Here is a 144,179-nt window from a genome sequence, read left to right as displayed (position 1 = left end):
AACTTTAAGCGGGAAGATTAATCTTTAAACTTATTGGTGGTTGAAATCAAACCTTAAGTATCAGTTTTGAAGGTTACATCCTCATCATCGTTTATCATCTTTATTTTTGTTCATTGCTTGGCCTTTTTCTTGTCATTACAAACCTTTTATTGACTGATTTTACATTTGGCAATCCTTCTGGTAGGTCTTGTGCCGAAAATGATTCTTGTGCAAATTATAATATTGATAATATTAATGTGCAAATTATTTATCTTTATGTCTGCTGGATTATTAATATAAAAAGGATCTCACAGGGTACATGTGCTTTTGCTCAAAAAAGTGTTTACATTTGTATTGTATGTTGTATGTGCCTTAGAGCATCCACATCCATACCACTCTTATGGGTGGTATAAATGGACCCCACTCAATACATTATATTACTTCACAAATCCCAATTATTTAAACGGGTTCCACTTGTGTAACATTGGGCATTTATGTTATATAACATTGCCCAATCAGGGTGTGCCATGTGGCACACCTTTTTTTTTAAAAAAAAAATCAATTAAAGCTGATGGAAGAAAACAGCACGTGATAGAGGGAAAAAAACTCAAGCTCCACACCCTTTTCTTCTTCTTCCTCCCCTTCATCTTCAAAACAAAACTCACCCACCACCATCATCAAATTTTCCTCCACCGCCGGTCACCGCCGCCTCCGCCGCCGTCGACCTGCCACACCGTTTTCTTCTACCTTCCTTCCTCTTCAAAATAAAACCCACCCGCCGTCGATTTTTCACCAATTGTCGATAACTTCAAATTTGTTCTGAAATTTTAGAATTATTTGATTTTTACTCATGGCTATTGTTTTTGTGTGGCCATCTGCTTGCGTTTTGAATTCAATGTTTATAGTGTTATTTTGTTCTGGTTTGTTATTGGGTGATTTGGAATTGGATTTAATGGAGATATATGTGAGAATTCAATTTGGCTGAAGATGTACCGCTGCACATAAATTTGACATAAAAGCATAATCTCAAAGGCAGATTTGAAGTTGATAGAAGCATAGTTGTAGTTCTATTGGAAAATATGTTCTTTTGATATAAGTTTGTAACTCTTTCTAAAACATAATTGAGATTCTTGGTTTCATTACTATTACTCTTGTCCATTTAATAGAACCATTATCAAAATACAAAATGAAAGCAGAAACATAGTACTGTAATTGCAGAAAGGGGTGGAGGAAAAGTTGATGATATGGTGGTGGGTGGGTTTTGTTTTGAAGAGGAAGGGAGGAAGAAGAAGAAAAGGATGTGGAGCTTGAGTTTTTTTTTCCCTCCATCACGTGTTGTTTTCTTCCATCAGCTTTAATTGATTTTTTTTTTTTAAAAAGGTGTGCCACGTGGCACACCCTGATTGGGCAATGTTATATAACATAAAATGCCCAATGTTACACAAGTGGAACCCCACGAAACCCCACTATATACACCACAATTATATTTTACATTAATATATAGCATCCTTTTAATATCATAAATAATTTTATATTAGTTTATAACTTCAGCAAAACTCAAAGGCACCGTAGCATTACAGAGCAACGATTGCAACAATATACCACTGCCTAAAAGTTAAATATCCTTGCCACTCTGACATAGTGTCTTTGGGAAAAGTGAAGACACACCAATAGTCAACCGATATTGGTGCTCTTATGGGTATGGATAGCATTGATGTCAGGGGTTGCAGACTACTCTCGATCAAGTATGATATCATATTAGCTTCCTGTCTCTTTCTCATGAGCTTCAATTTTTTTAACCTAATTTGAATGCGAAAGAAATCAATTGGTGTTGCAGAGCGTCTTAGCTAGACTCAATGTCTAGTTGCATAAACGTCGATGTTGCAATGCGGACCAACTAATTTGGATGATCGATTTTGTCTATTAATGGAAGGCTAAATTGAAGTCAGAGCAAAATTGTGTATAGATCGACTTAACTCATGTACGTGCCTTATGGTTTTTTAGACAAAACCAAATATATATTATTAGGGAAAATTATATTAACCTCCCTTAAGTTTTGATTAAATGTCACAAACCTGCTTTATATAAAAATGAATCATAAAAAAATGTCACAAACCTTCCCTCTAGTTTTTAAATGATTGTTGACCTCCTTTAAATTTTCATTAATTGTCACACACCTCCCTTAACCTCTAACACCGTTAATGACTCCTTAAACGGTAGAAATAACTTGCTTACATCCCCAAAAAGTTAGAGATATTCTTGCATGAACTCTCACCCAACACATTATTCATACACCCAACCAATAAATACATAACACATGTTATTAACTGTTGTTTTCGGATTTCCAAACTGTTGTATTTGGATTTCCAAATTCTATTATCTACCGAAGTTGTTACTAGGTTGAGTCACGACCAGGTCGCTCTCTTTAAGACGTTTCGTGGCACTGCCCAAAATTGTGCAAAGCAGACTATCAACCACGCCGCCTCCAGGATAAAACAAGCTCAGCTACAACTGCGGTTAACTACTGCACTGTAGAAAATCGTTCGAGATTTACACCCTCAAATATGGTGCTAAGAACACTCTTAATATTGAAACCACTTTAATATGGTATTGTTACCACTCTGTTATGGTGCTGAGACCACTCAAATATGGTGTTACCACCATTCAAACTTTAATTTCTCCAAAACATCAATATGGCACTACGACCACTCAAATATGGTGATACCACCATTTCTCCTCAAATAGAAAAATATTGAAATAATTTTTGTAATCATTGATGACACTAGGTCATATAGCACTTTTGCTTTGATTTTTATGTATTTTAAGTCAAGTTCAGGTGATTTGCATGGGTTATGAGCTACAAAGAAATGAAAAAATTCAAGTGCTCAAGTTCACAATCCATCGTACTACGATCTGCAGCATCGTACTACGATTTGAGGCGTTTTGGAAAGCTGTGGCTACTGGAAATATCGTAGTACGATCTGCCAGCATCGTACTACGATGTAAGAGGAGCGTTGATTGCTGATATGGATTAATGAAGCATCGTACTACGATATTCCAGCATCGTAGTACGATTTGGGCGTGACCTAACTTCTTCTATAAAAGCCAAAACGTTTTCTGGAGCAAGGGTTCGGAATTTTTATGGAGAAAGATTGATTTGGAGTCTGAGGCATTGAGCCAACGGTGGGAGACCATCAAAACTCATAGTCAGTCATCAATTGAATGTAATGAATTTTTATTTATCATTAGTTATTTATGCTTTAGCCATGAGTAGCTAGATCTATTGTGATTAGGTCAAGAGATGATTCTGTACTAGCTTATGTGATGTAACCTGAAACTCTTATGCTATTGAATTTCAATCTAGTTTATTCATCATCATTTATTCTTAATGCTTTTATGATCCTGACCAGATATAATTGATCTTCGAGATTATATGACTACTGACACTAGAGTGTATCTCAGAAATAGTTATCCTGTTCTTTCTAACGGACAATCTAGGGATAGAGCGTTGTTAGATAGTGACAATTGAATTAACGCACTAATTAGCCTTTGATGATTATAGGTTCACCTAAGGAATTAGGGAATTATAATTAGATGAGAGGACTTAGGATCAAGGGATTGAACTAAGTTAAATTGTTAATTCGTCGTTGACTTTGAGACATTCATAGGCTTAAGAATCAGGTTACTGAATGGGTGATGTATAGATGAATCGATTGACCTAGTCATCTCTTTAAAACATTCCAAAAACCAAATTTATTTTTCAGTTATCTATTTATTATTACAAACAAATCCAATTTGCCTACGTCAACCCCCTGATTTAATTAAATCTTAACACTAATGTTTTTGTTAAGGAGAGATCAAAACAGTCCCTGAGGAAACGAATTATTTTATTACTTCGATATTAATTAGTACACTTGCTAATTTTCTATCAATCATTCTTAATTTCGACGGGACATTGTTATTCCAAATAGAGACTATGATCTTAAAAGTACTCTTTATTCCGAAGGGACATATATTATCGAAGGGACTATGTTTTTAAGACCATTCTTAATTCTGAAGGGACATTACACCGAAAAGGGACTATGGTCTTAAGAACACTTTTAATTCTGAAGGCACGGAAAAAGGAGATGAAGAGAAGAAAAACTCGTCAACACAAGTCAAGAAAGGGAGAAGAGAGAAAGAGTTCCCGACAACTCAATGAAACTCTTTGGTGTGATTTTTGAACTGAGTGGAGTCCTCTATTTATATAGAGATTCTGTAACTGTTTTAGCAAAAATTGTGACAGCAATTACTCTAATGGATAAGATGAAAATGGAGTTTATCCATTAATCAGTTTAACAACACTTGTGGATAGGATCAAAAGAAACAAATCCACAAAAGTGGAGAAAACAAACTATTGGATTTGAATGAAGGAAATATAAGAAATTCAATTAAATTCTTATTCTTATCACAACCACCATAAGCTAAATTTATGGGAAGTGATATTCTCGAATAAAAATAATAATTAGTATTATTTTTATCATTATCAAGTATTTAAAATTAAATACTGCAGTTTAAACACTACTAATGTGTGAGTTCTATTTTATGGTGGGACCCCCACAGTCTATTTTTTCAATTCACACAACATTAGATCAAAGTATAGTTACTTGGTGTTTAATCTTCCGATTTATTTTCTAACATTACACTAATGTTCCAACATTAACTTTAAAAAAAGTGTGATTTTAATTAAGGAAATAGAAACATAAATGGTGGTGGGTGGTTCTTGTCGGTTAAAGAAAATGGAAAAAGGAGAGAGAAATATTAAAAACAATGAGAAAAAATTCTGATATTAATTCTTTTTATTATTTTAATGAGGTGTTTGATTTTAATTGATTGAGTGTAAGAATGATGTGTTGGGTAAGAGCTCACATCAGAATTTCTTAAAAAGTTATTCACAAGGCTGCTCTCATTCTTTATGGTTTTCATACTGAAGCATGCATATTTGTGTCATTTGAGATCTATTGTATTGAATAGAGAAACATGCTGATAGAAGAAACACCAGAAATTGTGACATTTGTTTTTTTGGAAAATGAGGAATTGTGACCCTTGTTAATATAGAGATAATTAATATAGAGATGAGTGTAATTGTCACTTGCTCAAGCAGTTTGTTCAATATAATTGTCACTTTTTATTTACATATGTAAGCAGTGGTTAATGGAATTTTTCAGATCCTTTAATAACTAAGGATTTATCAGGGTCCAAGTGCACCCTTAAAGAGAAAGGATCCCAAACACAACAAATGCATGAACTCTTAATCAGCACCAATGGATGAGCTCCGATGAACAAATGGAGGCACAAAACACATATATCCATATATGGAACAAGGAAGACGATGGAAAAGAAGATGAATGATAATGTTAGCAAGAAATCTTCAAGAAAGTGTAAAAAGCCTATTTGGGCCAAAGACTATGTTATGAATGGATAAGTTGGACCGGTTTCTCCTTAGGCCCTTTTGGCTAGTCTTTTAATTTTCTAATTTTCCTAAAGTGGCCCAGGGCCCAGCTTGTATTAGGTCTAGCTTGACCTAGCTATTTAAGCACTGTTCCTCCTTCTGGAGATGATATGAATGAAGTAAATTTTTATTATTTGTTTTCCTTTTGTTTTGTGTTCTTAGTTTTCTTGCTCAGCTCAATTTGGTTACTATCTTGAACAAGGATCCATCATTTGGTGCTTTCATTGCCCATCTCCATGCCTCCCAAACCTGCCAACCCTTCCTCCTCTCGAGATCACGATGAAGCCATCCTAGCTACACAACAGCGGCTGGAAGAATCCATCCACTCCACCAACCTTCGCTTAACCGAACAACTTGGTATCATCCATACCAAAATGGATAACCAACAACAACTCATGGATTCTCGAGACCAGAACCTCCAACGTCAGATGACGGCTCAACATGACTCTCTCACAGCCCTCCTCCAGACAGCACTACAAGCTCGACCCTCCCCTGCCGTCAGTGCCAACGTCACCGAAGGTATCACCGTCTCTCCCTCTATTCCTCCTGGTTTTGAAACCATCATCCCTACACAACCACACAACACCTCACAACCCATTCCCTTGTCCGTACCTCAAACACAACCCATTCCCTTGTCCGTACCACAAACCCTAATTCTCCCTACTACCCCAACCACACCCATTTTTACTACACCCCTACCACACACCGGCACAGTACACACACCTTTACCCATATACCCTTACCTCACATCTTTTACTCAGCCCGTTATACACCCTTCTGGATATCCTCCACCACCTCTTTTCACTTCTAGTAGCACTACAACAAACCAACAACCTTTTGTCTACCCTACAAATACACCCCAACATCCTCTCTACCCAAACTCATTCAATCAACTCTACTCCCCATATACCAGTGTTTACCCTCCCCAACCACAACCTCCATTTCGTTCTCCCAAAGTCGAAATGAACAGCTTTGACGGAACAGACCCCCTTGAATGGGTATTTCAGGCGGACCAATTCTTTGCCTTCTATAACATTCCCAACGAAGCTAAACTGCCTATGGTCTCCTTTTATATGAAGGGAGAAGCCCTTAGTTGGTACAAATGGATGTACCAAAATCATCAATTATCAGATTGGGAGTCTTTTACTCGGGCTATGGAACTGCGTTTTGGGCATTCAACATATGAGAATCACCATGCCCAACTGTTCAAATTGAAGCAAAATGGTTCAGTAGCTGATTACCAAAGCAGCTTTAAGAAATTGGGTAACAGAGTCCTCGGCCTTTCCCAAGAAGCCCTCCTCAACTGTTTTATCTCCGGTTTGATACCAGAAATTCGTCACGAACTAGCAATACTACGGCCTTTTTCTCTTTCCCAAGCTATTGGTTTGGCTAAGCTTGTTGAAGCCAAAATCAAAGACTCAAAACTCAAATTCTCTCGACCCTTCACACCCTCCTCCACAACTACTACAAACACCTCTACAGCACCACAAAGAAACCACCTTCCATCAAACACCACCACCAAACCTACAACCTTCACCAACTCACCTAACCCAAACCCCACAAAAATACCCATTCGACGTCTCTCACCAACACAAATGCAAGAGCGCCGCGCCCAAGGGCTTTGCTATAATTGTGACGAAAAATATGTTGCGGGCCATCGTTGTGCAACCGGCCGCTATCTCTTACTCATTTTAGACCCAGATGAGACAATTGATGAAGAGAATATCCAACCAGAACTGAGCTCTCATTCCCTGAAACTGACAGCACTTATTTCCACCTTTCCCCACAGGCATTCAAAGGCCAACCTTCACCCAAAACCTTGAAATTCATAGGCCTGCTACATGAACTTGCTGTCACGGTACTAATAGACACTGGTAGTACCCATAACATACTTCAGCCCCGCATTTCCTCACACCTACACCTACCTAACACACATATCCCCAATTTCTCCGTAATGGTGGGAAATGGCAATCGCATTAACTGTGCCGGGTTTTGCCCATAAATTCCCATTAACCTACAAAGCCACATCTTCACAATTCCATTCTATCTATTCCCAATTGAGGGCGCTGACGTCGTCCTAGGTATGGCGTGGCTTCGAACCTTAGGTCTAATCAACGCTGATTTCTCAGTTCCATCCATCTCCTTTAAACACAATGACAACACAGTCACTCTTTGTGGTGAAACAATACCGACCACACCATCAACTTTCCACCAGATCAGACACTTACTACACACAGATTCAGTGGCATCTATGCATTTGTTAGCCGTGTCCCCAATTCCCAACACTAAACCCCAACCTACCTACACATATGCTGACCCAAAACCTTCCCCACTTAACTCCTTGCACAAAGACGTTCAAAATCTCTTGCAATCCTTCCCCACAATTTTCCAACCCCCTCATGGCTTACCTACACCTCGCCCTCATGACCACAAAATCCCTCTTATCCCTAACACTTCCCCAATTAACGTTAAGCCTTATCGTTACCCTCACTCCTAAAAAGAAGCCATGACTTCTATTATACATGATATGCTCAAAGAAGGTACTATTGTCCCAAGCAACAACCCTTACTCTTCACCCGTACTACTTGTCCGAAAAAAAAATGGTAGTTGGCGTTTTTGCGTTGATTATCGAGCTCTTAACGCGATTACCATTCGTGATCGTTTTCCAATACCTACCATTGACGAACTTCTTGATGAACTAGGTGGCGCATCAGTTTTTACCAAGATAGATCTACGTTCCGGATATCACCAAATTCGGGTTGTGCCGGAAGACACACACAAAACAGCTTTTCGTACTTTTGATGGTCACTATGAATTTTTGGTTATGCCTTTTGGCTTAACTAATGCTCCCTCTACATTTCAGTTCGCTATGAATGATCTTTTTCGACCTTTTCTTAGACGGTTTGTTTTAGTATTTTTCGATGACATACTCATTTACAGCCGTTCTATGACTGACCATTTGATTCATTTACGTTTGGTATTAGATTTACTTGCTACGCATAAATTTTTTGCCAAACTCTCAAAGTGTGTTTTTGCAGTTTCAAAGGTTGATTATTTAGGTCATGTGATTTCCGCACAAGGTGTCTCTCCGGACCCGGAGAAAATTCAGGCCATCCTTGATTGGCCAACGCCACGATCTCTCACGGCACTCAGAGGTTTCTTAGGCCTCACAGGTTTTTATAGACGCTTTGTGCGTCATTATGCCACCATCGCCGCTCCTCTCACCGACTTGCTCAAATTTACAAAATTTTCATGGAACATACAAGCAGAAAAGGCATTTACAGAATTAAAGCATCTAATGACTACTACTCCTGTACTGCAGCTTCCTGATTTTTCCAAGCCATTATGTCTGGAGACCGATGCATCTGCCATTGATGTTGGCGCGGTTCTGTCACAGGCAGGGCATCCCCTTGCCTTTTTCAGCTGGAAAATGTGTATCAAGCTTCAAAATTCTTCTGTGTATACTCGTGAGCTCTTCGCCATCACTAAAGCAATAAAGAAGTGGCGTCAATACTTAATAGGAAGACATTTTCAAGTGTTCACGGATCAAAAAAGTCTCAAAGAGCTCATGGTGCAAACTGTCCAGACACCTGAACAACAAAAGTGGGCCGCAAAGTTGCAAGGCTACAACTTTGAAATATTATACAAACCTGGAAAGAGCAATCTAGTTGCTGATGCACTAAGCCGAAAATATGAAGAGAAAGCCTCAGCCGGTTTACTGTTGTCTCTGTCTTCTGCAGTCCCAACTATTTTGTCCCAGCTCAGAACATATTTTGCAACAGAGCCAGCCGGACAGAAGTTAGTCTCCCAGCTTCTTAATGATACCAGCACACAGCACTTGTACACTTTCAGAGATGGATTGTTATTTTACAAAGGGCACATTTACCTGCCTGATATTCCTGACTTACGGCACAGCATCCTCAAAGAATTCCATTATACCCCCTTAGCTGGTCATTCAGGCCTGAAACCAACTCTCTCCAGATTAACAGCTTCATTTCTTTGGCCAGGTGCTTATACTGAAACTCAACAATGCATCCGCTCTTGCAAAACATGTCAACAGAACAAATACTTACCTACAAAAAAACAAGGCCTGTTACAACCATTACCAATTCCTGAAAAAGTTTGGGATGAAATCACCATGGATTTCATAACTCACTTACCGGTTTCCTTCGGCCACTCCGTTGTTTGGGTCATTTGTGACCGTCTAACCAAGTATGTCCACTTCCTTGCTCTTCCATCCACATTTGCGGCCAAAGACATTGCTAATCGTTTCTCCACCGAAATCTATCGTCTGCATGGGTTCCCAAAATCCATTGTCTCAGATAGAGATCATGTGTTCCTGAGTCAGTTTTGGAAGGAATTATTCAGACTTCAAGGCACTTCTCTACAATACAGTACAACATACCATCCACAGACGGACGGACAAACAGAGGTAGTAAACCGCAGTTTAGAGACTTACCTTCGTTGTTTTGCAGGAGACCACCCCAAACAATGGTTCAAATTCCTCCACTTAGCGGAATTCTGGTATAATTCCTCATTTCACTCAGCAATCAAAATGTCCCCCTTTGAGGCATTGTATGGTCGGACTCCTCCCACTATCATTGATTATGTTACGGCCACATCCACCATTCCCAACCTGGACAGTACCCTGCATCAGAGACAGCAAATGTTATCAACTCTAAAGGAAAACCTCAAACGCACAAGACAACTCATAGAGAACCAAGCAAACAAGCAACGCAGATTCTGTGTTTTCCAACCTGGTGATCTGGTACTGCTAAAACTCCAGCCTTACAGACAACACACAGTGCAATGCCGTACTTCACCCAAGCTTTCGCCACGTTTCTTTGGTCTGTTCATTGTGCTCCGCCGCGTCGGACAGCTTGCCTACGAGCTGGATCTCCCTCCATCTTCAAAAATTCATCCGGTAATACATGTTTCACAGCTCAGAGCATATCATGGCCCAGAGTCGGTTCAAGATTTCCCTCCTATTACACCTGAGCTACATGGTACTTTAAGAGAAGAAGAAATCAACAGGCTGCACACTGGATCTCAACGCAGCTTGGAGGAGGAAGTGGAAGAAGAACTGGACAAAACCACTCCCACAAGTCTCTCTCCAACTAAGGCAAAACCAGGTTCTCTAGATTCTCCCTTGAATACTACATCAGAGACTTTACTCTCTCCATCTGAATTTGCTCTTCCCAAGACTCCACCCTTTCCCACTACTACACCATTGAATGACTTTCCCAAACCCCATACCATTTCTCAGCCCTTGGATTCTCTGACTCGTTCCCTTTCCCACTCTCATGTGGCCCCCACTCCCATTCAAGACACACTACCCCAAACTTCTCTTTCCCACAAACACCTCAACCGCCCGATTTACTTACCACCTCAACCCAACAATCTCAGCCATTGGATTCCCTTCCTTTTCTACCACACCCACCAACAGATAACAACCTTGAGGACAAGGTTGTGAGTGACCCGGGAAGTAATGTTAGCAAGAAATCTTCAAGAAAGTGTCAAAAGCCTATTTGGGCCAAAGACTATGTTATGAATGGATAAGTTGGACCGGTTTCTCCTTAGGCCCTTTTGGCTAGTCTTTTAATTTTCTAATTTTCCTAAAGTGGCCCAGGGCCCAGCTTGTATTAGGTCTAGCTTGACCTAGCTATTTAAGCATTGTTCCTCCTTCTGGAGATGATATGAATGAAGTAAATTTTTATTATTTGTTTTCCTTTTGTTTTGTGTTCTTAGTTTTCTTGCTCAGCTCAATTTGGTTACTATCTTGAACAAGGATCCATCAGATAAGTTCAATTTCCTTTCATTGGCGACGGTTTTGACAGTGTTAACATGAAGGGAGGTGAGTTAATTTTGGAAACTAGAGGATGTTTAGGTATAACTCAGGGGAGATGAATGTAATTTATCCATATTATTATGTTTTTAGGGAAACAAACTATATATTAACAAAACTATTAAATATACAAGGTTTGTCCAAAATAAATGGCACATTACACAAGAAATATATAATTTTTTAATAAGAAAGAATTATATCTTGTGTATTATGGTAAAATAATTATATCGTGGAAACATTTCAATATTTACAAAGCATCAGAATTCATTTATGAAAAAACATTGTCCTTAACTTTAAAGGCTTGGTCTAATGGTAAAAAGACAGATATTAAATTCAAGAGGTTCTAGATTTCAGCTACGATCATGTTTACAGAGGGAGATAAATATAAATATTTTTGTAAGTGGTCTTTGAGTCTCAAGATCTTCTCGACTTTAGGCTAGGACATCATCCTCTCATCTTAAATTTTGATTAGGAAAAAAAGGTGACAACTAGGGTACTCATGGAAGAATGATGGATAATTTACCTCAACCAATGAACATTCACCTTTTTAGATGGTATTCATGAACTATCTTAACCTCACCAATAAATTGCTCATTTTCATTGTTTGGTGGGTAAATTACCCGTCATTCTTCAAAGGTAATCTAGAAAAAACCGGAAAAAAAAAACATCATCCTCTGAGATCTCCATTAGGGATTATCGTTAGATATGTGATATTCAAAATGTTAATTAATAGATTGGTTGTTGAATGAAAATTAAATAACATATTTATCGCAAAAGGTAATAACAAGTTCTTTAGTTTAGAAGCTGGTTACAAGTAAAAACATGATATAGACCCATATATATGTTGAAAAGTGAACAAAATCATGTTTGAGGACTGCAAACTCATATGTTTGATGGAGTCCAATGTGTGACCAAGCATGTAAAGAATGGACAACACTTGAGTGTCAATGTCATGCAAACATCTTTCTCCATTTTGAAAGTAAGATATTAATATTATCTCGTCCAATATGCATTCGTCTCGAATAATTTTAAAATATAAGTAAGGGGAAATAAGATTGAGAAAATAAGGAGGTACTTGAGAGACATAATAATTAAAAGAGATGAGAGAAATAAAATATTACTTCCTTAAAAAAAAATTAAAGAAATAAAATATTACTTAGGAATATAAAAAATTGTTGAAGATGATCCAATCCTATCGCTGGTGTGTCAAAATAGATAGAGAAAGAGGATTTGGTGGGAGGCAGTTTCAAGTTTGAGGTGGACCTAGTTCATGGACAAATTTTGGTAATCTACATTTAGCTACTGTTTTTTTTTTTTTTAATGAAATGTAATCTACAAACATTACCTTGTGTGAATATGAATTATCGAAGCATAAATATCTTGCAAACTACGTGACATTACAAACAAAAAACTCTGACATTTATGAAAATGATATAAATAACCTTTTTCTAGAGACATCATGGTTTGACAAAGTTGAGTTTTTCTTTTTTTGTGGTAATAATAATACTTAGAAGTTGGTTTGAACCGGTGTCATCGTAATGATATAACAGCACACATGCAAAGAAAATGATGAAGAAACAAGACCCACCTAACTACCAAACAAACACCACCACCGCACCTCACCATATCTACATACAAATAATTTAATAGATTAATAAATATGGGAAAAACATAAATTAAACCTAAGATAATAGGATCAATATAGTGGATGCATGACGAATTCAAAGTTCTTTGTGATGATTTCTTATCTTCAAAATCGTTGAGTAGAAAGAAAAAAAAACTTCAAAATTGTCAAATGCAGAATAGTACTCATTACTTCGAATTTCAACCTGTCAAATATCAAGTGATGCATGATACCCTTCCTTTTTCTTCTTTCGGTAATAGACCTTTGGTCCAAGTTTTCTTTTATTTGGACTTTAATTTGTTCTGGCTTTGACAACCTTGCGTAAAAAATAGACTTCGATCCAAGTTTTTTCCCCTTAAAGGGATCCAAGTTTTCTTTTATTTGAGGGGAAAAATATACATGTTATCGATGTATTTATTTATTTATTCCCTCAAAAAAAAAATCAATGTATTTATTTATTTAATTAATTTAATTAGATAAATATTAATTTAGTCTATGTATAACTAGTTAATTGTCTTAGAACTTTGGTTAGATTTAGCACAACTTTTACAAATATAATATTATACTACTCTATATACTTATTTTAAATTATATTATATCTATTCTACGTGGTACTTAGGCTTTTTCTAATAAATTAAATATGCTTACCTTGAAACTATAATACTCTAATATGTTAATATATTAAAAAAAATGTTAACAAGTGTTCTTATAACATTGTTTAAACAACTCAAAGAAATAACTTTTACACAGAAAGTGATTTGATTGTTATTTTGAAACTAAATTGACTTGTATTTTTTTTTGAACTAGCTAAATTGACTTGTATTAAGACAAATTTTTTATTGTGTATCCCTTAAACAATTTCTTTAAAACACTTGTTAAGTACAAACTTCAAAATTGGCTTTCTATAGGCAAAATGAAGCGTTATTAATCATACAAGCTTCCTAAAAAAAAAAAAAATTCATATAAGCTTTACATTTTTAATGCTATCTAGCTACTCCAAACTAGGGGTGTTCGCGGTGCGGTTTGGTTCGATTTTGAGCAAAAAAGTCATCCAAACCGCGAGATAAAAAAGCATGCGGTTTGGTTCGGTTCGGTTGATTTTTAAAAAGTCATCCAAACCAAACCAAACCAAATCAATGCGGTTTGGATTGGTTCGGTTTGTGCGGTTTATCGCGAGATAAAAAAAATATTACATTAACTCTAATATTGCCAACTTGTTACAAAATAAACATAGGACATTTTATTTTGATGTTTATATGATAAAATATTAGGTAAAACTTATATCAAAATAGGTAAAATTAAGAATAAACATAAGCATGAAACAAATTATTGGAAAGTAAAGAAAACAAATTCATCACTGGAAATGAATTGAAAGAGATGGAAAGGAATTATAATCGAACCTGATGGTGCAACGATGGAAAAATCGAATCAAAAGAGATTATTCTTGAGCTATGTAATTGGGCAAGTAAATATTTAAGTAATATTCATTATTCTTGCGGTTTGGTTTGGTTTGGTTCGGTTGCTGAGATGCAAACCGCAAACCGAACCGAACCGTGCGGTTCAGTGCAAAAGTCATCCGAATTCATCCGAACCAAGTGCGGTTTTTTGCGGTTTCGGTTTGGATTGGTTTGGTTTGCGGTTTTTCTATTGGATTGGTTCGGTTTTGAACACCCCTACTCCAAACCTGTATTCATCACCTATTTAATTTTTGATTGTTTCTTTTCTCATCCTATCAGTTTCTCACGTACCCTTTGCAGTTCAGATTTTAGAATCTAGACTAACCTGTATTCATCACCTATTTAATTTTTGATTGTTTCTTTTCTCATCCTATCAGTTTCTCACGTACCCTTTGCAGTTCAGATTTTAGAATCTAGACTGCATAAAAATCCTATAAAATATCTAAAAACACGTTGAAATATTTTGGATTTTTAAATCCAAATAGATCGTGCGAGAAAACCATAAAATAGGAAAAATAATGGCCTTGATTTTTTTTCTTCTACTAAACCCATTTACCTTATTGATCCTTGTTTACCCCTCTTCATTTTAGCACCTGCCACATCACATATTTTCTTCATACTCTAGCTTTATCATCACATCCCCTCTCGGTCTAAATATAAATGCGACAGCTCCACATGGTCTCAACAACCAACTAAGTCACATCCAACATCGTTAGCCAAAAAACACTAAGTCACGTACGTCAAGAAATTCCTAAAAGAGATTGCTTTATATTGCTGCTTCATTCTCATATTATATGTGTCTTATTTAAAACATATACACTGAAGAATATTATTATTTCCTCTAAAAATAAATTTATGATTTATATCGATTTTTAATAAAAATTTTATTATATATATATAATGCTTAGGGGTGCAAGTGGTTCGGGTAAAACCGAAAACCTAAACCGAACGAAACTGAAAAATAATTGGACCTTATTTGGTTCGGATCAAAACCGAACCAACCTAAATTGATCTAGTTTGGTTTGGTTCTTGATTTTTAATTGAGATCTAATGAACTGATGAATCAAAACGATGCTAACCCCACTTCTCATTTTAGTAATATTATCCCTTCTCATACACACTTATGATTAAAATCAAAATTAAAGTCCAACATAAAATACTCCTTAATTCTTTCACTTTCTCTCATCATCATCTCATCTCATCACTCACGGTCTATTTCGTTTATACTGAAAAAGAACATTAGACACCAGTCACACCTAACTTATCTCCACATTGTCGGTGAGATTGTCCATCTCTTGTTAGTTTTTTCATGTTAGTTATACAAAGTAGTGTGAAAAACAGAGAACATGGAAAACAAAGTTCTATGAAATATTTGAGTGTGATGTACGCATGAAATACAAATATGTGAAAATATAGATTTTTTTAAGCTGTGTATTCAAACAAACCGATCAACTGAACCGATCTAAATCGAACCAAATCGAATCGATGAAGATTTCATTGGTTCGAACATTTTTTAACTAAAAACCGATCCAAAGCGAGTCGTTACACCCCTAATAATGCTAGTTATCACGAGATATTGTATCACAAATATGTCGCTAGCGTATTTGGAACAGTGAAAATAATTATTTCATTCAAACAAAAGGGGGGCATAGGTGATTTTTATAATAGCTGCTTATCTAGTTCGTGAAATATTGGCTATGGTTTTTTCGCTATACATTATACACACATATTATGGGGGATTAAATTTTAACAAAGTAATGTTATACTGTTTAATATCGTTTTAATTTATTCATATTTTTAAATTTGATCTTTAGATCGTAAGTTTTTGTCATATAGATAATCTATCTAAAATTTTATACAAATCAAAAACTATTTGATATGTTATTGAGACCACCAAAATTAAAAGTTTATCCCTACCAGATTATTTTGTTTGGTTGATTAAATATTGGAAGACATGACTCTTTGTGGCGGCTTGATGTGGAGATTATTGGAAAAGTAGATGAATTTGAGCTTCATTAGTTCTCACATGCCATTCCAAAGGGTATCGAGCAACAGTTGTAGTCTTTCTTTTTTGAAAGACCCCAATTGAAACTTAGATTCCTAAATCATTATTTGGTCTCTAGTGAAAAAAAAATGGGAGTAGAGCTTAAATTGTTACAAGTTTCGAGAAGCCTCAAAGGTGAATATTTTCGGTTGAAAGTTGTTTCAATGAAGGCTACCAACTCGGGTGGAATTATGGCAAACAGGTAGTAAGTAAGAAACATTTTATCAACAATGTTGTGTGATGTGGAAACTCAGGGAAATACTTGTGTGACATTAATGTCACGGTGATATTAAATCTGGGCCACACATTGGGTGACATTAGATGTGTTGTGTGGCCCAGATGCAATGACAATGGCAATGTGTGGTTCAGATTTAATGTCACCGTGACATTAATGTCACCAAAGTGCCACCCGGAAACTCACAACCACTTGTTTGTTCTTTACATGTCCAATGTTGGCACTCTATTTTCAAGTTGTTGGAATGGCATCCAAATGAGGTGGATTATTTTTGGCATTCAACGTATCGGTGAAAGGAAAAAGGCAAAAAATAAACAAAAATTTGCATCATTTAATTTAGTTGGCAACATATTTTTTATGAGAAGGTGGCGAATTTGACAGAGGTGATAGATAATGTTAAAAGGATGTTTTGATCTTAGTTTATTTGTAGGAATGGTAGTTGGAGAAATTTGTTTTTTTTAATGGATTTTAAGTACCTTTTCTACTCACATTAACTTATTTTGCTTATAAAAAAATTAATAGGAAAATTAAACTTTCAAATACAATTCCTCAAAAAAAAAAAAAAACTACAATCGTTTATTCTTTGAAACTGTATTATTATATAGGCTTAATGATGTCTTTAGTCCTTGCAAATAGGCGCCATTTAAAAATTGGTCCCTGTAATCGCTAATCCTGGCATTTTACCCCTGCAATTGTTAATCATTTAAAATTTGGTCCTTTGACCAACTTAATCAATGCCACATCACCAGATTAGCAAAAATGGCATGGGAATTGACGAAATTACCCCTGACTTATTTTTTTTCCTTAAAAAAAAAATTCAGTTTTTTCCCGAATTTTTTTTACGATTTTTTCCCGAAAATTTTTCAGTTTTAATTTTAACAGTTTTTTTCCGAAATTTTTTTTGACTTTTAATTATTTTTTCAGATTTTTTTAATTTAAAAAAGAATTTTCAAAATTTTGAAAAAAATTTTTTTGAAGAAAAAAAAATTAGACCAGGGGTATTTTGGTCAATTCCCATGCCATTTTTGCTAATCTGGTGACGTGGCAGTGATTAAGTTGGTCAAAGGACCAAATTTTAAATGATTAACAATTGCAGGGGTAAAATGCCAGGATTAGCGATTACAGGGACCAATTTTTAAACGCCGCCTATTTGCAGGGGTGAAACACACCATTAAGCCTATTATATACAACTTGTCTCAAAGTTTAGGAGATCAATCTATGTTTGAATAATCTTGTTTTGTGTACTTTTTATGTTTGGCGAATTGAATTAAAACAATATCTTACTATAAAATTGGTATGCCACCAACTATAATAGAGTAACTTTGACAAAACCCTTGTTTTGTGTACTTTTTATGTTTGGCGAATTGAATTAAAACAATATCTTACTATAAAATTGTAAAATACTAATCTTCTGAACAAAAAAAATATTAAAAAGATTTGTTTAACATTTATAATTTTCATGAAATTGAATTGTACTTTAACTTTTTCAAATAATATTAAGATATTGGATAAGCAGGTTTCTTTAAAGGTCAATTTATTTGTTTGGCGCTTATTTCGCAATCAACTGTCGACAAAAGACAATCTTGTGCGTCCTGGGAGTTCTTCGGTGGGTGACAATGTTTATGTGACCGGCTGACCATCTTTTTTTTATGTTGTAACTTCTTTAAAAGATTGTGGTATCTTATTCAGATTTGATTATGTTTTTCATCGGTTGATACTGCTGTCATAAAGGATCATTACGTGCAGTTTGGTCAGATAGCAGGTTTCCCTCGTTCATCACACTCTTTCTTGAAGTTAATATGGTTTCCGCGTTTGGACAATTTAGAAGGAAAGAAATAATATGATCTTCAACAACAAAGAAATGGATCTACATCAGATGCTCGACAAAGTGAAGCTGAAATCTTTCTTGTGGTCAAAGGCAAATATGCCTTCTATTGCTTTTGTCTTTCATGATTGGTGGCGTAACCCTTTAGCTTGTATGAGTATCACTTTGTAATTTTTTCGGTTAGTTGGTATGTCGTGTTGATTTTTTATCTTGGAACTTTTGTATTAACTATTTGTGTCCTACTTTAGCACTCCTTATACAAGGTAGGTCACTTGTGGCTTTTAATGTAGTATATCTCATTTTTGCTTGTTAAAAAAAATTGGATAACTTATCAAAAAATATTTATAGCTAGAAACATAAATATATGAAATGATATATATATATATATATAATCCCCCATTATATTGCTTTGAAGGCTGTACTATATTAGAGTATAAGAAAAGTCACATCCTTTTATTTTTTTGAGGCAAAAAGTCACATTCTTTTATGTTATAAATAGTTAGCCTTAGCTTGACACATGATATCCATATTGAGCATAAATTAAACTATAGGCTACAAGAAAGAAAAACAATAATGGGAAAAAGTAAGGTTCTAGTTGTGGGGGGTACTGGGTATATTGGTAGAAGAATAGTGAAGGCAAGTTTAGAACAAGGTCATGAAACCTATGTACTTCAACGTCCAGATATAGGGCTTGAAACTGAGAAGGTGCAAATGCTTCTTTCATTCAAGAAACTAGGTGCTCATCTTGTGGAAGGTTCTTTTTCTAATCATCAAAGTTTGGTAGATGCTGTGAAACTAGTTGATGTTGTTATTTGCACCATGTCTGGAGTTCATTTTCGATCTCACAACTTGATGTTGCAACTCAAACTTGTTGAGGCCATCAAGGATGCAGGGAACGTCAAGGTATATATGTATATCATTTTTCTTAGACAAATATCGGTAATTAGTTGTTATGTTAATGTTTTTCATTTGAGTTTGAATTCGAGTCCTTTAGTTCCTAAAACTTTTTCAAACCTTTAGTTTAAAAGTACTGATAAATATTACGATAGAATTTTCACAAGAAGAGCAAGAAGATATACATGTCTTTCTATACATATTATTATATGGTTCAGTCTTTTTTGTGTCTTTCATGCGTTGATGTTTTGAAATATTAATCATTACTCTTAGTGTAAACCAATTGAGATCTTCAACCTATCTTAATTATATATACATATTATAATCAAAATATATAAAAATATAATTTACCAAATAGTGTTGAATATGTTGAAGTACTAATTTTTAAATTTCTTCATCAAAAGTTAAAAATATTTACTTTATTTTGTGAAGTAATTAGTTGTTTGTTTAGAAAGAGTTAAATTCATCTATTTAATTTGAGCCACACAACAAATTACCATTAGCTGTCCCTTGATGAAATGATTGAATCAACCTAGTACCTAGCTAGCTCAAGCCGCAAGTTCAAGTATTGTATTGAATGGGAACTTTACTTGAAAGATCAATGTTACACACAACAATAGCAATATGTATGTATAAAATTTTAGCAACTAGACCAAAAAAAAAAAAAATTAGCAAATAATTGATCAAGGTAAAGAACATGTGTGGGTGTTTATTGGGCCATTCTAATAAATACCTCTAAAAAAATGGTATAAAAATTGATCCTTAATATTTTTAGTAAAATAATGAATTTTACAATTTATAAAAAAAAAAAAAAAAGGTGTAATATTTTATTAAAATTTCTAGAAATGGTAAGGGTTCAAAGGTGGACCCTTTTTTTTTGAGGTATTTTAGATCCACCAACCTTTGACCACATATGAAATTATAGATTTTGTATTACTTTTCTTTTCTCGTACTAAGAATTGATTTATTTTTCTTTGTCTGTAAAAAAAACTTATTTCTCTCATGGGTTCATCATTGTTAATTTTATCGAAAGCTATAGTGGTATATGTTTTATATTTACTATAGTGGTATATGTTGTCTCACATAGTTATGTATTTTTTTTCCTTTCCACTAGCGTTTCCTACCTTCAGAATTTGGAATGGACCCAGCTCTCATGGGACATGCACTTGAACCAGGAAGAGTCACATTTGATGAGAAAATGACTATAAGGAAAACAATTGAGGATGCCAACATTCCTTTCACTTACATCTCCGCCAACTGTTTTGCGGCCTACTTTGCCGGTAACCTCTCTCAAATGGGAACACTCTTTCCTCCACGAGACAAGGTTGTTCTCTATGGCGACGGCAATGTCAAAGGTACGTAAAACCTTAGAAAAGATAGTTAACATTTGTTTTTTTGCCAATCATGTGAGCTAGGGCACAAATATTAATCTTAGAATTTACACAATAAGATATATGATATGAGGTGCGCATGTTTGTGGCAGTTGTTTTTATGGATGAAGATGATGTTGCAACATACACAATTAAGACAATTGATGACCCTCGAACATTGAACAAGACAATATATCTAAGGCCACCAGAAAACATCCTCACTCAAAGAGAGCTAGTTGAGAAATGGGAGAAACTTATTGGAAAGCAACTAGAGAAGTCTACCATATCCGAACAAGACTTTCTTTCTTCCATGAAAGGTAAAACACACCCTTTACCCAAAATAAAATTATGTACACCAAGAAAAGAAATAGCTAAAATTTTTTAACAATATTTCATATTATTAAATAATAATTGACTCTTCTTTTTATTTTTTTAGAAAATATTTATTGACTCTTGACTGGTGTGAAATTTAGGTTTGGACCTTGCAAGCCAAGTAGGAGTGGGGCATTTCTATCATATTTTCTATGAAGGGTGTTTGGCAAATTTTGAAATAGGTGATGGTGAAGAGGCATCAAAGCTTTATCCAGAGGTGCAATACACACGCATGGATGAATATCTAAAATTATATGCGTGATGAGATTATACAAGCATGAAAATTTGTACTTTTTTTAAGAGGAAATATTTGTACTTTTTATTCTTCGAATAATAAAAAATATACATTGGGGATTTTATACATTTGCAAGTTATTTTCTTTCTTTTTTTTTTACCCAAAAAATGATTTCATTAAACAACAAAATCAACTGCTATGAAGTAGCCAGTACAATGAGAATACTTCTCAATCCACATAGTACCAGCAAAAATTAAAGCAAAAACTTAGCTAAATTGTGTTCCACATTGCAAGTTATTTTCTTTGTCATGTAAAGGGTAATTTGTAATCATGTTTGCTTTAATTGTAAACTTGTTTCAATTTCTCAACATAACAAACCAACCTAAATAATGATGACCTCAATTGTGGATAATGTTGGATCCTCTCAACTAATGAGAAACAAATATGATGGTTTGGAATTTTTAACCAACATATCTTCAAATGAAATGGAGCAAAATATCTTGAAAAAATTGGAATTTACCTATGAGCAATGCTATTGATAGCGAGAGATATTTTTCCGTAGTCATCACAAAATATCTTTAGCCAATGAATCGTGCTACTTCCCTGAAAACACGGGCGAATTGGTGTAGTTTGAGAGATGGTATGTTGAGTAAACTCACTTTTGTGTTGCTGGCCTGGAAAATAAATGTGTGTTTTATGTGATAGTATTGAGTAACTAGTTCGTGAAAGTTCGGGAGAATATGTCTCGTGACATATAGCAAATTGTGAACGGAAGGGACCAAATTGTATAATATAGACGTATTTAAAAGACTAAAACGGATTAAGAATTAATTATGGAATCAAAACGATACCTTAAAAATAGTTAAGGGACAAAAAGAACAATAACTTCAATTACCCCCTGACATTACACAACGTTAATCAATTTACCTCCTCTGTCAAATTCTTCTGTTAGTCAACATGATGTTTTGCAAATACCCCCTGAAGTTTTGCACTTATGTGCAAAATGCCCTCGAACTTGTAATTTATATTTTTTTTTATACTTGACTCAAAAGATATTAAAGGCAAACAATTAACAGTTAGCTTTAATATTTAAGTTATTTAAGACGCATTCTCTGAATTATCATGATAGAAACTGGTATCAAACATAGAAATATAACAGAAATAACTTACCTTTATTGATGATACAATAGAAATATAGGGTACAATGGGTTCCCAAGAAAATTGAGAGTCTTGAGTCTCTCCCTCAAAGAATTCAAAAGCTTGGTCTCTTCCAAATCAATATTGTCAAATAGTGTTAGGCTCCATAGGGTAATGCTTATGTTGATTGTCATGTGCTTATTGTATTCACAAACGAAGTATTATTGAGTTTGGACTTCCATATCTAATAAAGTATTACAAAGTGCTTATGGATTAGTATATTGTTTTGCTTTTTGTTATCTAAAATATTGGATAGTAATAAAGGATCCAAATGTTAAATGTAATATTGAATTGTAATATTTATATTGGATTGTAATATTGTAGAGTTTAAAGTATTAAAATTAATTGTTTATTGTTTGCCTTTAATATCTTTTGAGCCAAGGATAAGAAAATATATATATAAATTTTCAAGTTCGGGAGACATTTTGCACATAAGTGCAAAACTTCAGGGACGGTTTTTGCAAAACATCATGTTGACTAACAGAAGAATTTAACGGAGGGGGTAAATGGATTAACATTGTGCAATTTTAGGGGGTAATTGAAGTTTTGTTAATTAATGTCGGAGGTAATTAACGAAACTTACAATTTAGGGGGTGTAATTGTATATTTACTCATTTAATTTCAGCCATGATAATGTGGAAATTTTGTTTTTTTTTTAATTCATTAATTACTCACGTGGCATGCCACACAAGCGTTAATCATATCAAAATAGAAGAAAATGATTATTATTGCAAATGGGTTAATTCATAGGGACTAAATTTGTCATTTTTTAATAGGGGACCAAAATCACAACATTTTGAAAGTTAGGGACCAAAAGTACACTTAAGTCAAAGAACAATTTAGCCTTTTTTTAACTAAAAGTTGGTTTTGTTTCACACATATATTAAATTGAATCTTGTGATTTTTTGTTTTCTGAGATTAAATTTAGGGCTTGTTTGAATCGGTTCTCAAAAACTCTTGAGTTTTTCAAAAACTTAAAAACAAAAAACTTGTTTGGAGCATCAATTTTCAAAAAGCTTTTTTGAAAACTATTTTTCATTATCAGTTTTTAAAAACTATAAAACGAAAACAAACTTGTTTGGCTTTTCAATTTTAGTTTTCAAAACCTAAAACACGCGAAAAATTTGCACTTTACATTAATTACAATTGTTGTAATTATATTGAAGTTATACATATATTTTACAATGTTGATCGTGTTATTCCTTTCAAAAAATGTTGATCGTGTTATTACTTGTTAGTTACGGTGTTGATAATGTATTGATTACATGCAACTTTCTCAACCTTTTTTATTTATTATTTATATTTTTCCAATTTTTTTCTCTTTCGATTTTTAAACCTTTTAACAATTGATATTTCATTATTGGATATCATTTAAATATGTAATTAATTTGATTTAGGGTCAGTTTTGTAAGATATGTTTTTGAGATTATAGTTTATAACCTATTTTTTATAAACTCGTTTGACTTGAAAAGACTCGTTTGTACTTTCTCATGAACTTATATCTTATTTTTACTTACATAATGGTTTTTGATAAGTTAATTCAAGTAGCTTGTAGCTTATAGCTTAAAGCTTATATCTTATTATTATTTATCTCAATTTTACCTCAACACTCTTGATTAAAATAAAAATTAATCAAATATATAATTTTTATGTCATTTAATATTTATAAAATAGTTATATCGCTAATTTTACCAATCACTATAAATACAATCAACTAGCTTATCCTCTATAAGTCCATCTATTATAACCTCACTCCAAGAATTTTGTTTTTTACTGACAGAATTAAACCCTTAGTAATGTAAAAATATCCTCTGTAATCCGTATTATTGGCGAATTAGTGACAAAACAAATCCCTCAGTAATGGAGAGGTGGTTATGATAAAGTATTATTGAGGGAATAATCTCTCAGTAATTACTGGCGGAACAGTCTGTAGTAATTACTAACGAAAAAATCCCTCAATAATGCACCATCAGATGGTCCTACTAGATTCGTCCCAAATGTTTATGCAGATCATTATTGATAGAAATTGTCGCCAGTAATGTTCTTCACACCTTTTTATTGTGATCCTTTCCCACTTTTTTATTTTAATTTAAAATATAAAATTAATTAAACACAAATAAACTAAAGAAATAAAATTTAAATTTAATAAGACACAAATTAACAAATTATATTAAAACATAACTTGGTATTTAAAGTTATTAAAATTAAAAGTAAGACTCGCTTTATTTCCACATGGATAAAAGTTGTCACTTTCATCCCTCATTCATAAATGAGTTATTTAGCACACGCACACTAGCGGTATCACCATTTCCCTTTATTAACTAATGTTTATTTCCAGAGGATTTAGACACAAGTGTTTAATTCAACAGGAACACAAAGAAATGGACATATATAAATATTTCTGAAAAGAGGGGCACTAAATTTCCCAAATCACTAAACCAAACGTAATAGCTCAAGGACTTCACAATCATGCAGAAATTTATCACGAGCCTTCTTAATGGAAACTCTGAGCGTCTTATACTCTTCATAAGTAAAAGGTTGATAAAGACGCGGGTGATCATGGTCCACCAACTCCTTTGGGGCCTCAACATTTCCCTTCCTCGATCCCAACATAAATGTAGCAATTGAATAGCGTGTAGTAGGTTCCTTGCATAGTACACGGTGCTTCACATTGCAAAACCTTCCATTGCTCCATACCTGCATAATGCATTCATTTTATATGCTAAGATCTTGCACAAAGCAAACAGTTTACAAATATCATGTTACTTTTTGCTTTTTTGTATCAAATTTTATAGCTTAACTAAGCTAAGGCCCAAGTGAAGGTGACTAATCACTCATTGAACAATTTAGTTTCAGAATGTAGACACTATATTTATTTATTTATTTTTCCCTTTTTGTGGTTTCTCATTGATTCCTCTACTTTAGGAATGCTTGTAGTGCGTTTTTTTTTTGTATGAACATACCGCATTGTTTGCGGTGTCGTATGAACGGGTTTTGAGCTAAAAAACTATCTGATCCAAAAATAAAATTATACGCGGTTCAATTTATTTTTGACAACTCATATAAAAAAAATTGGTCTGATCTAATTCAATTTAATGGGGTTTAATTTAGATCGATTTTAGGATGTCCTAATTACAATTATAAAAATGATATTAATATTATAAATACACGATAAGGTAGTGTGTGTGTGTGTGTGTGTGTGTGTGTCTATATATAATGCAAAATATAACATATACTTAATGTACTAAAAATTAACATTACGTACGGGACAATGATCGATTATGTTTGAAACATATGAAACAATTAAAAAAATAGATTAATTTAAACTAACAAGTATTATTAAAAAATAAATAAAAACAAACAAATAAATAAATGATTAATGAAATATATTATAGTAAAAAATACAAGTATTAATTCCTTCAGAAAAAAACATAAATATTAATATATATTATGCAATTTAGTTCGATTTGGTTTTGAAAAAGGAATCTGAAATTTGATTCGATCCGAGCGATTTTACAAGTCCAAAAACATTCAATAATATTCAATTTGTGTTGTTTTCTATTTCTTGGATCAGTTTGAATTTTAACATCCCTACTACACATAGACTTATTCGACACTAGACGCGGGTACCTTTTCCAGTCGAACTTCAAACTTTGGTTCACCAATTTGTGGGAGTTTGGTACCTTCCGCTAAACTCAATCATGTTGGTTGGAGTTCTCTCTTGTTTTATTTATCAAGTAAATAAAAATAGTTTGCCACTAATATTTGTAAGAAACCTATTAGGAAAAAAAACTATTTCCCAAATTGAATCAAGATTAGACTTAACCTCGATTAATAAAGATTGAAATTTCTCATTTTACAAAAAAAAAAATTGTAAGCATATCAATCGAGTCACCACCACATGTATCCATGCATCAAATGGCATGTTTTATAAGTTTGAATCATACTTAATATAAAATCTCAATTGTCTCTATATAATTGCAGAGGATGAACGAGGCTCTCTATAAAAATCTAATTGTCTCTAACTTTTTTCAACCTATATAATAGTAGAGACTAATGAGACGGTGGAACTAAACATTAGAGTCTAGTTAATATTTCCATTTAGTTGCAGTTTTAGTGATAAAATTAGTGAATTACTATGTACTTAGTACTTACTCGAGCAATATCTCCAAGATTGGCAAGGAGGGCTCCATGAAATGGTGCGACTGAAATAAATGAGCCAGAATTGTCCATCACTTCAAGACCACCAACATTTTCGTCATCTTGGAGAATTGTTAAGAACCCTGAATCTGTGTGCACTGCAGCTCCAAATGACCCTATTGTTTCTGAAGTGAAGTTATATTTGTTAATTCTGTACTGACAAGGCCAATCCTCAAAATCAGCATCCACTATGCCTAGTGATTCACCAATATTTTGTCCTAGTTTTACTGCCACATCATGTATTGCTTTACCGTATGTCTCCATTATTTGCCTGGTAATCAAAGAAAATCAACCGTTCACACTCTAAGTAAAATAATAAAGGTCAATAATTGACTAATAGTAAAAAAAAAAAAAAAAGGAAGCTATCTTTATCTCTATTATATATATTTGCCTTAATTTTTTTAAAAAGTACACTTGGCACTCTTCTATGTTAAATTTCATTTAATGTATTACACACCTAAGCATCACTAATACACAAGTGCACCTCATCATCTAATTGTAGCTTGATTATTGGTTATTGATAAATCATTGTTCCATATTAACACATGTTTGACCTTGCCATTTATTACAATTGATACAGATATGAATGCCAATACAAAAGTGGCATCCTATAAGAATATGCTCTCTATTGAACCTACAACCATTTCATTTTGTATGTGTATTTCCACTAATCAAACAATCACCCTTTAATGTCCATAAATGTCTTATAAGTGTGAAAAAAAGTTCTAAATTAAGATATGCATCAACAATTGTATTGCTCAATTTTTCTCTATAAATATTGGTTCAACTTTCACCATTTCATATTCATTCAAAGAATTCATAATTCTTTCCAAATATCGTAACGAAAGTTGTATATGATCGTGGTTCAGGTAAAAAGGTGTTTTCATTTATACTATTTTATGTTAGTTTTCTCTCATTGTATTGTTTTTATTTGATAGTATTATCTATCATTTTTTAAAAATTCACTTATAAATACTAGACTTCTATATCAAAATCCAGGGATTATGGATCTAATATGTAACGTGGAGGCTAGACCTAGCAATTAGACATCTAAATTTTGAACTCACACCTTTCAAGCGATCATTTGATATCAGGATCATTTGATATCAACACGTATCATGATCACCTTTCGAAGAATATTAAGATTGAGAAGGATTGATAAGGATCTATGAAACATGGAGATTTTTTTTTCTTTCTATGAAACATGTATATAAACACGTACTAATGTTCTTTTTAGTGTTTACTGGCATTATCATCAAATTGTTTGTTGATAATTTATTTTTTTTGGCTGAAATATATAATTTAGTTTTTTTTTGAAGGAATAATTTAGTTGTTTCTCCTTAAAAAAATAATTTGGTCGTTTCAAATTATAATTTTGCTACGTTGATGTTGTTGGTTTTTTTTTTTTGAAGGAATGTTGTTGGTTGGTTTTTATTGTCTTTGTTTATTTTTTCATATTTTTTAATTATATTTTAAAACAAAGCAATTTGATTAGATGCACCAATAAAACAAAGTGATTTGATATATCAATAAAAAAATTGTTGGTATATACAATTTAACTCATTCACTATATACGAAATTACGAATCTATATTATTATAAAGATAAAAAAATAGTACACGTGACATTTTAATTTGCTTACAACTTAATTGCTCTTAATTCTTCTTTTGTAAATTTCCTACAATAAACACGTTACTTCTTTTTTGTTATTATTACTTACTCATATTAATTTAGTAATTTTTATGAACATTCAAAGTTATTATTACTTACACATATTAATTTATTAATTTTTGTGAACATTCAAAATCAAATCAAGAGAAGATTTTCATGTGTCAAAGCAATTGTCCTTTTTTACTGTGAAAATTTTATAATTTTTTGTCAATCATTTCTATACATGTTAACAATTCAATAAATAATCTTAAACAAAATAAAAAATAATAATATGTACTTCGAATCTCTATAATAAACAAAAGGCATGCACAACAAAAATAAATCAAAATAGGCGAATAATTATTGATTTAAATTGTACTAGAAAAAAATTGATTATGATTTTATTATACAGTTTCAACTCTATTTTATTACTCAATTATAACTTAATCGTTGTATTTTCTTCATGATTTTTTTAGTCTATGAAAATAATATCCTAAGTAAATAGAAAATCATTTTTACGTATTAATTTTCCTATGAAAAATTTAATAAAATAATTTTCCAAAAAATTGTTTTAATTTTTGGAAAAATAAATCAAGGTAGGCAAATTTTCCAATCAAACTTATTAGGGTGTATTTTAGGGTGAGAGTTCAATTCAGTCCCTCACCGATAGACCACCATAAATAAGAATAAGAGTCATTAGATTAATTGAGTTCATATATCTTATTATACACCATATACATTGAATTACACTTATATTTTTCCTCTCTCCCCTCTTTCTCCCCTTCACCCCCTCTATTCCTTTAATCTTTAAATTCATAATCACAACGGACGGCATGGTAGTAATGGTAACGATCACAGATCATTCAGTTTTATTAGAGAAACTCATGATGTATTACATAGCAGTATCACACACTCTAATTCAACAAAAGTGATTTTGTGAAAATTAAGAATATAATAAAAAGAAAGTAAAGGGAGTAGAAATTCAATTGTCGAACATATGATTATTTTTTATTCTTTTTGGTACAGCGAATATATGAATATTTATTTATACAAGAATACACCAACTTTCATTAGAATTTGCAAGGCTTTTCTTTTGGTTTAATTTTTGGGTATTTGTCCAATATATGTGTTATTGTTTGATATAATTTACCAATATACACAACGAGAACATTGTAACCAAACTGCCAACAAGAAACTTTGTTAGAGAAAGAGCGTAGTTGGGGACATATGATTGAGTGTGGTTATAATTGATGAGATTGTATAGACTTATTTAATCCAATGGTCAATTAAAGTGGTACATCGATGACAGACTTAATTGAAGCCTCACCCTAGAATCCACCACTTATTAGACCATATTTTGTTAAAAAATTGAACAAGCAAGAATTTTGGTTAAGAAGTGTCCATTTAATCATACATTATCGCTGCAAGAATTTTGTTTTGAATGAAAATTATATGCATTGATTTTAGTTGATTACATAATATGCATGGTCAAAGATATTTCATAACACATTTACCTTCAATTCCTTAATGGTGATCATCATTTACCTTCAATTCCTTTTTCCTCTAAAAAATAATTTGTTCAATTCCTTCAACATGATAAATGGATGATTTGCGTTTTTAATTATATGTTTAATGTTCAATAATCTGCTAGCCTTTTTCCCTATATATAGTCAATCCATCTTACATCATTTTCACTTGCTTATTCATTTCATACGATCTTATTACCTTTGAAAAAATTGCAATGGTACCATACACATGTTCCATTTCCGTTGTTTCTAAATATGAATCAACCATTAACGTTAGAAAAAAAAATTAATCAAACAACGTGTTTTACTTCTCTTGCTTGAAACAGAAATTTTATAACATCAAATAATATGTATAATTAAATTAAATGAAGGATTAAATGACAATGAATATTCATGAATGAGTTTGAATGAAAAATAACCGTTAAAATAAAGCTTAATTCTCTCAAAAAAATAAAATAAAGCTTAATGAAAATTTTATTTAAAATAAAGCTTATAAAAATATCCAAATAAAAACAATTACATTGGACAAATCTTTTTGCATAGTAGTATTTGTTTTTTGGTACATTTTACTTTGTATTTTAATCTAAACAAGAGTGCACCAAAGATCATATGCAAATCTTCTTTCATTTTTAATTTCACTAAGATAATAAATAAAACGATGTTAACCCTTTTCAGCCGATTAAGGATCCATTTCCTAAAAAGAAATACCCATTCATTACCAAAAAAAATTGTGAAGAAAAAAATATTTATGAGTTGATTATTGTTTGTATAATATTACCAAGTTTACTCCACTAAATTTTTTTTTTTACCAAAAATGGTAACAATCACATTTGAATTGAATCCGTGTGAGACACACCAAAATATAAAGTTTTTTTTGATTGTTTTTCTTAAAAAAAAATTGGTATATGCAAATTTCACTATTGTAAACAAATAAAAAAATAGCTTCATTTTTTTTCAATTAAAAACTAATTGAATTTTTCATCACTTATTAATCATGTTTCAAAGGCAACCATCAAATTATCATCATTGTTTGATTTCTCAACCAATCAAATGGAGTCATGTACTCTTTGCCTTAACTTTCTACCAATTAGAGTAACTAAATCATCATAGGTTTCAATCATACACATATTTATTAACAAGTCAATATATATATATATATATATATATATATATATATATATATATATATATATATATATATATATATATATAGGTACAACAAATATAACTTTCTAACATGCAAAATCTTAAATGTTTTTCTGCTCAACTTTCAACTAGCATGGTGATATGACATTTTTTTTCTTGGGCTTTCATTTTCATTTTTTTTCGTTTCTCAAATATGAAACGTATCGTTGATGTCATTACAAGAACCATTGAATTGCTTCTAAAATGCAAGGACCATCGAGTACGAGTATATGATATAACATAATGAGTATATGTAACATTCCAATTTGAGTATTAAGAATTTAAAACTTTTTCAACTCAAATGGAGTTTTACTTTAAGATTTCAACTTAAAACTTCATATAAATGACTTTGAAAAACTTTATTTAGAAGAAAGATTTACAAAATATTTACATTGACATAAAAGACACCTTTAAAAATACAACGGATAATGAGACCCTAAACTAGACTCTACTGTGATCCGGCCTCTCATGATACTTTGAAAATTACTTATACTTGAAAAATAGAAATAAACATGGGGTGAGAGTATGAGTGTATGTCATTGCAAGGACCTTTGAATTGCTTCTAAATTATTTCTGGTCGATTTGTTTTGATAAAAAAAAACGGATCCTAAAAATATGTCAGATTATATAGTTGATTTAATTATAATGTTATGAAGAGTATCATTTTATTTTTCTACCAAAAGATGCAAAATCATCTTAGCATTTAATGAAATATCAATTATCTAATTGAATGTATTTATTAGTTTTCTTTGATTGTGTTTTTCCAATGATGTTAGAGGTTCTTGGCACAAACTCGGATGAAGAATAAAAAAATTAATTTTGTTTTGAGAAAGAAATAAAAATTAATCTAACAACTAATTATTAAAATTTGCCATTAAAAAGCCTTTGTTTAATAGGATTTATTTTTTCTTAAATAAATACATTAAATATATAACTTTTAACCTATGATGATCAATAAAATCTTAAGTCTTTCATTTTAAATAGTATTCTAGACATTTTTTAAATTAAAAATAGAAAATAATTGATATTTTAAGGATCTTTTCTAACAAGTTTTCTTAAGATAAATATTTATGGAGAAAAAACAAAAAAAAACTAGGAGACGTAAACCTAATCTGATAAAAATTTAGGGAAATAAATCGAATCCAAGAAAAGAGCTAACATGAACTAAGTTGTATAGTCACATTAGGTTAAGAACAACCACATTAATTAACACTGTATCTTCGTCAAAATCCTTAAGACATAAGATATATGGATCATCTCATTTATATGTTTCTCCTCATCTACTGATGCATTCAATATGAAACTTTAACACATATGACACATTAGCATCACATAGTGTGATTTAATGGATGCAGGTTTATGCTCATTTTTTTCATGAGAAAAGAGAAAGTAAATTAGGAAATGAAAGATGATAAAAAAAAATTGAACATGAGAGAAATGATAATGAATATCTCCACAATCAATACATCATAGAGTTCAGAGTTATGAGGAAGCCTACAATGAGTTGGATCATTACATTTGTCTAAGAGAAACCCCACAAATGAGATTGACACCACATCTTCATTCAAAACCTTAAGACATTAGGTATATTGGACATCTCATTTATATGTTTCTCAATATTTACTCTTGCATCAAATGTAAAAGGTTAACTCACACATGTCATAGTAAATTCTTCTCTCTAAGGGTGAGAATCTTAGTGTCTATGATTTGACGAAATATTCAAATAAGGTTGGAGACACAACCTGTAAAAAAGATGGGTTGGTGACACTTTTATAGAGGGGCGTTTTTACCCATTTTTTTCATAAGAAGAGCGTAAGTAAAATAGAAAAAGAAAGAAGATGAAAACGAAATTTAAACATGAGAGAAATGGTAAGGGAAAATAACGAGTTTTTGATAATTTATGAGTTTGTTGATGGAGTTATAGATTATTGGGTAATTTTTCTACCTAATATTAGAATCATTAAAAAAATGTCACATAAATTTAAAATGTCTAATAAACGTGTATTTTGTCAACTCATCATAACTCATCTACATTTTTCCCTTTTCGGATCCTCCAAAGACCAAAAGTGAAGGAATTTTAAATATTGCTTTCACCAAAAAATAATTCCATCAAAGTGAATGACATCAAAAGTTTAAAATGTAAGATAATAAAATTAACACAAATGCCACCTAAAAATTAACAAAAACAAATCATCGTAATGTTGAGACTTCCAATGAAGCTTACATTGAATTATATTCAACATCAGACTAACAGAAATCACACAAATGAGATTGACACCAAATTTTTATCCAAAATCTTTAGATACATGTATATGAGTCATTTCACTTATATGTTATTCATCATCTACTCTTCCATCTATTGTAAAATTTTAACTCATATTAAACACATTAACATCTATCTATCTATCTATCTATCTATCTATCTATCTATCTATCTATCTATCTATCTATCTATCTCTCTCTCTCTCTCTCTCTCTCTCTCTCTCTCTCTCTCTCTCTCTCTCTCTCTCTCTCTCTCTCTCTCTCTCTCTCTCTCTCTCTCTCTCCCTAATGTGCGACTCTATGTCCTAAATTATGTGACATAATACATAGTCAAATAAGGTCAAATTGAGCACAACATGGTCAAAAAGGTGGATTGATGTAATTTAATGGATTGGGGTTTATGTTCCTATCTTTTATGAGAATAGAGATAAAAAGAAAATTAGAAAAATAAAGAAAATCATGAAAAATAAATTTGAGATTAAGAGATATGATAGTGGTAAAAAAAAATAAGAATTGTGTGTTTTGTCCATGAGGTTATAAGTAATTTTATCGGTCTATTGAAGGAGTTTGAGATATTTGGGTAATCAATTTACCAAAAAATTAAACTCAATTAAAAATACGCCACAACATTTAAATATGTTCAATAAACATGTATTTTGTCAACTCAACGTAACACATCAACGTTTTTCTATCGTGAAATGCCAACGAAGACCAAAACTGAAGGAAGTTAAAATAATAGAGATTGATATTATAAAATATTGCATGAAAGCAAACAACATCAAAAAACTTCAATTTAATATAAAAATTATACAAACAACGTTGAAAATACTAACGAAATAATTCATCAAAATGTTTAGAGTTTCAAGGCCACCTACAATGAGGTAGATCATCACAAAGCACACAACTGAGATTGACACCACATCATCGCCCAAAACCTTAAAATATTATGTATATTGGTCATCTCACTTATATGTTTTTGAAGATCTACTTGCATATATTGTGGAATTTTAATTCACAATTGGCACTTTAACATATCTCCCATAAGTGTGAGACTCTTGCGCATGAGGTATGGTGACATAGCCAAATAAGGTCAACCAGAGACACAACATTGTAACAAATATGGGTTGATAGTGTTTTGATGGATATAGGTTTATGATCATCTTTTATAAAAAAGAGAAAGAAAATTAGAATAAGAAAGAATATAAAAAATCTATTTCAAGATAATAGAAATGATAAAGGAAAAAAGTAGTTTGTGTTTTATCCATTGAAGTGTTAGGAATATAACGGGTTACTGGTAATTTTATGAGATAGTTGAAGATTTATTAGTAATTATTTCACCAAAAAGAGAATCAATTAAAAAAATATCACATCATTTTTAAATGTCTGATAAGCATGTGATTTTTTTTTTGAGGGAGATAAGTATGTGATTTGTTAACTTAACATAACACGTCTACATTTTTCTATTACTAGATCCCACCAAAGACCAAAATTGAAAGTATTTAAAATAGTAGAGATTGGATATTTTTTTTCTTTCATGAGAGTGAACATCTAAAAACTTATATTTAATATAATAAAATTAAACTAATGACATCCAAAAACTAAAAAAAATAGTTCATCATAGTGTTTGGAGTTTTGAGCGAGCTTATATTGGATTGATCATCACATTTGACTAAGAGAAACCCCAAAAATGAGATTGACACCAAATCTTCACACAAAACCTGAAAGACATTATGTATATTGGTCATCTCACATTCATGTTTCTCAATATATAATTTTGCTTCCAAGGTAGAAGTTTAACTCACACATGACACATAAACATATCTCTATTATGTGTGAGACAGTCCGTATTTCTGATCTGGTGAGAGAGCCAAATAAGATCAGAGGCATAACATGTTAAAAAATGTGGGTTGGTAGTGGTTTTATAGAGAAATGTTTTTGTTCCTTTATTTTATGAGAAATGAGAAAGTATATTAGAAAAATAAAGAAGACGAAAAAGGAATTTGAACACGAGAGAAATGAAAAGAGAAACAAGTAAGGAGTGATTGTTTTTCTCTATGAGAATAAAGTATATAACGAGTTACTGCTGGTAATATTATACATTTATTGAAGGAGATAAGAATTAATCTGTAATTATCTTACCAAAATATTTGACTCATTAAAAAAAATGCCACGACAATTTAAAATTTCTATTAAACATGTATGTATTTTTTATCTCAACAAAACACATATACATTTTACTATTGTCAGATCTTACCAAAGATCAAAAGTGAATGAATTAGATATAACAGAGGTTGAATAATTTTTTGACATTTAAGATAAAAAATTAAACAAAACGACATTTAAAAACTAACAAATAAAAATATCACAACGTTGGAACTTCTGTGAGAGTCTAAATTGAGTTGTATGATCACATTAGGCTAAGAGCAATCACACAAGTGAGCTTAACATCACACCTTCATCCAATGTCTCAAGACATTACGGCATGGATCATATTATTTACATGTTGGTCACATCTACTCTTGCATACAATGTGAAATTTTAACTTACACTTAACACATTAACATCTCTCCATTAAGTGTCAGACTCTCCGTGTTCGTGATCCACCATCTAGAACACTCCCGCTCCCCTACAACGTTGAACCATGATATCATACCACAGTTGGACTTTATGGAGAAGCCAACAATAATGTGGATTAACTCATCGGAGAAAGGGCAACCACACAGTGAAAATGAGACTACAGTTTCATCCAAAAATTCAAGGCTTAAGTATGAGTTTTTCACTCTTTTGATGTTCAACCTGCACTCTTTCATCTAATGTTGAACTTTAACTGACTTTTGCTACATCACAATATATCTCTTAAGTTTGACGGAATTCTAGCCCGTGCTTGGCACGGGTTTCCATGCTAGTATAATACAAAAGCATACTTCTATGGGAAAAAGTACATGTGGCATCTTCACATTCTTCATCACATTTAATGTTTTCTTATCACCCAATCAAATTAAATTATGACTCATTTGTTTTTTTATTAGCCAATCAAGATGGACAATGACTCATTAAGTTTTCATCAACCAATCAAAATTGATCAAGCCATGATTTTTTTCCCTATATATAGACAATTTTTTTTCATTATTTTCATGTGTCTCTTCCCCCATCAACAAATCATTATTTTTTTCATTATTTTTTATGTGTTTTGAAATCATAGAAGTTTAATCAATTGGTCGTAGATTATGGGGTTGATTTTCTTTTTTATTTGTATCTAATTGTTAATGGATAATGTTACTTTCCCGGGATCTCATTGGAGAGCATGTGTCTACATTCTACGACTTCAAGATGTTCATCATCAACAATATAATTTTTAGTCAAGACAATGTTTTGTATTTGATATAGAATCAAGATGTTAGAGTTTAGATACCTTAGATTTATTGAATATTATTTAATGAATTTATATGTCGATAAACTAATCTCAATAAATTGATTTAGCCTTTATCTATATCTATTTTATGAATTTTTGTCTTGCACAAAAACGTATATTACACATGAACTCTTATTTGATGAATCCTACACATAAACTCTTATTTGATGAATCCTAATTGATGATTTTAAATACATCTCCGGACATGTTAAACATCATCATAAAGGTTGCATACAATTGGTTCACATCATCTAATTTGGACAAACCTTTTCTAATAAGAAGACATCTTAAATCATCATGTTTTACTATGACGGCTTTTCACTTATCATAGTTTCTTCAATAGAATGTATCAAAAGCTTCAATCAACCATTGAGCAATATACATGGTTTCTTTTTTATTTATTTTGACCATATATGAGATAATACACAATCCTTTAAGTGTCATTTCACCTTATTTATTTGACAATCAATATATGACTTTTTCTCCTTTAATTTGTCAATTAGATAGTTACTATTAAATAAATTTTTTGTGGGGACTATTAAATAATATTGTTAATTTTGTTATCTACCCTTTATTATAAATATCATCCATTTGCAAGCAATTCCACCCACCATTTCAATCAAAAATTGTATTATTTTCAATCTTTTGTCTCAATGTCATGTCTTTTTTCTTTTTGTTTTTTTTTCCTTTCTAAGTTTCGCGTATTTGGTATTTTTAACAAGCCAAAATGATTTTTTTTTGAGAAAAAAAAATCCATTTAATATAGTTCTCAAATATAACACAAAATGAATTATATTAACACAAAATTTTCATGTATTTTTGTATACTTAATAATTTAATATAGTTCTCAAATATAATTATTTTCGCATTTATTAAGGATAATATAATGATAAAGCAATTTAAGAGTAATTAATATGTCATTTAAATTAGAATGATTATATAAAGGTTAAAATGTGCCATTTAATTATTTAGAATGAAAATGCCTCATTTGGTGGATCAGACAGGAAACAGAAAAAAATTAAATGATAGCGTTAATTATAACCCTTAATTAAAGGAAACAACTAAACACTACCAAAAAAAAAGGAAACAACTAAACCAAAAAAAAAAGATGGAAACAAACAAATATTGAAGTAGTATATTATAACAAATAAATGGAAGACATTTAAAATTCAAATAGTTCGATTTTCCTATCTGTATAAAAAAAATGAATTATTTGAATCTTTTAACCTTTTAATTAATGTTTTATATTCATTTGTTTTAAGGGAATATTTAATTTACATAAAAAAGTTTTTGACAAATTCACAAAAAAAAATTCATTAAATTTTGATTTTTTTTAATGGATTAAATTTTGAAATTTATATTTTTATAATTTAAAATAATTATATTTTATGTGTCATTTTAATTGGGTTGATCCAATAAATATTAAACTTTGTCATTTAATAGGTCAGACAAACTTTGTCATTTTATGTGTCTCTTATTAAGTTTCTACTTTGCTGCTTTTTCTATTAAAAATGCATTTATGTGCTACTTGAACTCTTAGAGAATGATTAAAATTTTAGTCTTTTGTATTTCTTACAAAATAGGAGTACTTTTTGTCCACGTTTTAATTTGGTCTACGTAGTTGAAAACATTGTTGGATGAAAATAAAATTATAATGTTGGATTAAATTTAAAACATTCCTGAAAATATGTTGTGTTTTAGCTTTTTAATTTGATTTTAAAGTTGAAAAAAAAATATTATTGTCTAAAAAAACCGCACCAACCGATCCAATCCAAACCGGATTGGTTTGGTTTGGTTTGGTTTGGATTTTATTTTAAAAGTCAACCGAACCAAACCAAACCACGTACTTATTTATCTTGCGGTTCAGATGACTTTTACCCTTAAAACCGAACCAAACCGCACCGCGAACACCCCTACTAATACTAATAATAGCATTCCTAATCAAGATTGGTTTTGCTAATAATGAGTTGACTCAATTTCAAGGGTGTGGATACAATCTTCGCTATTAGAGTGAAGATCTCTTTGACAAGGGATCTTTAAAATTTTTGTAAGTGCTTATTGAGTCATGAGACATGTCCTGACCTTGATGTGTCCTAAATTTTTTTTTATGTAAAATTAAAGTCTATTTGCCAGATTCTAAAGGAATTTTTTTTTGTCAAATAATAATAACAAAGATAATTTAAAAGGAGAATCGAATGATATCTAAAATTAAATTTTACCAATAACTTGGTAATTTTTCAAATTTCAATTTTACGAATTTCCTACAATGTTTATCTTAATTTTTTTTTAAATTATGTCATATGTTTTAATAACAAATGCACGTAATTGTCAAAAAAAAAAAAATAACAAATGCACGTAAATGTGTTTTAATATATAAAAAAACTTTCTCTATTATAAAGATTTGGCTTCAGAGAATACAAAAGTACACGTGTACATATATGGTGCTTAAGCTCACTAAATGTTATCAAACTAATCCACATCAGCATGTACATTTTCAGTTTTTAGTGAGAAAGGAATGCATTAATATGATATTTAAGATTAGACATTTATCATATCATTAGTCAACTATGCATTTATCCTATAAGATATCCATACATTGATGATATCACAAAATTAAAGGGGTAATTGATGTTTTTCTTTTTTGAGGGGAAGGGGATAATTGAGGTTATTTAAGTGATTTTTATTTTATAAAATATTGTTTCTAACTTTCAACATTTTCACACTGTTTCAAAATTCAACGTTCATTCTAAAATTTGAAATTCTTCTCGAATTCTCAAATCCCTTTTTCGTTGAGTGGAGAGTTTGGTTTTCGATTGTGTCCTCCTTCAATATACGTTGACATCTAAATGTAAATTTTACATATCATATTTGTAATTTTTTTTCTAAATTAAAAGCACAATTTAAAGAGAATATATGACGTCTCAACTAGACTTTATTCATTTTTGCTTATATATATTATATTATTAAAAAAAGGGGGAGATACAAATACAAATTAGGGGGACATAAACCTACCCCAGTAAATCCACGCAAAAGTGTAGGTCGACCCTAAACGGATAATACAAAAAATTAAAACAACACAAGTGGGTCAGCTTCTAATTAATCCTAAAACTAATCAAAGGTTTTGCGTATATATGTAACTCATCAAATTATTTCCCTAATTTATCTATCATATATTTTTTTAATAAACATGTATTTTGTCAACTCAACATATCACATTAGCGTTTTTCCATTTTTAGATTCCTCCAAAGACCAAAAATGAAGGAATTTAAAATAACGCAAAAAAATAAAATGATTTTTTTTATATTTAATATAAAAAAATTAAGCTAATGATATTAAAATACTAACAAAATATTTCATCATAATGTTTGAAGTTATGAGGGAGTCTTCAATGGGTTGGATCTTCATATTTGGCTAAGAGAAACCCCACAAATGAGATTGACACACCCCTAAAAAAAATGAGATTGACACCACATCTCACTTATATGTTACTCAATATGTACTTTTGCATCTAATGTGTAGAAGTTTAACTCACACACGACACATTAACATCTCTCCCTTAAGCGTGAGACTCTTTGTATCTATGATATGGTGAAATAACCAAATAAGGCCATTTCGTAGAGAGATGTTTTCACTCATTTATTTCATGAGAAGAGAAAAAATAAAATAGAAAAAGAAATCAGATGAAAAAAGAATTGGAACATGAGAGAAAAAGTAAGGGAGAATAGTGAGTTGTTGGTAATTTTATGGGTTTGTTACGTTGAAGAAAATTGAGATAATTTAGTAATTATGCTATCAAAGTATCAAACTCATTAAAAAGTCAACATCAATTTAAAATGTCTAATAAACATCTACAATTTTCCTTTTTCAGATTCCACCAAAGACCAATAGTGAAGGAATTTGAAATAATAGATGTTGAATAAAAATATATATTGCCTTGACAAAAAAAATTGCATGAAAATGAATCACGTCCAACATCTAAATGTTAAGATTAAAAATATTAAAAAAAATAACACGCAAAACTAACAAAACAAATTATCATAATGTTGGAATTCCCAGTGTAGCCTACATTAGGTTATATCGTAACATTATGCTAAGAGAAACCACAAAAATTAGATTGATACCACATTTTCATACAATTTTTTTAGTTCATATCACTTATATGTTATTCAACATCTTCTCTTTTCTCCATTATAATTTTAACTCACATTTGACATATTAACATCTCTCTCTCAAGTGTGCGAGTCTCCACGTCTGTAATTATGTGACATAGGCAAATAAGGTCAAATGAAGGCACAACATGGTCATAAAGATGGGATGGTAATAATTAAATAGAAGGAGGTTTATATTTCTTACTTTTATGAGAAGAGAGAAAGGAAATTGAAAAAGAAAGAAGATGAAAAATAAATTTGAGATTGAGATAAATGATACAGGTAAAAAAAAAAAAGAATTGTGTATTTGTCGATGAGGTTATAAGAAATAAAGTGAGTTGCTGGTAATTTTATAGGTCTATCGAAGAAGTTTGATATTTTTGGGTAATTAATAAGCATGAATTATGTCAACTCAACATTCTACGTGAGAATTTTTCTATAGTTAAATCCAACCAATGATCAAAAGTGAAGAAATTTGAAATAATATAGATTGATTAAAAAATAGTGCATGAAAATGAATAACATCCAAAAACTTATATTTAATATAAAAATGAAATAAATGACATCAAAAAACTAACAAAATAGTTAATCATAATGTTCGGAGTTTTGAAGAAGACTAAAATAGGTCAGAACAACACATTAAGCTAAGTGCGACTATAAAAGTGAGATTGACACCACATCATCACCAAAATCTTAACACATTAGTTATATTGATCATCTCACGTATCTATTTCTTAACAATTGACACATTAACATATCTTCGTTAAATGTGAGACTCTCTTCGTTTGAGATATGGTGACATAGCCAAATAAAGCTAGACGAAGGCAAAACATAGTAAAAAAGGTTGCTTGATGGTGGTTTCATGGAAGGAGATTTATGTTTGCACATTTAATGAAAAAGAGAGAAAGAAAAATAGAAAAAGAAATAATATGAAAAAGAAATTTGAACATGAGAGAAATGATAACGGAAAAAAAGCAGTGTGTGTTTTGTCCGTGGAAATATTAAGAAAAGAGTGTGTTAGTGATAATTTGATGGGTTATTTGAAGGAGTACGAGATTTATGAGTAATTATTTCACCAAAAAATAGACTCAATAAAAAAACTCCACATCAATTTAAAATGTCTAATAAACATGTACACATGTACTTTATCAACTCATCATAACATATATGTAGTTTTCTATTGTTCAATCTCATCAAAGATCAAAAGTGAAGATATTTGAAATATAGAGGTTGGATAAAAAAATTGAATGAAATCGAACGACATCCAAAAATATACATTGAATATTAAAAAATTAAGATATTATATTAAAAAAATAAAAAAATTAAATAATTCATCATAATATTTGTAGTTATAAGGGAGCCTACAATGAATTGAATCATCACATTTGACTAATAAAACTCCAGAAGTGAGATTGACGCCACATCTTCACCTAAAACCTCAAGACATTAGGCATATTATCAATTCATTCATATGTTGCTCAATATATATTATTGCATCCAAAAGAGAAGTTTAACTCACATGACACATTAACATATCTCCCTTAAGGTTAGGAATCTCTGTGTATGTGATGTAGTGAGATAGCGAAATCATATCAAAGATACAACATCGTAAAAAAATTTGGTTGGTGGTGGTTTCATAGAGGAGTGTTTTTGTTTGTTTCTTTCATGCGAAGAAAGAAAGTAAATTAAAAAAGAAAGAAGATGAACAAGGAATTACGAGGGAACAAACTAAGGAAAGTATGTTTTACCCATGAGAGTATAGGTAATATAGTGAGTTACTGATAGTTTATGGATTTGTTGAAGGCGTTGGCGATTGCTGGTAATTATGCTACCAAAATATTAGACTCATTAAAAAAATACCACATCAATTTAAACTGTCTAATAAACATGTATTTTGTGACCTAAAACATCTATATTTTCCACTATGATTCCACCAAACACCAAAAGTAAAGAAATTTATAGTAACAAAGGTTGAATAAAAAAAATTGCATGAAAGCGAATGACATCTAAAAATTAAAATTTAAGGCTAAAAATTCAACAAATGACAGCCAAAAACTGAAACAAAAAAATCATCATAATATTATGTCTTATGTGGAAGCCTACAATGGGTTGTATCATCACATTAGACTAAGACCAATCATATAAGTGAAATTGATATTGCACCAATCGTAAGATATTAGATATATGAGTCACCATACTTATATGTTGCTCAACATCTATTCTTGCATATAATGTGAAATTGTTACTCACAGTTGACAAATTAACATCTCTCCACTAAGTATCATAGTCTCTGTATACGTGAACCACTACCAAGAACCGCTCCCCCACAAATGTTGAACCGGGATATGATACCGTCGTTGGACCTTCAAGGGGAGACATCACTGGTGTGGATCAGCACATTGGAGAAAGAACAACCACACAGGTGAGAATGATACCACATCTTCATTCAAAACTTTAAGGTTTAAGTATGTGTTTTTTTTTTCCATTTGTTTGTTGTTCAACCTCCACTATTTTATCAACTCTTTAGCTTTAATCGATACATGATACATAATAATATTCTCTATGTCAAGTATAACCAAATTCTAGCCCGTGCTTGGCACGGGTGTCCAAACTAGTTATATCTAATACCAATGGATGCTTTCAATCTCTATCTTTTATGAAAACAGATGCTTTAAATTACTTGATTTTATAAGAGGTAAGGACTAATAATGGTCAAAATATTTTTAAGAACAAAAAAGATTTTTAATAATTAAACTCAAAAAATTTGTTATTTCATAAGGACTAAAAACATACCTTACCTATAAGAAAACAATGTGTATAAATATAGGGAAAGTATGTGACACAAAGTGAGCTTTTTTATCATTTAACTTTTTAGAAATTTGCACAAATTTAGGATTGTATTGTCTGCATTTCACAACGATTGTCACTTTAGCAATAAATAATTGTTTCAAAACGAATCTCATTTTTAGTTTTCAATGCAGCAACATTATTTATTTAGTTTGAATTGTACCCTTTAATTTTTTGACCAATTGTACCCTCTAATTAATAATATGTTATCATTACTTTAAAATCAATTACTATTATATTTTACTATGCATTTATGACAGTAGAATATACACTAATATTTAATACGGATAATTCCGTAACGTTTCTATTCTCGTCTATTTAGTTTATATTGTAGATTGTAGGAGTATATGAGATTATATAATCTTATTAATCAACAATTCAAGTCTTGCTCAAAAAAAAATCATCAATTCAAGTCAAAGTGACCAGGGGTGGCAATTGAACTAAGCCTCCTAGGCACTCACAAAAATTACATGCATTGGACATGATAAAAACCCATATGTATGGGTCTTGGCCTAGGGTCGGGTAATTATCCTTAAATTTGAATGTGTGTGGGTAGAGATAGTGAAAAACTCGTGTTCATGGGCATCCACGGATAAAATTTGACACATGTACGGAGCAAGTAGTTTAACGAGTATCCACTAATATAATAAACAAATATTTAACTATCCGTTAATAAATTATGTAAATTATTAAAATATCCCTCTTCTCTCCATCTTCTCCTCCAGCATCGACTACAATCTTCTCTGCCACTTACTGTCGTTGACTCCATTCCACCTTCCTCCGGTTCTCAATCTCATGATTTTTTATTCTCCTTTTTTTTTTCTTCTTCTCCTTTGCTACCATGTTGCACTATAGGGATCGTTTAGGGTTCTCGAATTATAGATTTTGTTTATGATTTTAATCATTAATATTTTAAGGGTCATGTTAACTTGTGCCCTTAGGGCACATGTTAAGCATTAAATTTCTTGCCACTAATGGTAAATATTAAATGAAAAAAATTAATACTCCCTCCGTTTCAAAATACATGTCCAATTTTTGCAATGTGCACTATTCACTTGACTTACTTTGACCATACTTTTTAACTAAAGTATAAATACAAATATTAGCATGTAAGATGTTATTTGATTTGTCTCGACAAATATTTTCAAAATATTAAAATTTTATAATTTTTTACTTTATATAATTAAAGATATTAACGGTTAAAATTGTGCATTGGCATATGTGAAGTGGTTGACTTGGACATGTATTTTGAAACGGAGGGAGTATTAAATTTTTTAAGCAATAAATTAACACAATTTCCGATACATAATTTCTATTAGTGGAATCCTTAATATGTGCCCTAAGGGCACAATTTAACATTTCCCATATTTTAATTTGTTACATATTTTAATCATTGATATATGAAATTTGTGTTGTTTATGAAAATTAAATGAATTATGAAATTAAATATGAAATTTGTATGAAATCATTAATGTATTATCTCCTAAAAAAATTAATATAGTCTAATTTTTATTTTTATTGCTTTAGATTTCCACAAGTTCACCTCACCGGATGTATCTCTTTTGAAAGATTCACTGGATGTATCATGTTCTAGGAACTTTTGAGCGCCTATCTGAGAATCAAACCTGACTTTTTATGTTATGTTAGTCTTTTCATTTTTTTATTTTTAAATAAATATTTCTATTAGTTTTTATAACCAGAACAATAACAATTATATAAATAAAAATTCACATCATAGTTCAAAATAATTAACATTTTGAGTGTCAGAAATAAAACGTAGATAGCAATCATCATCTAACCAAACAACCACAAGGACTAAATAGTACCCATAGAAACTTTAGCATCCATCAAGATTAATTGTTAATTAAATATTTTTTAATGAAATTTATAATTAAATCTAACCATTAAAAAAAACACTTAAACAGTCACATGCTTCCCACAAATATTAAAAGTTTTTTTTTTAAAATAAACCTAAGCATACCTCTGATGAGGTGTAGCATTCAATTGAGAGCAGAAATCTTGTATAACTTGAGAAGAACACATATCATAGACGCCGAGAGATTCTATGATAGGGTTAAAAACAGTTGGTCCAAAGTAACCACTCACCCGTCATTTTTCTGTTGCTTTTTCTTTTTCTTATGTTAGGGGATACTAGAGGGAGAAAATATTGAGATAGAAATATATAAATACATATCAATTGTCAATTATACATAACTTTCTATATCTTGTCAAAAAAAAAAATACATAACTTTCTATATTAAAGATATCTTTAGTTAAAAAAAGATGTAAAGATATTTAATGCAGTCAAAAAAAATATTTAATGTGGAATACAATGTAATGAAAACATAAATTTAAATATATACAAAGTTTGTACCAATATATATATATATTCTTTAAAAATAAAAAAAACAGTCAAACTATTCACAACTTTCTATGTTAAACCATGTAATGTGGAACATAATGAATTGGAAAAATAATATCTTTTGACTAAACATATAAATTAAAATAGAGTAAAATGGAAAAATGTTCTATTTCCAACTTTCAAAAAGGAATAAAATCAAAGAAAAACAATGTTTTAATATATATATATATATATATATATATATATATTTTGAAAAAATTAAACGATATATACATACTTTCAAGTTGATAGAGTATGTCGATACAATACAAATTCAAAATCAATAAAAACAAAAAGGATAAATTTTCAAACAAACTCACAACATCCATATCAATAGCATAAAACGGAAATGTAGACATGTCTACAAATAGAACTATATTTAAGTTTTTGGAATATCATGTCTCTAAATCTCAATGTTGACACAACAAAGTCGTTAATTAGATCTGGACTTTTGATCAAGGCTAATCTTTCAACTTGAATCAATTAAACATCACACTAAGATGAGAAATCAAAAACACGCCGCACAAAGACAGGAAACCAAAACAAACAATGATGAAATCACAAAAGCGTATGAAAGATGACTGAAAATATGTGAAAATAATTTATATAACTAAAAAAGAAAGAGAAAAGAAAAAAAAACAATTTAATTTGGAAGGGGCGATTTACGGTTAAAACTAACTCTAAATCATCCATCTTCGATTAATCAATAAGAAGAAAAATAATAACGGTTAGGGTTTGAGAGAGAATAATAAAGTTGTTTCCATAATATTAAAATAAAAAATAGCCAATTTAAAAATATAAAATTACAAACACACACGATAACATCAATAGGTTCAATTTGCTTCATGTCATTTCGTGATTTATTATTTCTTTTATTTAAGGAAAATTTATGAGTTAGCAGCTATGAGACATTTGATTTTTCATTTTGTGTTTTGTTCTAGTCCTTTGACTTTGATTTTGACCATTAAATGTGCTAGACTTAGCACTTAATATGAGAGGTGCATGTTGTAAATGGTTCTATCCACACCACAACAATCATGTTCTCTTTTTCTCCAATAATAACACCCTCTTTCCTCCCATCTTCAACGGTATTAACAACTTCTTACACTTACTATTTTCCTTCAAAAATGTCTTCAATCAGTTCTCATACTCTATTGCTTTTCTGATTCTCTAGGTTCTCAAGTTGGAAACTTTTTCTCTTAAAAATGGTGGGTTTATCAGAATTGGAGGGATCACTGCTCCTTCAATGGTACCTACAAGTAGAAAATTAGCTATATGTTCTTCTGTTTCAGCTTCTGGTGATGGCAATGCTTCTGTTCAGACTGATGTTCCTTTTCCTTTTGATTACTCTGAGCTTCTGGAACAAGTTAGTGTTTCATTATCTATGATTTGATTGAATTTTTTGCTTCATTGCAATGTTGAGTTTTAATATTGATGGACAAATGTAGTTGGAGTTTAGTTGTATCAGTGTTGTGTAGAGTGATAATTTGAGTCAAAATATAACTTTATTGAACATTTAGGTTCTCTTTGGAAAAATAGCTCAATTAAGTCCTTATAGCATTAGCGCTTAATTATCATTAAAAAAAAAACTGAAATTGTATTATAAGCTATCGTTGAGAGCTATAAAACAAGCTGAAAATGGTTTCATAGACATATCTTGAGTTGTTTCCACAGACGTTAAGTTGTTTCCATGGACCAAAATTAACTCATAAAGTGAAGATTGCCTCCTGTTTTAAACTTTTATCAAGAGTCTTATCTAATCAATGTGGGATTAAATCCACCCCCTCAAAGCCAACATTCCACCCCTCAAAGGCAACACAAGGCCTAGGGACGGACCACAATAAAGGCGGAATTTCCAACATGTTCTTTCAAAGAGTCTTACAAGTGTTTATGCCACTAGGTTAGCTTAAATAAGCCAATTCAAACATACCCTGATACTTGAAGAGGGTGGAATTTATAACTGCGGTCGCAATGTTGTAGACATTGAAAACCATGGTCACAATGGGGGTTTGGTTATATCGGTATTGTGGAGAGTATTAACTTGGGTTAAAATGTATTTTTTTTATTGAACCATTTTGGTCTTATTTAGATAAGTAGCTTAATTAAAAACTTATTATAAAGTGCTTATGGATAAGTTATTTCTATAACAAAAGATAAAGAAAGGTAAAATTATTTTTTTTTTTTATCGAAAAAGTCAAATTGTGTATAAGCTATCGTTGAGAGCTTACGAAAATAAGCTGAAAACAGCTTAAGGGAATGTCATAAGTTGTTTTCATAAGCGCGTTTATGGCACTATAAGAGCTTAAATAAGTCAATCCAAATATACCCCAATACTTTAAATTTAAAGGGATATAATTTATTGTTTCTGTCAACATTTCAAATCGTGACGAGATCGTATACTACAGAAAATTGTGGTCAAATAGGAATAATGTGTGATGTAGTAAAAAGGCATGAAAAACTTTGATGTCGCAGGGGTTGATCGAACTGTTTTTTAAAACCTTGGTTTTCTATCATGTGCACTCAGAAGCATGCTAATAAAGCACTAAAATTGGTGTATTTCCGACAGGCTAGAGTTGCAGTGGAATTGGCCATGAAAGATAACAAACAGCTAATGGTGAGTTATATCTAATAATATTTGTATTAGTAATTAAGACTGAAAGTTACACACTACAAACTGAGGAGAAAATCTTGTATAAGGCCTATAATGAACAACGATCTTAAACAGGAGATTGAGTTTCCCACAGCTGGACTCGAATCCGTACCAGGTCCTATATATTTCATTTCCTGGTTTTTTTGGGCTACAGTTGTTTCAAATTATATATGCAACTTGATTCATCTCACTGATTATATCACAGGTGATGGTGAAGGTGGAATAGAGATGACCGGAAGCATGCAATTGATTCGTGAATTTTGCGACCTCTCCATTTCTGCAGAGAAAATCACGCGAACAAGAATAGTAATTTTCTTGATTTAGAGCACCGTTCTTCTTTATGCTCCCAGTATTCCTTTCTTGATGAAATGAAAAGGCCTATCTACACTACTTGTAAAAAAATTGTTTGTGCTCCTTGCTTTTCTTTCACTTAAATTGGAAGTTGATTTTGGTTAAAAGGATACGATCTATCGTTAGTTTCAAGTCTCTTGTTTTGTAACTCCTACTCATAGCATATGATACGAGCATCCATTATGATCGGTACACTACTTGCTCACCCTTAAGCCTAGATTTCATCATCGAGGATGAAGTTTGTTGATAGTTTGATTAGTCCAAATATTTACAACATTCACATTTCTGCTGCGTTGTCAATTACAAATCACGGAAAACAATGGTTTGTTCAAATTCTGCTTCACTACAGTGCTATAGCGCATCTATAGCTGCTATTTGATAGCACTGCATATATGTATGTGCTATCTTTCTTCATGTGCAGTTTTTACAAAGCTATTGCAATCACTCAAAATTTTGTCTAGTTTTGGAGAGATGGTCATAAGAAAATTTTTATTGCGCAACACTTCTTCATAACTTGCAGTTGAAATTGATGTTCAACCTTGTAAAAATCAGTTTTTTCCAGAAGCTAATGAAGTAGACTTTGCAAGACAATCGGCCTTCAGTGGAGCTTCTTTTAAGTTGGACTATCTGACAAAGCCTTCATTTTTTCAAGATTTTGGTTTTGTTGAGAAAGTAAAAATGTCGGACAGAGTGAAGGCAGAGGATGAACTTTTTGTAGTAGCCTACCCATATTTCAATGTCAACGGTAGATCCAAACTTCCTTCGTTATCTTTAATATAAACAATGGACGGAAGTTTCTGGTTCATGATTATTGGTTCATTGTATTTCAGAAATGCTTGTTGTGGAAGAACTTTACAAAGAAGCTGTCGTGAACACTGAACGGAAACTGATCATTTTCAATGGAGAAATCGACCGTATCAGATCTGGGTGTATCCTTTTGCAAAATTATGCAGATATTTATTAAGAATTATTTTCTTGCATAAGTATTTGTTTGGTGGTGATTAAGAAATGAGGAGTCAAAGATGAGATTTTGGGAAAACTATTTTTATTAGCAAGTCTCAATCTCCTTTCAGAAAATAGTAATCCTTGAATGGATCAAGATTATCCACCGTTCTTTTACCCAAAGCTTGCTGGACTTACGAAGTCCTTTCTACCTTCCATGGAAACTGTGTATTACATTCATAATTTCAAGGGTCGCGATAGAGGAATACTTTTCAGGTCTGTTAGCTAATTAACTTAATCAGTTTCTTTTCTCGAAAAAGTCATGCTGTAATGCTTGTCATGTGATAATTTGGGAAATGTTAATATCTTGCTTGGATATGTATGCAGTGAAATTTGGTGATATCTAGACTCTATTTGGCTTAGTGAAACGTCTTATGAAACTCATTTTTTTATGAGTTGTGTCTTGACTCAAGTGTGTTTATCAAATTTTATGTAGGTGCTATCCAGGACCCTGGAAGGTCCTGAGAAGAATGGGGAGTAGTAAATATGTCTGTCTATATCAGCAGGATACTATGCCATCTCTCAAAGAAGTTGCCCTTGAGATTCTTCCGAAAAATTGATGTATCAGTTTCAGTAATAATAGTAATGGTAAGAAATTCCTGCTTCCTTTGTGTGTGTCCTTAATTACTTGGTGAATCCACTAGCATGGTGTCTTTTACTTTTCAGAGCTACATTAGTCTTAATCTTAATTTATATGCCTCGGACTAACATTGGCATTAGCTTAAGGTTCTGTTTGGTTTCAGAAAACATTATCTTTTCAATTTTAGTTACAAAAATGGCACATTGTTTTCAAAACATTATTTTGGAAGCAGAAAACTAAGTGAAAATAACATGTCATTTTTGTAACTAAAACTGAAAACAAAACATGAAAATGAAAACCAAGGCCCTAACATGTCTATAGAAACAGCTCACAGTCCCTTCTTGTCTCTGAATGAAGAAAGATTAATTAATGAAAATAAAGTTATGAAATTTTATGTACTAATAAACGAACAGGGGTTGGTCTCCGGCTTCTTCGGAGAGTCTGCGGTTGGCATCTGATTAACGAAGGGTTGAAGTTGCGATTGTCAAAGAAATGGCGCCTTTGCAGTACTAAAGTGGTGTATTTTTAAAAGCTACCATGTTTGTTGCTGTACAGTTTGGAAATTCATCTGAGCAATACAAGTTTTCAGTCTGTGTTTGTGTATTTATTGTACAGAATTTTTCAACACTCAACAATCACTGAATCAATCCTATTGATCAAATCACTTCTTTTGTGTTAGAATACTAGCATGTGTTATTATTTAGTTTGTAATATATTACTTGACATAATATAATTATATGTCAGCAAAACTTAATTCATTTGAGTGATGAAATTGAAAATAAGAAAATATATACCTATAGCCTATAGGTAGGGTGAAGCTTTGTCCACCTTCAACTATAGAGTAATAACTTGCAATACAAGTAACAGTTACTCCTTCCTTCCTCTTATTGGTTGTAGCTAAACTAAAAAGCAGTACATCCATAATTGCACATATAAAGTCTGTCAGCTCATCTACAAGTCCAACCTAACAGTCAAATGATGTTTTTCTTGTTGAATCCTATGCTATACGGTAACCAATATTTTATAGTACTACTATAAATTAAATGAAACCCTCATCTCACACTCTGCAACTACAACATATATCCATCCATTGATACCTTCAGAACCAAAATGCCTCGAGAAATTTGCATACTGCCATTCTTCGGACAAGGCCATCTTTTACCATGCTTCCAACTATGCAACCACTTAACTTCCACAAACTTTCACGTCACTCTTCTCATCTCCTCCACCCTTGCCACCTCCATTCCCTCTTCTCTCCGTCAACACCCTCTCTTTCAACTTACCCTGATCCCATCACAACCCCCACCTCCTTCACCGGAACACCACCATGACGAGCTTACTAAAGGGCTCCAAAACATTTTCTCTAACTACCCTCGACCAACCCGACCTGTTTGTGCCATCGTCGATGTCATGATGAGTTGGTCGAACGATGTTTTCAAGAAATTTGAAATTCCTACGGTGGCATTCTTCACCTCAGGCGCATGCTCTGCCGCCATGGAGCTCGCAACATGGAAAGCACAACCCTTAGATTTGAAATACGGTGAAATTTGTTTTCTTTCCGGATTACCTGATGACATGGCGCTTACCTACTCTGACCTAAAACAACATCTTCACGACCCTCCTCCTCCTCCTCCGCAACATGGCATTCCTCCACCTCCACGTGAATGTGGGCCCAGTAAGATGGGTCCACCTAAACTTGGAGGGCAACCACCGTGGCTGGGTGAGATACAAGAAACAATAGCATTAATGATCAACACATGTGATGATCTAGAGCGTCCATTTATTAACTACATCGCGAACCATGTTAAAAAACCAGTATGGGGTGTTGGACCACTTTTGCCAGAGCAGTATTGGAAATCATCTGGTTCAATTATCCACGATCGTGATTTTAGGTCGAACCGGTTGTCCAGCGTCACCGAGGAGGAAGTGATCCAGTGGTTAGATTTGAAGCCACATAGCTCAGTTTTATACGTGTCGTTTGGTAGTGAGGTGGGTCCCACAATGGAAGAGTATACGAAACTAGCCCAAGCAATGGAGTCATGTGAGCAGCCGTTTATATGGGTGGTTCAAACCGGCTCGGGTAGACCAGGTCCTCCTCGATTGGGAGGAGAACCCGGTTTAGGAATACCTAAAGCAGAAGGATATTTTCCTCATGGATTGGATAAAAGAGTTGGGAATAGAGGTTTGATAATACGAGGATGGGCACCACAACTGTTGATACTGAGTCACACATCAACAGGTGGATTCTTATCACATTGTGGTTGGAATTCGACGATTGAGGCTATTGGACGTGGGATTCCATTGTTGGCTTGGCCTATCAGGGGTGATCAATACCATAATGCCAAGTTGGTGGTGAGTAGTCTTAGGGTGGGTTATATGGTCTCTAATGATCTATCTGAAAAGGTGGGCAAGGATGAAATAGTTATGGGAATAGAGAGGTTGATGGGTGATGAAGAAATGAAGAAAACTGCTGAGGTTCTTAGTGCTAAGTTTTGGAGTGGGTTTCCAAGAAGTTCGGTAGCTGCTTTAGATGCTTTTACGGATTTTATCAAACAGAGATTTGTTTAGGTTCCTTTGCTCAAACTTCTCTATAGACATAGTAGACAGACGGCCCTATGTCCCCACTATAAAGATTTACAATCAACTTAATCTAGTTTAATTCATATAAATAAATTAGTCAGAAAATGGGTATAAAATCTTTTGCTAGAATGAATTTAGTTTCGAGTCCTGAATCCTGATATCCTAGTATTGGTGCATTATTACTACTTTAAAACCTTTCAACCGTTGTCTTCAAATTAAAAATTATTAAATTAACATATTTCAGAGACAATGTTAACAAATTTTACTACCATGCGACTACAAGAATTCCAAATTTTTATCATCGGCGCTGATTTTTCACTGCGATCAGTAAAAAATGTCACTGGTTTATCAGGAAAGAATTAATGGAATTGATTCAGATTCAATACATAGTCAATAATAATAATAAAGAGAACAAAATTTTCCACAACTAAGACAGTTTTAAGACTATGGTGATACTTCATTATCAGATGAAATATATTCCAAAATCGAATATGAATATGTTGACAAAATACAGATCCTATACCAGCTTGAACCTGAACTAAATAATTACAAAATTAAAACAGAGAAAGAGAAGAAAATTTTCCTTTTAATATATCATAGAAAGAAAGAACCAATATGAAAACAATGAACCTACATCCCAGGAGATGAAAAATTATACAAGAGCGTATTGCAAACAAATGATTCTGTATAAAAGAACAATAGAAAAGATTTGGTCTTGTCATAATGATGGATCTGGATCCAGTTTTGGGTCTACCGCAGTTTTGAGCTCTAAATGAGAAATTCGAACAGCTCCAATAAGCCTCTCGGGCAACTCATCAGGAGTATTTCCCTGTTAATTGTAACAATCTTGTCAAGATTTCGCAATATAACTCAAAAGACATGGATTAACTGTCAACAATTTCATTGTCAAAATAATTCCCATGTTTGAACTTGTCAAGCACTTCCTCATAACAAATTACAAATTTTACATCCCAAACACATTCCCGTGCATAGTAGTAACACTACAATAAAAAAAAAAGGGCAACCCGGTGCACTGAAGCTCCCGCATACGCAGGGTCCGGGAAGGGGTCCCACCATTTGGTGTATTGTACGCAGCCTTACCCTGTTTTTACACAAGAGGCTGTTTCCAGGACTTGAACCCGTGACCTTACAGTCACATGACAACAACTTTATATAAAATAATTTTTCGTTCCACCAATAAAATCCTCCACAAGTTAAAATTAAGTATTTATAACTCCTAGCACATGCGGTGACAAGCAAAACAATTTGGGAAAATTAGGGGAAATGGTAAGGCAGATTTGTTCTCGATTTGAAGGTCTACACAATCAGCAATATTAAGGACCCACAGTCATCAGAAGTGAATTCAACTAAAATCTTTCTTCAAAAAGAAAATCAACAAAAATCAAGTATTTCATTATATGTGAATCCAAGTCATTATACTTTTAAAACATGAACACTGAAATTTTTCCACTGAATGCAACAGTTAAATAGGTCTATCCAATTACACTCCCATTTAAATCCTACGACTTGCTTAGACGTTCATTACTAGCCTATGATATCTACACCATAAAAAACATACCTGTACAAGAAAAGCCATATCAACCACCAGTGTTGTAATCACACCAATAACAAGCCCCAAAACTCCATTAGCAACAGTAGAAGAACCAATATCAACATCAACCTACAGACAAAAGTTATTTGATTAGATCATAACAAACAAGTTAGGGAACATACGCCATTCATTAGTGGGAAGCTTCGTACAACAAGAATAGGCAAAAATGTGAAGGTAAAGTTAATGAAATTTTACTTCTAAATACTTAGGACCACGAATATAGTTGCAATCAACTGCCTTTCCCAATAAACAAGGAGTGCTCCCAACACTTTGGCGTACAATCCATGAACCCTGCATTTTTTAGTTGGAAAATCAATAACAATCAAGAAGCATATAACATATACTTGTTTCTCTGGCTTTTAGCAAAAAAGACGGTAGTTATAATTACAAATAGAGGGAAAAAAAAAAAAGCATAGCAAAAAATTGTGGGAAAAATGAAGGGGAGTCCTACTCTATGAAACAAAAAATATGGTGATAAATGATTTAGACATGTGGATTGAGCCCGGCCAAAACATGTATGCAATGTAGTTGTAGCATGAAGTGCCATATTATAACTCGCCGTGCATCCAATTTAAAGGTTGTAAAGTTAAACCCTGGGAAAGTGAACTCGGCCATATGATATGTTTATATATATTACAAGTTATCCTGAGCATTACTGATTTCAAGGGAAAGGACATTTTTATGTTTTGCTAAATTTTTATTCTCATGATGAGGTGGATATGAAAGAAAACTATCCAACCCAACCATTAACTTACACTCAAGCTTACTTTACTTCTACATGATTCTTTGTCCTGGCATTTATGAAAACATTCTATTAAAAGCATAAGCCTGAAAGGAGAGCCCATTCCAAAATCTGTTATAACCAACAAACTCAGCCAACCTATATTTGATCTATCTTTTCTAAATTACTTTACTAAGCTATGCACTGGAATGCTAAGTCCATCTAAACATTTGCCAAACCATGAACTGAACATTTATAGAGTGCTTCTTACTTATGTATTGCAGTAAGAGTAGAAACTATAAAATTTATGAATCTTGTTCTGGACTATTGAACTAGTTTTACATTTTTACTTTTATCTGTTGCAGCATATAAAGCAAAATTTTGTTGTGATAGTGATAGCATTTTTTCAATAAGCATTTGATTGTTTCTCAGACTGAAAAACTCAATTGAGTTCCCAAGTTAAGTTATACCCTTCTCCTCATCCCCTCCAAAGGAAACACACAATAACACACAAGTTGATGTCAAACCTTGCTTGTAACATACTCCAAATTAACCATATGGAGAAACTAAGAAATAAAAAAGAAAAATAGTTAATGCAAGAAATAATTGGCAGAGTACAAATACAGCCATCACAAGAATGTGTTTGACAGTCACAAATTATATAATTAACTCACTGGAAGTAGTGAAAGTTGCCCAATCTAGTGATGACAATATTAAATGAATACCTTTGGGACTGATGGGATGAGCTTTAACCTGCTGTTTCGGAATTCGTCATCACCATCAACAAAGCGTTGCAAGAGTGTTCCAGGAACTAACTCCTTGGTCACAAAATAAAATACCATACTGTAATGTGATGAAGCTGGCACCTGCAGCCACACAACACACATTTACTTCAAAATTTTGTAGTTCAAAGTTTATTCTTAGTTATATTATTTGAAAAACTTGCCTGAACATTGATGATAATGGAGAAATATCCTTTTTCAGACGCAACCTGCATAGACACCAAAAAGAAAAGGTCCATTTGTCAGCAAAAGCCTCAACGAAAATAAAATATAAAATAAAATAAAATATATATAAAAAAAACACTAACAGACACCAATAACTTGAATAAATTATAAATAGTATAAGGGAAATTAAATTCACCACATTAAGGTCGCGCTTATTACAACTGATAACCCTCCTATTTAAGAAAAAAAAAGGGTCCCCCTTAATCTGTGTTTCTATCACAGATGGGTGGCCAGGTGGGTGAGCTATGTCTTGGCCTGCAATGAGGTGTTTAAACGACATGCTGGTGTGTGCTGTTTTGAAGTTATTGAACATTTAATGAAACAGAACAACAGTATAAAAATGTACATGTTCCATGTAGTGTTCACCACCTAAAGCAACCTTGCATTGATGACAAGGAGAAGCCCTGTGGGATAGTGTGTTAGGCAGGCTGAAAGGTATTCAACAACAATAAAATTTGGTTCATGGATCCAATTTTTATGAATAATTTTAATTATGTCTTGAAGAAAAAACAAAATGCAAAGGAAAAAGAATGGTTTCGATAATAATTTCCAAAAAAGTGAGGATGTGCCCTGTATCATATCGTGCTTTTAATAAAGGTCATAGAATTTGGATTAGATCTAACTCGACTACAAAAGATTGTTCAAGAGTTGAGGATTGTCCAACCTTTAACCACATCTCTAGTCAATGAGGAATCTCAACACACCCTCAATCCTAGGATTGGACAGCTGTAACATGAACAAATGGTGACCCGATAACGAAGACCCCAAACATGTTATCACACTCGCTATTTGACATCTAGAGTCTGAACGATAAGAACTCCAAAATAGATCTAATACCATGTTAAAATTTGGATTAGGCCCAACTCAAACTCAAAAGCTAGAGTGAGAAGGTTAGTTAAAAGCACTGAATCTGTGATACAGTAACCTGGCAGACAGCTGAGTCATTTCCCTATACAGTAACCTGCTTATGAGTGTGATACTTCTCTGTTTACCTAGACACATCAAGGTGACACAGTCTATATTTTGATTTATGTGGATTCATCACAGGTAACTCTTCCTCTCTCATTCAGAAAATCACTCATAAGCTTCATCACGTTTTTGCTCTTAAGCAACTTGGCAGTTTGGATTATTTTTTGGGCTTAGAAATTAAGCATCAGCCCAATGGTAGTTTACTTCTTACTCAAGCTAAATATATTAGTGACCTCCTCTCCAAAACTGATATGAGTGATGCCAACCCAGTTACCACTCCTGTGGTCTCTATTCTAACACTAAACTCTCTATAACTGGGTTTGTCTTTTGCTGATGCTTCTCAGTTCTCACTATAGGTCAGTGGTTGGTGCTCTTCAATACACCACCATTACCAGACTTGATACTAGTTACTAGTTACCTCTCCAGAACTGATATGAGTGATGCCAACCCAGTTACAACTCCTATGGTCTCGAACGCTAAACTCTCGATGCTTCTCACTATAGGTCAGTGGTTGCTGCTCTTCAATACACCACCATTACCAGACCTGATATTAGTTACTCTGTGAACATGGTGTGCCAGTTCATGTCACTTCCTCTTAAACCTCATTTGTAAGCTGTGAAATGAATTCTGCGCTATCTAAGAAGCACTCTGCATTATGGCCTCGTTTCAACCAGTTTCTCTGCATCAACCGTTCTCTCTCTCTACTTATTGTGATGTTGACTGGGCTGCTGACCCAGATGATAGGCATTCAACCTCAGATTCAGCTGTTTATCTGGGCGCTAACCTCATATCTTGGTGGTCTCGCAAGCAAACTGTGGTGGCACGCTCCAGTACAAAAGCTGAGTACCGTAGTTTAGCCCAAACTACAGCTAAAGTCTTATGGGTGCAGACTCTGCTCACAGAGCTGGCTGTTCCCTTTTCTCTACCAGTTCCTCTCTCCTCAGCTAAGTTTTTGGAGTTCAGAGAGAAGCTCAGTGTAACTGCATTGCATACAGCACAGTCCCATTGAGCTTGAGGGGGAGTGTAAGAATAGATTAGTTTTCTAGTTCAAATATTCTTTGTATTCAGTTTGCTGAGCTCACTGTGTATGCCAGCGATACTGCTTAGTCTATGCCAGTTGTTGCCAGCTGTCTGCCAGGTCACTGTAACTAACCTTCAGTTAGTTACAGTAGTGTAGGTTAAGCTCACAGTATATATAAAATGATGTTGCTCATTCTCTTTGTATCAATCACAATTACAATCAATACATAACAGATTTCTTTCTCTCTCTAGTTCAGCTTCACTCTAATAAAGTAAAATAATATAGACAAGGTTCTAATTCTCACTTGTGCTGCACAACCAGGACGCTTAGCCACATGGTCCATTCTTTTTGAGTCCTTAAACCAGTCAACCGCAACAAGATCCATTAGATGTTTTCCTGCAGGAGCCTTCACAGTTCACCATAAAGGAATCAGAATACACCGAAACAATGATAAATTTGATTTGGGAAAGGTGAAAGAACAATAGAAGACCTTTGACTTGTCATAGCAAAAATGCTTGCTTCTGACTCTAAAGTTACTTCCATCAGATATCTTCCAGCAATCCCGAGCATTATCACGATCATCTCGGCGTAAATTACCCGAAAAGGAAGATAAGTCAATCTCATCATCGGGCTCTTCATCCAAGGCTTCAGTTCAGAAATAATTTATGATTAGATATAATCAAGCCTAGGTCATGTGCTTGCATCGCTGTATGCAGATGCTTCATGCCCATGTATTATCATTATAGTATTATTATATTATATTAAAACTAGGTATAGCAAGCAGCTACCTGTTTTTCTAACATCACTCTCAAGACCAATTTGGAATGCCTGAAATATTAAATATTCACACTTAGTGTTTATAAAGAAAATGCCAACACTATAAATGAGGGAATGCACCAACACTATAAATGAGGGAATGCAAATAATACATCTTGATCTGATTCTGCTATTTGAAAATCCTCATCGTCATCTGAATATTCATCCATCAAAACAGAATTTCTATTTGCAGCATTTTGATCGAGAGAAGTAGAGTTAACGGAAATATCATTTGTCTTCTGACTCTTCTTTGAAGTAACAGATGTTGAGAACATATTAACCATGACAGGAATTCGTGGAGGAGCATTCCTTTCATCTGACTGGGCAAACCATTCACGTAAACCTGTAGAGAGAGAAAAGATCCAGCATTTGAAACTACTCATTGTAAAGCATGCCCTCCCACAAATCATATAAAATTGGGCAACCTCCATTCCGATATTTTCTATTTACTTTCATCCATACATGTACGTGTGTGTGTAAAGAGAGGTATGAAAAACTGATGATACAGAAGGGATGTCATTATCATTCCATAAGAAAACTCTATATCACATACAAGAAAATCAACTCACCAGCCACACTATTTAACATTTGGCGGAGACAATGCTGCTGGAAAGACGGTATATAACTCACTCCCCAACCCTTCAGATCAATCTGCATAAGATGCTGAACTTGTGTCCTGGGCCTCCCATTTCGAGGTTTTAAGGGGGAGATGTTATATCCTCCACCTATACAAACCAACTTTTAGACCCATGAAATTTCATTGACAATTTTCATCTATGAAGGTAAGGAGATTGTATATTAATTAAAATGATACGCTGTGTTTGTTTCAAGTCATTTAAATGCATTCCCGAAAAATATATGGGTAGAGAATGAGTATTGCAATATTTGTTACAAGGTTAAAAAATTATTCCTGCATATAAAAGATTCCAGAGAAAAAATAGCTTCACATTCCCATAGTTTTCATTCCCAAGGGATGGCTTTTTTTTAATTCCTATGATCACCCCTGCACCCCACTCTAATAAATGATTCCCAAGGGTATTCCTATAAATGTTAGTCAAACACTTTTTCAAAACCTACATAAGAATAGGATTCCCATCCTTATACTACTAGGAAACTTATTCCCAGGAATGGATTTAAACAACTTGAAACAAATGTCCGAATATTTTAATGACAGTTGCATAAAGCCAAACAAAAACCAATTGGTTTTAGGATTTAAGATTTGATGGTTTTCATATGCTTGCAATATCCACCTTTTTAGTAATTGATACAAACACTTGGAGTGGAAGGTCAAAAGACAATATCCTCAAAAGCAGAAAATAGAAGGTACAGTCAAGGCACAAAAAAGCCAAGCTGCTCAGTCTACCAAAGTCAAAAGAGCCAACGCCCTTATAACAACTATTAGCAAAACGCAAGAGTGGACATCTGCATAATCCCATTCTATTGACGACATCGAGACCCCTAGAAAATATAGACTTTTCTCTTGAACTTTGAAGGATGGAATCAGATCAAAAAGAAATCTTACTCTCGATATGTGCCCGAACACACCCTGGTTGTGGACCACAGTTATCATGTTCTCTAGAGCGAAATAAAACAACTGCATAAAGAAGAAATACAAATAAACCGACAAAAATAATAATACAGGGGATGATAACATGTACTAAGGAACATATAAAACCTTCTACTAAATGTTTTTAATTACTTCAAAAAGGAAATTATTCAATATTCTGAGTTCCCAATATAACAAATTATTGTTGCGTCAAAATAGAATATATAATAAATTATTCACTTTTCATTTAATATTTTCCAGTTCTAAACCAGTGCCGTCGCATAAACTGAAAACTTTGAGCGGAAAAAAACAAATTTCCTACCATAACTTCCATCATCATTTCGACGCCAGTAACGTACATAACAAAGATCACGGGGCCACACAAACCTGCCACAATGAACACATGACATTGGATCAATATAATTAATTACTCTCTGGATGTACACCCATTTTTCAGATAGTTTAAACAGTCCTGAATCATGCTTTCACAAGTACAAAAAACAATTCATATTTTAATAGGAGATCTAGATATAAGTCTACATGTTTGAAATTTATTCAGAAAATTAATATTAAAATATTACAAGAAAATTTGGTTCTATTGCGGAAGACGTTTATGTCCATTTATGCAAAAAGAATGATCAAGTTAACTAAAGTATAAACTACAAATTATTATCAATGATGGAGATGTTAGATTATCTTTACATTGGGAACCAGTCCAGCTGAAGTCGGTGATAAAGAATTGCTGTATGCCCATCCACCTCCTCAACTAACCTACCTTCCTGGAAACTGCAATCCCATCTGCAACAATGCAAATAACGAGAAGCTTACAAATTCAGGGATAAAATATTTGCAGAATTATAGATCATCACCATACAAGATTCACTTTATCTTTGTTGAGTCCCAAATTGAAAAAGATATAGCTTAAAAATGTGTTTATAAGGCATCCCTAGCCATAGAAGTCATTTTTGTAGGCATGAGATAAGTCCAACCCAAACTATAAGATGGCATCCGAGCTTATCCAAGATTCATTGAACCACCCATTATTCGGCAACTCGGGTCAAGCTCCAGATGTCAAGTCTTGGGCAAGAGGGGTGTGCGTTGGGAGTCCCATGTTAGATAAGATATGGTCTGAAAATGTGTTTATTAGTGGGATCTCTCATCTTACAAATTAGTTTGCAAGGTTGGGTATGGTCCAACCCAAATTCTAAGAGTCTCATTCAAATGGAATTGACTCTTGTTTCCTCCCTTCTTGTAAACTTAAACTCTCATATTCAAGACCATTGCAGCTCATGCAGTATCCATTCAAGTCTCCCTTAAACAAGAGTTCTAATACCGGTGGACAGGTACAAGAAAAATGGCAAAGAGCAGAGAGGAAACTGTTTTGTGTTCATTTATTAAAGCAAATTCCAGACCTGTATGAGTATGATAACATTCTGATTTGGAAAGGAAAAGAGGTGATTAAAAAAAAGAGAAACAACCCAGGCAGTTAGAGAATGCCTAATCTCTCCCAAAAGTGTGAGCTAATCCTAGCCTACCTCTAACGACTCCCGTTATCAGGTTATATAGCCCCTTACAACAAGATCCTCTCCCACTCCTTTTGCCAATTCAGATTCAGCAATTAGTTACGTAGAGGATGATATTGCATTCTCTCTACATCTCACCCATTTTTGTTCCTTCTTCCATACACTGATTATTACCACGTCCTATCAGATGGCTGTGCTTTTGAAGTTATATTACTTTATTGATAAGATAGTGGAACTACCCCTATGGTACCAAGAATAGCTTATCTCTTTTGGAGACTTGCATCAGCACCTTAGTCATAACTTTAGGTGCTTTGACTAGGTTGTCCAAGACTAGGTAAGTAGTTCTCTAAACATAGAATTAGATGGACGCTTTACAATCTCTTAAAATGACAATTCTAATTTTTCTCCCATGTCATAACAATTTTTTCCATAAACAAAAAGGAATAAGAATAACACATAATCTGCAATATATTATAGAATGACAGCAACAAACACAAAGCAGCATAAAAAAAGTGGAAATTATGCAGAACACATACTCAAACCGTGTCCCATCCATGCTCATCACAAGCTCAAAAATTTCTTCACAAGAGGCCTCCACAACTCCCACTGCCTTCATCGCTCTACTATAGCTCCTTGGCTACATAAAGAACCAACGAGAAGATGGTTGTGTTTCCAAAATATTCTAAGAAATGTAGCACACCAGAAAAATAAAGGACAGAAAATAACGCACAAGGTAATCAACTTCAAGAAGTTCTTCAAAAACACGAAGTCCTGTCGATGTCAGAAGGAAAATCAACTCAGTAATAACTTCATCTTTTATGTCACCACAGCAGTAGGTTGATATATCTTATCAGTGAATGCAGGAAACCATACCATTTTGGCATTGCAAAAGACGCCAATGCTTCCTTGAGAAAGCTTGGTTATTGACATTCTGATTTGACAAATCTGAATCTATTTCTCGCGTCCAATCAAAAATTGATTCCGGAGGCCCTGCAGCTCATAAAAGAAAAGGCATAAATATAAATTATAACAGATCAATTGCAAACCCACAAGCAGAAAGGATACAAAATGGACCATTTCCAATTGTTGTCCTCCTTAACAAATTTGAATGACGCTCATCATCTTCATCCTCCTGAGCACTAAACCTGGGGATCCAAAAACAATATCGTATGTTATGAATATATACGAGGAGGATATGCATGATAAAAATGGTATTCCAGAACTAAATACAGTAGAACTAGCTTAACAGTGCAACAAAAGAGCGAAGGACAGCTAAGTCATGATCTATTAAATCTTCTGAATAACTGCAGTTGCATCTCCAGAGAATGGACAAAGGAATGCGAGAAGACTATCTTAAGGAGGACAGGAATAATCCAATCACATAGGAAACAACATGACAGAAAAAGTGGGTATTCTTTACATGAGCAGTCTTCTACAAAATTAAGTGGAAAAAAGCAAAGCACATAAACACTTACTGGCTTTCACGATCCGAGGAAGAAGCCGTCTTCCCATTGTCCATCCCAGATTTGTATTCAAAAGAAATATATTTGTTACCATTTGACGGTTGTGCACCCTGATGCTGCATGCATTTAAGATTAATATCATATTATCATCATGCATTTTAAGTTTAATATCATATTATCATCAAATTTCTTTACCAAAAAAAAAAAATATTATCATCAACTTACACGACAGGAAAGCATGTCCTACTAAGATGAATTTACAAAAACTAAGATCACAATTTCATCCATGTAAAAAAATTGTCTCTTTTTAAACCAATCTACATCAGAGAGATAAAGTCTATCCAAAAATTTAAGAACACAGATATTGATGCACATTTAATGAATACAATAGGATTATGCCCTGATGAAACATACCTGATCAATGACATACTCAATTTTTTCCTTCCAAATTAGGGCCTCTTGGATGTTAAAAGCAGCCATCTGCTACAACAACCCAAATTATAAAATGTCAGCAACAGTTAAATCATTATATGAAAAAGGCTAAATAAAAACAAAGTAACATAAATAGACCAGTATAAATGTACATTAGATAAAAATCAACTCACCATAACCCGATGGTTCTTTTCTTTCTTGTTGTAAACAGACAAAACATATACCATCTACACAAAAATAAGTAAAAAATAAATACAGGGCTGCATATCTAAAAAAATGCAGGAAAAATTATGGACTAAATAAAATCACTGTCAGTATAGTAAATCTCTAAATGGTTTAAAGAAAATTATATTTCAACTACAAATAGGACTACTAAAACCCAGTATATGCCACTTTTAAATAAAACCTGTGGTCAAATTGTTTAATTAAACTTTACATGAAAGTGAAAAAAATATGTAATCAAAATTGTTGACATGTCATTCCCCTCTTCTAAAAGCATTCATGATTTTAACAGTAAAATAGGAATTTTTTTTTTTTGAATGGCAAAGAAAATATATAACGCTCGAGAGAATAAAAAAGGTTCATATACAACTGTAAAATAAGAATTTCTAACTACTTTACACAATGACTAGGAATACATCACATTCCAGTAAATGTAAAGTAGTAAAACTAAAAGAGTTGCCAGATAGCATGTATAAAATTATTATTGTCTATGAAATTGAAGCAGCTGGAGCATCGCTAATCGCAGAATGAAACATAGTTGCTCAGCTTGTAGAGTTTGGGTTTATCAAAATGCTGGTACTGAACAGGACAAGTGCAAATCGATGCAAGTAATAAACATCAGGTTCACAGACTATTGACGTATCTTTGTATCCGTATGTGTTTCTTTAATTTCAAGGAAAACTGCATATTTAATTTTGTAGCGTCCAGCTATATTTGGAGTAGGCACTTGCTTGTGGACTTGAAGCTTGGAGAATTTTGTTTGAACTTTGAATAGGTATAGTGGTTTGAGGAGGAATAAGGACAGAAAAGTTTTACAGCAGTGAGAAATTTATGCATTCATTTGACATCTTTGGAACCTGAATGTGAAAGCTTGGATTTTGAAGGAGAAGTATATGTTCTCACGTTTGCTACAAGACAGGACAGATTTCAGCTTCACTTTGGCATTTACCACACAAAAAAAGATTAGGGGATTTCTCTGGTAGTCACACAGATAGATTAAAAAGCTATTGTATCAATTTTGTTTTTTCATTTGATGTCTTGTTGAAGGAAGATACACCTCCTACTTTACAATATTTTCTTGTAAAGAATTCCTTTCTTTTCTTAATCTATGCAAGAAAAACTTAAGTCAGAAAATTCCCATAGAAGGTATTCATGGGACTCTACACAGCTCCATAACTAAACTGTAAACCTAATGGCACACAATAGGGTGAAAGTTTGTTTGTGCAAAATTACATATGTCTAGCATTACTTTACTACATTGAGGCTGATTTCATTTTTTTCAATGTTTTACTAGATGCCATTGGTGGTAAACAACCATAATTTGAATCAGTGTTGCCGGTGGCAGACCATGCTGGAAACCCAAAAATCCGGCATACTGACCGCCACCATATCCGAGTGTGGCGCCGCCATCCTTCATAAAATTGGCCATGACACTGCCATGACGGATATTTGACTTGAAAACACTGATTTGAATACATTGTACACGACTACACGTCATAAGATAATCCATGTTGACATCACCTCACTCCATCAATTTACTAGATTCCATTTAGTGCATTTTCAATTTCCTAACAGGGCTACTCTAGATACGTACAAAATCCAGTAAACGCTTATCAATGCATATCAATATAAAACAAAAACAACTATCAAACCCTATCCCACCGAGTGGGGTCAGCTTATATCAACATAAAACGATCCGAGAGGAGATAATCTTGACCACACAACCATATATGGATCGTCAAGATTGTGTTTACTTACATCAAATCCTGATAATCCATTGTAATTGTATGATTAGGATTAACTCCTCTGATTAGTATATCAGAAGAACTCACATGTCCATGATGCGTCTTCAATCCTCTATCCTCCACTCTACAGTTTCCATCAATTAGCAGTGTCTTAATTGGAACCTAATAACATCACAAAAATAAATATTAATAAATCTTAATGAATAAATAAATAAACAAGTAGTTCGTAATCATCAAGTTTTTTAGCAGCATATTCTCTCAAGCACTCTCAAGCATAATAATAATTTATGAAAAGTTAAAAGTCAAATTCACAAATTCCCTTCACTTTTCATATCGAAATAAAGTGATTATTATCTAAAAAAGTGATTATTCCATGAAGTGAAGACTTTAACCATCGAATTTGCATCAAAAAACGAAAATCTAACTGAATTTAGGTATCCCAACCCGAATGAAAATAATCAAAATCATGAAGTAACGGTGAAAATTCTACCTGATTATCTTGCGGTTTTCTTTTGTAATAAGCAAGTAACCGTGACTCCAAAACGAAGTACCTCATGTGAATAAACGATCGACCGATTTTTCGCCGGCCATATCTCACCATCCATCCTTCATACACGACTTTCGACGACATCGGAACAAGAATTTCAAACTTCGAAGGAAAATTGCGAACGAAATGGAAATTTTGCCGCCGGCGGAAGCTGGAGAAGAGGAATCTCTGCTTCGGCGAGATCGATTGGTAGTTAAGTGAATTTATAACTCATCGCCGGTGCCGGAGATGGAAGATCATGGAACTGGAGATTCCACTACACTGTCTGTTCTTGATTTTTCCACGGAATTGAGAATTTTGTTATGATTCGAAATTCGAATTCAGCATTGGCGGTGGTTGAAATTGTTGGTTCTCCGATTTCTCGTCGGAGTTTGTTCGCCGGGATCGGTGACGGCGATTAGATCGGTGTAACTGTGAAGAGAGAGAGAGAGAGAGAGAGAGAGAGAGATTTAACGAACGTGTTAGATCCCACGTAAGTTAGAAAAAGCTGTGACAGTGTAAGAAGCATTTGACACGTGGAATTATATGATTGGGCCGTGTGGTTAGGTGCGCGTTGGCGCCGTGACGTTTTCCAATTTTTTGAATAGAGGTGGCGTCTTGTTCCAATTAATACAGTAATCAATATTAATCGGAATTTTTGTTATTTCTTTGTAAACTTGTACTATCTCGTTCGATAATTGTCAACAAGTTTTGATTCAAGTTGATTCATCCTTAAGATTATGGATTTAATTTTCATTGTTGATATGAGTATTTCTTTAGAGAATGATCATTATCGAAAGTGCAATTTGGTTCAATGTTTCACTTATTTGAAAGATCAATTTTATCATATACTCACTAACTAAGCACAATTGAAGTGGAAATAAAACTCTATAGATCAGTTCAACGTGTAAATTAGTGGCACTTTGAAGATTATTACTTGAGATCTAAAAAGGATCAAATATTTTAGGTAGATTTTCGTCACCGAACTACAATTGAAATTATTTTTTGAATAAATTGTAGTTTGGTTTGACACCGGTGCCCCATACATAAAATTTGTTTAACATTTATATATATATATATATATATATATATATATATATATATATATATATATATATATATATATATATATATAGGGTTATGTTACAAGACACCTTCATAAAAAGTAGTGTGGTGTCTTTTATCAAGTCACACCTCAAGGTGTGATTTTCACTTTTTTAGTTATAACTTTGATAAAAGACACCTTCATAAAAAGTAGTTGGTGTCTTTTAACAAATGCTCATAGAGTAACTTGATAAAAGACACCTTCACAAAAGGTGTCTTCTATCATAACCCATATATATATATATATATATATACACGGATATATATAAATTAATATAAAAATATGGCATGGGGTTGAAAAATTGAATGAAAATACGTACCAAAACAAATTTTATAGATTTTATTGTGTTCATCTAATTTTTGTTATTACACTTATTTATTAATTAATGTTGATATTTTGGTTGTTATTTATAGGAGATTGAAAATTTGTTTGTATTCAGATTTGTGGTAATTGTGTGTGGTTGTTGGATTTGAGTTGGGTATTAACTTGTGAAGGTACACAGTGTGTAAGTGGGATTAGGAATTGGAATTTAATTTGATTTTATGCGTGTGGGTGTGGTGTGCGTGTGTGGACAGCCAAAAAAGTGTGACGTTGTTGAGATTTCAAATGAAGGGCTCTTGTTTTGATAGTTTGGCAGATGGTAGAGTTTGAACAAACAATAAGGACATGGTAATGGTAATCATGTCGTTAGAACATTGTTATAGGTCCTCGTGAGCTTAGTTCAGTTGGTAAGGACAATGCATAATATTTGCAAGATTTGGGGTTTGAATTCCGGCCACCACCAAAAAAAAAAACATTGTTATAGAAAATGAGTAAAAATTGTCTATGTTAAATGAAAATTGTTGTTGACACATATGATAGGGCTGAAAAATACATGTAAAAGATGAAAATGCTCCTGCGGCAGTTAACTATCGAAGTAAGGAACCGGCTGCAGTTAACTGCCGAAGTTCGTGCCGAGGAAAAGAAAAAAAAAACTCGGCACTTAAGCAGGGACGGACCCAGGTTGCACACATTGTGGGCCTGGGCCCTCACTATATTTTGGGAAGAAAATTAAGTAATATCATTTGTATTGATTTCCCTTATTATTTTAGCTAAAAAAAATGATATATGTAATATTATACGTACAAAGTAATATACATATTTTGTCTATATATCCTAAATCAACCGATAAAAATACCGAAATTATTAGATTGAATATCGTGATCGAAGTTCGAACCTCGGCTCCTCCACTTGTGTGTGTGGATTTCATTAGTTATTTGTCATTTTATCTATTATAAGTAATATACGTATTTTGACTAATATTATAAATATATATTCATCTTTCTATTAAGTTAGCGTAGACGAGAAAACATGTTGGATACTCGTTGATATATTTATTTTAAGAGTTACTAGTTTGGACACCCGTGCCAAGCACGGGCTAGAATTTGGTTATACTTGACATAGAGAATATTATTATGTATCATGTATCGATTAAAGCTAAAGATTTGATAAAATAGTGGAGGTTGAACAACAAACAAATGGAAAAAAACACATACTTAAACCTTAAAGTTTTGAATGAAGATGTGGTATCATTCTCACCTGTGTCGTTGTTCTTTCTCCAATGTGTTGATCCACACCAGTGATGTCTCCCCTTGAAGGTCCAACGACGATATCATATCTCGGTTCAACATTGTGGGGGAGCGGTTCTTGGTAGTGGATCACGTATACAGAGACTATGATACTTAGTGGAGAGATGTTAATTTGTCAACTGTGAGTAACAATTTCACATTATATGCAAGAATAGATGTTGAGCAACATATAAGTATGGTGACTCATATATCTAATATCTTACGATTGGTGCAATATCAATTTCACTTATATGATTGGTCTTAGTCTAATGTGATGATACAACCCATTGTAGGCTTCCACAGAAGACATAATATTATGATGATTTTTTTGTTTCAGTTTTTGGCTGTCATTTGTTGAATTTTTAGCCTTAAATTTTAATTTTTAGATGTCATTCGCTTTCATGCAATTTTTTTTATTCAACCTTTGTTACTATAAATTTCTTTACTTTTGGTGTTTGGTGGAATCATAGTGGAAAATATAGATGTGTTAGGCCACAAAATACATGTTTATTAGACAGTTTAAATTGATGTGGTATTTTTTTAATGAGTCTAATATTTTGGTAGCATAATTACCAGCAATCGCCAACGCCTTCAACAAATCCATAAACTATCAGTAGCTCACTATATTACCTATACTCTCATGGGTAAAACATATTTTCCTTAGTTTGTTCCCTCGTAATTTCTCTCATGTTCAAATTCCTTGTTCATCTTCTTTATTTTTTTAATTTACTTTCTTTCTTCGCATGAAAGAAACAAACAAAACACTCCTCTCTGAAACCACCACCAACCAAATTTTTTTACGATGTTGTATCTTTGATCTGATTTCGCTATCTCACTATATCACATACACAGAGATTCCTAACCTTAAGGGAGATATGTTAATGTGTCATGTGAGTTAAACTTCTCTTTTGGATGCAATAATATATATTGAGCAACATATGAATGAATTGATAATATGCCTAATGTCTTGAGGTTTTAGGTGAAGATGTGGCGTCAATCTCACTTCTGGAGTTTTATTAGTCAAATGTGATGATTCAATTCATTGTAGGCTCCCTTATAACTACAAATATTATGATGAATTATTTAATTTTTTTATTTTTTTAATATAATATCTTAATTTTTTAATATTCAATATATATTTTTGGATGTCGTTTGATTTCATTCAATTTTTTATCCAACCTCTATATTTCAAATATCTTCACTTTTGATCTTTGATGAGATTGAACAATAGAAAACTACATATATGTTATGATGAGTTGATAAAGTACATGTGTACATGTTTATTACACATTTTAAATTGATGTGGAGTTTTTTTATTGAGTCTATTTTTTGGTGAAATAATTACTCATAAATCTTGTACTCCTTCAAATAACCCATCAAATTATCACTAACACACTCTTTTCTTAATATTTCCACGGACAAAACACACACTACTTTTTTTCCGTTATCATTTCTCTCATGTTCAAATTTCTTTTTCATATTATTTCTTTTTCTATTTTTCTTTCTCTCTTTTTCATTAAATGTGCAAACATAAATCTCCTTCCATGAAACCACCATCAACCAACCTTTTTTACTATGTTTTGCCTTCGTCTAGCTTTATTTGGCTATGTCACCAGATCTCAAACGAAGAGAGTCTCACATTTAACAAAGATATGTTAATGTGTCAATTGTTAAGAAATAGATACGTGAGATGATCAATATAACTAATGTGTTAAGATTTTGATGATGATGTGGTGTCAATCTCACTTTTATAGTCGCATTTAGCTTAATGTGTTGTTCTAACCTATTTTAGTCTTCTTCAAAACTCTGAACATTATGATTAACTATTTTGTTAGTTTTTTGATGTCATTTATTTCATTTTTATATTAAATATAAGTTTTTGGATGTTATTCATTTTCATGCACTATTTTTTAATCAATCTATATTATTTCAAATTTATTCACTTTTGATCATTGGTTGGATTTAACTATAGAAATATTCTCACGTAGAATGTTGAGTTGACATAATTCGTGCTTATTAAAAAGATTTAAATGTTGTAGTGTTTTTTAATTAGGTATAATTTTTTGGCAAATTAATTACCCAAAAATACCAAACTTCTTCGATAGACCTATAGAATTACCAGCAACTCACTTTATTTCTTATAACCTCATCGACAAATACACAACTCCTTTTTTTTTTACCTGTATCATTTATCTCAATCTCAAATTTATTTTTCATCTTCTTTCTTTTTCAATTTCCTTTCTCTCTTCTCATAAAAGTAAGAAATATAAACCTCCTTCTATTTAATTACTACCATCCCATCTTTATGACCATGTTGTGCCTTCATTTGACCTTATTTGCCTATGTCACATAATTACAGACGTGGAGACTCGCACACTTGAGAGAGAGATGTTAATATGTCAAATGTGAGTTAAAATTATAATGGAGAAAAGAGAAGATGTTGAATAACATATAAGTGATATGAACTAAAAAAATTGTATGAAAATGTGGTATCAATCTAATTTTTGTGGTTTCTCTTAGCATAATGTTACGATATAACCTAATGTAGGCTACACTGGGAATTCCAACATTATGATAATTTGTTTTGTTAGTTTTGCGTGTTGTTTTTTTTAATATTTTTAATCTTAACATTTAGATGTTGGACGTCATTCATTTTCATGCAATTTTTTTTGTTAAGGCAATATATATTTTTATTCAACATCTATTATTTCAAATTCCTTCACTATTGGTCTTTGGTGGAATCTGAAAAAGGAAAATTGTAGATGTTTATTAGACATTTTAAATTGATGTTGACTTTTTATTGAGTTTGATACTTTGATAGCATAATTACTAAATTATCTCAATTTTCTTCAACTTAACAAACCCGTAAAATTACCAACAACTCACTATTCTCCCTTACTTTTTCTCTCATGTTCAAATTCTTTTTTCATCTGATTTCTTTTTCTACTTTATTTTTTCTCTTCTCATGAAATAAATGAGTGAAAACATCTCTCTACGAAATGACCTTATTTGGTTATTTCACCATATCATAGATACAAAGAGTCTCACGCTTAAGGGAGAGATGTTAATGTGTCGTGTGTGAGTTAAACTTCTACACATTAGATGCAAAAGTACATATTGAGTAACATATAAGTGAGATGTGGTGTCAATCTCCTTTTTTTTTTTAGGGGTGTGTCAATCTCATTTGTGGGGTTTCTCTTAGCCAAATATGAAGATCCAACCCATTGAAGACTCCCTCATAACTTCAAACATTATGACGAAATATTTTGTTAGTTTTTTAATATCATTAGCTTAATTTTTTATATTAAATATAAAAAAATCATTTTATTTTTTTGCGTTATTTTAAATTCCTTCATTTTTGGTCTTTGGAGGAATCTAAAAATGGAAAAACGCTAATGTGATATGTTGAGTTGACAAAATACATGCTTATTAAAAAAAAATATATGATAGATAAATTAGGGAAATAATTTGATTGATTAGTTTTAGGATTAATTAGAAGCTGACCCACTTGTGTTGTTTTAAATTTTTGTATTATCCGTTTACGGTCGACCTACACTTTTGCGTGGATTTACTGGGGTAGGTTTATGTCCCCCTAATTTGTATTTGTATCTCCCCCTTTTTTTAATAATATAATATATATAAGCAAAAATGAATAAAGTCTAGTTGAGACGTCATATATTCTCTTTAAATTGTGCTTTTAATTTAGAAAAAAATTACAAATATGATATGTAAAATTTACATTTAGATATCAACGTATATTGAAGGAGGACACTATCGAAAACCATACTCTCCACTCAACGAAAAAGGAATTTGAGAATTCGAGAAGAATTTCAAATTTTAGAATGAACGTTGAATTTTGAAACAGTGTGAAAATGTTGAAAGTTAGAAACAATATTTTATAAAATAAAAATCAATTAAATAACCTCAATTACCCCCTTCCCCTCAAAAAAGAAAAACATCAATTACCCCTTTAATTTTGTGATATCATCAATGTATGGATATCTTATAGGATAAATGCATAGTTGACTAATGATATGATAAATGTCTAATCTTAAATATCATATTAATGCATTCCTTTCTCATTAAAAACTGAAAATGTACATGCTGATGTGGATTAGTTTGATAACATTTAGTGAGCTTAAGCACCATATATGTACACGTGTACTTTTGCATTCTCTGAAGCCAAATCTTTATAATAGAGAAAGTTTTTTTTTTATATATATTAAAACACATTTACGTGCATTTGTTAATTTTTTTTTGACAATTACGTGCATTTGTTATTAAAACATATGACATAATTTTAAAAAAAAATCAAGATAAACATTGTAGGAAATTCGTAAAATTGAAATTTGAAAAATTACCAAGTTATTGGTAAAATTTAATTTTAGATATCATTCGATTCTCCTTTTAAATTATCTTTGTTATTATTATTTGACAAAAAAATTCCTTTAGAATCTGGCAAATAGACTTTAATTTTACATAAAAAAAATTTAGGACACATCAAGGTCAGGACATGTCTCATGACTCAATAAGCACTTACAAAAATTTTAGAGATCCCTTGTCAAAGAGATCTTCACGCTAATAGCGGAGATTGAATCCACACCCTTGAAATTGAGTCAGCTCATTATTAGCAAAACCAATCTTGATTAGGAATGCTATTATTAGTATTAGTAGGGGTGTTCACGGTGCGGTTTGGTTCGGTTTTAAGGGTAAAAGTCATCTGAACCGCAAGATAAATAAGTACGTGGTTTGGTTTGGTTCGGTTGACTTTTAAAATAAAATCCAAACCAAACCAAACCAAACCAATCCGGTTTGGATTGGATCGGTTGGTGCGATTTTTTTAGACAATAATATATTTTTTTTGTTTTCAACTTTAAAATCAAATTAAAAAGCTAAAACACAACATATTTTCAGGAATGTTTTAAATTTCATCCAACATTATAATTTTATTTTCATCCAACAATGTTTTCAACTACGTAGACCAAATTAAAACGTGGACAAAAAGTAATCCTATTTTGTAAGAAATACAAAAGACTAAAATTTTAATCATTCTCTAAGAGTTCAAGTAGCACATAAATACATTTTTGATAGAAAAAGCAGCAACGTAGAAACTTAATAAGAGAAAAAATATGTTCTTTTATTAAAGTTTCCATTGAATTTCTATGAGTATTGATCTAGATGATATATATTTAATTAGTTTTTTTTCTTCTTATATTGTGGTTTGGTTTGGTTTGGTTCGGTTGGTAAAATGAAAACCGCAAACCGAACCAAACCATGCGGTTAGGTAAAAAAAATGATCCGAATACATCCGAACCAAATGCGGTTTTTTGCGGTTTCGGTTTGGATTGATTCGATTAGCGGTTTTTCTTTTGGATTGGTTCGGTTTTGAACACCCCTAAGTATTAGTAGCAAAAATAGTGAATCAAAACATGATATCATATAATGGTATCATTTAAATAACATTTTTTCATCTGACTAAATAAATGAGACATTTAACAGAATCATTTTAATTTAAATTACCACATTATGACTATTATTTAAAGAACCTTTTATTTTTTAGTCTATTATTTGTCTGACCTATTAAATGACAAATTTTAATATTTATTGGATCAACCCAATTAAAATGACACATAAAATATAATTATTTTAAATTATAAAAATATAAATTTCAAAATTTAATCCATTCAAAAAAAAATTCAAAATTTAATGAATTTTTTTTTTGTGAATTTGTCAAAAACTTTTTTATGTAAATTAAATATTCCCTTAAAACAAATGAATATAAAACATTAATTAAAAGGTTAAAAGATTCAAATAATTCATTTTTTTTATACACATAGGAAAATCGAACTATTTGAATTTTAAATGTCTTCCATTTATTTGTTATAATATACTACTTCAATATTTGTTTGTTTCCATCTTTTTTTTTTGGTTTAGTTGCTTCCTTTTTTTTTTGGTAGTGTTTAGTTGTTTCCTTTAATTAAGGATTATAATTAATGCTATCATTTAATTTTTTTTCTGTTTCATCCACCAAATGAGGCATTTTCATTATAAATAATTAAATGACACATTTTAACCTTTATATAATCATTCTAATTTAAATGACATATTAATTACTCTTAAATTGCTTTATCATTATATTATCCTTAATAAATGCGAAAATAATTATATTTGAGAACTATATTAAATTATTAAGTATACAAAAATACATGAAAATTTTGTGTTAATATAATTCATTTTGTGTTATATTTGAGAACTATATTAAATGGATTTTTTTTCTCAAAAAAAAAAAAATCATTTTGGCTTGTTAAAAATACCAAATACGTGAAACTTAGAAAGAAAAAAAAAACAAAAAGAAAAAAGGCATGACATTGAGACAAAAGATTGAAAATAATACAATTTTTGATTGAAATGGTGGGTGAAATTGCTTGCAAATGGATGATATTTATAATAAAGGGTAGATAACAAAATTAACAATATTATTTAATAGTCCCCACAAAAAAATTATTTAATAGTAACTATCTAATTGACAAATTAAAGGAGAAAAAGTCATATATTGATTGTCAAATAAATAAGATGAAATGACACTTAAAGGATTGTGTATTATCTCATATATGGTCAAAAGAAATAAAAAAGAAACCATGTATATTGCTCAATGGTTGATTGAAGCTTTTGATACATTTTATTGAAGAAACTATGATAAGTGAAAAGCCGTCATAGTAAAACATGATGATTTAAGATGTCTTCTTATTAGAAAAGGTTTATCCAAATTAGATGATGTGAACCAATTGTATGCAACCTTTATGATGATGTTCAACATGTCCGGAGATGTATTTAAAATCATCAATTAGGATTCATCAAATAAGAGTTCATGTGTAGGATTCATCAAATAAGAGTTCACGTGTAATATACGTTTTTGTGCAAGACAAAAATTCATAAAATAGATATAGATAAATGCTAAATCAATTTATTGAGATTAGTTTATCGACATATAAATTCATTAAATAATATTCAATAAACCTAAGGTATCTAAACTCTAACATCTTGATTCTATATCAAATACAAAACACTGTCTTGACTAAAAATTATATTGTTGATGTTGAACATCTTGAAGTCGTAGAATGTAGACACATGCTCTCCAATGAGATCCCGGGAAAGTAACATTATCTATTAACAATTAGATACAAATAAAAAAGAAAATCAACCCCATAATCTACGACCAAGTGATTAAACTTCTATGATTTCAAAACACATAAAAAATAATGAAAAAAAATAATGATTTGTTGATGGGGGAAGAGACACATGAAAATAATGAAAAAAAAATTGTCTATATATAGGGAAAAAAATCATGGCTTGATCAATTTTGATTGGTTGATGAAAACTTAATGAGTCATTGTCCATCTTGATTGGCTAATAAAAAAACAAATGAGTCATAATTTAATTTGATTGGGTGATAAGAAAACATTAAATGTGATGAAGAATGTGAAGATGCCACATGTACTTTTGCCCATAGAAGTATGCTTTTGTATTATATAAAGATTCTTATATTAAATGTGACAATTGCAATTATTGAAAGAGTTTTCTCTACTATGAATATTTTCAAGAATTGAAAGGTTTTTAATAACATTGAAAAGGAAAAAATCATTTATTGTTTCCAAAGTATAAAAAATTACCAAAACCAATTATATGATGTATGTTTATGTTTTTAAAAAAATACATATGTTGCCCTCACTACTCAAATCTTCTGGGTCCGTCCCTGCACTTAAGTGCCGAAGAGCTCATCAACCTGATTTTTTTGAAATACTTTATTTGTTGTTGAAGGTTTTATGTTTAAATACTTAATTTGTGTTTCTTTGGTTCATAATATTTTCGATGTTTATCAACTATGGTGTTATGTAATGATGATCAATTCCAACCTATGTTCCAAATAATTTTGATCAGGCTTCTTTTTCATTCCTCATGAGTGAAACAACAAATTACATCACGATTTCTTATTTTTGTGAAAGTCTTGGAGTATGTTAAACAACAAATTACATCTCGATTTCTTCGAACCATGGAAAGAGTATGTTAATCAGCAAATTGATGAGTTCTTCGGCACTTAAGTGCCGAGGATTTTTTTTTTTCCTTTTTTCGTCGGCAATTTACTACCGAAGGAACTTCGGGAGTTAACTGCAGCCAGTTCATTACTTCGATAGTTAATTGCCGCGGGGGTATTTCCGTCTTTTACATGTGTTTTTCAGCCCTATCATATGTGTCAACAACAATTTTCATGTTAAATTATGCTATCAGAAAAATTGATTCAAGTTAAAATTCAATTGAAAGAAAAATTGCTTCTAGATCAAATAGAGTTGAAAATAAAGTAATTTATTTTAGATATCTGTTTATGTTAAATTTGCTTTCTTTTTATTTTCGGTTTATTTTATTTCCTTATGCAAAGTTTCTATATGTATCATTTTTACAATTGAATCACCTTTTAAATCATTTCTATGGAGTGCGAGTGAGGAAATTTGAAAAATTCATTCGTTTAATTGAGATAAGGTTTGTTTTGATAAGGAGTTTGGTGGATTGAGGTCTGGACAATTATGGAGTTTAATTTGACGTTGTTAAGAAAATGGGGTTGGAGGTTATATGATGATCAAGACGGCTTACAATTTAAAGTGTTGGTTGCATAATATGGGGTTGAGGGTGGATGTGTCACGGGAGGAGGTTCTCAAGCATCAGTATAGTTGAAGGATTTGTGTGGTGTTAGGGAAAGTGTAGGAGGGGGGAATGGTTGGTTTCAAGAAGGTTTCCTGCGTAGAGTCAGAAATGGAGAATGCTATTTTTTGCTCTGATTCTTGTACTACAAGAGAATCAAGGATTTACCGGTAAGTCAACAGTTTAAATCCCTTAGAAGTTTCTAGCGGTTATTTCATCATTAGCGGAGGCTAAAATCGACGAAAATTTGCTCAAAAAAAACCTTTTTTTTGTTGTTTCCGACGGTTTTTCATCACTTAGCGGCAGTTTCTTGTTGTTTGTGGCGGCTTTAAGCCGCCTGTAAATTCAACGATTTTTTTTCAAGTTTATGGCAGCTTAAAGTCATCGGTAATGTTTTTCGCCTATTTTATTTTTGAATTTATAATTGGCCATCGGAAATATGTAAACAGTCTTCGGTAATGTTTTTGCCTTAACCTCAGCCACGTTATAACCTTAAAAAGACCTCTATATGTGTGTGATGATATATATCTTCAATGTCTGTTTAAAATTACTTCAATCTCATGGCAAGATACAATCACATGACGACTGGAGTGTTGCAAATGCCTTGACCAACCCCACTGACTTTAGGAGGTATATACGTGTATCTTGGAATTGTATGTGGTTGAAAGTAAGATTATCTTCTCTAAGTCTGTTCCGCTTGCATGGAAGTGGTAAGCTGGTTAAGTCTGATGGTGGGAAGAATAACAATCTGAGCAAAATCTCCGGAAAGATAGGTTCTTATTCTTTAAATTCATGTAAATTCTAACTTCTTGTTATTGTGTTGCTTAAGGAGGAGCAACAGTTTAAGTTTGGGGTTGTGATGACGGGACATCATATGATATTTTTTGCTATGATTTTAGTACTTTTCTTTGCATTTAAAGATAAATAAGATTAGAGTTAAATGAGTTGTGAATGGTTTGAGGAAACATACTGTATTGTTTTCACTCGAGTCGTTGCAATTCACTTTTATCCTAAATCATGCAACTCCATAGGTGTTTTAAGTGTTTTGTAGCAAAAAATCATGTAAATCGGCAAATCAAAACATCACGTGAAGGATCAAGGATATGATGTTTGAATACCAATGGTTCTGAAAAGGTCTTTGAAGACAATACAAGATGAAGAAATTTCATTTCAAGTTCCTAGGAGTTTTCTTATGGAGAAGCGATTGAAAATGAGATGAAAACGCAAGTAATTGCACATGAGAGTCTGCCAGATGCGCCCATGCGCATGAGGCAGCATTTGCTACTACCTCATGCGCTCCTGTACGTGAGGGTATGCGCCCTTGCGCCAGACACGAACTTAAACGATAATTTGCTTGTTTTCCAAGCTGGACCTATTAAATCCTAAGTAATCTTATGTTATAAATAAAGATCCTTGCACAGATTATTATTCATTTAGAAAGATAGCAGTTCAAGGCAAGGGTTAAGCATCAGAATTCCAAGGCAAAGGATCTCCATCCTCCTCTTTTTCTCTATAGAGTATGTTTTTATATTGTTTGGTTATGATGTCTATTTCCATGTGCAACTAAACCTCTTTGTTTGATTCAATTAATAAAGTTTATATTCAGTTATGCTTTTCTCCTGTCTGATTTAATTCTTTCTTATCTGTGTTTAATGCTTTTTCAACGGAAAATATGTATCGGTAATCTTGAAAATTGATTTGAATAGATTAGTAGGATTGACAACACGAAATTCTTCTTTTTTTCATGGCAATTCCAACTATAATTAATGAAATTAAATATGAAACTTCAGCCTAGAAGTCCTAGCTCAATTGGCAAATGCCAAAATTGCAAGGCCGGACGTCGTGACCCGGGTTCGAACCCGGGACCTCACAGTTGTGTGTGATTTAATTTCAGTGGGTTACCACTTCATCTAAGACAAAAAAAAAAAAATATGAAACTTCATAATTTCTAAATCGTCCCTCCAGTAACACAGTAATAATAACAAAGTTATCTTACCGCACATGCTGTCGTTATGGTTAATAAGTATTTAGTTTATTAAATCATAAGTAGACGTCACATAACTGATGTTTTACTAAGTTCATTCCAACAAAGACAGGTGAGGGATTCAAGGACTCCCTAATCGCCATTAAACATTTGAATCGCAAACCTAATATAGCATTGGATGGAGCAATTAAACCCTGCAACCCTTTCTAATCTCTTTTAATTTCACTTTCTAAAATAAGTTTTGCTAGTTGTTAAGTTGAACGACAATCCATGTGGAGAACGATAAACTTACTACTTTATTACTTGTTACGATTTGGCGCACTTGCCAATTTGGTTCATCAAGTTTCAACCAGATCATCCCAAGCTCTCGTGATGTTGTTAACTATGTCACTTGTCTTCAACTCCTTCACTTCTTTATCTTTCCCATCAACTTTTACATTCTTCGGCTTCAGTTTGATTCTGCAGTCGTGATGCATTTAACTCTTACATTTTTTTCAATATGAAAATGACAGAGTAAAACGATAGTTTCAGAGAGAACTTTGGCAACAACATTCATCATAGCAGTGTCCCTGTCAGTGACAATCACCTTAGGCATATTGAGTTTTGAGGATAAAAGACCAACTAACATATCTAGAACCCAAGTAAAGTTACCTTATTTTTCAGAAGCTAGAAAAGCAAAAGCAACATAATATGTCTTGTTGGTAGAGGTAACACCACCAACTATCTCAAATAACAGCATTCTATACAAGTTGGTTTTATAAGTGGAGTCCATGATTAAAACAGTCGGAAAAGTGTTAAACAAATTAATAGATTCAGGATGAGCAAAAAACATGTCTTCAAGAGTGATATCATCACAGTTTGCCCTGGTGAAATAAACATATATGTTCTTCTCCAACTCTGTAACCAAGTATTGCATCTTTGTCTTGTCACCTCTTATGGACTTTCGTCATCTTGTCACCGCTTGTCGACGAACCCAATTAAGCAAATAGTCTCGCGCTCGCTGTAACAGTCCGATTTTCACTAGATTTAATTTAATTGTTTTTATATGTGTTTATATGTGCTCATATGTTATTAATTGCTTCTGTATGTGTATGTTTGGTTGGGATTGTTAGAATTCGGTGTTAGAAGGGTATTTTGGTCATTTTGGACTCAGGGGGTATTTTGGTCATTTTGTGAGTAGGGGGTAATTTAGTAATTTTGATGAGGATTAATTTTAGAGCTTAGTGAGAACTATTATTATTTTACTAAGTTACCAGGGGGTTGTAGTAATTTATTTTATAACTGGTAAGTGACCGTTATTATTACATTTTACCGTTAAGTGGGTAGAAACATTTCGAATTAAATTAGTAATGGGTTAGGCCCATTAAGGCATTGTGAGTTGAACCCAATTATGTAGAGCCTATATAAACTCTAGTGTTTAGAGAAAATAGGGTTTACATATTCATTTTTCACAATTGAGAAAAGGTAGAGAGAGAAAGGGCAAGAGAGGAGAAAAGAGTTTGAAGAAGGAAAGCTAGAGAGAGCTAGAGGAAGGTAGAGGAATCAAGTCTTTGGAGCTAAAGTGAGGTCTAGGCTTGATTTGGTGAAGAATTAAGGTAAGGGGGTTAGACTTTAATCATAATCACTTTGTTGTAGCTTCTACCCTAATTCTCTACATAAGTGCTTAATTGTATAATTGATTATTGTGGGATTAATTGGTGAAATTCGTGCTTATGCTTTGATGCAATGTTTGGGTATGTAATTTGAATGTTAATTAAGTTGTTGATGATGAAATTACATGCTCAAGTTATGTATATATGTGTGCTTTGTGTTTTTGCCCAAAAATTGGTGATATGAGATGTCGTTGTTGATGAATTGTGATGAATTCATGATTGGTTGTTGTTGTTGATGTTGTGAGATGTTGTTGTTGATGATTGAAACCTTGGGTGATCATAATCTTTGAGCTTGCTATGAAATTGTGTTGTTCTTGAAGGTTTTCATGAAAATGGGTCAAATGGTGATTTTGTTTAAAGGATTGTTTTGGTGCAAGTTTTATATGAATTTGAGTGTCTTTTCATGTTTAGAAATGTTTAAACAAACCTTGGGATCAAATTTGAGCATTGGTAAGTCAAAATTGAGATTTTGGGGTGAAAAATGGGTTTTTCTCGTAATAGGACTGTCACAACTCGCCACAGCGAGCTGGAGGCGAGTTGGAGGTGAGCACGAGGTGCTCCCTGTGGGCTTACTCGCCATGGCGAGCGATTTACTCGCTGAGGCGAGCTGCACAGCGGCAACATCCCCTGTTTCGCGTTCCTGCGTCTTTTTCACACGTTTCTGTTCTGAATTGGCCTTCGGTGTAAACATGAAAGTTTTAGATAATTTTGTTAGCTTTCCAGTGGCTTTAGTTTGACTTGAAAATGATTTTTGGTTTTTGAGTTATGATGAAAATACTCCAAGGAGGTCTTAGTGAAATTTTATGAAAATTCCGCATAACAATTTCTAAGTCAACCCAAACCTTATGGATTGTTTCCAAGCTTCGAAACTTGAGTTTTATGAGTTCAATTAAGGTGTTTAATGTTATTTAAACTATGATGTGATGGATCTAACTTGTTATGATTTGAAAATGGGAATTTCTTGAAAAGTGATAAAGAGAGACGAACTTTGTGATTCTCATGAATTTGTCGTATTTAGTTGGTGAAACGTAAATTTATTCTCTACTGCACTTATATGTGGCCTAGAGGTATACTTAGTTGAGGCGTTGGATCTTGTTTACTTGGTTTGGTTCAATTGCTTCAATTATTTTGAAATTGGTAGAATGATAGACGAACTTTGGTGAAAATGGTTCTTTTGAGCCGATTACCTTATAAATCTTTCGTGAATAGTCTTATATGATTAATTAAGGATACGTGAATGATTGTCGATGGTTGAATATGTTGTTTATCATAAAGTGTTGTATTGTTCCACTTACTTGGCTTATGAGAAGTATATGGAATTGTTAAGATATATTGCGTAGTTGATGTTGATGTATGTTGATCCATGTTGATGACTCTTATTTGAATTGTGATTTGTTGAATGTGTGGACATGAATACTTGATAATGCAAATGTTGTTGAGCTAGTCAATGTAATTGGAGGTGTACTTTTACATTGTCGTTGGTAGTTGTTATGTTGAAGTTGTGTATTATCGGGTCGTTGTTGTATGTCCATGCATCATAATCATATTGAGTCATATGTTGAAATGTAAAATGAGATGTACTTTTACATAGTTGAATTGTAAGAGGAGGTGTACTCTTACATATGATGTGCAGTTGGCATCATGGGATGACGGCCTAGACGTTGTTGGTGACGGTACCGCGTGCATCTAGAAGAGTCTAGAACATTGCATGCATTTGAGTAATTGATGAGTCGTGTCATAATTGAATATGTGACTTGATGAATTTGTGCATTGGTGGAATTCGGTGAATGTTATGATTATGTGGATTGGTGTATATGTACATTGGTGGATTTTATTGACGGTTGTGAATAATTGAATTATACTCTAATTGCATGTATTACTTTTTTGTGCTTATACACTTGGTGAATCAATTTGATGATAACTATTTTGATAATAATGATGAGATGAGAAGTGTATATGTATATATATGTATATATGACGTGGAGACTCTTGATAATGATGATTGCTTGCTTATAACTTTGAAATGATGAATTGTACTTGTTGAGTTAAGTATGCTAGATGAGTAATGAGGTGAGAAATATTTTCATTGATTGATGTTGATAAATGATGAACTCTTGTCGATGACTTGTTTAAAGATCAAATATGTCTGTTATGCTATAATAATAATGTGATAGCTTGAAGCGCAAGTAATGGGGGTTAATAATCATGTGATGCTAGTATTCTAGGAGGGATGGTTATGTATATGTGATATGTATGAATCCTTAAATGCTTATGTTTTCATATGTTGATTATGATTGATGTAAAGCTTACCCCCAGTGGTTTGACCGCCTACCTGTCTGTATGGATGGGTAGACGCCGTGCAGGAGTAGTTCGCTTTGGTGAGTGCTTGGATAGCGGGAGCTAATCTCCGTTATCGTTTTGGAGTCGTAGGTTTAGGCTCTGATTAGGTTGTCGGTGTCTTTATGCTTTTGTTGGATTTATTTTATTATTGAGGTTTACCCACTTGTCGGGATTTGGAGGATTTATATGATGGTGTATCTTGTTATCATGACATGTATGTTTTGGAGATGTATGATTTGTATCCGCTGCGACTGTTGAGACATTTTATACATGCATGTTGTTTTGGATTTTGTTGAGATGTAGCGTCTATTTCTTGAATAATTGTATTATTCGCATGTTTTATCGCTTTAATAGAAATAGGGCGTTACACTCGCCATCTATCATTGGTGAAAAAAAGACACGGTGTTTACTTCATTGTCACAAAGCTTGGAAACATTGGAAGGTTTCACTTCAACCCAAGCTTCAATGAAAAGTTTGACATCAACAGAAGCATCAATGGAAGGTTCGACATCAACAAAAGCTTCAATGATGGACGGTTTAGGCTCAACACCATCATCTATCGTATTTTCAATCATCACTATCTAAACAAATTAAAAATGACAGAAAAAGATTATAAATAACTTGTATTACATAAGCCTAAGGAAAAAAAGGCACCAAAAATCAAACTTGCATCCCAGCGCAAGTTAACTCACGCTGACCTCATCATAAGTTAACTTCCGCTACGTCTAGGGCTCCAAACTGATGTAGCTAGCAGAAAAAATGGCAGAATGTAAATAGGTTAAATGATACATTACATGTTTTTTGACGTTTGATGAACGTAGAAATTTGTTTTTTTGGAGGTGAAGAAGGAAAGAAATGTGTGTTTGAAGTGTGGTCCGCTAGTATTGGCCTAAATGCAGGAAATCAGTGGCGGAGCCAGAAATTTTAGATTATGGGGGCAATATTCATACACTGTAACATACAATTACTATTTTACAAAAAAATGAAAACTTACTATTTGGGTGTGTTTAGGATGAAAGTAAAATAAATATCTACGATTACACTTTCTCCGATCTTTTTTATTTGGGTCTTGTTAACGAGTGCCCCCGAGACACTATTTAACGATCCCAAATTTAAAAAGTATTCCTTCAAAATGTCAAATATTGCAAATTCCAATGTGTTATAAGCTAATTTTATTTGTATCCTTATTTATTACGAGAGAGAATATTAAAAGTAAGTTAATTATTAAAATTAAGAGTAATTAGTGGACAATCATAAAAACTAATTCAGAAGTTAACTTGAGTTGGGGTTAATTTTAAAAGTTTGGGGGTGGGAATGAACAAGTTCAAAAGGAAAAAAAAGAAGTAAAATTCTTAAAATGAAGAGTGTTTGTTTTAGTCACAACTCACAAAACATGACTGCTGAGAGCTCAATACGGTTGAGCATCAATCTAGCACGACGACACATGTGAGAATTGAAAAACTAGAAACTTGCAATGCATACACGAAACTACGTGGCAGTTAAAATACAGCACACCAAAACACAACGCAAATAAAAAGTCCATATTGCCGTCAAAATAAAAAGAACAAATTGGCTTTTGTGTTGATTTATATATTTTGACTTTTGTGTTGATTGTAAAATTCAGTTTTTATTCGTTGTGTGATGGTCTATACGAACCACTGTTGCAAGCAACATCAAATGAGGAAATCGTGAAAACCATTCCCTCTTGGAGCTGCTCCTTGAACTTGTAGATCAATATTCTTCGTATAAACGCACCTATTCGATCACCCTAGATAACAAAGATTAAAACACTATTCTTTAAACAAAAACAAAAACAAAAACGGTATGAAAAAAAGTACCTTTCGATCCATTAGAACCAACTCCATAGAAAATGGTAGTTTTTTATTTTTGTAATCTTGAACAAACCAAGCACGAACAACCCTCAACACCAATGTCCACGATTGTTTTCTTGGCGAAACATCAGAGATGAAGTCGTGTTTCGTAGACATTTTTCTTTGCAATAGAAAAAATTACAAAAATAACTTAGAATATATATATATATATATATATATATATATATATATATATATATATATATATATATATATATATATATATATAAAAGAACCAAAGAACAAAAAAAGAAGAACTATATTTTGTGATTGTTGTGTACTCGTACCCAAAAACGCTACTATTTATATAGAAAAATAGAATCATAACGGTTAATATCTATTAATTATTAATTTGACAGTTTTAAAATTAATACTCTCAACGTATTTAATATTATAAAATATGCATTAAACGATTAGATTATATTTCATGTAACCTATAAAAAAGTAACTTCATAACACTTGAAATTTAATAATATCTTATTAATATTAAGTAATATAATTCGGTAACGAATAAAAATTAATTATATAACCTTAAAACTAATTACTACAATTGAATTTTTAATTAGTAGGTTACTGTCATAGTGTAACGGACCAAAATTCAAAATATAATTTATTCAAGTTATTTATTATAATTTTGTAACCTTCCAAATTTTTAATGTACCATATAAATGTTAATCGAATAATAATTATATTAATAATTATTTGATTTCAACATACAAATTTTTAATGTAACATATAAATTTTAATCGAAACAATTATTACTTGAAAATATGATCCAAAGCAATGTTGCTCTGGATTGGCTTCTCTGTTCTTCCTTTGGTCCTGGGTTTTGTGCACGTTTTGGTTTGGTGTTGCTCCATTTCTAGCCGGATAGCTGGTCGGTGGTGGTGTCGTCGTTGTTCGGTGGCAGCACTGTCACTGCCTTGTCGCCGGAGTCGGATTGGTTGTTCCTTTGGGTTGGCCGGTTGGGTTTCGGTGGTGTCTGTGTGTTGTTGTTGGTTCGCAGGTGTGTTTTGGTGGTTTAAGCCTTGCCTTCAAGCTTCTTCCAGGCGGTGGTTTGTGATGTCCTTGGTGGTGGATCGACGCTGTTTCTAGGTGGTGGTCCTCTCCTTGCTTGGCTTTCGATGTCTGGTTTCTGCTCAGATCTGCTGAGATCTGCAGACTTCATGGCTGTGGTTTCGCTGCTACCGTAGGGGTTCTTGGAGGCTGTTTGCTTTTGTTGCTGCTGCCTGTTTGTTTCTCTTATTGTTATGTATCGTATTGTGTTGTGTTTTGTTGCAGATCAAAGACTGGTGGTATCGTATCTGACCTTTTTGCAGTGGATTGTTTCGTTTGTTCGTTAGGGACTGGTGTGTGATTCTAAAACCCGCAAAGGGTCTGGTTCGTTTAACCCGAAAGGGTCTGGGTTACTGACGTATTGGACTCATCCCTCGATCTGAGTTCTTACGCGTTGTTTTGCTCGAAAGAGCATTTTATGCTTGCTGTTCATCAGGGAGCTGTTGGCACTTGGATTTTGCTACCGTGTTGGCGGTCGATCCATTCGCCATACCTAAAACTCTAGTTGTTCTATGCAGTTGTTTACTTTTCATATTTTTTTGTAACTTGGTTTCGCACCCGTACGCGGGTTCGCTGGGTTGCGCTTTTGATTAGTGAATATTTGCTAGGATAGATTAGAGTTGATTCACTTTGGACTGTTCTATAACGATGTATTCCCGTTAGGGTTATTCCTGGGTCAGGTCTCATGCCCCCCCAGTCTCTGTATCTTTTTCTTTCTATTTATTTTATTTTATCCTTTGCTTAAAAAAAAAAAAAAAAAGCAATGTTGTAAGCGGAAGACTGAAGGATCATAACCTGCAAAACATGACTATGTATTTTATGTACAATTTAATGTTTAATAAAAAATGGTTTTTTAATAATAATTATAATTATTAAGCTTGTATTAAAAATTCAGAGAATTTTTTGGAACAAATGCCAAGTAGGATTATGATTATGTGGACATCTTTAGAGGGGAGTATTTTGGAATAGGTTATTTTTAAAAACTCTAAATTGTTAGTATAAAGATTGCAAATTCTAATGTGTTATAAGCTAATTTTATTTGTATCCTTATTTATTACGAGAGAGAATATTAAAAGTAAGTTAATTATTAAAATTAAGAGTAATTAGTGGACAATCATAAAAACTAATTCAGAAGTTAACTTGAGTTGGGGTTAATTTTAAAAGTTTGGGGGTGGGAATGAACAAGTTCAAAAGGAAAAAAAAGAAGTAAAATTCTTAAAATGAAGAGTGTTTGTTTTAGTCACAACTCACAAAACATGACTGCTGAGAGCTCAATACGGTTGAGCATCAATCTAGCACGACGACACATGTGAGAATTGAAAAACTAGAAACTTGCAATGCATACACGAAACTACGTGGCAGTTAAAATACAGCACACCAAAACACAACGCAAATCTTTCAAAAAAAAAAAAAACACAACGCAAATAAAAAGAACAAATTGGCTTTGTGTATCTCTTTCCATGTGAAGAGACCACATCCTTTAATTAACAAAGAAAAAATCTTACAAATCAATGTGATAATTTGTTGATAATAATAGTTCTAATTAATTTAATTGTCTTTTATGGAAGTAACCAACTTTTAAAATACATTTCAAATCATATGATTTTAGATGGAAAAAATTTCGAGCATACCATTTATATTTTAATGTATATTTAATATTTTTAAATGATAAAAGAAGGATATGATACACGAACATATAATATACGTTTTTTATCATTATTTTTTAAAAAATATATCAAATGTATATCATAATATACACCTAGTCTTTCATACCCATGGTCTTCAAAACCTTTCAAAAAATAAACCCACAAAATCACTAATATCCTATTAACCAATAATAGGATATGACAGACATCATAATCAAGATTCAAACTTCGACACTTCAGATTTACGGCGACTTTATCATTTTGTCTATCGAACAAAATATTTATATATTGAGATTCCTTTCAAAAAAATATAGTATATTGAGATTGGTACGTACCCATATGCAAAAACAGCGAGGAAAGAACATATTGATTGACATAGGAAATTTCCTATACTAATATATACCCTTTTGGGCAATTCAATCACTAGTTGTTATTATTTTACCTCCCTTTTCATTTCACATACCATTAAACCAAATAAGAGAAAAACTTTCAGGTTTCAGATCCCACAAACAAAAAAAAAAAACCTTCACAATCATTCATTGATATTGTTGTGATTTTGAAGAACGAAGCTTTTCATTTTCAAAACCAATCACTACTATTGTAAGTAACCCTCTTTTCATTTTCATTTTCATCATCATTCTTTCTTTTTTCTTTTCTTCACTTTTACAAACCCATTATTCATATCTAAAAGTTCTTAATTATTCTTCTCTGTAACCTTATAAAAATCTTAACTTTTTTTCCTTCACACACAATCTTTCTCAAAAAAATGTACTTTATGATTCACTTATTACTACTAAATGGATTAAACTTGTTGGGTTCTGATAATTCAAAATTTTCATACTTCTCAATGGATCTCCATGCTTCTATAATTTTCCTCTTCACATTGATTTTTTTGTTTGTTTTTTCCCCAAGTTTTGACTTTTTCTTCATTGTATAGATATTAGACTTGAAGATTTTTATATTTCTTCTCCTTTGGAAAATGAAAAAAGTGGTTGACTGACTTTAGGAAACTGTCTTTTTCAAGTGATTAATTAGTTGATTAGGATTGCTTAATTAACAAATCTTGGTTTTGTTTGTTTCTTGAAAAAATTCAAGGACACTATTATTGGTTTCAATTGTAAAATAGAAGACTTTTAACCATTTGAGTTTTATCAGAAAGTAGTAAAAATTGTAGTTTTCTTGCATATTAGATAGATCTGATTCAGAAAAAGCATACTTTAGTTCCTTGAAATTTGAAGTTTATGGTTCATATAGAAATATTCTGTCAAAAAAGGCTGCTATTTGATGTTTGAAAATTAATTGGTATAGGTTCATATAGAAGATATCTTTTGGAGATTGTGTATCTGATTTGTACAGCTAAGAAATCATTCAAGGGCAAGTTTGATTTAAGTACAAGAGAGTGGTAAATATTATTAAGAAAAATGGGATCTTTCAAGGGTCATGCTTTGCCGGGGACGTTGTTTTTTGTAGTTGGGGTGTGGCATATTTGGGCTTCTATAGTGAGATATGTACGTAATCCTAAGACGTTTCGTGTTCGAGCGTGGAATCCTGTACCGGGTTTTGATGGGAGGCTAAAGTACTTGGAGCTCTATGTTGTTGCAATTGGTGCTTTTATTGATTTGTGTGTTGAGTTTTTGTATTCAACTCACCTCAAGATAATTGTTGGTGGTGTACTTAATCCTTCTCATATGAATGACTTTGAGCACTCGGGGATGCTTCTTATGTTCTTTATCTATGGTGTTGTTGCTCTACTTAGCGAAAAAACCAGGTTAGTTCATCTATTGCTCTCTCTTGTTTATCGCGTTTTTGTTGCTTTCAATCATTCATCAATTTTCACTGCCTGTTTAAATAGAATAAATTAGGCTGATATAGTTTAAATTTCTTCATCAATCAAGACTGCCTTTCTCATGATTAATCATAGATAGGTGCTCCAATACTCAAGTAAGATGTGTTCTAGACGGTGTTGTCAATTGGGAATCGTATAAAATAGCCGTTGTTCATATTCCGCTGTGCTACAGTGCTATAGCATCAGTGTAGCCACTATTTGGCAACACTCTGTACTAAATAGTGTATTGCAGAACAATAATGACTTGTTCTAGATAGGGCTTTATAGTGTCTTTTGCTTCCTTGACACGCAATTCAGTTGCATAGTTCTGAATTTCAGGGAAAATCTAGATCCTTTTTTTTCTTTCCGGAAACTATGCAACTGAATTGTGTGGTTGACAATACTCTGACGTGGGACCTCCTTTGTGGTATGGATGGACCTCAGGTTTAGGCACGAATCCTCCATCTAGAACATCAATACATTAATCATCCTAATTTTTTTCACTCCCTTTTTATAATCATAAGACAAAGTATAATGCACTATCCTACAAGTTATTTTGCTAGTACGAGTTAAAATTTCCCTTCGCATCCATTTCATCCGATGTACTGTGGAAATTAAACAAAAGATAGAGACATAGAGTAATGTTAAAACGAAGCTTCAGTGGTTAAATGTTACTCTTGTAGTCGTAGTGTTGTTATGTATATAGTTACTTTCAAGTGAAATTGGATTTTAAACGCTGTATTGTCGAAAACAATTTAAGTTTATTGTTTTGAATTCTGATCAAAACAGTTAATAAAAATGTAAGATAGATCTGTCATGCTATTGATAACAGAAGAAACCCACAAATCATGTAGCAAAACTCCAATAAGTCCATGTTGTAGGCAGTTTGGCTCTAAAAGTTAACATTGTGGCTTCTGCAGTGTATCTGATGATCATATATGCTTTCGTAGCCGTATTTGTTGTTGCCGCTGCAAAAAATGTTTTTTTAAAGAAAGCTATTTAAATTAGTGTTCTTGCTAATTGATCGTGTTTCTGCGTGTCCACTAGATATGTTAGTTCTTGAGCAGCCTTGTATCCTCTACTGTATTATTACAATATAAAAAAAAGTTTCACTTTTAGCTTTTTGTGTGACTGTAAATGGTGTATTCTTTGCGGCTTGCTGAAACTCTTTCATTTAGTTTAAGAGAAAAAATAATCAAACAATTCAAGCTAATTTACTGTGAGAAATAAACTGAATAAGAAGGCAAGGCTTGTCTCATGAATAGACATTTCTTGCGAGATGTACACATTCTTCACACACATTTCAGAATTCGATTCTCAAATATTTGATACTGCTCATTTTATTCAATAACTTCAAATTTATGCATTGCAAGGTTGTATTTCATTTGTCACTTCAAATTTATGCATTGCGAGGTTGTATTTCATTTGTCACAATCCTGCATCTTTAACTAAACACACACACACTTCTTCTCCCTTGCATTAACTTTTAAAGAACAGAACTTGAATTTAATTGCAGCTTCTCTTTCATGCATCTTAATTTGTCTTGCTGACCATACTCCTCTCCGTTTTTTTCTTGCATAGATTTCTTCCATTGCAACAAGGTATTTTATGTTTCCTAGCTGCCATGGCATTTTCCGCCGAGTATCTTCTATTCTCCTTTCATTCAACATCACATAAAGGTCTCGAGGGCTATTACCACACCCTCCTCGTCTTCCAAATAGGACTATGCATTTTATCTTCAATTGCCGGAGCCCTTCTTCCAAACAACTTTCCAGCCGATTTATGCAACGGCATCGCTTTAGCGCTGCAAGGCATATGGTTCTATCAAACTGCTTTTGTTCTTTATGGCCCTATGATACCAGATGGTTGCAAGATTAAGGACAACAAGATCATGTGTAATTCAGTTGACAGTGAGATTCGCGGCGAGTTGCTAGCTAACTTTCAGCTCTTTGTTGCCATCCTTTCGGTTCTTGTTGGTACTGTAGCAGCTTATGTATTTGCAGCTTCAAGATATGCAAATTCTGAAGTTAATGATTTGCATACAATTCAGGATGGATTAGATCAAAACTGAAGTAGGGTATGCTATTTTGGTTTTTCTCTTTCTTTTTTTATTTATTTAGTTACACTTGAGTATGTTGGCACTTAGTTTCTTATAGAACATGTCTGTATATTGGAGTTAAAAGGTGAAAAAAAGATTATACATTTTTGTTGTGCAGTGACTTTTAGCAAGTGGTGTAGAAGGAATAGGAAACTTATTCTTTAATGTGGCATATATTTTGATTACATAATGAATTTGAACAATATATGTGTCGCTGGTTTCATTTTTTATTGTCAAAGTATTGAGCAAAATTATTGGACTTCTGCAGCTGGAGATCAAGACCAGTTCATAACCATTTTATTGTCATGATGATGAGTAATCTCCAAGTTTATTCTTTGATTCACATTTTGAAATAAATAAATTTTAATTTATTCATTTATTTATTTATCATTTTAAAATAATATATCAATCATTATTTTTATTTGTTAATTATACTCTTACTTTTACTTAATAAAATAGCTTATATAGAATTATTAAAAATAAATAAATATTAAAATATTATTTCAAATATTGGATCATTATTCAAACAACACCTAAACAATAAAAAATAAAGGTGGAGTTTTTCATTTGATTTGATTTGATTTTATATTTATGAATTCGTAATACATACACAACCAAGGATTTTTTTTAACAATTTTTTACTTGAGCAACTCATTTTCAACATAATTTTTTTAATAAAAAGTCACTTAAAGAATGAGTAATTAGCCAAATACCCCCCCGAAATTGCAAGGCGCGTCAATTACCCCCCTGTAGTTAACGAAATATCAATTACCCCCCCGAAATTGATAAACGTTAGTCAATTACCCCCCTCCGTTAATTTCCTCCATCCAACATGCTGATGTGGCAGTTAACTGCCCACGTGGCACTGCCACATGGTCAGAAAAGGCATGCCACGTCAGAGGGGGGTAATTGACTATATTTTTTAATTTTTTTTTCAAATTTTTTTTTTTGAACAAAAATATGATTTTTTTTTTCCTTTTGAACAAAAATATGATTTTTCCTTGCAAATTTATGATAATTGATCACCACTATGAATCTTATTCCTTCTATATGCTAATTTATATGACTAATATATGCCACTGTCATTATTATCACTACTATATAATGTGAAGTTGATGGTGTGTTTCGATTTGGACAGAAGAGGGGGAATTGAAGCTTGCTTTAGGGCTTAATAATGATGAAAATGATAATGGAAGCTTTGCATGTTGATTTTTATTGAAGTACATGATAGTATTGTTGTGTATGTTGGTAGTTTTGATTAAAATTCTTGGTTCACAGTAGTTATATGAAATATGTATTGTTGTTCTAAGTATTTTCTTATGTGTATTGGAAACAAATGTAAGAGGCAATTATGCTAAGCTGTTTGTGCTGCTATTGTTCTAAGTTGTTTGTGTTGTTATTGTTCCAACAAGTTCGTGTCAAAAACCCCCCTGTAGTTTATCAATAATGGTCAAAAACCCCCCTGTAGTGTATCAATAATGGTCAAAAACCCCCCTGTATTTGAATTATTTGGGCTTATGTTTTGACAGAACCTGTTATGCTAGTTCTGTTTGTGGCTGGTGGCGTGTTTCTGCGGCCTGCAGTGTCTGGGTGCCTGCAGTGTTTAGGTGCATGAGTGTCTAAGTTTATAATCTATGACTAAGGTATGCTACTATATGACAGAATTATCTCTGTGAAATCATCATTTAAGTATGCTACCTATAATGACAGTATAAGCATAGAACAGTATAATGACAGTATAAGCATAGAACATCTATATGACAGAACTATATGACAGAATTATCTCTGTATAAGCACATTATATAGTAGTGATAATAATGACAGTGACATATATTAGTCATATAAATTAGCATATAGAAGGAATAAGATTCATAGTAGTGATCAATTATCATAAATTTGCAAGGAAAAATCATATTTTTGTTCAAAAGGAAAAAAAAATCATATTTTTGTTCAATTTTTTTTTTTTTTTTCAAAAAAAAAAATTTTCAAAAAAAAATTAAAAAATATAGTTAATTACCCCCCTCTGACGTGGCATGCCTTTTCTGACCATGTGGCAGTGCCATGTGGGCAGTTAACTGCCACATCAGCATGTTGGATGGAGGAAATTAACAGAGGGGGGTAATTGACTAACGTTTATCAATTTCGGGGGGGTAATTGATATTTCGTTAACTACAGGGGGTAATTGACGCGCCTTGCAATTTCGAGGGGGTATTTGGCTAATTACTCCTTAAAGAATCTAAAGTTTCACTTTGCCTTGCAACTTCTCTATCCTAGTGAAACATTGTACTCGTTGCCTTTCCTTGGAGACCTTTTCTGTGAATGCTAGGCGTAACAAATACTATTCAAATAAAGTTAACAAGAATTATTCCAACTACAAGTGTTCAAGAGCTTTTGAGAAAGATTAAACACCTAATTTAGTCACTTGGAGTAATACTTTCTTATTTAATTCTTGAGTATATAAAAATGTAATTAAATATTAACACCCAAAATAGAATATATAAAAATTGTTACGTTAATTTGTAGCATCTTGAGAAGAGTTGAGTAAAATAAAAATCCATCTTGACAGTAGATATTAAAACGACATATATCAAAAGAGACAAAAAAAAAAAAAAAATTAATTGAAAGAAGCAAAGTTGACAAATATCACTATTTAAGTGAAGTAGATGTGTTTTTTTTTTTTGGCCGAGGTTTGAAACCCGGACCTTGCATATATTATGTATTGTCCTTACCAACTGAGCTAAGCGCTCACCGGAACAAGTAGATGTGTGTTTGAATGAATGATTGGCGGACAAAAATTTAAATAAATATATGATTTCATAAAACTAATTTAGTCGAAATAACCTCAAGAAGTATTATTATATAGTATGGTTTTTCTATTATGTGCAAATTTCCACATGATAAGAAATTTAAAATAGTAAATTTTTATTTGAACTTATACATTTTACATTAAGGATGTAACTTTTTAATAAATAATTGTTGTCTTTCAATAAAAAGTTGATGAATATCACAAATTATTCCAAAATCCACCATTATAAGTTTATACCTGAACCAATCCTCCAAGTAATATGTTGTAAAAAATCATCCCACTCCAAACCCATGCCCTTCTTCGACCAAAAAAAACCCATGCCCTTCCAATTGGCTCTCATCATGTAGGTCATATTAACATTTCTCATATTTCACAATCCTAATCCTCCATACTACTTTGACACTAACCTTCTTACCACATCTTGTGACGTGAATAGTTTTTGTCAATATATCTTATATTTTGCTTTATATTTTCCCCCAAAAACTACATTGGATATAAAATACATATACCGTATTTTTGTTTTTTTCTTATATTTGAAACTATAGTATATAGTAAGAGTGTTTAAATCCAAACCGATCCAAAAAAACCAGTTCAAAATCAATATTTTTTGGGACATTTAGAGCAATAATTTTTTTTTTACAATTTGGATAACCGAAAAATTGATCTTAAATTTGAATAACCTAAAACTGATCCAAATTAAACCGCGTCAAATCATATCAGATCATATATTCTAAAGAATCATTCAAACTAAATCAAACCATGAATACTTTAAATTTTATTTGATAAAAAAAAATGAATACTTTAATTTTTAGTTATGATGATTTTCTATCCCACAACTAGACTGCACTGCAAACATCCCTTACATACACCATGTTTATTTGCAAACATCCCTATCCCTACCATTTTTTACTGCGGGTTGGCAGTTAAAAATAAATTGAGTAATTTATTTGTTCACAAAATGATGTAAACTTATTCAATGAAGATTCTAAAAGAACATACTTTTTTTGGGCCACAAAGTGCCAAGTAAGTTATTCAAAAAAATAAATAAATAAGAAAAATGGCTTTTTAAACAATGTCCCGACCAGCCACACTACCCCATTTCTCTGCAGATAGAGTGGGGCGGGCCAACTAGTGTTGGCGAGTTCAAAACTTCAACTCGCTCTTGCGAAAAATAACAGGTTAAATGAGTTGATCAGTCACGCCAACCCTGTTTTGCCATCCCTAACTTTAACCAATTAAAAATGTTCTTAGCAACTAGCATAGAAATCTATAAGATTATCACTTTATTATTGGCAATGAAAATGTTCCAAAAACAGCCTTCCAAATTCATACTAAAACATCAAACATGAAGTATGGTTTTCAGTTGGCAAACAACGAGCCAATACATTAAATTAAAGTAAAACATTGGGATCTATGGTACCCCATTGCATGTATTTGAGACTTTATGCGAGCTTTCTGTGATGAAGGGTAACTTAGACCCTGTTCCCAAACTATTCAACACAACAGATATAAATTACTAAAATCAGATATTAAAAAGCAGTCTCTGATTTTAGTTATGCTTCCTAGGATAAAGATATTTCACAATTCACAGTAAGCCTGGTCCCAATTCAACATTTAATATATTATGGTTTCTATAAGCTCTTGAAGTGGAGCCAGTTCCTTTTTGTCAATCAGCCCAAACTCCTGCAAAAATAATAACAACAGTTTTTTAGATTAATTTTTATGCCCTGACGGTGTAATTTTTATGCTAGAGTAAATAAATCATAGTAAAGAATGCAAGACTTACACAAGTGAAGAGTATAAAATGCTTGAAGCATGTGTTCAGATGGGCCTCTTCTTTGAGGCTCACAATTTTCTGAAAGTGAGAATGATATATATGAGCATATACACGGAACAACCGCTTAAATATTGTCTTCACGACATCCTTAAAGTTGGCAGGAAATGGAGAACCTGCATGATTCCATAGGTCATACAACAAGAATGAAAATGATGATCATGATGAGAGAGTCCAATTATCTTTAAGAAAATGTGAAGTATTTACCAAGCTTCTGAGGGAATATGGATTCATCATCAAGCTGTGATTCAATCCAGTCCATAAGATATTCTACATACTTTGGAGCAGAAACCTCAATAGGTTTCTTAATTTGCACACCATCTGCCCATCTATACTCATACCTAGAGTTTTCATGTAATAGACAAGATAAGAACTACAAATCTATACAAAAATAGGATTTAGTAATGCGAAATTATAACTGTTTATTTTAAAATCAGTGGGTGAGATTTTATTTAACAACTTCATAGCTTATCACAATCTCAACAGTATCTCACTTCAACCTCAAAATGCATCCCTTCTTTAAAGAAGCCAAATCCATAAAAATTCAGAACAGAATACAGATGAATTTAGAATGAATCGGTAACTAGAAATATCATTATCATCGTCATTAAAGGAATGCTGTTCATTATAAGGAATTTTTTTTTTTTTTTTTTGAAAATGGAGTAATTTGAAATACTTTCTGAAAGGCTGCTTCTAAGTCGATAAACACTTATTACCAAATAATAAACACTCCTAAGTACTGTCTAGATTCTAGAAACTGGACAACTGGCATGAAATTTAAAACTACAATGATTTTGGAGAAACACAAAACAAAACAAAAGAATGAGCACTCCATTATCGAAAAATGGTAACTTCAAAATCTCTAAGCAAAATGAGTTTTTTTCCTTCACGAAAAACAGTGTTAATTAATACACAGGGCATTAAATTAAAACAGGTACAAAACAAAAAATGTGACAGATAATCAAGATAGGATTGAATGTTGATAACTTTAATTGATCTAGGTGCCAAGTTATAAACAAATTACGAAAAGCAGCAATAATCAGAAACCAAAAATCTTCTTCTATGACGAGATACAAGGAGCCAACAATTTATGGCAAAGTGGTCTAAAAGCTTTAACCAAACAATCCACCGTATTACACTTATTTTTATGATCATTTAGTGGTTTGTTACTGCAAGATATTAATACACAATCCAATCTAAGTAATTTTCTATTCAACAGCTAAGATAATTGATATTTGATAGCATATAATCTCGCAACATTTAAGAAATTTAAGGCAAATAACAGAAGCAATCAGTTAACTATGCATACTTGGGTCCTGCAGACATTGTGCGACAATTCTCGGGAGTACAGAACTCTGTGAGGGTGCCATAGAGCAGATTCACCTGGTTGAAAAAATCAACAGCTGAAATGTGGGCAGGAAAAAACAAGTCAGATTAGTCTATTTAAGAATTGTATGAATATATAATTGGTGAAACTATAGAATGAAAAGCAAAAGCAAACATCAACAACGGTATACACTGCTCTTCACAGTGCATCAGAGAGAGATTGATATTTACTGTTGACAGCTAGCCACTCATTCAAATCCTCCCCGGGAGGTAGCTTTACAGCTTCCCTCAGATTTCCACTCCCTAATGTCGCATCAATGTGTTTTCTGAGCTGAGCTCCCTGCAATTAAAATGTAACAGCAGAAAATTAAAACTAAAACTGCAGTAAAGAGAACTTGATAATCTTGTTCTCTGAAAGTTGGAATCATACAATACAATTCGTCAGTACATCAATTTTCTAAAAATTAAGGTTATGGCTTTTGCATGATATTAAGTAAAAAGCCTAAATTATATTTATATATGTGAAAAATATGCTGTGTAACTCATAATCGTTGCTAAGGTCACTATTCAATGTTTACAAAATTTTGTCATTAATCTGCCCCTCCCCACTCATATACTCTTACACTGTAGAATCTCCTCCTCCAAGTTACAACCACACTCCTTGCATGAAATCACCCTCACCATGCCCCACCATCCCTCATCCGAAGATCGAAATTTATAAATAAAATAAAAAATAGGAAGAAAAAAAAGCCAGCTGGCCATATTCAAACATTTTGCATTTCTACCAAAAATTTGACAGTTGATGATGTAATGTACGCATAACCAATAGAGATACGGAATCTACTTTGGAGTATCTGTACATCATAAATAATATTTAAACTATAACTGCACATCTTCAAATTAACACAGTTGATGAAATTTTGCTTTGAAAAATACATACATATTCGATCATTAGGTTCTCCATTTGCGGGCACCTTCAGTGACTCAAAGTAGCCTGTATTGAGTCTTTTATATTGTATTTTTAAGACCAATAAAGCATGTTTTATTATAGAAACTTTCCTCCAGCTTGTAAATACTTTAAGGAGAAAAAAAAAAAGTACTTTTACGCTTAGAGAGATTTTTTACTTATTTTTTTGTTTCATTTATTTATTTTGGTCGCAGTAGAATGCCTTTTGAAAACCGTATTTAAGGCAAGACGCTTTTGGACCATTAGTTGAATTCATTGAATTTCTTCTCCGCATTCCCTCTCCCCATTAATACCGGTCTTGCTTTTAGCTTCTTCAAAAAAAAAAAAAAAATACCGGTCTTGCTTTTCAAGTCAAGGTCGTCCCTCTAAATGAAGGAAAATCTTAAAATACTCAAAAATAAAGCAAATAAATTATATTAAATTGAATATCTAAAACCAAAATATCCCTTAGAAATAAAGGGAACCAACCTTGCTTCCAGAAGGAGTGCTTTTTTTGGGGCGGAATGTTCTCTGGTTTCTGTTGCAGAATCATTTGTCAGGTCGAAATACAAAAGTAGTGTGGAAGATAATCAATATAAACTGAATCAATAAAAATATTCAACATATTCTTTTGCACTGTGACAAAAGTACCAGTATAATGGAAAGTTTCACTTATACCAAAAATTACCAATACTGATCATTCTCTACTGCTGATACAACGTTCAAATTATACTCCCTCTGTTTCAAAATGAGTGTCGCTTTAGCCAAAAAAAATTGTTTCAAAATGAGTGTCGCTTTCAGTTTCCAATGCAATAATAACTTTTTCTTTTCAATTGTACCCTCCAATTAATACTCTGCACACTACTTCCAAAGTATAACTTTTAAAACTAACCAATAGTTAATAAGGATAATTTGGTAAAATGATCATTCTCTTTCTCTTAATCATTGCATTTCTTAATATGTGTGTAAACAACTAAAACGACACTCATTTTGAAACGGAGGGAGTATAAATAAATGCATGAAAGTGGAATTAGTTACCTAGATAAGCATCAAATGTTATAATAAAAAGTGAAGAGCATATAGTAGTGGTGATCAGTGATCACAACAATCCCTTCACCACGACTGGACATCCGTAAAGAAGGCAAGGAAAGGACGTTGTCCAGTATAAAAATGTCTAGATGGATTTGAAATGCTATAGAAGAAGCATGGACTACCAATCAGACGAAAAGACTAGGAGCTCTATCAGTGTTATCAATTGTGGATCACAGAAGATAGTGGATTGATCAAATACCGCTACACAATTGTGTGATAGCGCCGCTATTTGACAACATTTTGTACTAAATTGCATATCGCATAACAATAGCGATTTGTTCATATTCCGCTACACTATAGCACTGCTATCGCTGCCATTCAGTGATGTCGGTTGCGGATAGTGGAAAGTAGCTGTTTGCTCAAATTCCACTATGAAAACAGCGCTACGGAGACACTATAATATTTTGTTCTAAATAACGTATCGCAGAACAATAACAACTCATTGAAATTCCACTATGCAACAGCACAGTAGCGCCGCTATTTAACAACATTGTAATCAATTGATATTTACAACTTCAGCATTTAAATCTGTTTCACAATAATTATGAGAATAGGTGCAAAATTCATCTCATATAGGAAATGTGTTCCCATCGGTCAGTCAAAAAGAGCCATTGAAGGGAGGAACAATATTTCGGAAATTTCATTGAATAATTGATTAATTATGCCAATCACAAATTTATTGCATCCACAGGGGGGGTAGGGACAAAGAAACACAGAAAAGGGAATCAAAATATAACCCCATACCCATTTGGTTGAATGTATTATAGATTGAGAAATGCTAAGAACAACACCCTCTTTCCAATACTCTCTAACACTCGCTCTCTTGTAGGGTGAAATCCATGTGGGTCTCACCACTTTATGTTGGACCCATTTCCAAAGTGTGATCCTCACAATGAGTTCACTCAGTGTTGGAAAGAGAGCGGTCGCAGCACTCCTCGTATAGGTTAATTGGATATCAGAATCAGCAGGACAGTGAAAAATTTAAACTAGACAAATAAGGCTCTTCCAAAAAACTTAAAACTTTTTCTTCCCAATACTTCAACAATGATTAGAAAGAATGTTCACTGCTGATGCATCAGTGGCGCGTATTACTATCCAATATTAGATTTTTTTAACAATTGAACATGTAATCTATAAATTTAATCTTAAATAAAACCACTAAAATTGGAGGTTCGACAAAATAAACTACACAGGAAACAAAACAATTAATTTAATCGACGAAAGCGTGCACTACACGTAAAGTGAAAAACAGAAATCTACACTTAGCTACGGTATCTTTTTCATAACCGTTTGAAATCGTCTAACAAACAGACACAAAGTGTCAAACTTTCACAATGCAATAACTAAAAAAACAATCTTAAGAATAATTTTCTTGATCACAAGTCTTCCATACATCACTCATGAGACAGTTTTTCAGAAAACTCAACACAATCAAACACTATAAACATGATTGCGCAAAAGTGAGCAATTCACTTAGAGTGAAGTGAGTAATATCAACCGCAGATAAACAGATCAACAATTGATTATATATATACAAATGCATAACAAATCATATAGATGGTTACAATATCAATTCTTGATTTTATCACTTTATTAACTGATCACTTAAAAGCAGTCAAATTCACTTGATTGATACTTGATCATACTGGTGCAAAAAAAATTCAATTTTTTTCTCCCAAACATATATGCAAAGTAACAATTTTCACTCCAATTCAAATCAACCCAATTTAAGAATGGATCAATCAAAGCATAACAACACTATGAACTAAACAATTAACTTTTAAATATGAAGAAAAATAAAATTATTCATGCAAATTTGACTTTTGTCAAATTGAATACACAGCAGTCCAATACAATCAGAATTCAAAAAAGTTTTAATTTATGAAAAACTAGTACAGATTTATGATCAGATCATAGAATAAGTATGAATAATTGAATTGAATAAGAATAAGAATTTTAAACTGAAGGGTATGAAGTTTAAAAATGGAAGTAAAAATTGAAGCTTTTGATTGATACTAACCTGCCAATACCGAAGAGGCTCATAGCTTGGGTTAGAGAGAGAGAGAGGGGGGAAGAAGAAGAGAGAGAAAAAGCGCGTTTGAGTCGAAGCGCTTTCTTCCTTTCTTCCGTCTTCTTTGTTTATTTGTTTCTTCTTCTTCACTTTCCGGTTCGAATCTCGTTATTTATTAATTTACTTTAATACCCTTTGAACAATTTTTAATTGCAACTATATCCCTTATAGGATGACATTTGCATGATGTATGCATAATTCATTAATGTATTTTTTATAACTGAAAATGAAATTATAAAAGTAAGGAAAAAAACGGTAACTTCTATGTAAAGTAAAGTTTAGATAGTTTGATCTTAGTCGAACGACTAGATTCGCTCTCACTACAAGATTGCATGTGGTTTCGACTGCATATAATATGGATTTTTAATGGCATGTGTTAAGAACTTATATAAATTTTGTGTTAAAAATCGTGCATTAAAAAAATTGAGTCAATTATAACTTATTTCATTTCATTTAAGATAATAGAACTTATAAGCAGTCCAATGAGGAGGAGGGTAAAAGATAACAAGGCTAGACTGAAATATACTCTTTAGGTTGAGTAAGAGTGACTTTATTAGTTTATCTATAGATGAAAGTTGGATTGTAACTAGCATTAGAGAACAAACGAGAGCTACATTTATATAATAAAGTTTGTAGTTTATTCTTATATTTACAACCATTTAGCATAATATTCACAACAGTTTGACTATCAATTCAAAAATGACATGTTCGGAGTCTTTATTTACTGCGAACTTAAGTGATAATTGAAGTGTAGTAGTCTCACATTGTACAACTAAATTTATGGAAGGGAAACAAACATAATGAGATTGAACAAGGTAACCTGAGCTATCACAAAAGCATATACCTACGTCGAATCTAACGTTGGTTGAGAAAGTGTGTGTTTGGTTCAGCTTTGAATATAATTGATTCTGACAAAATTGATTCTGATAGAATTGATTCTGACAGAATTGATTCTGACAGAATTGATTTATGTTTGGATACAATTATCTATGTGTTTGGTATAGCTTTTTCCCAACCAAAACCACGGCAGCACAGATACCAAAGCAATTCTGCCGTGAAAAAGCAGAAGCTCCAAATTGAAGCTTTAGCCAAAACGCCGTTTTTCTTGCTTCCACCAGTATACCAAACAGGCACTATGTAGAATTGATTAAACAAACTGATTTGTGTTTGGATACAATTATGTAGAATTGCTTTTGAATGTATAATTACTAAAATAGACATAGCTAAAGGAGAATTGATAAAGAAGGAGAATTGATAAAGAGCAATAAAGGAAAATAATAGGTTGTAATAATAAAATATAATATTTACTGTTTATAATTGATTCTAGAAAAGCTAGAAGCTAGGATTTGTCGCTTCATGGAGAATTGCTTTTGGAGGATAAAAACAATTCTAAAAAGCCAAACCAAACATGTTGTTTTTGGCTAGAATTGCTTTTGGCACTGTAGAGAATTGCTTTTGACTGGGCAGAAGCTGAACCAAACAGGCCCAAAATCACAAAATCCATGTTGCATTTTAACCAATTATGATATGGTTTCATGCACGATAAAATTTGAGGGAGTTCATGAGAATCTTCAAGTGTTTGATTACTAATCTCCAACATAATCCAATTTAAGGTTGCAAAGTGGCAGAAACATTCACATGATTTTGTTTCTGAATACATGTGTTACGACTACACCGTATACTACATAAGATGACAAAAAAATAAAGCTTGAGTATCATAATCATGACATGCAAGAATAGGAAAAATAACACCATAAAAGTTTATATGCGCGTGTAAGTGTTGCTCGATTTTGTTTCATAACTTCACTTCTTTCCAACGATTAATAGTGCACACAACCAGGAAAGGTATGCAACTCATCTTCAACAACTTTGCCATACATCACACAGTCCGTTTGACGTGGAATTTCTCTTTAATGAAGTTTTAATGAGTGCATTCAACTTTTTTCAATACATAATATCTACTTTAGGTTCCTTAACACGGCCCTAAAATTAATTTTGAAACTTACGTTATGGACAAGTCTTTTGTCATAAAAAAAATGCTATAGACATCTTTTGTTGTGCAAGGTAATGATATATTTTAAAGAAAATATTTATATACTGTTTTATTTTATTTTATGGAATGATATATTTTTTTTTCATATAAAAAGATATTAATATTAAATAGGGACGATTCTTGGGAAAGAATATTTTTAACAAATACTATCATGAATGAAATAAGAAAAACTTGCCCAAAGTATGTATATTAAAAAAATATAATTGATCACATTTAATTTATGAAAATACATTTCAAATCGTGGAGTATAATAGTTCTTTTTATCTATGATTGTATGTGACGACAATGAAAGCAAATGTATCATTTTCAATCAACGTGGAGGTTATTGGTGTTGGTTGAAAATATATATGTTGAAGAAGTCCTACATTGCGTAGAATTGTAAAAGGAGAGGTATATCAGACTATGTATAGACTTTAATTCCTCATTACAAGATGCACTAATCATAAACACTTTAAGTTTATATCTGTCTTTTTTCTTTCTCTTATACTCTCACGTTAGAGTCTTGTGAGAGATGGGTAAGATATTTGCTTTAGAGAGTGAGGGTGTACTGGGTTCGTGTGGTGGTTGAAGGTAGTCTACATGCTTTAACAATTTTTACATAATATTATTCTTTGATTGTTATTAGGCAATGATCATAGTTTTTTCTCCGCTTTAAAGTTTCCACATTATATTCTTATGTTCTTTTATTTTTCTCTATGTTTGTTTTTCCCAACTAAAAACATAAAAATAAATATTCCTACTCCCGACTTATACACAAAAATTCTTATGAAGATATACAACACTTACATTGATCAAACTACTTAAAAACTGAAAATGACAATATCATTAATTAATCATATAAATTTGGGATGATTCTACCTACCACAAGATGATATACTTGAGAAACATGATTTAGATGAATAACAATATTAAAATTTATATGCATTAATGTATTAATCTGTATTTTACTTTATCAGTGATAAACTTCACTCAAAACTTACACACATAATAGTAAAGTTATGCGTTCAAACTCAGATGAAAGTGTCTAACTTAATAAAGTTGATTACCAATTAATTTGTTTTTGCTAGATGGTCTATTATTTATGGGAAATGATAGATACACTGACAAAATGTATCAAGAAAATTTTCAGACAGTGTATTTGCTAACACTTTTTCTTAATTACACATCATTACCTCCCTTGATTTCCGGCAAATATCAAATTTAATTGGCTGAGACCTTTTGTTAATAATTTCTTGATAAAAACTCTCTAGATAAATAACAATACTCTTTATTTGTTTATTTTTTAATAAAAGGGGCTACTTACCTATAAAGCATACTCCAAGCCGAAAAAAAAAAAGAAGAAGCAATATTTGATATATAAAAAAAGCTGAAGAAAGCTAAACCAATTTTTGGCGAGACTGTTTGCAACCGTATTGACTTCCCTATAAGCATGTTTCCCGATTCATCGTAGATGTTACAAATATTTTTTATAAGATACTTGTGGGTATGAGTATCAGTGTATCCCTCATGCATCAGCTTAATCATAATCTTTGAGTCTACACTTGGATATTCCTAAAACCTATACTCCAAGCAATCTTCAACCAGTGTATAATCCCTCAAATTTAAGCTTCTGGAACAAAACCAAATACAAAGCTTCCATCTTTGTGTTTAATGCTACAAACCCTCTTATAAGAAACTCCCATTCGATTATAAGAACCACATCATTTTTCCTATCATGCCAAACCAAATCGTGATTCAAAGTAGTTTAAATACTAGAGAAAAGTCTTTGAACTTTGTGAACTAATTTTAAATTATCCAATGTCTCGGACCACACCACGCTAAACCATACATACAACCTTTGTCTTGGATGTTAGCCATTAACCAATCTTGCCAATCTAAGATATCAAAAAAATGAGTCGTGATATGAGGGTTCAACAACTTTTGAAATTGTCTCACCACTCTACAATCACAAAATGCATGCATATGGTCTTCACCACCATTTTGACATAATGGCCACATATCAACATTAGTCATTTTTCTTACGACAACGCTTCTCATTAGTTAGGAGTGAGGCATGACTAAGTTTCCATAACAAACATTGAATTCTATAAGGACCATTTCACTTCCAAGAGATTCATAACTTCATAAGTGGAAGATAAGGAGAAGGAACTATCACTAGTCATACTCCAAACTAAGCAATCATCACCACTTGATGGACAAGGAGGCATCAAAGTATTAATTACTTCTGTTACATGATGAGGCAACCAATTCTTAATATCACGAAGTCTCCAATTTCCTACAACATCAACATAATTAGCCAACTGTTCTATTAACTTCAAGCATATAGGCACTTGACTTTCCACACAAGATAACAATGGAAGATCATTATGGCTCCATTTATCATTCCAAAATTCCACCAAATATCCATATCCAAGTCTCCATGTTGTTGACTTTAGAAACTCGTCTCAAGTCAAGTTCTTAAAAAATACTAATAGACTAGACCACATACTACAATTACTCGAGGCTTAAATTTAAGTAAAGCATTATTAGAGATGCCTATTTTTTTCATAATGATAATAACAGTTCATGTAGATGTGTAATTTGTCGGCTCAAAATCTTATCCTTGTAGTTAGATGTGGTAATATGTCTGTCTTCATCAACTTAATTCAGTAGGTAAAGACAATACATAATATATGTAAGGTTCGGGGTTTGAACTCCGACTACCACAAAAAAATGGTAATATATCCGACCAATTTATAAGGATCTACGGTCTCATATATGTCAAGATCAGTAAGACTTTTTACAAACAATGCAAACTAAGATTTTTTTTAAAGTCTATTTAGCTAAAAATGTCAAACCACATAAAAAAGTCTTAGGTCCATCAGATAGACCTATTTAAATAAATACAAAGAATATATATTAGTAACATTATAAATTTTACACTTAAGATTAAATTATAAATTTGTTAACTTTTTTTAATAATTTAAACATATTAGTCAATATTAGTTTTTCGCAAATTTAAATATATTTTTATAAAATAGAATTGAAATATAATATTATATATATATATGTATGTGTGTGTGAGTTCTCTAAAATGTTATGTTAAATATTGAAATGAAGTTTAATTTCATTGTTATATTAGTTAATCGATCTATTTTTGTTATCTTATTCAATGTTCCAATGACACTTTTTAACATTTTTCTTTATTTAAATATGTTCATATAAAATAGATTTTTAAACAAACTAATAAATCATGTTAGATTTAAAAAAACTAGACCTGGATGTAAAAAATAAGTTTATAACAATCTACAAATCAGACTTATGTCTAAAATTATTTGAAAGGCTAAACTTAAACTTTACAAGTAACTCGACAAAGTCTATTCTCAACTCTAAATCTTTTAAAAGATTTAAAACAAAAACTCACACAATAAATACAAAAGGTATTACAACTTCTTTCGTGCAATATAAACATATCATAAAAGTTGTTATGATATTTGTTCAAATATCATTGCTCTTTTCTCTTTAAGCAACATCTATCATCTAATTGTACTTGCAAAAATTAATATTTCACTTGAATCACTTCTACCTACAAAGATCAGAAAATTTGTCCAAGAAAAAAACTACAAAAGATCACAATTTTCCTTGAAATTAAATATTAAAATAATAACAATATTATAATAATATAATTAATAATAGCCTCCTTAATTCACCACCAATTCCTTTTCCATTACCAATGATGGCTCAACTGGTTTCCTCCAAGGTAAGCTCCCCACCCTTTCCTCCTCCCTCACCACCATCACAACCTCCGTCTCTGTAATTTCTCTCTATAATCTCTCTCTAACTCTAATGCAATTTTTCCTCTTCTAGATTCAATCCTTCTTCTTCATCATCTTCACAACATCATCACCTTAAAAACCCCAAAAACAAAAACATGAGCATTCAACAACCGCCGTTGATGTGGTCACCAACTCATCCACCGTTCACAGTCTCCCAATGGCAAGAGCTAGAACATCAAGCTCTCATCTTCAAGTATCTCAAAGCTGGTTTATCTGTTCCTCCTGACCTCCTTTTACCTATTCGGAAAAGTCTTCAATTCATGTCTCATCCATCTCGTAAGAACCCAACAACGTTAATCTTCCTTATTTTGTCTCTATTTTGATTTACAACTATAAAGTTTTGATTTTTGTGATTTTTGTTTCAGTGGGTTATTATGGAAAAAAAATTGACCCAGAACCAGGTAGGTGTAGAAGAACAGATGGCAAAAAATGGAGATGTGCTAGGGATGCACATCCTGATTCTAAGTACTGTGACCGTCATATGATTCGACGTCGTTACCGTTCAAGAAAGCCTGTGGAATCTTCTTCTTCTTCTTGTTCACAATCTTCATCTTCAGTTTCAGTTTCTACTACTAGTACTACTTCACAGCAACTTGGTGCTGGTGGTTCTAGTGGAAGTACTAGTACTGTTTCTGCTTCTGTTACTGCTGCTTCAACTTTTCATACACTTCCTTTGCATACAAATGGTACTCGTGAAGGTTTAAGTTTCAATCTTGGGAACACCATGCCCCACATGGACCCTATGCTTCTTCCTCTTCAGGGTTCTAAGAAACCTTATAGGTATGTTTCTTTTTTTTATTCATTTTGTTTCTTTTGTTTTCAATAAGGCAACACTTTCTTCTTTTGTATAACCCTCTTGTTCGGGGGGAGGGACCTTAGTAATCCAGAGTTTGGCCGGGAGGTAAGTAAAGTCTGGCAAAAAAATTGTTTCACTTAGAATTTGCTGTTTTTTTTGTTGTTTATCTGTGTGTGTTCAATGTTTGTGTATTTGTGTTTTGGGGTGTTTTGCCTTGTGGGGTTTTGAGGAAATGATTGCCATGATTTCTTGTGAAGAGTTATTATTGTTGTTCTTTCCTTTTTGTTTACACAATTGATTTTATATCTTTATGTTAGATGGAAAACATGGTAGTTGTGATGTTAAGTTACATAACATGTGATGTGGATCCTTATCATGTGTGTGTGGGGTGAGATTTGAGAGTAAGGTGCAAGTCATCTGGCCATAGTTTTGGAGTTAGGCTTGTACTTTATATTGTTTTGACAAAGTTATACTTTATTTTATTCAACTTGGTTTGTGTGAATATGAAAGAATGCAGAAATAATTACTTAATCGGGTTTGGCATTGGTAAAAGATTTTGTGGATTGAATTGCCTTTTTGATGGTCATTTGAAATCATGACTTGGTATTCTGGGTTTTTACTTGTTCAAATATTTTGTTGAAATCCTTTTCACATTATTTATTCGATACCTGGTCATTGTTCGCCTTTTTAGATGTGAGTGAACTAAGAGGGCATGATTTGATAAGATTGGAAATCAAGGGAATTATGGATGATTGTATAACTGAAACAATAACAAGAGAACTGATTTTTTGTGTGTGATAGAGTTAAAGCAATTAAGGAGAGGTAATTTCATTGTAGTCCACTAACCGACATTTGTCTTTAGTCTTAACCCTCCGGTTCCCAAGAGAAGAGGCTCTGGTAGTCCGGAGTTTGGTCATAACTAACCAACGTCTAACTAGCATCTAACTGCTGCCTGCTACTTGATGATTATCCAGAAAGGGTGGTTCATAGCTTTGAGCTGGTATTATGGGATAACATGTTGAAGAAATTTGGAAATGTGCCATTTCATTTTATATCTATTTGGTGATATGATTTTTTAATTCTAGGCCATCAATTAGATGTCGTCATCTAATTGTTATTTGATGTCTTTCTTCTTCCTCCTACTTGCATTCTTGTTTGACTGTTTATTCTTTACTTTTAAATGGAACGCATTGTAGTCTTGGCTACAACTACATAAGTGTTCAATGCGATCTAACAAGGCTACACACTGTAGTCTTGTCATAGTTGTTTTTTTTTCCTTTTCCTGGTCCATCAATGGACATTGTCATTGATACTATGTAGATGGCTATGAAATGAACATGCTGTAGTGGGAAATTTTGTTTTGTTTTTTAAATTTAAAAAAGAAAAAAAGAGAAATGGATTAAACATTATAGCAGGAGTTGTGTTTTGGTAATTTGAAATAAATGATTTTACTTTTTATAAGGAATTTGTAGGATCTGAGGTATGAAATGGATATTAATATTTTTATGAAGGTGGATTACTGAAGCATCTAAACTGCCTTAAGCCTTAATGATTCAACTCAATTCATGGCTACATGGCCTCGGTCTTAAACATCAGGATCCACATGTAGTCTTTTGCAATTTTTTTCTCAAGTATTTTAGAAGTTGTTGGTAATTTTCTATCATGCACACAAGTGAAATAAACGTACCATCATGATGTTAACTGAACACACTCAATAATAGGTTTGGACTGAACTCGGAAGCAGAGGAGAACAACCTCTTACAGAAGGATCTAGGAACTGTGAAGTATCAAGGTTATGACTTCACTTCAGATGGGATGTGGTATAATAACATGTCTCAGATTTCATCAAACACTGTTTCAGAATCAAGGAATTGTTCTTCCATGGTTGACAACTACAACTTCCAACAGCGAACAACAAGAGAACCTGAGCTGTTTAACCTCGACGCTGCAAGATCCAAGGAAATTGTCTTTAACGGCCAGCTAGGTAGTTTGAAACAGGAATATCAATCCTCTCAGTCTCTCTTCAGTGACTGGCAGTGGAAGAAAGATTTAGCCTCCTCTGCAATGGAGTATAGGCCAAGCAAGGATTTTAACACCAATCCAGATGTCAATGTTGATTGAAATGCTGCTACTTTATGAAAGCTTGCAATAAGTGATTTTATCCTATGAAGTCTTTTCAACATCATGGTTTAATTTCCAAGCTTCAATTTTCCTACTGTTCACTTGAAGGAGGAGTGATTATGCTTTCTATTTACACGTAAACTTTGTAATATTTGATTGTGTTTTTCCTTTTTCTTGATTTGTTGCATTTAGTTTGAATATTGTCTGTCTTTTATGATCAAAGTCTTGTGATTGTTAGACACATGGTGTGATGTGTGGTATTTGAGTATTCTGAGACAAGTAGTTAAAAAAAATGATGGTTAATTATTGCATGAATGATTGTGAATGAGTAGTACTAACATTCTAGTACAGGTTTTGTGGATCTTTGATGGCTGAAAGTAGAGAGGCAAATGGTGTTTTTTTGCATTGGATTTTAGGTGGTTAAGATGGCAGTGAAGTGGTGCTTTCATATCATATCTACATGGTTGGTTCAGGGATTATAAATGAGAAGTACAGTGGTTGTTGGATTATTAATGTTTCAACTTTGGAGTTTGAGTTTTTCGAGGATTAAAGGCGGTGTTAATGAGGTTTTCTAACCACATTTCTTCTTGTTTTTTGTTCTTTACTCTTTTCTTGTCTTCGTAGAATTTATTTTTTAAACTATATTTATCTCTTTCAATTTATTTTCAAAGAGAAGCCAAACAAGCATAAATATTTCTACAAAGAAAGATTAGTATTTTGTTTTGTATGATAATTCATTCATTTAAGTTTATTACTCCCTCCGTCCCGGAATAACTGACCCATTTTCTAAAAAAAAGTGTTCCAAAATAACTGACCCATTTCAATTTTCAATACAACTTTCATCATTCCCAATACAATATAACACTAAATAATACTACTTTTATCATTCCCAATACAATATATTCTACTTTCCCCTTTATTTATACATTTTTCCTAATCTGTGTGGAAAACCAAGGTAGGTCAATTATACCGGGACGGAGGTAGTACATGCAAACAAAGAAATGTTTAATATATGATAATAATATTTTTTAAAAATTAATACTAGTATTCTTCTTTACTAAGCATGTTTTACTTTATTTATTTCTCATTAAAAAATGTTTCTGTTTTGTTTGTGGTTTCTGACATGACATCAGCTATGTGTTCATGGTGACACACGTTAACGTATTGTTGGATGATGGTGCCACAGCCACATTGATTTGCCACATCAATGTAGCCACGTGGTATTATAGCTCCAATTGATGCCACATCTTTACTTCAGTGCGATACTTCTTGCTTGTTATGATAACATCTGATGGGTGATTATCACGGTGATGGTGAAAAAAGTCTACTAAGAAACATAAAGTATGTTTATAAGGTGTGTGTTTGATCTGCTAAAAAGTACTATATATCGGATAGAATATCATAATATTGAATAACTTAACATAAGATAAAATAATATATGATAAGTTTTTGATATTGAATAATTATTTTAGTATTTTAGGCAATTCGTATTTGAGACAAAAATTGTGTTGTGGTTTTAAGATAAACAAATAATTTTAGTTTTTGTCCTTTTTCTTCTTCTCCCGTTTCTCATGTCTCTAAAATATTTTACATTCAAGAGCACCGTTTCACTGAACACATTCAATTGAATAGAAACATTAGAGAAATTATCATTATGGATATTGCTTTGAAGGCTCTAAGAAGAGTAATGATTACTTGCTAGAAATCACAGTTCACTGGTAAATAGAATCTCCATACAACTCACACACAATATGGACACAATATTGTCGAATTACAATTAATACATATTTTTGTATTCAGAGAAAGGGAAAATAATCCTCCCTTACCATCTCTCTCTCATGTTCCTCATCATGTGGTGATTTCAACCAACCACTGTAGAGGATCCAAATCCGGCGTATTCAGTGGGTAAAGTGACAAGTGCTATAGTTGTTATCCATGCAAATAATGAGTTTGGGTAAACATGGGACGAGTACTATAGTAGTACTCAGGGATGGACATGCATGTTGTTCAGCACTGCCTTGTTGCTGATTTTTTTCCAATCATTTGTGTGCCAGTACTAGTCAAAAATTGAAGGTTTTTTTATTTTATTTTTATTTCAACTTCAATTTAACTTATACGATGGTTGTGCATGCCTCCAACTTCAAGTCGTCCGATTTTAGCCGACTCGAGTTGGCCCATCAAGCTTTAGTTTGACTACATTTTAACTGTTTTGTAGGTGTAGCTCAATTGATAGCTATCAGAGACAATATTTACATAAATCAATGTTTGAATCATAAATTTCTAAACTTTTTCACACTTGAAACGAGTGAATCTAATCAATACACTACTTAAAAAAAAAAAACTGATTCCTTGACTATAGTAACCATCCATTTTGTTATAGATGAACTATAAGAACAGAAGTACCCACAAAAAAAAGTTTTATGAGGAAAAAGAAAAAAAAATTATGCTTGTGTATTAAAAAAATAATATAAATTTATTTTTTTTAATTTTTCTTTTAATTCTAGTAATATTTTTTATTTTATTTTTAGTCCTCTAAGTATATTTAATTATATAAAAATGCTAACGAGTATCCCCATGACACTCTTTAAGGATTTTAAATTGTAAATTTTTATAAAAAAAAAATTATGTATTTAATGCATTGAAAATTGAAGTATTTAATTTTTTTAAAGATTTTTTTTCAATTTAAAATCCTTAAAGAATACTCCAGAGGTACTCGTAGCAAAATCTTTTATTTTTTTAACCAATCATTTTCTCTCATCTAAATAATTTATTTCTATCATTTATTCTTTCCATAGATACACTAAAATCATCAACCTCCAAAGTCACTAAAATCCCAAAAAACGGGACTTCAATTTCATATGATAGTACTTAAAACGTAAGTGTAACAAGTAATACAAATAAAATTCCTTAAAAAAAATAATAATACAAATAAAATATTGACATGAGACACCATCGTTCATCATCCTACATAGAAAATGTTTTTTTTGAGGGAATCCTACATAGAAAATGTTTTTTTTTTTTTTTTTTGAAGAATACATAGAAAATGTTAACGCTTCTATGTTTGTCATGTTGACATACACTTGTATGGTTATAAGGTTTTGCACATAAGATTTAATTTAGTCACACACAAAAATGATAAAGGTAGAAAGAGAAAATAAAAAAATACAAGTGCAATGATATTGTAGTCCAACAGTTATATATATTTTTGTGTGTATGTTCAAATTATTAGGAAGAGAAAATATATTTTTTTGAAAGAGAAAATAATCAAAAGTAGCAACATTTTATTGAAAATCAACAATTATTTATTAAAAAGTTATATATTAAATATGAAATGCACAAATTTTAATATAAATATATTTTTTTTGAATTTTTTAACACGTGCAAATTTGTACGTAATAAAATACTCTTTTGAAATAATTAATTTATATATATATATATATATATATATATATATATATATATATATATATATATATGGGTTTTGCTAGAAGACACCTTTTGTGAAGGTGTCTTTTAGCAAGTTACTCTATGAGCATTTGCGAAAAGACACCAACTTACTTTTATGAAGGTGTCTTTTAGCAAAGTTATAACTAAAAAGTGAAAATCACACCTTGAGGTGTGACTTGCTAAAAGACACCACCAAAGGGTGGCTTGTAGCAAGACCCATATATATATATATATATATATATATATATATATATATATGTGTATATATATATATTATGTGTATGTTCAAATATTGTGCTCAAAGTCTTGTATCCACTCACGTATTTTCTTGCGACGTTAGCTTTCTGAATGGAGAGACGTTGTTGAGGGAACAAAAACAAAGAAATCCGATTTCACAACGAGGAAAAAAATACTATTTAAATAATATTTGCTATAGTTAAAGAGACTAAAAGTATATTTAAATGCAATTTTTCATAGATTTATTTTATTGGAGGTAATTATAGTGAGAGACTATCATACATTAAATATAGAATGTGTTTGTCTTCCGGTGATCATAGCTCAGTTGGTTTGGACAATGCATAATATATGCAAGGTTCGGATTCGAATCCCATCCACCATAAAAAAAAAAATATAGAATGTGTTTCAATCAAAATTTAAACTTAGTTTGTCGCACTATGAGAGTTTATAGCCGTTTCTACTAGACGCAGTCTCTGTCAGTCAAATTATCATCTCTTATTTTCTTATTAGTTAGTATAAGAATTGGAAAATAAATATTAATAATAATTAGAGTATAATAAGAAAACTACAATTAATATTTTATTGATATTACAAAGCGACATAATTGAAATATTTTTTTATTAAAACTATTTATCATATGAAAAGAAGGATTATTATTTTCAATAAAAATTGCAATTATTGTCTCTAATAAATCACATTTGTCTCATGAGCATAATTGAAATAATGTTTGATGTTGGAGACAATGTGGAAAGCACATAAAGATTCTTAGAACAATTAGACACTTGTACTCAAGTGCAAGTTTCACGTGCCTAACATCTACTCCCTCCGGTCACTAATATAAACAAAAATCATCTTTTTAGGTGACTAGATACATCATTTAATAAATGAACCTAAAAAGATGATTTTTGCTTATATTAGTGACCGGAGGGAGTACTTTGACAACCTTAACTTAGCTAACTTGATCTCTCCGACAATCCTGTCCAAACATATAGACTAAATCGTTTGGGCTAGGTTGACTCCAGTTTCCTTTTCCTTATTTAGAATGCTTTGATTCTCAGCATATAAACATAAAGATTACACAAACAATCAAAAGTACACAAATATCATTGTTACTTGTTGATTATTACTCCCTCCGTTTCAAAATGAGTGTCGCTTTAGCCAAAAAAATTTGTTTCAAAATGAATGTCGCTTTACATTTCCAATACAACTTTAATTTTTTTCTTCCAACTTTACCCTCTCAAACTTTTCTCTCACACAATTTTCAATGCAACTTTAAGTTTGTCTTTTTCTAATAAAGTAAGGACAGTTTAGTAAAAGCGTTGTATCCAATGATTATTTCATTCCATTTCTTAATCTGTGTGCCAAAGCCTAAAGCGACACTCATTTTGAAACGGAGGGAGTAGTTTATTACTATGTAAGTTTGGACATTTCTCACAGAATCAAGTACAACACAGAATTGCAATATGTTACTCTCTCTAACCATGGCTACAACTCTACAAGACAAGGGCAATCACCACACACATATCACATAAAGAAAAGAAGATAAAAGCTGAAAAGTTCCATTGAAACGACTAGACCATGTTTGGATAAACAACTTAATTAATCACTTATAGCATAATCACATATCATACAATTGTTCATGTATATTAGTAATAGATAGCAGCTCAGATAAACCAATCCAAATAAGACCTAAGTAGCAGGGTCAACTTTCAAATTACCACAAAAGTTACACTCAAGAACATTAGATTTTTCACCATCTTTTGGAGGCAGAGGAGCCATAGTACCTGCACAATTCTCCTTATCACAAACAAACTTAGATAAGAAAATCACATGTGGCAGATCACTGTACTTGTTCTCTCCACCATTCCAATTTGCTTCAATCTTGCACCTATCACATTCACAAGCAAAACCATAATCCTCCATCAAAATCTTTTTCCTTGTTGAGAAATCCTTATTAATCCTAAAATAGCTTATACAAATCTCACTTCCAACAGCAACATCCTCAATCAACCTAAAAACAATATCAGTATTATGTTCATCACCAGGTTCACCACTTTCCACATAATCAAATCTGCATGCATTAGGGATACAACCATGGTTAAAAAAAGTAGCTTTTTGGTAAATTCCATAAGCCTTAATGGATCTTTGAGGACCCTTTTGGGTATAAGGTTCCATTAAGCAAAAAGAGTTTAATCTTTCTTTAGCAATGACTTTAGCAGCTAGTTCAGCTGAAAAATTCATGTGGGGTGGACAAAAAGGTGAGATAAGAGCATGAATAAACTTAGCATTATCAACTATGGAATCATGATCATTAGGACTACCATGAAGTGAAAGTAAAGTTTGAAGTTTTGGAGGGGTGTGAATAGCAAGATTGTAAGCAGCAACAATCAAACGAGCTTGAACTTGAAGTTCACAAGGTTTTTCTGATAATGGTGAAGTGGGGTTTTGAAGATGAGAGAGTGTTTGACATGACCAAGATGAGTGAGAGGAATTGAGGGCATTGGAGAGGCATTTTTGGCTGCAGAAAAGGTAGTTTGAGCAAGAAGGACATGGAAATGTTTGTGAAGGTGGTAAGGTTCTGAAGCAGTTGTGACAATAAGGGGAGGGTGTATGAGAGAAAAGAGGTGTAGCAGAATAGAGAAGAAGAGGGGATTCAGTGAGGATTATTTGGCCAGCTTTGAGATATTGTGTTGCAATAAGGCCTCTACCTTTGTTAGGTATGTGCTCCAATTTCAAGAGAGAGGTTGAAGTTTGAGCAGCCATGAGTATTGTCTATGGATGAAGTGGCTACACTTCACAAGTTTCAAGTTTTAAGATTTAGTAATGTAATGTCCAAAGTGGTGTGGCTGGTGGGATATGATTGAAGAGGGAGAATAGGCCAGAGAATGAGCGCATCCACAGATCTGATAATGCAACAAAGAGACTTGAGTATTGAAAAGGCTTAAACGCATTTTTCACCTCCTAACTTTGCATAAGTTGCAATTTTGACCCCCTATTAAAAAAAATGGCAAAAGTTACCCCCCATGTCTACCCCTTTTGCAAAACGTCAATTTTGACTTGGTCAATCCTACGTGTCATGCCACTTGGGTATTTTTTGAATTAATAAAAATAAAAAAAGCCACATGTGTATTTACAGAATTTTAAAAAATAAAAAAAAAGGAAAGAAAGGAGAGGCACGTGAGTTCCTTCTTCTTCATCGATTTCTTCAAGAAAATCCATAATATCACCATATCATTCAAACATAAACCCAGAATTAACAAACCAAAAATCAAGCTAATTCAAGCTAAACACTACTTCACAAACAATAATTAACAAACCAGAATAAACAAACCACAACAAACTAGAAATCCAACAACATGATATTACAAATGTTTAGTGTGTGTTTGTTTACACGGTGGGACACCCACAAACCTGCGTTTTGACCAACTCTATAAATATCAGCTTCCTTATTTTCACGTTTTCTTTGCATTGGGATGCGCAATTTTGAGTTGGAACGTGTTACCAAACACGTCTTTAGAACAATAGATTTCCATAGTAATTTTGTACAGACAGACCTTGTAATTTTGTATAGATAAGAACACAACTACTGGAACAAACGAATATCCATAAACCCAGAAATTATTGCTTTCTTTTTTCTTCATTATCCTTCGTTTCACTGCCGCCATAGAGTTAGTCTGAAAAGAACATGATGATGAACAATTGTTCTTCTCATCATTCTTGTGACAAACAGCCAAAAGAGAAAGATCATGTTCATGCTAAGGAACAATCTCTTGCAAATGATGATAAAAAAGAAGAAGATTGGTTCTTCAACAACCTGTCACCAAGAAACGCAAACATGGTGTTGTTGATAATCATAGGAAACAGAAGCATGCTCGTCTTGACTACGACAAGCTTTTTCCATCCAAAGTAACATCGCAACACGAGAAGCGTTCTTTCAAGCAGAGACGGAGCCAAGTGTTTTCCGGTGCGGTTGTCGCGTTTTCCGGTGCGGTTGTCGTTGAGAAATGTCATCCAAGCATGATTTTTTTGGGTGGGTTTTGTAGGGAATACTAAATAGAGTACTTTTATGGTGGCAGTTTATCGAAAAACGTTTTGTGGTGGTAAAGATCTAACAATGAAACTGGCGGTTTCAAAACTCAAAATATCTCCAATTGAAAAACAAATTTATGATGAGATAGAGAAAAAAGAGAGATTGAATATTATGTATTTTGATTGACAAAGGATGGTTGGAAGCACCACGTTGGGTGGCCGGAAAGAGTGTCCAGAGTAAGGGGCGACAGTTAGGAAAGAAGGAAGAGGAAGAAATGATTGGGAGGAAAAGAAAGAATAGAGAGTAGAGACTCTCTCACTCACGTGCCTCTCCATTTTTCTTTCTTTTTTGATTTTTTTTTAATTCAAAATATACACGCGTGGCAATTTTAATAATTTTTAATTAAAAATTTACACATGTGGCATGCCACACAGCGTTGACTGAGTCAAAATTAGTGTTTTGCAAAAGGGGCTAAACATAAGGGGTCACTTTTGCCATTTTTTTTAATAGGGGGCCAAAATTGCAACTTATGCAAAGTTAGGGGGTGAAAAGTGCGTTTAAGCCTATTGAAAAATGTTAACTTTGTGTCCTAAAGGCATAAAGTTATAGTTATGAGTACAACCTTTTGAAAGCTTAATATGATCTACTAATATGTTTAAAAGCTTATTTTATATGAGCATCGTGAAATAAATAATGTGATTTAAAATGAAATAGATAACGAACTAATGGATCAATGAGATTAAACTCCCTTTAGATATTTAACTTGAACTTATAGAGAATTTGACTATATAATAAATCATATTTCAATTCTAGTTTTAATAATATATGTGAAAATTAATATATACTAATAAGTCTGAATTGCTAAAAATGTTAGAAAAAACTATAATTTAATTCAAATTATAAAATATAATATAATAATATTATTCATATTTGCTTAAGTAGACCGACATGACAGGTTGGAAAATTTTTTTATGGCTTGTGATCTAACCTTTTTAGTTAAATAAATTTATAAAAAGACATAAACAATCTTTATTTATTTAAGAAGAAAAGTTTAACCTCTATAGGCCACATACTTTCATTTTTTTTTATTTGTCCTCGTGAGCTTAACTTAGTTGCTATGGACAATGTATATAAATATGCAAGGTCCGAGGTTCAAACCTCGGCCACCACCAAAAAAAGATTTTTTTGATTTTTTTTTTAAAGGAAAAGATGCTTGATTTTGCTTCCATTTTAATTTAATTATGGTACGGCGTCGTTTCAGTGATGCAGCAGCATATCCTAAAATAAAAGGAAACAAATTTTGGAGGAGAGATAGATAGAATCCTTCACAACCTTATCCTCTGGAGCCACCTATTATTATCTCACTCTCACTATTGTACCGGGTCTCTACTCAAAAATAAACATGCCACTTATGTAGTAATCTTCATCCATCAACACATATCATACCATGATGACTACTACAACTCCCTCTACAATTCTCAATCCGCAATTTCTTCACAAGGTTCCTTCTATTTATTTCCCGTTATTTTACCAATTTTAAGATTTATGTTTTCTTTCTACCTCATTTTTAAGCATAGAAAAATATCAACAACTTAGGAACTAGGATAGTACTACATAGGATTAACTGTATATATCTTGTCTTTATTGTTGTCTATGATTCAAATTGATATAATATTATTAACTGCAGCATGTTAGGCAAAACAACATTTATATACTCACCAACAAGTCTCACTTCTCTATTCATAGACCATCACAGCTTCACTTCTCTCACATTGTACCTATACAAGCAACCTTAAAGGGTCCAAAGGGATTTGGACCTTCCCCAAAGAAAAAAACCAAGACAATCAAGAACCTCAAAAAGAACAAACAAGAAGAAGATGAAGATGATGATGAAGAAGACGAAGAAGAAGAAGATAGAAGAGAGCAAGGAATCATTCCTGAAGTAGTGACAAACAGAATGATAGGTAGAATGGCATTGTCTGTTGGGATTCCATTAAGTGTTGGTCTTTTGTTCTTTCCATTTTTTTACTATCTTAAAGTTGGTTTGAAAATTGATGTGCCAAATTGGGTTCCATTTCTTGTGTCTTTCTTCTTTTTTGGGTCTGCACTTTTAGGAGTGAGTTATGGGATTGTTTCTGCTAGTTGGGATCCATTAAGAGAAGGGTCCCTTTTGGGATGGACTGAAGCTCAAAAGAATTGGCCTGTTTTTTGGAAATCACTTAGAGGTGGATCTCAAAAGGATTAGCTCACTTATTTGTCTTACCATACTTGATTATATTAGTTAATCCATTTGTAGAAGGAATCAGCTTATTTACATTTTTTTCTTCTTCTCAATTTTAGACCATGATGTTGGATTTAGACTTTGGAGTTTAGTTTTCTTTCTTTTTGACAAATATGTTGACCATTGCATTTTATTAAAAATAATGTTGGCAATAAATACACAATCAAATTTATTAGGGACTATCATTTAGTGAGGCTACTCTATCATCAAAATGAGCAGCAATATTGGCTTGAATTTTGGTAGTAAATCTACCGATATGTGCATCTTAATTTTCAGAGAAACGTATTTTATCTCTAAGGCCATGTTTGGATAAACTTAATTAAGTGCGTATGTCATTATTATATGCTAGTGTATTTTTTTTTCTCTCTTTTGATTATGCATTCAGTTACTATGAATAAACAACACCAACTCCACCAAAAAAGAAACCTCTCTCTCTCTCTCTCTCTAAAAAACACTTCTCTGGCCTCTCTCTAGTACAAGTCCCCGCCGCTGTTTCACCCCTAATCCAAACTTTTGCCTTGCCATGTAGCTGATGACACCGGTGGTGCGACGAGCGGTGTCGACCCTTCGCACCACCATCTCTCCGATCTCCGGTGACGAGATGTTTCTCACGGCGGTGGTTTGCTTGACGACCGCCTTTTTACCATCTGGGGTGTCTCTTCCGCTTCAGACCGGCGTCGCTGCCTGTGTTTTGTTGTTGGATTTCGTCTTCCTCTAGATTTATGTTTGTGTTGTTTTCTGTTTCTTGGTGAGGATGTTTTGCCGGCGTAGTGAAGGAGTGACGGTGGTGATGCGCGGTGGTGATGCAGTGGTGGTGGAGGTTATTTAGTGGTGGTGTGTGGTGGTGGTGATGTGTGGTGGGGGTGATGATGTGTGGTGGTGGTTGGTGTTTTAAGTGAGGAGGCGGGTGTTTGTTGCAGTGATTTCCTTTAAAAGCAACCTGTGTTACATGAGTCCATGTTTGTCGTCTCTAACTCCTGTTTGTGCTTTTGGTTTAGGTTTTTTCGGAGTTTGAAGGGTGCATGTCACGTTGTGTTGAGCCTTTTCCTTTTGATGTGTTTGTTTGTTTAAACTTTGCATGCCATGTCTTTCGTCTTACTTATTGTGTGCTAGTTTTCGGTGGGCCGGTTCATTTGGCTTCGAGATCGGGAGTCGGGGTCTAGTTGCAATCTTTGTTTGACTTGGTTTGGTTTTTCTCTGGTGTACCGGGGGCGAGGGGTGCCTTGCTAATTTGGTTCTTTAGTCTGGTGGGCCGATTACTTTTGATTCGAGATCGGGAGTCAGTTCTTTGACTTAATTGGTTTTTGGGCTTGTGTTTGTGCTCGTTCGGTGTATCGGAGGTCGCGAGGTTTGAGTTAGCTGCATGATCCTTCGGTTAGGTGCTCTTCGTAATGTGACTCAGCTTGGGTGTTGGGGTCTGGGAGTTTTATTTTGAGGGTGTTCTTTGTGGGTGAGTAGTGACGATGGGCGGTGGTGGATACCGTGTTTGCAGTTATTGTTTTTTTGGAGTCTGTTTTAGGTGATGAAGTGATTTGGTGGGTTTATCTCCAGGGGTGTTTTTTAGGTGGTTATGGTGTACCGTCTATATGCGGCACCATTTGTATCTTGTTTCGTCCATACCTTGCGTCTTGCGGGGATGGCGTTTGATAATATTTGCCGATTCAAAAAAAAAAACTATGAATAGCTAAGCCTATATGGTTGTCGTTCAGAGGTAAACCTCTATTATTTGTTGAATTTTTCTTCAAGAGCATGATAATTTTCTTTATTCAATAATATCTGAATTACATTCTCCTTATTTTATATATCAGTCTTAATGCCTTTCAAATTTTTAGAACTTGAGTTGATCCTATGTTAGAATTTATGTGATTCACGTCATATATTTAACTGGAATAGTTATATAATTTGCTTGAGTATTCGCCGAGAGATTGAGAAATTCTCTTGTATGATTAGGTTAAACGTTTAAGATGTCTGTGAGTAGGGGTGGGCAAAATTAACCAATAACCGAACCGAACCATATCAAAATTAACTGAACCATTTCACAAATTTTTGAACTGAACCATTATTTTGATAACAGTTAATTAACCGAACCGAACCATTAATAACCACAGTTATCCGAACCGAACCGAACCATAACCATATAACACAATTACACGACACCTCTTATTAATAAAGGATGCAGGATGTCATGTGTTTTGCTTCAAGTGCTGACACAAAGCTTATGATTTCATGTGTTTTGCTTCAAGTGTTGATTTCAGTTTGAGTTTCTATACTGTTTTTTCGGATGCAGGATGTCTCTTTTTCTCTAGTTTTATTTGGCTAAATCATTTTAAAAAAACACCAACATATATGTGTCAACAAATAACATTTTGTGGTATGTCCTGCTATGAATTATGATGTAAGGTAAGTGAAGCTTGCAGCTTCATGCTTTTCTGCAGAAGGTAGTTGATCTCAGGGGATAATCCGTAGATATGAATTTTCTGAGTATCATATAAAATTACACAGTAGCTGGCTTTATGTGACAACAACTTTTTGAGTTTCTAGCTTTATTTGTTCAAGCTTAGATGATTTATAATTCCTGCAAAATTAACTTTGAGCTGATTGTATAACTTATATGTATTATGTATAACAATCTGAAACTTTTAGTTTTCGTAAATGAGTTCATCAGCCTATGCTTATCACACAAAGTACTAATTTATTATCAATGGATAACACTTAATATAACAATAGTGTTTCGAATACACTGCAATTAAATTTAAAAAGGACAAAAAAACACAATTAAAATAGCAAAAGGATAAAAAAAATACATTTCGGTTCAAAATTTTAGTTTTGGTTCGGTTCGGTTAATGGGCAAGCAAACGGTTAACCGAACCATAACTTTGGTTCAGTTCGGTTAGTTCCAAACCTTAAACGGTTCGGTTCGGTTATTCCGAACCATTTCAACACTTAGGTTCGGTTCGATTAATATGGTTAACCGAACCATGCCCACCCGTATCAGTGAGAGTATAAGTCTCAGCTATATGTTGTGGAGTAATACGACATCTGACGTCTACAACGTGTGTGAGAGTATAACTCCCTACTCAGGTAGTGGAGTAATATGACATATGACGTTCATCCTTGAGTATAAGTCCCTAGTCTTGTAGTGGAGCAATATGAAATAAGATATGCCTAATGGCTAATACCCAATTTAGGACGTAGGCCTTTTGTTGTTAACTATCCTAACAAATACAAAGAGGGGAGTCAAAGAATTCTAATCACCATTAAAACTCTGGATCAAAACTCTTAATTTTCGTAGCAATCAAACAACCTTGCAAACTCCCCACAATTTACAAATTTTAGTTATAAGTTTAGTAATTTACTGAGTAGAAAACGACAATATCTATGTAAACGATAACTTACTACTGTATTACTTGAAATAGTTTAGTCCACTTACCAAATTTGTCATTGTGTTTTTAAAAGGAATAAAAATGGTTTATCAAAATTTAGATTTTCTCGATTTCTTTTGGATTGTTGTTTTTTTTTGTTTGCACTCTTTTTCCACTCTCCAGATTTTATTCAATTGGATTTTTCTGAATAGAATTTTAACGAAGTGCAGATTATTTATGTTTTTTATCTTGAGTTTTGGTTAGTTCCACAAGTTTGTATCTCTTTTATCTTTTCTTATTATTCACTAACATATTTATTGGATGAATAAAATTTAAAGGGTGTTGTAGATGATAAGGGAGAGGCCTGAGGTGTCAATATTGTTTGGATGTATTGTTCTATCATATCATATTGATGCTTTGCACTATATTTCTTTTGTTTTAAAAAAAATATTGTCCAACTTTATTCGATCCCAAAGAAAAGGTGAAGATAAGAGTAAATTAACATTTGCAAGCATTAGATTCTATTCCTATAATATCCACATAATCACACAAATGCGAACATAGCATTTTCTTTCTTCATGTTACCATCTATTTATAGTTGCACTAGACAATTGTAGCAAACCACATTAATATTCCAAGTTTCAATTCATGCAAATGGCTCAAGTGAGTTCTCATCTCTCTGTTGAAATGGAGACACTCAATCAAGTTCTCTCCCTAATGGAAGCATTCAAAGCTTTCGACGGAGACAACGATGGATGCATTAACGAGGCAGAGCTAGGAGGAATCATGGGGTCACTAGGGTACAAAGCTAGTGATCAAGAAGTGAGAGCAATGATGCAACAAGGTGACAAGAACAAAGATGGGTTATTATGTATAAGTGAATTCTTAGAGATGAACACAAAGGGTTTGGAGACTGGAAATCTTGCAAATGTTCTAAGTGCAGCGTTTGAAGCTTTGGATGAAGATGGGAATGAGATTTTGACTGGGGAAGAGCTACATGAGGTGATGGGAAATTTTGGTCTTGGTTTGTCTTTAGAGAAATGTGAGAATATTGTTGCTTCTCTTGATATGGATGGTGATGGAGCTGTGAGCTTGGATGATTTCCGACTCATAGTGGAATCCCTAATTTAAGATACATTGCAGACATAGTCTATGGGTATGATCGATGTATGATCAATCAATAAATAACATGGCCATTAAAGAAAAGCAATAAATGATATTTGTATTTTATTATAAGTCGTTTTGACATTTCTATACATATTAAGAAATATAGTTAATTTTGTATTGAAAAGAGAAGTAATGAGTGATCTTACAAAATTATCCTTCAATAACGATAAGAGAAACAGAGATTAAAAGAATTGAAAGAAGAAACAAACATTGATGTTATAAAATAAGATATATTGAATAGGCATAGAGGATGAGAGGGTCACTTATGTGCCAACCTAAAATACAAATTGCACAAAAGACCTTTATGTAAAAATCAAAAGACTACAGAAATATCCTACATGACAATTCCACCGATCCAAGAAACAAAGATTAGCTTTTTGATCAACCCTTCACACAAGCAACACGAAGATACACCATCTTGAAATATGATTGTATTCCTTAGCAACTACTTACACCACATCAACCCAAATTAGATACCAATTTTTTTTCAAGCAGCTATCTTTAACCAAACATGCATGATGAGAATAATGTTGAACAAATTCATTACGATTCAACCCATTAATTCCCACCCAATTATTAAAAGGAAATCCAAACAATACAAGAGAAAGGACATAGGAAAAAGAGATAGTAATACGTATCAGTTTCACCAAAGCTGAGACACATAGTTGCAGTATTGTTCACCGAAATGGATTGCACACATAGTTGCTTGGGTTATACTTACGACCTTCTTTCCTTTTTGCATACCGAAGTGGATTGCAACAAGTTAGGCTATTTCCTTGCCAAGTTTGTTCTAACAAATACTAAAGGGGTGCAGATAGAAAAATTTCCATCCTTTTAATCCATTTGTACTGTTTGGCCCAAAAAAACATTTGTACTTCTCTGAATTGGGCCTTAATTCTTTGCTCAATATAGTTTGACCATTACTTTTGCCACCGTATGAGATTCTCGCACCCCTATTCGGAATCTAAAATTCGAAATATTTCAACGTGTTATTGGAGTTGTTATGTAGTTCGGATTCTAAAATTCAAACTGCATAGGGCGTGTGAGAAGCTCATAGGATGGAAAAATAAACAGTCGTATAGTTTTGTTGTTATTCAAAAAAAATCGAGGAAATCAACCTAATGAACAGAGGTTTGGGGAATGGCTCTTTGAACTTTTACAACTGCTCTCACGCATCCGAAATAATTTCCAATACTCTTAAACGGAAGTTAACTGTCGTTCTGCTTTTTAACATTTAGTTCAATAGCGAATGACAGTTAACTGCCATTAATTTGACTATTAAGATAATATTCGGATGCGTGCGTGCAATTTTTAGAAGCTTAAAAGCAGTTTTCACAAGTTGGTTGTTCTCCTACATTATTTTCTTTTTGTCGGCCAGCCAAAGCATACACGAATCTCTCAAGAGTCTGTTTGGTTTGGCTTTTCAACACCAAGTAGTGATTCTACAACCTTCAAAAGTGAAAAACTGAGTTTTTAATGGTGTTTGGTTTGGCTTGGCTTTTAAGAATTGATTCTATCCTCCAAAAGCAATTATCCTTAAAGCTACAAATCCTAGCTTAAAACTAGGTGGTATTTCTGGAGAAGCAGGTCTAAATTTATTTCTAGTGAAACAAGTCCAAATTATTTTCAAAATAAAATTTGGTTGTAGTGTATCACAGTTAGTATGTTTCGTTTTGAGTTGACATAAGATGATTTTTTATTAATTGATTATGGTTAAAAATTAGTTAAATGTGAAATTATTTATATTTGAACATATTTATGTAAAAGTGATTGAACGATAAATTTAATTTTTTTTAAAGAAAATCAATTTATCCGCCAGAAATGACAACAATAAATTTAAATATTAAGATCAATTTTAAAATCAAAAACTCATATTTTTAATTTTAAGAAAACAAAATTGATTCTACTCGAAAACAACCATACATCATAGTCAATTCTATGTCTAGTTTAAATTTTGGTCCTTCTACGTTTGAAACTAAAGTGCCAAACATACACTAATTCAAAATATTCAAGAGATTGATAACTAATCAATATGGTGTATTCTGTAAAAGGAAAACACGTGCAATTCTATTCTGAACATTTACATTGACTCATCATGTCTTTTATATGCAGGTGAATTACTGTGTCCTTTTCCTTCATTGTAAAGTATGGTACATCAGAAGTAAACATTCAGAAATAACATGCACCCTTTGCAAATCAATCTAATTGCTTTAGTTGCAGCAACTTTGTTTCTTTTGCCTAAAGGGATTAATACATGGACAGTTTAAATTTTGTCTCACTAAAGATAACCAATATAAAAAAGAAACTGATTTATTGAAGTTTTCCCCTTTGTTCAGAAGAATAGTAGATACTTTTCTCTTTTTCTGTGATCCTTGTCTCTTTTCTGAGCTTTAACCTTCAATGACATTCTTATCATGAAGAATCAATATTAGCTAAATCATGCGATTAATTATTTTTTTTGAATAAAAATCATGTGATTAATTATGAATCCTCTTGCTATAAATAATCAAATAAAGAAGTAACTGTATTTTTGGTACCGCGGTGTGTTGTGAGAATCATGGCAAGCCATTGTGATTTTATTAAAGCTTCTTGTGAATTCGAACAAACTCGTATGAATATTATAACGTGTCGAGCAAAATTAGTAGCAACCAATAATCAATGTGGCCAAACAAACAACAAACATTAAAAATAAGATAAAGGAGAAGAAGAACGAACACTACGATATTTGTTTACTAAGTTTGGTTCAAATTAACCTACATCAAAGGGGGGACAAGAGTTCTTTAATCCATTATCAATGGGTTTCTTACAAAGAGATACAATAGTTGCCAAAAATCCAACATCGTACAAAGAGATACAATAGTTGCATGAGACTTTTTTATTTAACATTTTGCACGTTACTATAGTCCACTTGTGTCATTTCGTTTTGACTGACTTTTTTTATGAAATATATGAAATCAAAAGAAAGACAAATAAACCAAAGTAATTCATAATCAGACTTAAAGGTTGAAAATAAGGAAAATAAAGTTATAAGGATCGATATAATGTAGATTTATACTTTTGTGGGGAGCACGGTTGAATGACGATCATTCGGATTTTACTTGAATGACTCGAAATCTAGTGACTTTAGTGTATTTAGAAGATGAATAAATGATTAAAATAAATCATTTTGATGAGAGAAAATGATTGATTAAAAGATATATAGAAACAAAGACACTAAAATCATCAAACCTAAAATCGTCCAAGTGAAATATTGATCTTTATTATGATCACTTTTCATAGAACAATATTCTATACTAGTCTCAACACACAAACCACTATTTGTTCCCTGGAAAAAACTGAAAATCCCTAAGGTTGAAATTGGTATAATTGACACCATGTTTTGCTGTCCTCTCACCCTTTCATGAGAGTGGTTATATACCAGATACTTATAAGTGTATAATTAGTGGTGGAGCCAACAAAAATTTTATGGAGGGGCCATGTGTTTAGGGAATATTTTTTATTATTTATTTTTTTGAAATAGGTGTATATATAAATATATTATTGTAAAAAAACTACATAAAAGAAATGGGTCAAGTGGTTTATTTGTGTTGATTTTTGTCCTTTATACGTGGTTCGAAACTCTCTCCATTATCATTTTTTGTTTAAAAAATGCAAAATTTATTACGCTCGATGCAAATGCTTGAAATATTGATGTGAATGTTAATATATCCTTTAGGTAAAAATGTGAATATATGCCTATTAAAAATGAAAATTTTGGAACTTTCCCCTGTCATAACCTAGCTCCGCCACTGTGTACAATGGAAAAATAACCTCACGCATTTCAGTTCCCTAATAAAAAAATGTAGTCTAGTCTAAAAAATGCAAAATTTATTACGCTCGATGCAAATGCTTGAAATATTGATGTGAATGTTAATATATCCTTTAGGTAAAAATGTGAATATATGCCTATCTTTCCCCTGTCATAACCTAGCTCCGCCACTGTGTACAATGAAAAAATAACCTCACGCATTTCAGTTCCCTAATAAAAAAATGTATAGTCGATATTTGTCTTTTCTTTTTATTACAAAATGTAAATTTCAAAACACACAAGTAAAATCGTAGACCACATTCTCATCCAAAATTATTAGATATTTGAGTCATCTTTCTTACTTATATAGTTATAGAGAAATGATATTTTGACAACCACTTTTTGACAACTTTTGGACAACTTTCTCTCTCATACTCACATGATGTTGTTATTCTCTCTCTTCCTTTTTCTCTCTCCATTGTTTTTAACCAATAAGAAGTGAGAAAAACAAGGTTGTCAACAAAGTTGTCATCAAATGGATGTCAAAATATCATTACTCATAGTTATATGTTAGCTCAACATCTATATTATTATCTAATATAAAATTTTAATTTACACTTGGCACTCAACTCAACAAACATTATACACTTATTAACCAATGTAAGTTAAACGAGGAAACTAGTGATTTGTGTTTGACATTGGTCATAACTTTTCTAATATCTTAAAATCTTTGTTTTTTTTTTTAAATGGAAGGAAAAAGTACTCTCCCCATCCCAGTTTAACTGAACCAATTGACCATTTCGCACATATTAAGAAAAATGTAAAAATGAAAGAGAGAGAAAAATGAGTTTGAGTGTCTTTGTCAAGTATTGGTGTATTCTTCTTTATCATAAATGTGAAGTATAATATATTAAGGAAAATGTTATTTCTCTAGAAAAATAGCATCAAAAATTTTTCAAGACACAACTGACAATTTTTAATTGCATGATTTATTTGTTCACTTCCTATTTTTCAGCCACACCTCCTTGAATTGTGGCAAACAATGCATTGTGATTGACTGCTCTTTATTCTTGAAGAATTCTTGATGTTATTTTTCTAGATATATAGCATTGCTCATACATTAAATTAAGAGTGCACTACTAAAAAAATAGCGTTTTCGGACGGAATTTTGGGACGGATACAATTTTGTCTGAATTTTTCGGACGGATTTGGGACGGTTTTAACGGAGCGAAATTTCCGTCCCAAATCCGTCCCAAAATCGTGTGAAAATTCCATGACATGTTCAAACAGGGTTTTTTCCAACGGATTTCGCACGGATTTCTTTAAAAAAACAATTCCGTCCCAAAACCGTGTGAAATATTGAGATGGATTTCGGACGGCTAATATTTTTGAGGGTTTTAATTGGGAAAGTTTCATCTCCCGCATATCCCACAAAATTTCCCTCGCGTCTCATTACCCTAAAATTTCATCTCCCTCTCTCATAACCCTAAGACCAATTTTAAAATCAATTTCTCAGTGTGCTGCTCTTCAATCAACTTCTGGTGTCCTGCTCTTCAATCAATTTCTTCCAAAATCTTCTCAGGCTCGTCAATCAATTTCTCAAGCTCACCAAGGTTAGCTTCTCTTCTCTTCAGAGAATTCTCTGTATATTTTTTTAAATTCTCAGTGTTTTTTTTCAACAAATCAAGCATGTTACCATAAACTTGTATCTGATTCTTGGTGCAATTTTAGGGTTTATTTTGTTTTGCTTATTAGGGTTTTTAGTGTGCTTAACTACCTAGACATGGATTCATGTTTGCTGTTGAAAATAATTGTGGGTTTTGTGCTTAATTTTATTGTGCCTGCTTAATCACTTTCACGATTTCTTTGTTCAATTTCAAGTACTTGGATTTTTTTTCTGTTTTGTTAAAGATTCAATTTTGTTTTCATCAATGGCCTTATTGCATACCCTTTTTGTTTTATTGGTATGACCCTTGGAGGTAGTTTAGACCAATAAAGACATTAATATTGGTATTAGTAGCTTACCCTAAAATATTTGTCAAAATAAAGGCCACTAAATGTATTAGGAAGCTAAAATAATAAAATAACTATTTGTAAGTTTGGCTCAAAGAGTTAGAAAGTTTTATGTAGAAAGCTCTTGTCACAATATTTTCATTCATAAAACCACTATTTTGGGTGCAGCTGCCCGGATTGTGGTGTGGTGTACAAATAGCCCAACTGCACGGCAGTTTGTTTTAGCCTACAATTGGTTTAATTTGTTACTGGATTTTTGCTGTTGTCGCTGTTTTTTTTCTGGTGTTGTGTTCAGCTCCTTTGTAGGACGGCTTAGGGAGTCTTTTCTTCCTAATTTTTGCTGGTATGCTTTGGCAGCCGCTGCTGTCTTGTATTGTTTTTGCTGGTATGCTTTTGCAACAAGTAATATTCTAAATTAGTAAAGCAAGCCCCCTTTTAGTGTGTGTGTATTTCCAACCATTGAATAAGTATCATCATCTATGGCACATCTTTGGAAGAAAAAAAATGCAAAACAATCATTAGTAATCTTAATTTCATTAGTACTTTGCATATGTACATTTACTAGTAATTATTTTGAGGACCAAATATTTACCTTTACATCTGTGAGGTCTACATTGTGCTCTCCAAGAAAGCTTAAAAACTCTTTGAAGTTCTCTTCAGTTGGATTATTGTGTCCACTGTATGGCCAAATAGCCAGTTTCCTTTTAGAATGTTTACACAAATTATAAAGTCTTGTTTCTTTGTAAAAATAATTGATTGCTAATTGGTCAGCACTAAGAATGAGAAAAGAAAAGAGAGCAAAAATGATAGATTGGCCATTGATCTAGTTTATATGGCTACTGGTTATGAGAGAAAAAAAGAAATTAGAAGATTATGGTTTACTTAAGTGTCTATTTTCATTAAAAAAAAAGTTATGATAAAGGGACATAAAGGGACTGTTTTGGCACGGTCCAGCTGTGTTTCTGTGATGTTTTTCCTCCTGTTTTGGTGTTTAGCAGCTGCGTATCAGCAGTGTTTTCTGCTATTGCTGCAGCTTCCGTGTAGTTTTCCCTTATTTGTATTGTCCGCCTACCCGTTTAGCACGTCTTGTGCCTGGTGTGTTTCAATAATATACACCGATTAGAAAAAAAAGTATATTTTATAGTCAGAAATTGATTCATATTATTTTTTCATTCTCAAATAATATGTTGCCTCTGCAAATTTGTTGTTGTTCTAAATTCAAATTGATTCTGTAAATGATAGGGATGGATCAAAAAGTGAGTTTGTCGTGGTGCTTATGTTCTAATATTGCAAAAAGTTGCACTTAACAACGTAAATCATATTTGAACTCAAAAAATTGAGACCAACATTCAGTGTCTAGTACTCTGCCAAAAAGTGAGTTTCTTTACTTATCATCTGTACAAACCATAGCTACTACTCTGCCTCTCATGCTTTTCATGAATGTGAATTGATGAATATTGTACTTAAGGCAAATTAACATATGCCTAGTAAATGAAATAATAAATAGACCTCAATTTCTGAGCATTAGAAAGATAATGTACTATAGTCCTGGTGAATTAATATAGTAATTGATTATTTGTTGATAGTATTGCATGACTTCTGGATTTTCTGTGTATTTGTGTCATGTGACCCCATTAATTTGTGAACATATTGGAGAATGACACAGGAGGAGGTATTTCTTGATTTCCATATTAAAAGGGATAAGACATGGGTTGATAATAGAGCTGAGCAAGCCCATGTAAGTAGTTCTGTAACATTACAGATTAAATTTATCTATGATTTAAGTTATAATAATAGAACTGAGAAATGATAGCTTTTAATTTATCTATGATTTTACTAAAATTACATATTTATAATTGGTTGTTATTTAAATGATTAACAAAATTCAAAATTGTAGGGAAATTTTAAGAAGAGAAAAGTAGAGCTTTTGGAAATATATAAGTCTCAAAATCAAGAGGAAGAAGGATTGTCTTCTGAAACCCAGCATAATATGTCAGATGACTTGACTATTTGGAAGGAAGTAGCTCTCAAAGGTAAAAAAGGGAAATTATATGGTTTAGGTTCTATAGGAACAAATGGTTCGAAGTATACTTTTTGAGGGCAGTTGTTGTCGCCCTTGTCCCTGCTAGTTCACTTGAGCGTGTATATGTTTGTCTTGTGTTCTAGTATGTCATCTTTTGAACAAAGTGTTACTCAAATTTGTGTTACTTTACTTTTTTGTATTGACTAATGAACAATTTAGTCATGTTAGTTTGTAATATATTGTGCTAGAACATTGAATCTAGTTCGTATAATTTTATTTTAGACAATGAGGATTTGTTTACCCTTGAATTATTATATTTATTTTTATTCAAATCTAGTATTGTACTATTGAATATAAATTTTAGGATTTGAATTTATCTCAAACACATTAAAAAACAAATCTATTTGTGGCAATTCTGTAAAAAAAATGTGTATAATCTCGTCCGAAAAGCGTGGTAAATATTTTAAAGCAAATTAAATTATTAATTTTTCCAGAAAATCGTTGGAAGTTTTAAATGAATTCCGTCCGAATTTCGTAGGAAATTTTACCTTAATTCCGTATGAAAACCGTTGGAAATTAAACTAATTCCGTCTGAAATCCGTAGGAAATTAAAATTAAGTCCGTCCGAAATGCGTCTGAAGTCTATTCCAATATCCCACGGGAAAACCGTGTGAAAGCCGTCTGAAATATTTTTGGGACGGAATTTGGGACGGAATTATGATTTGCGACGCGGCTTTTTCGGACAACGCCCTATCCGTCCGAATTCCGTCCGAAAACACATTTCCGTCCGAACTCCGTGGGAAATTTCCGTAAATTCCGTCCCAAAACCGTCCGAAATTCTGTTCGAAAGTGACCTTTTTTTAGTAGTGGTGGTGAAAGTAGTATTAATTAGAGTTATAAAGTAATTAATGTTGTATTGAAAAGTGAAATGAGTTAAGATTCCTAGGACAATATTTTTTTACAAATAGCTCAGTTATTGTGGGACGGAAGAAGTATTATTGACATCTAATATTAATATCCATTTTAGAATCACCATTTATGATTAAACTCTATCTTTTAAAATTACAAAGTCAAACTTCTACCACTGAGTTGACATCTCAATGGCTAAAATAGAAAAAGAAAATATGTAAATGAAAAAACTATTAGGAAAAATTCAAGTCTCGTTGAATGAAAATAAGTTCTAAGCAGAATTCATAATGAGTATCATATCTCACCTTATAATCTAATTTTGTAAGGATGAATTAAACCTAATATAAAAAAATATATATATAACATCAAAGTTTTGCAATGAGATCACTTATCATTTATATCAACGTACCGAATCCAATAGTGTTTAAAAAAAAACTCAAGTTCCATATAAAAGAAATATAAGACTCAAAATGAGTTTATGAGTAGCACTCATCACCTTATCATCCACTTTCTATAAGAATGAGTTAGGCTCGATATAAGCATGTAATTAGTTATGTTGTTATGATTAAGGACTCTTAAAAATTATGGTTGGGCCTAACTCAACCCCAAAAGCCGATTTTTAAGGTGAAGAATGCATCTTCTTTATAAACTCTTATCCTTATCAAGAGTTGTTTAGCACTCGGCTTGGTGCGTGGATAGATAGGTGACCCTTGAATTCGACAAGCTCTGATACCATGTTAGACTGGTACCATGTTAGAAATTATGGTTGGGACTATCTCAACCCCAAAAATCGGCTTTTGAAGTGAGAAGTGTCTTCTCTTTATAAACTATTATTAAAAATCTTATCTATGCAATGTGAGACTTTTTTTTTTCTTTCCAATGGGGGACCTTGTTTTATAAATTAACATTCGTGGTTTCTATGGATAAACATATATAGACAAAAGACAAACAGATGTGAACAAAGCCACAAATGATCTAAGTCTAACTAAAGTGTGGGATATATTTTTTAACTCTCTTGAAAACCAAACCAAGATGAGGAGAGGGAATAGCTTTAATTTGCCCCTTGACCATGCTTTCTTCATTAACATGATCAGGTGATCAAAACCTCTTTAGCTAAAGTACAACTCCAAAGATTGTGACATATGGAATAAACATTTTTGAGACTCGGAAAGACAAAGGAAAGATTGTTGTGTGGCATATTGTAGTATTTTATATTGGGTGGGTAGAATGTCCCTGTATTCCAAGCATTCTTTGCTTAAAGAGAGAGTTAGCCCCAACTCCATGGATAAAGCAAAGGACAAAAATAATTACTAGTGTGGTTAAAGGTAAAGCAGCACAATATCATCACAATCACTTGCATGCATTAGCACCTAAATTTACTTAACGAACAAGAACGAAAGGGAGCATATAGAGGTGTCAATATCATGGGGCCTTGAAGTTTTGGCCCCAGCCCACATAGTAATGGGGCTTAAAAATCCACAAGATTAAAAGGCCCACATTCATGCAAGCCCACAAATCAAAAGCCCTCAAGGCCCCAAGCCCCAAAATTTCTATAAACATTTTCTTTTAAAGTATTTTAAAAAAAAAACTATTTTTAAAGTTTTTTTTTCCTTCAAAACAACTTATTTATACAAAATAGCTTATTACGATTTCATTTTAGAAAACAACTTATTCAAAACAACTTATTTATGCAAAACAACTTATTTATACAAAACAACTTATTTATGCAAATCAGCTTATTCGAAACAACTTATTTATACAAAATAGCTTATTTGTGCAAAACAGCTTATTCAAAACAACTTATTTATACAAAACAACTTATTTGTGCAAAACAGCTTATTCAAAACAGCTTATTTATACAAAACAGCATATTCCGATTTAATTTTAAAAAATAACTTATTCAAAACAGCTTATTTATGCAAAACAACTTATTTATACAAAACAACTTATTTGTGCAAAACAGCTTATTCAAAACAACTTATTTATGCAAAACAGCTTATTTGTGCAAAACAGCTTATTCAAAACAGCTTATTTATGCAAAACAGCTTATTCGAAACAACTTATTTATACAAAATAGCTTATTAGTGCAAAACAGCTTATTCAAAACAACTTATTTATACAATACAGCTTATTTGTGCAAAACAGCTTATTCAAAACAACTTATTTATGCAAAATAGCTTATTTGTGCAAAACAGCTTATTCAAAACAGCTTATTTATGCAAAACAGCTTATTCGAATCAACTTATTTATACAAAATAGCTTATTTGTGCAAAACAGCTTATTCAAAACAATTTATTTATACAAAACAGCTTATTTGTGCAAAACAGCTTTTCAAAACAGCTTATTTATACAAATCAGCATATTCCGATTTCATTTTAAAAAACAACTTATTCAAAACTGCTTATTTATTCAAAAACAACTTATTCAAAACAGCTTATTTATGCAAAACAACTTATTTATGCAAAAACAGCTTATTCGAAACAACTTATTTATACAAAATAGCTTATTTGTGCAAAACAGATTATTCAAAACAACTTATTTATACAAAATAGTTTATTTGTGCAAAACAGCTTCTTCAAAACAACTTATTTATACAAAACAGCTTATTTTGAATAAATAAGTTGTTTTGAATAAGCTGTTTTGTATAAATAAGTTGTTTTGAATAAGCTGTTTTGCACAAATAAGCTGTTTTGTATAAATAAGTTGTTTCGAATAAGCTGTTTTTGCATAAATAAGTTGTTTTGCATAAATAAGTTGTTTTGAATAAGTTATTTTTTAAAATTAAATCGGAATAAGCTGTTTTGTATAAATAAGTTGTTTTGAATAAGCTGTTTTGCACAAATAAGCTATTTTGCACAAATAAGTTGTTTTGAATAAGCTGTTTTGCACAAATAAGCTATTTTGTATAAATAAGTTGTTTCGAATAAGCTGTTTTTGCATAAATAAGTTGTTTTGCATAAATAAGCTGTTTTGAATAAGTTATTTTTTAAAATTAAATCGGAGTAAGCTGTTTTGTATAAATAAGTTGTTTTGAATAAGCTGTTTTGCACAAATAAGCTATTTTGTATAAATAAGTTGTTTTGAATAAGCTGTTTTGCACAAATAAGCTATTTTGCATAAATAAGTTGTTTTGAATAAGCTGTTTTGCACAAATAAGCTATTTTGTATAAATAAGTTGTTTCGAATAAGCTGTTTTTGCATAAATAAGTTGTTTTGCATAAATAAGATGTTTTGAATAAGTTGTTTTGCATAAATAAGCTGTTTTGAATAAGTTATTTTTTAAAATTAAATCGGAATATGCTTTTTTGTATAAATAAGCTGTTTTGAATAAGTTGTTTTGCACAAATAAGCTGTTTTGTATAAATAAGTTGTTTTGAATAAGCTGTTTTGCACAAATAAGCTATTTTGTATAAATAAGTTGTTTTGAATAAGCTGTTTTGCACAAATAAGCTATTTTTAATAAATAAGTTGTTTCGAATAAGCTGTTTTGCATAAATAAGCTGTTTTGAATAAGTTGTTTTGCATAAATATGTTGTTTTGCATAAATAAGTTGTTTTGAATAAGTTGTTTTTTAAAATGAATTCGTAATACGCAGTTTTGTATAAATAAGCTGTTTTGAATAAGCTGTTTTGCACAAATAAGTTGTTTTGTATAAATAAGTTGTTTTGAATAAGCTGTTTTGCACAAATAAGCTATTTTGTATAAATAAGTTGTTTCGAATAAGCTGTTTTGCATAAATAAGCTGTTTTGAATAAGTTGTTTTGCATAAATATGTTGTTTTGCATAAATAAGTTGTTTTGAATAAGTTGTTTTTTAAAATGAAATCGTAATAAGTTGTTTTGCATAAATAAGCTGTTTTGAATAAGCTGTTTTTTAAAATAAGATCGTAGTAAGCTGTTAAGAAAAAAATTATAATATGGGGCTTTATTAGGCCCACAAATAAATAGATTTTATAGTGGGCTTGACCCCAAATAATTCTTTTCAATTAGGGGGCTTTAATTTAGTGGGCTTGGTGGGGGCTTTTTTAAGTGGGCTTTGAAATTTGGGGCTCTATTGACACCTCTAGGAGCATGAGTGTTTGGGACATGAGAGAAGTTTTAAAGATTATCCTCATTGAATCAAGAACAACAAAATAAGTGAGTTGAACACCACATCTTAATTAAAAATCTTAAAATATTGAGTTTACAGGTTACCTCAACATTTACTTTTTCATCTAATATGGAATTTCTAACTCATATTTGTTACATAACAATTTTCTCCTCACAGTTCATCCGTTCATAGCTCCCCCACAAGCGCAAGCTTTTTCGTCCATGTACACTTGCACAGGAAGTCAGTTCCTTTAGTAACTATCGACTCTCATGCCACTTTTTGGGACACTGAAAGTAGCTTGGGTGATCATTCACATTGAGTCCATAACAAGCACATAAATGAGTTGAAAACCGCATTTTAATTCTAAACCTTCAGACATTAGGTTTATAGAAGTGCTAAAAACACCCCTTTCCAATACTCTTTCTTATAACATTTATTCTTTTATTGAGTAAAATTTATCATTTATATATTGCTGAACGTCTACTTTTCATACAATGTAAAATAAAGCTTATAACCCACACTTAATGTACAACAATAAGAGCATGCATACGATAGTGATATTGCAAAACCCGGAAAACCATAAGTTAAACTTGAGGTGTCTTATGGATTGCCCTTAAAGATTTTATGTGTCTCATATGTGCAGTTCTTGCATTGCAAGGAACATCAAATTTATCCCTAGCACATACTGGAGGTAGGTGAACAACAAAATGGAAAATGGTTAAAGAGATGTAACTAAGGAGGAATAATAAGAGAGCAAAAGGAAATTTATTAGTATTCCATTATATATCAATCTCCAGGTAAATATATACAATATTTTCCGTGACACAGAGATATGCCTTTGGAAGATCTTGCCACTTCAACCCCAAGAAAAAAAAATTATTTTACCTATATTCTTAAATAATATGGAAAGTTTTATTTAAAGCTGCTTTCAATTCATCAAATTTTGTGAGTGAAGTTCCTATCCTCAACAAACCAAAATGACAATGAATAATGTGGAAGTGAACTTGTTGAATAGAGTGTGATCAGGATGTGCTTGCACAAATCAGGAAATTTGTCAATTTTTTTCAAACCACTGGCGACTTGTTTGCTTAAGACCATTAATGACTTAAGAAGTTTGCACACTTGACCTAGTTTAGGAGTAGAGATTCTTTGAGGCATCTTCATGTAACATTGTGCCTCGTGTAAATCTCCATGTATAGAGAAACTAGGGCCATCAAGACTCTTAATGTTGATAATTTTGCAACAAGTGAGAATCTCTAGTAGTTCAATCCTTCTGTCTGATTGAAGCCTTGTGCAACAAGACTTGATTCAAATTTTTCTATACTAGCATTCTCATTTTTTGTACTTGCTTCCAATAAGAACTGCATCTGAGGGTAAGTCAACAAATTCCCATTTTTGATGTATTGTTTAGAACTGATGCTTTCTGCGTTATGCCTAGGTGATGTACCATTGCTATGAAATGTTTGAAGAGGGTTATGGCTACTTTCTGAGTTAGAGCACTTATGTCGTAATCTTTTTTTTTTTTTTAATTAATTTTCGTTTTACTCCATCTAAAAAAGCTCAAGTGTATGTAACTAATATAGATCAATAAAAAATTAATTTTTTTATTAACTAATTCTTATACAAAAAATTCAAAAAGAAATTAAGATTCTTCTTCAAACTTAATGACACATCAACATGTACATCCATTCTCTAATTCATCATCAAACTCAAAAAATCCACAAAATAAAAATTAGGGCTCTCACAACATTCACGTTTTGAGACAAAAATGATAAAATAAACGTAAAAGAGAAATAAGTTTTTGACATCAAAATTTTATTGTCTACGTGTTCTTTAGTTTTCGTGTATATTTTAAAATGTTTTTAAATTGTAGAAGACAAAAGTTAAGATAGAACCCCTTCAAAAAATGAATAAATTGAGATGGGAAGATATAAAGATAAATATAGGTAGTGTCACGGGTTTATACTTTAATGTTCAAATTAGACTAGACAGTAGAAAAAGTAATATTAGGAGTGACATGCGGAACAAGAGAACTATAGAGAATTTCACCTGCGGAGTTTGTTTGGGACAGGACAGGCCCAGGGTATTCAAACAAAAAAATAGTAAAAACAAAACACAATAGTGCATGCAGATGCAGGTGATAGATCATAGATACAGAAGCACCAAAAAAACCGAGGGTGTGCCTTTCTAGTCCTATACTACAAATAGCTGTTCCTTTGACAACATCGTTGGAAATCTTGTTTCAATCACAATAGTGAGAAAATCTTGTGTGGACCAGGACCAAGAATTTTGGTTTGGTCACACACACAAAAATTTGCCTTCTCTCTCGTCTCTTCTCTCTTCTCCATTTTCTCTCTCTTCTCTCTTCTCTCTCTTCTCTCTTCTCTCTTTGTGTGTGACCAAACCAAAATTCTTGGTCCTGATCCACACAAGTGTTTCTCCACAATAGTAATAGTGTAACTTGATTGGACCAAACAGTTCAGTAATGTACCTCTCATCTATCTCCTCCTAGCTATAGTATCTTTTATGATATATATTCCTTTTTTCTGTTCTTTCTTAATTTTCTTGCACTTTCCTGATCTTATTATATATGTATATATATCAGAATCCATGTAACATTTATTGGCCAAACAAAGCAAAGTTTGGTAAGATTCTAGTTTAGCAAATTGTTCACACAGAATAGGAAAATGTTTTGAGAACTGAATATTTCCAACCAGTGGCGTCTCCAGGACCCAGGGTCAGGAGGTTCAAAATTTTAAATTTTAATTTATAATAATATAATAAATGTATCCAAAAAATTACATTGTATTAAATTTACAATGTAGTCAAACAACTCCATCCATTCTTTACAAATGTCCCCTACGAGGTTGCATGTTCTGAAATCGTTGAATAATCAACTCATCATCAATCTTGTTCGCCACATCTCTCTCAATATAAAGAGATAACAACATAAATAGAATGCGGCGTCTTTTTCGATACTATACTCTAACCAATTACCAAATTCATTAAACCAAGAGGGACAAATCCTTCTCATTGAATTTTCAATTTTTCTTTGAAGAAAATTGGGTTAATTATGTTTTTGGTCCCTACAAAATTGCGACCTTGTAAGTTTAGTCCTTACTTAATTTTAATAGCATTTTTAATCCCTACAAAAAATTTCTGCACTCAATATTAGTCCTTACTCAATCCAAATTTGTTTAATTTATGCTTAAACTCTTAAGTTTTTCAACAATTTTTTTACAGGCGTGTTAAGAACGTTATTAAAAGGTCCTCCAAAAAAATATCGCAAAAATTTGATTTCTACGTCCATATTTTTGTTACTTATATCTTAAACTTTTGTCATTTTAAAAAATTCATATTTAATTTATTTCATGTTAAAAAATTATAGATTTTAGTAAATGAACCTTTCATAGTGTTCTAAACTTGTATAAAAAGAATCGTTAAAAAATTTAAGAGTTTAAGGATAATTAAACAAAATTTATTTTAGCAGGGACTAAAATTATAAGTAAATTTTTTTTTTGTAGGGACTAAAAATGCTATTAAAATTAAGTAAGGACTAAACTTACAAGGTCGCAATTTTGTAGGGACCAAAAACATAATTAACCCAAGAAAATTATGTTGATTAGGTTGGCATGGTCCTCTTTGTAGATATGCTCGGCGCATTATCTCTTGATCATATGGATGGTATGTTGACATTTTAGGCCGCTTTCCCGAATCCGATGGTAACTCTTCCAAATTACATGAAACATGTTGAGAAGCAAGTTGAACAAATAGAATAACATGATACATTAGTAGGATTCATATGTTTTTTGCATTTTGAACAAATTGAACAGGATACTAAAAAATCTGAAGCGAACCATTTACAACCCAAAAAACCATGAGTGTTAGATTGTCACTTTAAAACAATTCTCCAATCAAATTCACAACACAGACATATCATTAGTACCTCAATTGCATATTCAATCAACCAATTTATCACAATTGAAGTTATCTAAAAAAAATCCAAATTTCAAAACCCTAAACCAAAGATTTTTAATTGATTACCTTGGTGGTAGATTCAATGTCTTTGAAGGCTTTTGAATATCCCTTTGTGGTTGCACGACGGCGTAGGACGGAAAAATAAGGTGGAGACGGTGGTGGTTTATTGCAACTGATATTTGAGATGGAAAGGGAACTAAAACGTGACTGTAGATGGTAGTGGATAGGTCGCGAGAGTGAAGATGGAATGGATTGGGTGGTGGCGCGGTGGAGTTTGGTGGTGGTGGTGCCGCCGGAGTGGATGAGAGTGGTGGAAGTGGGGGAAGAAGGGTTTTCTAAGTTAAGAGATGATAGTTTAGAGAGAAGTTTAGAGAGAAGTTGAGATGTGTAAATGAGTGAAGTGAGGGTGGTTTGGGTCAGCTGGTGCAAAAAAAATATTTGAGGAGGTTCAAAGTGCAAAAAGCATAGGGGTATATGTGAAAAAATTTAATTTTGAGGGTTGGCAAGTGCATCCCCTCAGCTGTATGTGCACCCGCCACTGTTTCCAACAGTGCAGGAACTTTTGTCCCTTTAAATAAAGATGTAATTTTTGTTTTCGTTCTATTTGGCTGAGGATAACACATAACATGGAATTGCCTTAAAAAAACATATAGCATGGAATATAAAGTTACCAATTGTGCGCATGTGACAAAAGTGGTGAAAGATTGAACTTGTTTATTAATTCATACCATTCAAAAAATAATAATATTCCCATTAGAAAGAATGAATTGATAGGAAGCTTAATTATTATATACCAAAATTACAACGAAACAATTTAACTATAATAATTAAGCAATTGTTTTGAATGAAGTGACAGATATCACATGAAATTCACGTACACAGTTGTGCGTTTTTGGATTCGATCAAAGGTAATATAATTTAAAAAAAAATTATATTATTTACCAACAATGAATTGATTCAAGTAATAATAGAATTTGACCTTTAAGGTGGATTCATACGTTAGCTCTTATGTCTGGAAAAACTTGATTGATATGATAAAATCTACCTTGTATATGCCTCGTCGGTTCTCAAATGAAGATTAGTCATTGTTAATCGACGATGAAAACTTCTTACGTTTAACATGGTAATTGAAATAAATATATTCTAACCCTATC

At 32.3% G+C, this 144,179-nt stretch overlaps 10 protein-coding genes, 1 long non-coding RNA gene and 1 pseudogene across 14 annotated transcripts; 8 read left to right on the top strand and 4 right to left on the bottom strand.

Moving 5' to 3' along the window:
- Positions 1 to 19,022: 19,022 nt before the first annotated feature.
- LOC146920559 (isoflavone reductase homolog) lies at positions 19,023 to 21,496 on the top strand. The gene is made up of 4 exons (XM_085713986.1): positions 19,023 to 19,403; positions 20,509 to 20,749; positions 20,878 to 21,081; positions 21,238 to 21,496. The coding sequence occupies exons 1-4, from the start codon at positions 19,074 to 19,076 to the stop codon at positions 21,396 to 21,398; spliced, it is 936 nt and encodes a 311-aa protein (XP_085570112.1). The 5' UTR covers positions 19,023 to 19,073; the 3' UTR covers positions 21,399 to 21,496.
- Positions 21,497 to 24,763: 3,267 nt separating this feature from the next.
- On the bottom strand, positions 24,764 to 46,891 carry LOC146920558 (2-oxoglutarate-dependent dioxygenase DAO-like). Its single transcript, XM_085711156.1, has 4 exons — positions 46,878 to 46,891; positions 45,779 to 45,898; positions 26,724 to 27,039; positions 24,764 to 25,265 (listed from the first exon to the last, which is right to left on the bottom strand). The coding sequence occupies exons 1-4, from the start codon at positions 46,889 to 46,891 to the stop codon at positions 25,002 to 25,004; spliced, it is 714 nt and encodes a 237-aa protein (XP_085567282.1). The 3' UTR covers positions 24,764 to 25,001.
- Positions 46,892 to 47,217: 326 nt separating this feature from the next.
- LOC146920557 (LOW PSII ACCUMULATION protein (DUF1995)) lies at positions 47,218 to 51,539 on the top strand. Its single transcript, XM_085713985.1, has 10 exons — positions 47,218 to 47,286; positions 47,373 to 47,564; positions 48,765 to 48,812; positions 48,924 to 48,963; positions 49,054 to 49,154; positions 49,752 to 49,944; positions 50,030 to 50,128; positions 50,300 to 50,417; positions 50,638 to 50,789; positions 51,195 to 51,539. Exons 1-9 carry the CDS (start codon positions 47,236 to 47,238, stop codon positions 50,759 to 50,761), a joined length of 966 nt encoding a protein of 321 aa, XP_085570111.1. The 5' UTR covers positions 47,218 to 47,235; the 3' UTR covers positions 50,762 to 50,789; positions 51,195 to 51,539.
- A 291-nt stretch (positions 51,540 to 51,830) lies between these two features.
- LOC146920556 (putative UDP-glucosyl transferase 73B6) lies at positions 51,831 to 53,513 on the top strand. The gene has a single exon (XM_085713984.1). The coding sequence runs from the start codon at positions 51,892 to 51,894 to the stop codon at positions 53,347 to 53,349; it is 1,458 nt and encodes a 485-aa protein (XP_085570110.1). The 5' UTR covers positions 51,831 to 51,891; the 3' UTR covers positions 53,350 to 53,513.
- Positions 53,514 to 53,797: 284 nt separating this feature from the next.
- Positions 53,798 to 67,433, bottom strand: EDR2 (ENHANCED DISEASE RESISTANCE 2). 2 transcript variants are annotated; one of them, XM_085713982.1, is made up of 22 exons: positions 66,929 to 67,433; positions 66,526 to 66,600; positions 64,645 to 64,698; positions 64,454 to 64,522; positions 64,052 to 64,155; positions 63,651 to 63,721; positions 63,450 to 63,566; positions 63,307 to 63,347; positions 63,113 to 63,213; positions 61,756 to 61,851; positions 61,376 to 61,440; positions 61,030 to 61,101; positions 60,077 to 60,232; positions 59,621 to 59,850; positions 59,480 to 59,519; positions 59,182 to 59,336; positions 58,996 to 59,097; positions 56,641 to 56,685; positions 56,420 to 56,560; positions 55,169 to 55,264; positions 54,941 to 55,042; positions 53,798 to 54,190 (listed from the first exon to the last, which is right to left on the bottom strand). In XM_085713982.1, the coding sequence occupies exons 1-22, from the start codon at positions 67,067 to 67,069 to the stop codon at positions 54,080 to 54,082; spliced, it is 2,184 nt and encodes a 727-aa protein (XP_085570108.1). In that variant the 5' UTR covers positions 67,070 to 67,433; the 3' UTR covers positions 53,798 to 54,079. The 2 variants fall into 2 exon arrangements, with proteins under 2 accessions (XP_085570108.1, XP_085570109.1); XM_085713983.1 differs by having other exon boundaries at positions 64,454 to 64,519.
- A 21,801-nt stretch (positions 67,434 to 89,234) lies between these two features.
- On the top strand, positions 89,235 to 93,045 carry LOC146920554 (uncharacterized). The gene is made up of 3 exons (XM_085713981.1): positions 89,235 to 89,519; positions 90,228 to 90,687; positions 92,326 to 93,045. Exons 2-3 carry the CDS (start codon positions 90,341 to 90,343, stop codon positions 92,813 to 92,815), a joined length of 837 nt encoding a protein of 278 aa, XP_085570107.1. The 5' UTR covers positions 89,235 to 89,519; positions 90,228 to 90,340; the 3' UTR covers positions 92,816 to 93,045.
- Positions 93,046 to 96,910: 3,865 nt separating this feature from the next.
- On the bottom strand, positions 96,911 to 102,961 carry LOC146920553 (MOB kinase activator-like 1A). Its single transcript, XM_085713980.1, has 7 exons — positions 102,867 to 102,961; positions 100,244 to 100,292; positions 99,040 to 99,148; positions 98,792 to 98,885; positions 97,690 to 97,823; positions 97,435 to 97,598; positions 96,911 to 97,331 (listed from the first exon to the last, which is right to left on the bottom strand). The coding sequence occupies exons 1-7, from the start codon at positions 102,887 to 102,889 to the stop codon at positions 97,263 to 97,265; spliced, it is 642 nt and encodes a 213-aa protein (XP_085570106.1). The 5' UTR covers positions 102,890 to 102,961; the 3' UTR covers positions 96,911 to 97,262.
- Positions 102,962 to 108,660: 5,699 nt separating this feature from the next.
- Positions 108,661 to 112,017, top strand: LOC146920552 (growth-regulating factor 5-like). Its single transcript, XM_085713979.1, has 3 exons — positions 108,661 to 109,061; positions 109,151 to 109,565; positions 111,303 to 112,017. Exons 1-3 carry the CDS (start codon positions 108,881 to 108,883, stop codon positions 111,700 to 111,702), a joined length of 996 nt encoding a protein of 331 aa, XP_085570105.1. The 5' UTR covers positions 108,661 to 108,880; the 3' UTR covers positions 111,703 to 112,017.
- A 4,898-nt stretch (positions 112,018 to 116,915) lies between these two features.
- Positions 116,916 to 118,318, bottom strand: LOC146920551 (histone-lysine N-methyltransferase ASHR2 pseudogene; annotated as a pseudogene). The gene has a single exon (XR_015011828.1). The product of XR_015011828.1 is annotated as a histone-lysine N-methyltransferase ASHR2 pseudogene (transcript).
- A 2,368-nt stretch (positions 118,319 to 120,686) lies between these two features.
- Positions 120,687 to 121,774, top strand: PAM68 (PAM68-like protein (DUF3464)). The gene is made up of 2 exons (XM_085713978.1): positions 120,687 to 120,917; positions 121,104 to 121,774. The coding sequence occupies exons 1-2, from the start codon at positions 120,864 to 120,866 to the stop codon at positions 121,659 to 121,661; spliced, it is 612 nt and encodes a 203-aa protein (XP_085570104.1). The 5' UTR covers positions 120,687 to 120,863; the 3' UTR covers positions 121,662 to 121,774.
- A 3,321-nt stretch (positions 121,775 to 125,095) lies between these two features.
- On the top strand, positions 125,096 to 126,350 carry LOC146920549 (putative calcium-binding protein CML29). Its single transcript, XM_085713977.1, has one exon. It carries the CDS (start codon positions 125,708 to 125,710, stop codon positions 126,188 to 126,190), a length of 483 nt encoding a protein of 160 aa, XP_085570103.1. The 5' UTR covers positions 125,096 to 125,707; the 3' UTR covers positions 126,191 to 126,350.
- A 4,803-nt stretch (positions 126,351 to 131,153) lies between these two features.
- Positions 131,154 to 134,357, top strand: LOC146920548 (uncharacterized). Of its 2 annotated transcripts, none has more exons than XR_015011826.1 (4): positions 131,154 to 131,626; positions 133,269 to 133,400; positions 133,693 to 133,764; positions 133,924 to 134,357. It is a non-coding gene; the product is annotated as an uncharacterized LOC146920548 (long non-coding RNA). The 2 variants fall into 2 exon arrangements; XR_015011827.1 differs by having other exon boundaries at positions 133,683 to 133,764.
- The last annotated feature ends 9,822 nt before the right edge of the window (positions 134,358 to 144,179 follow it).

This window comes from Medicago sativa, chromosome 5, assembly GCF_051527215.1.
Source record: "Medicago sativa cultivar Bolivia chromosome 5, Bolivia_mono, whole genome shotgun sequence".
NCBI lineage: Eukaryota > Viridiplantae > Streptophyta > Magnoliopsida > Fabales > Fabaceae > Medicago > Medicago sativa.
The sequence above is the reverse complement of the archived record's forward strand: the minus strand, read 5'-3'. Positions and strand labels throughout refer to the sequence as shown.

Bases quoted from the DNA above. Each gene is read 5' to 3' on its own strand.
- LOC146920559 (XM_085713986.1), top strand. From the start codon at position 19,074: ATGGGAAAAAGTAAGGTTCTAGTTGTGGGGGGTACTGGGTATATTGGT. The intron at 19,404-20,508 runs GTATATATGTAT...CCTTTCCACTAG, and splicing joins AGGATGCAGGGAACGTCAAG to CGTTTCCTACCTTCAGAATT. The intron at 20,750-20,877 runs GTACGTAAAACC...TGTTTGTGGCAG, and splicing joins TGGCGACGGCAATGTCAAAG to TTGTTTTTATGGATGAAGAT.
- LOC146920558 (XM_085711156.1), bottom strand. The intron at 27,040-45,778 runs GTATGCTTAGGT...TTTGATTACCAG, and splicing joins AATGCTACACCTCATCAGAG to GCAAATAATGGAGACATACG. The intron at 25,266-26,723 runs GTAAGTACTAAG...TGCATTATGCAG, and splicing joins ATCTTGGAGATATTGCTCGA to GTATGGAGCAATGGAAGGTT.
- LOC146920557 (XM_085713985.1), top strand. From the start codon at position 47,236: ATGTTCTCTTTTTCTCCAATAATAACACCCTCTTTCCTCCCATCTTCA. The intron at 49,155-49,751 runs GTAATTTTCTTG...TGTAAAAATCAG, and splicing joins AAATCACGCGAACAAGAATA to TTTTTTCCAGAAGCTAATGA. The intron at 49,945-50,029 runs GTAGATCCAAAC...ATTGTATTTCAG, and splicing joins CCCATATTTCAATGTCAACG to AAATGCTTGTTGTGGAAGAA.
- LOC146920556 (XM_085713984.1), top strand. From the start codon at position 51,892: ATGCCTCGAGAAATTTGCATACTGCCATTCTTCGGACAAGGCCATCTT.
- EDR2 (XM_085713982.1), bottom strand. From the start codon at position 67,069: ATGTCGTCGAAAGTCGTGTATGAAGGATGGATGGTGAGATATGGCCGG. The intron at 64,156-64,453 runs GTATGTTTCATC...AAATGCATGCAG, and splicing joins TTGAGTATGTCATTGATCAG to CATCAGGGTGCACAACCGTC. The intron at 63,348-63,449 runs GTATGGTTTCCT...TGACATCGACAG, and splicing joins TCTTTTGCAATGCCAAAATG to GACTTCGTGTTTTTGAAGAA.
- LOC146920554 (XM_085713981.1), top strand. From the start codon at position 90,341: ATGGGATCTTTCAAGGGTCATGCTTTGCCGGGGACGTTGTTTTTTGTA. The intron at 90,688-92,325 runs GTTAGTTCATCT...TTTCTTGCATAG, and splicing joins CTACTTAGCGAAAAAACCAG to ATTTCTTCCATTGCAACAAG.
- LOC146920553 (XM_085713980.1), bottom strand. From the start codon at position 102,889: ATGAGCCTCTTCGGTATTGGCAG. The intron at 98,886-99,039 runs GTAAATATCAAT...CCCACATTTCAG, and splicing joins TGAGTGGCTAGCTGTCAACA to CTGTTGATTTTTTCAACCAG. The intron at 97,332-97,434 runs GTAAGTCTTGCA...TTATTTTTGCAG, and splicing joins ATTTTATACTCTTCACTTGT to GAGTTTGGGCTGATTGACAA.
- LOC146920552 (XM_085713979.1), top strand. From the start codon at position 108,881: ATGAGCATTCAACAACCGCCGTTGATGTGGTCACCAACTCATCCACCG. The intron at 109,062-109,150 runs GTAAGAACCCAA...TTTTTGTTTCAG, and splicing joins ATTCATGTCTCATCCATCTC to TGGGTTATTATGGAAAAAAA. The intron at 109,566-111,302 runs GTATGTTTCTTT...ACTCAATAATAG, and splicing joins GGTTCTAAGAAACCTTATAG to GTTTGGACTGAACTCGGAAG.
- PAM68 (XM_085713978.1), top strand. From the start codon at position 120,864: ATGATGACTACTACAACTCCCTCTACAATTCTCAATCCGCAATTTCTT. The intron at 120,918-121,103 runs GTTCCTTCTATT...TATTAACTGCAG, and splicing joins ATCCGCAATTTCTTCACAAG to CATGTTAGGCAAAACAACAT.
- LOC146920549 (XM_085713977.1), top strand. From the start codon at position 125,708: ATGCAAATGGCTCAAGTGAGTTCTCATCTCTCTGTTGAAATGGAGACA.